General features: G+C 35.1%; 4 protein-coding genes and 1 non-coding gene across 7 annotated transcripts; 2 read left to right on the top strand and 3 right to left on the bottom strand.

Annotated features, from left to right (window-relative positions):
* Positions 1-21,440: 21,440 nt before the first annotated feature.
* On the bottom strand, positions 21,441-68,200 carry LOC120634523 (RING-box protein 2). Its single transcript, XM_039905203.1, has 2 exons — positions 68,047-68,200; positions 21,441-22,317 (listed from the first exon to the last, which is right to left on the bottom strand). Exons 1-2 carry the CDS (start codon positions 68,198-68,200, stop codon positions 22,136-22,138), a joined length of 336 nt encoding a protein of 111 aa, XP_039761137.1. The 3' UTR covers positions 21,441-22,135.
* LOC120634506 (facilitated trehalose transporter Tret1-like) lies at positions 46,727-54,794 on the top strand. Of its 2 annotated transcripts, none has more exons than XM_039905169.1 (4): positions 46,727-47,226; positions 51,208-51,684; positions 52,467-52,580; positions 52,891-54,794. In XM_039905169.1, exons 1-4 carry the CDS (start codon positions 47,152-47,154, stop codon positions 54,148-54,150), a joined length of 1,926 nt encoding a protein of 641 aa, XP_039761103.1. In that variant the 5' UTR covers positions 46,727-47,151; the 3' UTR covers positions 54,151-54,794. The 2 variants fall into 2 exon arrangements, with proteins under 2 accessions (XP_039761103.1, XP_039761113.1); XM_039905179.1 differs by lacking the exon at positions 46,727-47,226 and adding an exon at positions 51,013-51,137.
* Positions 57,400-66,521, top strand: LOC120634513 (facilitated trehalose transporter Tret1-like). The gene is made up of 3 exons (XM_039905191.1): positions 57,400-57,583; positions 64,204-64,323; positions 65,024-66,521. The coding sequence occupies exons 1-3, from the start codon at positions 57,497-57,499 to the stop codon at positions 66,287-66,289; spliced, it is 1,473 nt and encodes a 490-aa protein (XP_039761125.1). The 5' UTR covers positions 57,400-57,496; the 3' UTR covers positions 66,290-66,521.
* A 4,214-nt stretch (positions 68,201-72,414) lies between the features above and the next one.
* Positions 72,415-83,416, bottom strand: LOC120633165. 2 transcript variants are annotated; one of them, XM_039903299.1, is made up of 13 exons: positions 83,204-83,416; positions 81,438-81,690; positions 80,742-80,919; positions 79,772-79,932; positions 79,002-79,303; positions 78,213-78,481; positions 77,823-78,021; positions 76,887-77,156; positions 76,588-76,779; positions 75,864-76,019; positions 74,597-74,822; positions 73,805-74,007; positions 72,415-73,516 (listed from the first exon to the last, which is right to left on the bottom strand). In XM_039903299.1, exons 2-13 carry the CDS (start codon positions 81,677-81,679, stop codon positions 73,383-73,385), a joined length of 2,532 nt encoding a protein of 843 aa, XP_039759233.1. In that variant the 5' UTR covers positions 81,680-81,690; positions 83,204-83,416; the 3' UTR covers positions 72,415-73,382. The 2 variants fall into 2 exon arrangements, with proteins under 2 accessions (XP_039759233.1, XP_039759240.1); XM_039903306.1 differs by lacking the exon at positions 83,204-83,416 and adding an exon at positions 83,138-83,184.
* A 1,544-nt stretch (positions 83,417-84,960) lies between these two features.
* On the bottom strand, positions 84,961-85,042 carry Trnas-gcu. The gene has a single exon. It is a non-coding gene; the product is annotated as a tRNA-Ser (tRNA).
* Positions 85,043-116,471: the final 31,429 nt, after the last annotated feature.

The following is a 116,471-nucleotide window of genomic DNA, read 5'->3' as shown; positions in this document are numbered from 1 at the left end:
TACCTACTAGGTATCTTATAACATACGTCAAAGCAAAAATAAAGTCGGTATGCTGCACTTAGCTAATATTAGTTAAGCTGAAGTATGTGAAATTCGATAGTCTTTGTGGATGCATCGTGATGCAATTTAACTTACTCGGTTATTATGCATTGCAAAACTTTTGTTTTACAAATTTATTTGAGCTCTAAGGCTTGGTTATAACTATGGTAGTTTTTATAGATATACAGGATTTATTTATTATTAAGCAAGTGAATTAAAATTGCATATTGGAGAAGGGTGAAAAGTGTATCTATATAAACACTTTAATATAAAAATACAACTAAGTACTTATTGTGTTTAGCGCACACAGACATACGGAACTTGGAAACTATTTTTTTTTTTTTTAATAAACTTAATTATTTATTATAATTATTCATATAAAAACAGTTTCTTATACCCACGACAACTTGTTGCTACGGGAATCATGTTCGACTTCGATATAGATATTTATATAGTATGTATAGCTCTAAAAGAAGATAAAGAGGTGTTTTTTTAGGGTTCCTTCGACAAGAAGGAATCCTTATAGTTTCACCATGCCCATCCAGTCCAACCTCAACATAGGTAATAATTACACACAATGCGATCGCCGACAAAAAGGTACTAAAAGACTACTTCACGTATAAAATAATTACACGTGAAGTAGCGACGTTTACTTTCTCATCTGACTAATGGTAGGAGAGATTAAATATTTCTTTTAAAGATATTCCAGTACTTTATATAACGAAGTTAAAACGAAAATTATCACATTTCTGTTGGCTTCACAAGTTAACGCGACGAGACGTTTAATACATTTTATTAGGTATATTGGGACGGAACCTCGGTATCCTGCGCTGCACTGTTTTTTACTGTATAATTTTTGCGGTTTGAATGGGACACACCCACACTTCTTTGTGGGTGGCGAATCGGATGTCTCCAAGGTCAGCCGCTCACGTGTAGACCATAATAATTATTTGCGCATATTTCTTCAATTGCTACAATCAATCCAAGATCATTGTTCGATTGTTTCATAAACAACTGAAAGAGGTTATTTTTTAAATAGGCCACATCAATGTTGCTACCTTAAAATCAATGGTAAAGTTCGTAGATCTTGAAGAAAAACCAAATCTCAATCTAACTACCATCATTACAACTTACACGTATTTCTGTAATTTTGTTTCTGTTAGTTAGTAGTTTAATTTCTAATGGTATTGGCTGTGGTATTTGGATGGGAGAGGAGGTGCCTGTGGCACATGAATTTCCCAAAGCTTGACACACTCGCTTCTGCCACAGCATAATTGATAGCCTGTGGAATGTCTCGCCATTACTCAGACCAAACTTATTTTACAGGTACACTTGTAGATATCAATTATGAGGAACTTCATTGGAAGGGTCCTGAAAGATATCATGGGGATGCTCATGGAGGCTGTGTCAATTAAGAGAGGATTAAATCGCTTATCACTTTGAACCGAAAGTATAATTCCACCATGATTAAAACATTTCCAAGGAATAACGTTAAGCAGGCAGTAAATCAAAACTACTACCTATTCTGCTTTCAAGTTTTATTTTATAAGACACACTAGGTGGGATATAAGTGCGAGAAGGAGGATTTGTAGGTATCTACATATTTAGGACCGGTAAACAGTTGGGATGATAAATAATGTATGACTTCGAACTGCATGCCGCTTGATGTACCTACTCAAAAATTACACATTTTGTAGTATTTGCTTGGAGTCGACATCACTACAGCTGCCCGATTCACTAACTATTCTAATAAGTTGCCAATACATCGTCTACATATGAGACTCATAATTTGATAGTACCAGTTGTCCACTAATCCTATATTTTGTATGGGAACAGCAGGTGGCCAACGCTTAGCAACTGTTGAAAAAATTAGTGAATTGTGCAGCTGAACACTTCATTTTTATTTTTATATAAGTAAGGTATCCCTTACTAATATATCATATTCCGGATATGTACCTAAGTACTTGTAAAATAATAAGAAATAAAATTTTAAAATACTTCGTAAAGCTATGTTATTAAAATCGCTTTGCCTGTGCCTTGCCTTGTAAAAAATAAACTAAGTACATATTATTAATACCGAAGGTGAACCTGTTATTTTGTATACTCTTTAGCTTAAAGATAAAGGTGCCTTGTTACCTAGTTGGAAATAGCCTATTTTGTGTCAATGTTATTTGACCAGTCGCAGTCGGTAAACAGTTAGGAAACCTGGTTTACTGCACGTGCCTAATATTATATTCTCTAGTAATAGCCACTTTGTCGAGCAACCTTCTTTTTCCATTCCTTAGATTTTGTTTGATTGGGAATAGCCATCTGAAGGCGTTCTGAATAATTAGTAGTTAAGGTGAAACAACTGATATGTATCAATAAATTTCGATTCATTAGATTTTGCACACCGTCCTAATATTTTGGCAATTACTAACCGTGCAATTCCTAATAACACTTTTATTGTAATGTAGTCACGAGGCATTGTGGCAACGTGATACAAGGATGACGTGTGGGGGCTTGGTGGCAAACACCAATCACCGGACGCCATGGCAGCGTGCGTCACAAGCGGAAAATTGTGTAATTCTACAACAATAAACGTGCCAAATAACAGAATTAACATGACAATTGTAAATGCCCGAGTCGACGTTTTGCACGGGATTTCTGTGTGGTTTTAAGATAAGTAGGGCGTAGGTACGGGAAAAATACTGCGTACCTACGCACTTTTTCGACAAAAACTAACGTGAATTATGTAAAATAACTGAAGGCCTGTTGCCTTGCACTGAAGTCATTTAATTCTAAGTGCTCCTATAACCAGCTAGGCCACATTTTTAAAATAGTCTTTATTATCTGCATTAGGTATTGTTGTTTATTCAAGGTTAAACATGCGATTGTGGTATATTTCGACTTCTGCCGTCTACCATCGATAAATAATCGAATCTACATCGAAAATTTTTATAAACTAGATCTATAGTAAACTACACACAGCTTGCGCTCACAGAGTGACTGACGAAGTTCGCATTGCTATGATTGCTAACAAAAAATAAAACAATTACAAGCAGATTAAGGTACCTACCAAGCGAATTGTTTTAATTAAAAATTTGGTTTGGTGGTGATTATTCAGCGTCTCAACAATTAGCTAAATTAAGATTGAGTCCAACCCACAAACATTTCTGATGCAATGTTTACCACTGATGACTATGAAGGTTGATTGCGCGTGTGTGGTGTGTGTCGGGTATCGTGTTCGGCGTACGGCCCGTGGCCAGCCATCGTTATCGCACGGCCACACCTCCACGTTCCTCGCCACATCAGACATAGCGAAACACTTTCTAAACATTGACGTCATTGACCTCGACACATCTGCAGACCACATTTTGCCATACCTGCCAACGGCTGCGTATAAACAAAAAACTTATACCTACGTTATGGAATATGAAATAAATCGCGGTCAGCGTTGCATATATAATACAATGCATTTCTTTTTTTAAACACAACAACTATATACCTGAGTTCATAGACAGTCATCGAGTATCAGTGGCCTAGAAACTCAAGGTAAAATAAAATTAAAGACTACTTAAATTGGTGTTAATTTAGGTGGATTCCTATGTAGGTACTAAAATTATTTACTATTTATTTAATTATTTATACTCTTTATTTGTACTCTATAAATAAAGTAGAATCTTCCAGTAGTAGGATACAAAAGGCGGCCTTATTGCTAAGTAATTATCTCTGGCAACCTTAGAATTAGGAAAAACTAAAAAGAAAAAAAAGGTACACTATTTTAACATAACAATTATCTTTTTAATAAATATTTAATTTTAACTCCACTTGGGTTGGTATGTAGTCGAGTGTGTTAGTGATGTATTTATTTTAACCGATTTTAAAGGGGGAGCTGTTCCTTTAAAAGCGATTGATCAAAGGCAGGCCGATTCTCTTCTGCTGCGATTTCGATCTGCGAAGAATCCGTCTGTTCATGTTAGAAGTAAGTAGGTACTATACCTACTGTTTGTACCAGTAGCGTTACTCAAGCACATCATCTAAAGGCAGGTATTCAGTAATAGAGGTCTAAGGTTTTTTAATAAAAACTTTAAGCTTTATTTTTACTAGTGGTCCCGCAGTGGTCATTATCGACCATGGTTAATTTAAATAATAAGTTTAAACATTCTCCTTTTTTGTCGTAACACTCTTGCCAGAGTGGTCGTGGTCATCACGGTGGGCTATTGTTTGTGGCAGTTGTAACTCGCCTCACGACCATTCGTCACTCATGCAAGGGACCTCCCACTAAAGATTTGATCTGACCGGGTCATCGCATGGGTGACCTAAAATTTTCTAAGTTAGGTATGTGCGTTTAAGCAATGAAAACATCACTTGCTTCAACGAAGAAAAACATCGTGAGGAAAACTGCATAATGTTCTCAAAGGTGTATGGAGTCCACCAATCCGCACTGGGTCAGCGTGGTGGACTACGGCCTTAACCCCTTCTCATTGTGGGAGAAGACTCGTGCTCTTAAGTGGGCTGGTAATGGGTTGATATGATGATGATAATGATACTTCTTTAATCACAGATTTTTCCAAGGCAAATTAACAGGATTAGGTACCCTGACACTGATACTGTTTATTTGCCTATTTTTTCAATAAAATTATAATCAAAAAAATATTAAAAAAGAGTTTTATGATATACATTACGTGGTTGTGTGTATAATGTTTTTTTTTATTGATTTAATGTGTTTAAGGGCACTATTTAAAAAATATATTAATATTCTGCACTCCTTCTCTAAATAAACTCTACTTGTGGGAATTTCTCCGTCCGCGCATTTTCTTAATAGCCCCTATTGTAGGGTACAAAGTTTTTGCTTCACGTAAGTTGTAAGTATTAATATATAGATTTCCTTGATAGATTTTTTAAAGGTTAACAGGTTTTTTATAGTTTGCGTAGTAACAGGCAGCTGTGTCCACAAAGTAGGTGTTACAAGTGTAGTATTGTGACAAATAAAAACTTGAAAATTAAAGTTTTGTTTAATCACCTACCAAGTTTTTTTTAATAAAAAAGTTATAGATACAGACTTAGGCTTAGGGCGGCAGATAAGTAGTTCTTTATTATGTTTTTTTTTTTTTGCCTCGGCAACCACACCCTTCAGATCGGAACAACAATGCTGCCTGGAGGCAGAAATGAGCATGGCGTTGTACTGAGAATTGTCACAAAAAGCTCTTAGTCCTAGATACCTACTACTAAAACAGTATGCTCTCTTTCTTGCATCCGATAGGAGATGACACCAAAGGCGATGAATCTTTTTATGATTTTTTTGGCGATATACCTCGATATCTTTGTCAATTCCTAGCCCCACTTTCAGTTACTATATACCAACTTATAATACTTTTACTATGCCGTCTGGTGCTATAACAGTGCACTGCCTATTAAACAAACACCTTTCCATTTTAGAGTATAACTGACAGTCCTCTCTGCAGAGCATGCATGGAGACGGATGAAACATCGATACACGTAATGCTCCAATGCAATGGAGTAGCAGAACAACGCGCAGCACAACTTGGCTCCTCAGCAAAAATCCAAGCACTCGGCGACCTGGGCGGCCTGCTAAGCTTCCGGAATGAGCTCCGCTGGCTGGAGTGATCCAGAGGTGAGCCGCATCAGTGGCCACACGTACAACGGTTTCAGACCAACCAGGTGCGGAAACGGCCTAGGAACTGAAGAAGAATAGGAAGATGCCGTGTGGTGAATGCAGATTAAAATAGTTATCATCCCCCTCCTAATTCTGCAGGGCTAGAACGGGCAGGAGACAAAAACTATATCCCCCGATTTTATCACCTGACAAGGGATATAATAAACGAGTCCACATGCTAAAGCACAGTATATGGAATAGGAGAAGCTTACCTCCGTTTATTATTACACATATATTATTTGGACATTATTTCCACTTGTGCGTCAGTTCTCTGAGAATTAATAGAGCTATGGGAGAAGATAAATTTTTATCCTTCCCCGGGGATATAATTGTCTCCTGAGTCCTGCCCATGCTGCGGGTTTCATACGAGGCGGTTAATACAACGCAGAATGGGTAGCAGAGTCCTCTGGACTACTACCACCATCTACTGCTTTACCAACCCGTCTGCCCAGCGATTATGGGCAAACTTTTTCTCTGGGAGAGGCCTTTAGTCCAGCAGTGGACGGTTACAGGCTGTTGAAGATGAAGAATACTTTTACTTGAAGTTGATATTTTAAAATATTTATCTGCATGTAAACGTACATAAACATATTATTTCTCAATCAAGTATTCCGTGGATGATGCCGCCTAGAAACCGATGAGGGGTATTTATGGGTATATTATAACTGCTCAGGTTAACTCGCTAACATATTACTATAATGTCACATACATGAGATTGCATTCAAGGGCTTACTTGTAGCAGAATAAACAACTTAAATAAATCATTAATTAAATAAAAAATAAACGCTGCTAGCTAATTTAAAAAAAAAACAGAGATTTATTAATTATACATGCAATACTGGTTTTGTATCTATCGGTATTTCGATACCTAATATCTGATATATGATTTCTCATTAACTTGTTCTCCACACGTTTACACATTACCTAAAGTGCCCACATCGATTCTATCATGTAGGTATTTTTGTGTTATCAAAATGGGTGTGGCATTTCGTTGAATATGGAAATCAGTACGTGTTACTTTCCTCGAAGTATTGAACTAAGATTTAACAAGTTTAAATAATAAAAGATAAAGACACAATACTATAATAAAAATGAATTCCACTTGTTAATTTAAAAATAATCTACACGACGAAAACCGAAATTCTTTAGTGTTCTGTAGATAGAGCAGATATAAAAAGTAAAAAAGACAAAGAAAAAAACTTAAGAGATATAAGATTTTGAAAGTGTTCTGTATATAAATCTCTCATTCGAAATATCATCTTCAATCATTATAGAATCCATAGCTATATAGATAGGTAAAAGTCTAGAACTAGTCGTTTTTGTGCGTAATTGATTTCAAACTAATTACACACAAATATTCAAATACTTACCATACCAATTGCCAATTTGATGAGATTTTTCATTAATAATCACGGTGAAATCTTTTACAGAAAATGAGCTGCAATAATCACTTCTTCGATAGAACTTAATTTTAAAGTCAGCTGAATTTTTCGGACGACTGTTTAGTCTGTAAATCAGTCTGGCCAGTTGAAACCTATAAGACAATTATTCTGCGTGTCTAATAGAGATGATAAATAAAAAGTCAGTCCTCAGCTAGATTGATCTAATTGTCTTCGATTCCAAGTGGAATTTTCCGACTGTTTTTAAAGTGGAACGAATTAGAGTGACCGTAGCTTTGCAGACCAAATACGAGTTTTACATTACATTCTGTGACTTAGATGGCACAATGGCAAATTTTCATGTAGGTACTCAGCTTTTGCTTTGCACGACGGCATTTTATCTACAGTCAAAGCGTGTCAGACTGAACTAAAACGAGTAGCGTATACAATCTGCAGCCTCCTTCATTACCATACAGTAAGTGTTTAGATGAAGATTTAATTACTCAAAAGATTTACAAGCTTGTCATCAACGAGTCACTTTCATGTTTCAATCAGTCTAATTTCCAAGTAAAATAACACTGATTTCTAAAACGAAGGATATCATACATTCTTAGAGATGATTCCTATTGTTACATAATCAAAGCATCAGCAAATACATGCAATGTGTGGAGTGTGTGGTGTTATTCTCTACGCAACTCGTACAGCTGATCTGCCATCCACTGCAGAGGTAGAAACAGCAACGTATGCCAATAATGATTCAGCTTGGCTTACAATGTAGAACTTAATGTAAGAAATATAATTTAAATAAGTTACCAGAGTATTTGAATTGTAAAATTGGAATGTTCAGTTTACACTTTTTTTTTTGTAAATGTTTTTTAACCATCATGACCACAGTAAATATATTATATCAACTATGAAATGACACTGCGTTTTAAATCTGTTTAACGATTCTACTTAACTTTTTTCACGGAATTCTAATGTGCGAAAGGCTTTATGCTTTATATTATATTATGAAAAAAGCTATTGTTTATATCAAATGTTAAATAGGTGCTACAAAAATATGATGGTTACGAGGTCATGTATCTAAGTTCTACTCTTTATATTGTATTAGCGATTAAACCGCAAAACGTAATTTACATTGATTACTTTTTGCTATTGCAAGATTTTATTTATCAGTGCAGTAAATTTATTTGACGTGCTTGTTGGCTATTACACGGAAAGTTATGCTTATGTTATTAATTTAAATTAGGTAGGTACTTCTACAAAATTATATCTCCTTATTTTAGCACAAAAAATATGTGTTCCACTTTTCTATCAAAAATTCTTATCACTTACGAATGAAATAAACAGACTATAAATTAGTCTTACTTAACTATTAAACCGTTTTTAGAATTTTATTTTATTTTTCTTTAGTGGAAAATTAAATGTAGGCATGTACCTATTTCATTAAGTACGTTAGGTCTACAATGAATAGGGATTTTAAGTTACCTTCATTTCTTAGAACCTTGATAAATAAATATAATAATGGTGGTCAAACTGATCTTGAATCGGTTTTTTATGTATACGATATTGAATAAACCTTTCATTTAATTAATTATACAAAGAGGCAGCGTTGATACTACTTGACCACCAGAAGACAGAAGACCCGACGCGTTGTACTCCCGTTGTTCACTTATGTGTGGACCTACATCGTGACTTAAGTATAGAGACTCCATAAACTCGCTGAGTCGCTACTAAGATAAAAATACATATTATGCAGAAGCAAATTAATAAATAATTGAGTATCATTTTTTTTTAAACGTTCATTAATTTAAATCTGCTTTGATTAAAAGACTTTACTTAATAATGTATTAGCTAGGTAATAAATGTATCCAGATGATAAGCCAAGTATTCCGTAATGGGTAAAACGATAGATAGGTACTTGTTAAGTTGATACTCATGTACAAAGGATTTAATGTTTTAAAGATAACTGTTAATGTGTACCTACCTCCATAAACTGATAATTAGACGTAATTGTTGTAGGTAGGTTAGGATACAGCGTTGTTTTGTATCATATGTATTATCGTTTTATTAATATTTTTTATGATAGTCACGACGTCGATAGATGACGATAGAACTTGTAGAGCCTACAAAAGCAAAAATATCTTTATTCAAGTAGGTCCATAGGTGGCACTTTTGATGCGTACATAAGAATTACACGGTAGTGAGATGATGGCGATAACAACATTCGTAAACTTAATACTAACGCTACGAGGGTTCCAAACGCGTCCTGGTCTAAGAAGAAGCCCACAACAAACTCAGCCGGGTGTTTCTTTTTTTGTTACCACCATCTCACAATGTCATTTAGAATTATTAGAAGAGCAACCTGGTTAGAGCAATAATTCACACCCAAGCTTTTTTTATCGATTACGTAGTCCAGGAATAGGAAATAAAAAATTTACTATACTAGGAATTTTCTATAAGCTTACGTTTAATACAAACTATGAACTTTTTAAGAGACATCTCCAATTTTGTCAAACTTAGTATTTCTTTTAGAGCTTTTAATCATTGTCTGCCCATTAGTGGCCCACAACACACAGGTCACAGGTCTTCTCTTAGAATTAAAACGGCTAAGGCCGTAGTCCACCACACTGACCTAGTGTGGATTAGAAAACTTCACACGCCCTTGGGATAAGGTGCAAAATCTGGTGGTGATATCATTATTATTTGGCACGCACGTTAGCTCTACTGAAAGGATTCTGGCAGATTTTTGAACCCCTTATCCATTCTATCCAGCATCTTGCCAAACGTGGTAAGGCTCTTTTTAGTAAACGACATCGACCTAAGAATAGGTTTGACTAACTATACTTAAGACTGATCTTGAGATGATCTTAGTTTCATGTTGGTGGTACAGAAGACCTACCACGTTGCTCCAATGTGGGTTAGCGGTGTTTAACCATTATTATCCAATGCAAGTGGTAATTGCTGGCAACGACCATTTCCAAGATACAAGGTTGAGTAGACAACACCAGTTCCATAACTCGGGCTGGTTCTAAAAATTAATTTACTGTCCAAGAATTCTTGGGTATCGAACACAGAAACTGGTGATCCATAGTCGAACAAGCTAGCCACTGGGCAGACGACGCCATTTCAACATTTAAATAAGGTAGTTATATGATACATTCCTGTGTTGAGTATGATTTATGGATACCAATAACTAGCTCATGAGCAGAACCTATATAACAAATATAGCTATATGTATATAGGTATCTGTTTATATCACAGAATCACCAAAACCACGAAAGTTCGACTCATATTGTACCTTCACCTGGACCTGGCAGTTAACTTGGCCAAAGAAATAGATTGGCCATTTAGTTTGGCAATGCTGCCAGCATCTTAGCTACCATGCCTTGCAGCGGTGGTTTCGAAGATATTTTATTTAGTTTTATTTTGGTTTATAAATATACTATTTCTATTACCTGGCTAAGTTTGTTGTGGGCTCTTCTTAGACCAGGGCGCATTTGGAACCCTCCTAGCTTTAGTTTTAAATTAACGAATACAGTTATATATAATGCAGAATCACTAGCATTAGTGTAAAATGTTAAATATATGAACGCTTCATAAGTGCCTGTGTAAGGTCTACATGAATAAAAAAAAATTGAATTTGAATTTATTAATCCTCCATTTTAAATCGGTTTAAAACGTATGTTTATTTATTTGCAGGAAAATGCTGTGTTCTTGTAAACATTAGGAATCGTTATGTTTTCCACAGCGAATATTCGAGTGCTGGAATCACATTGTTAGCATTCATCGCATGAGAATTCCAAGTAGTAGCTTATGGTTTTATAAACATTTACTTGTTATGCGGTAGGTGGAAAATTTCTAGAGACAATACTTATCAAGACTCTGCAACCTTACTTATTCTTATATATGTTGTTAGATATTAGCTGTGCGTTTTTTTTACTAATAAATTAAAATAATACTTTAATCGCCGTCGGTAAGCTAAAGGTTTAGAATCTTGGAATATTTTTTGACGGCCTTAAATTATAATATTATGAATCTTAAATTAAAAATCTAATTAAGTAGGTAGGCAACTAGTAAGAAATGAATTATTAAATGAAGTGAAGGTTGAGGGTATTTTAGCAACCTTGATGCATTTATTAATAGAACTAACATTGTGCAAAAGAAAAAAAGGGTAACGAATACCCAATATAGGTAACTCAGTCTTTTATTTTACCGAATCATAAATTACAAAAGAAAGTAGTAGATACCTCATACTTATGATAATCCAAAAACAATATATTGCAATATACGAATACCTACTAGTTATACATTATGTGGGTAATTTAGGTGTTTCTGTTTTACATCGATCACTAATAAATATCAGACATTATTTAAAAAGAAAACTCAAAATTTCGCAAACTTTTCGCAAAATTCGTCATCATACAAGACTGTGTACCTATTTATCTTGCATTCTCGCAATAATTGTATCCATTCAAGGCTGACCGAAGTCTAAAGCATTGAAAGTCCACGGCGGAGGCTTCTGATTGGTTGGCGCAGGAGGCCTGGCCGGGTGTGGCGAAACAAGTCGACGTTCTCGTCCGTATCGCTCAAATATACCGCTCGTGCGTCAATGTGGGTAGGTAGGTATAATGAGGATACAAAAAATGAAATACCAGGAAAAAACATGTTTCAAATGCCAAACGCTCAAGCTGTCACGTTTCTTAAAACTAAATAGGTTTCAATACAGGATCGTTCGTTGAAACTTTTGAATAGTAATAAACAATATCCGTGTCATATACCTACGCGGATATGATTTTTAATTTAAAAAATAACTACAGAGGAATAGAATTAAAAAAAAATGGAGAACATTTCTAAAAATAAATTCATAATTCTTTTATTTCAAATAGGTTCAGCAAATTTTATTATTTATAGCGGGTATAATTGACTCTACATAATATAATTTTAACCACTTTTGATAAAAATATATGTAATAAAAAAGAAACAGGAACGATTCCCAACAGCGCAAACTTATACACAACTTCTATCATCGGTTATATCTACTTGACTCTGCATATTATTATTTTACACTTTTGAAACCTGAAGTCGATTTGTAGTGACTACATTATCGATTTTGTAGATTTAACTGAGGGAAAGCAGGCAAGATACTTTGCACTTTTTGCTAACAATTTTCAATTTTTGTATTTTTTTATGAGACAACATTCTGCCGATTTTGGCTCAGTGGTAACCGGGACCTTGCACTTACGGGTAAAAGTAGATTCAGTAGGGAGTCAATAATTTTGGAATTTCTGAATGGGTACCGAAACAACAAAATTTAAATGAGACCACTTCAATGCAACACTGAACCTTTATAGACAATAAAGCGAGAAAAAATATAAAAAACTAGCTGTTTCCCGCGACCTCGTCTGCGTTTGTTTTGTTTTTTGATTTCATGCATTCAATTTAGTTGTAAATCAAAAAAAAATTAAAGTATTCAGTATCGCTAAGCCTTAAATGAGGGGTTTGCTGTCGTCCGCTGAGGAGTTCTGTCCTCTATCTGCAACCTCAATTCATATCATCAAACATCTATTCAGATCTACACAAAGTTTGGGCAAAATTAAACACATATTATAACCTCTATAGTACAAAAATAATTATTGAAATCGGTTACAATTTGTCAGAGTAATGGTGTAAAATCGTCAAACAATTTCATCCCCTCTCCCAAAGGAACCGAGCTTAATGTCGGGATAAAAAGTATCCTATATTACTTCTAAAACTTCCAAGAATACGTGTACAAAGTTTCATGAGGATCGGTTAAGTAGTTTTTGCGTGAAAGCGTAACAAACAAACTTACATTGACATTTATAATATTAGTAGGGATTATACGAATCAAGAAGAATTGACAGCCCGCTAATATAAATTATATGTAAATTCCTAATTTATATTGCTTTTTGTTTGTCGTTTTTGACGTTACATGTACATTTTTTAACAGAAAATAATGTAATTTAGCTCTACCTATAACGTTAAAGTGTATATCATCAGTTTTATACTTTATCATTAATAGGTCTGGCGCCAGACTAGTTTGTCACCGATTGGCCTAGATCCTTTTAGATTCATGCTTATTTAGAAGATCTAGTTTTGATCTAGGTCACCTACTGCACTGTAATACTTGTATGTAAATGTAGAACTTTAAAAGCAAATAAGTATATACATCTATATCGAATTACTTGTGAACCTTTTTTTAGGTAGATGGACCAACAATTCCCTGTAAGTTGGAAAACAGTCAAGCTGAGCTGAATGAGTGCTGCTAAATAAGATTAAACGAAAAAATTACTTAGACTTAGTATTTATAATCTATGTAATTCCGACGATTTATTAAAAATTGCTTATAAATTTCTAAAGTAACCTCTAACGAAAAATTCAAGTACGTTTTGTCTCTTAAAAAGTTCAAAGTTTGTATTAAACGTAAGCTTATAGAAAAGTCCTATTATAGTATAAAGGACTACGTAATCGATAAAAAAGCTTGGGTGTAAATTAGTGCTCAAACCAGGTTGCTCTTCTAATAATTTAAAATGACATTGTGAGATGGTGATAACAAAAAAAAAACACCCGACTAAGTTTGTTGTGGGCTTCTTCTTAGACCAGGACGCGTTTAGAAACCTTTAAGTTTACGTTTACGAATGTGGTTTTCGCCGTCATCTCACTACCGTGTAATTCTTATGTACGCATCAAAAGTATCACCTACTTGAATAAAGATATTTTTGACTTTGACTTAGTTATGTAAACCTTTATTATTATTATAGGTACCATATAAAATAAAAAAATATTTATGTAAAAATAAGTGACAATTTAGGATGTTTTAAAATCTTTCAACCTACTGATATTTCCTCTTAATGTAGGTAATAATAAAATATAACATTTATTTTATGATTAACTCGACTACTCCTAGAATGTATAAAAAATTGCAAAACAACGTTGTATGCTTATATCGAATCTGGTTATGTCACGATCTTATATAGGTATCTACTTACTTTTTAGATAAACCATATTTACACAGTTCGCGTGATTTCAATTAGCCCTGTTAGCCCCTCACACTTCGTGACTGTGTAGAATAGCTACGTGTGAATAATAATTTACTTGCGAAATATTTGTCTTTGATCATTCTTACACAAGACATGTGGTTTTAGTACAACAATTTGTAATAGTTCCTTTTTTAACGCTCGCAAAACATTAGTTTTTACACGAATGAGTAGTAGTAGAGCTTTTTGTGACAGAGCTGGTTAGGTTGAGCTTGAAGTAAATAAAATTCTATGTAGATATGGCATATCTTGCTGATATTCGTCGATTCTCCATCAGTAGGTAGTGCTAGCACATACATTACGTATCTGAATTTTGACAAAAGTTCAAGTGGCTCCCTATTCGCCGTCGCTGGGATCTTCATGTATTCTTGCTTCAATACTGTGTGTTATTTAATCCCACAACTACAACACTTGAAGTTGTTTGTAAATCTACCATGAAATGAAATAATAAACTATTTAGGCTTGTCAAAAAAGGGTATTTAATCGAGTATTAGTGTCATTAAAATTGTGACACTAATACTCGATTCAGACTCCAGAGAATAATGATTATAAAAGTATCGATTCTGTTGTATTAAAATATCTTAACTACATTGGCAGGTATAAAAGTACCTAATACTGTCCTTTTCATACTGTACCTATCTCCTGAAAAAGGATAGTGGGTACGTACTGTGTTTAGGCATGCCAGTTAAGTTTAGTTGAGAATTTTCTGTACAACAGAATAGGCACAAAGCGATACCAGTGCATATCTACCTACGTATTTCAGTTTGCATATAAAGCTAGGTAGGTGGTTATTTGAAACCCTTGACATTAACCATGAAAAATATTAATGACTTAAAATCACATTAACAGGTGCATTTGTGGTTAGCAACGTGTGTGTGAACTATTATGTCCAAATGCTGTTATGTCACTGCGTATTTTTCCAACAAATTTTTAAAGCTTTTTCAAATTAAAGTTTTGCATGATTATTTTTTACCCCATCGGCTTAGTGCCCCCTTTCTACATATTCATCTGTTTCGTCATCATTATTAATTCGTTATTATAACGTAACAGATCATCATTCATTATTGTTTAGATTCTCGTGAAATCCAATTTCGAATGATGATAGAACTTTAATCGCGCCATTTTGAAAGCAGAGCTACCAACTTAAATTACCAACAACAACGTCGGTAACTGGCTCGTAACGCGATATCTCACCATTTTCGTCAATGTGTCAGTCTCTAGAAACAGCACAAGACATTCCGATGTCAATTACAAATATAAGGAAAGCAAGTATACCTACCTACTTACCTAATTGTTTTCCTCGTCATTCTAAACGATAAAATAGTGTTCGAAAAATAGGAATGCAACTATAGACTTTTACTAATAAAATTATATCATATCATTAAGAGCTTTCATCGCGCTTTACTTAAATCGCGTTTTATTAGTATACTTACTAATAAAAGTTGTATGGCTGGTGATTATTTATAATTGTTTATCTCAATCTGTCATCAGTAATTTAATATTCGAACGAAGAAGACGAAACATTACGCATACAACTGACTGACTTTACAACGACGAAATAAGTATCTACCTAAATTATTACAAAATTAGTAGTTAAATATTATACATTTATTAGTAGTCCAACCGCGGCCAAGTGCAGATTGGTAGACTTCACACGCCCTTAAGAACATTATGTAGTCTCAGGCATGCCGGTTTGCTGTCACTGGGTTTCTTCATCGTTGGAACAAGTAATATTGAATTGCTTTAAAGTTTAAATTTTGTGTTGTTGTTGTTTAAAGTTTAAACGCACTCCGAAAAGAAATTAGAGATACATGCCGTGGGTCGAACTCGGCCGTTCTGAAAGGGAAATAGGTAAGCTTTAAGGGAAAAAGCTTACCTTTGGCTAACCTACTAGGGTTTTACAGCTTACCATATCATACGGTAACATTATTTGCAAACCATATATACCTGCAAGTATATAACTTCTGTGTATAAATAACATGAATTTATTTCTAAGCAACTGATGTGGGCTGTAACTAGATATGAGTTAAGTCACACTCGGTTTACGCCAGCTGCGTTCACGAGGGCAAATATTGAAATTGTTACGACATTTAAGATATTCACAAAATCTTATATAATTGAAAATAAATACCGCGTCAAGAGATGAGAAAACATTAATATGAATACTCTACCATAAAAAAAATTATCTAACATTATTATTTGATTTAATTCTGAATGAGAAACAATCTACTCGTATTTATGTCTGTTTGTCAGGTATTTCAAATTAAAGATAAATATTAGGACACACGCTTAAAGTTAACTCAGCTTGTAATATGAGTTGTACTACTTAGTAATATGTTGAGGTTGAGGTTTACCAATATCTAAGTAGTAGGAAATAGAACCAAAAAAAAATAAACATTTTCTCTTATCACAGAAACCGTCTGTGATTTCAAATGCCAAATATTTTAGTTTAGGATTTATCACATTTATTCTTATGGACTAAATATGATCAATTGTTAAGAAGTACTTAACTAAAGAAAGGGCAGCCAGTGGTCTCTGTGCCATCTACTGCGATCCTTGAGGCCAGTAGTGGACTGTTATTGATGACTCTAATGGAAATCTAATTCCATAGTAGGTCGGTACCTAATTAGAATTGCTTAATGAGTGGCTCTGTATACCTAATGTCCCTAGTAAGGAGAGGGGTAAATAGCTAGGAAGATATAACCGATGACCGAATTGGGGTCCTCATGACCTCGAGTTGGAGCTGCTTAACATGCCGCGTCACAAGTCCTTAGAGTTTGCGAATCCCTACAACCCAACCCATCATCGCTGGTGGTAGCCCAGTGGAAAGGACTTCGACTCTACTTTCGGGGGGCCAAGTTCGAATCCCAGCACGCACTTTTAAGTTAAGTGCTCTTAAGGCAATTAAAATATCACTTGCTTTAACGGTGAAATAACACATCGTGAGGAAACCTGCTGCCTGAGAGTTCTCCATAATTTTCTCAAAGGCGTCCACCATTCCGCACTGGGCCAGCGTGGTGGAGTGCCTATACCCGTGCCCTGTAGTCGGCCGGTAATGTTCATACAAAAGAACGTGTATGTTCTGGTGTTTCTTTCCGACCTTAGTAATTTTATTACTACGTGGAGTTTTGATCCCAAGTGCCCTTGGCATGAAACCATTTGTGTGCAAGCTGAACTCGGACTTAACCTGTTTTCTTAATTAATTGGTAGCCAAATTATCTAGGAAGGCTATCAGCTGTTTTACAACCCTTCCCTTGGACTTAAGCAAACAAAGTAATAGATACCTACCAACAAATGCGGAGGCGGGCGGTGGGTCGGGGTAGGTAAATTATACAGAATAGCGGATACGGAAAGTACGTATTAAAAAAAACAGAAGCTGTACCCAGACGAAGTCGTGGAGAACTGCTAGTTATCTATAAGCATGGTGCAAACATGGCTTTGACAATATTTATATTATGCCAGTAGTAACATATCAAAATTAATGCATTATGCATTGTTGTTAATTGTGTATGCATAAGCTGCCTCTGTTAATGCGTCTCAAGAAAATGACAGGTTATTTGCAGTCAGTTTAATTGCGACGCACAGATGTACCGGCGCGGTGGAAGAACTATAAACGATAAGACAAGCATCGTTCTACCCATGGCCATCCCATCCATGTTAGTTAGATATAGATGTATGAAAAGCAATAGATAATTTGTCTTTTTTTTTGACAAGTAAATATTAAACCTAAGGACCGCATTTAATTAAAATCAAAATTAACGAAAAAAAACAATTTTTTATAGTTTTCATTATTGTTCTAATAATTTGACAACCGTATCATTATACGGCGAATTACATTTTTTTTGCACATCGCCCTCATATTGAGGGCGATGTGCAAAAAAAATGTAATTCGCCGTTTTGCGCTGGCGGCCATATTTTTGAAATTTCAAAGATTTGAAATTTATCATAGTTTTTAGTAGTCAACTAGTCTAGCCCTTTCATTTGATACCCATATTGTGGGAGTTTTGAAAAAATGTATTGAAATAGGTATATGTATTCCGCCATTGTGTAGCGGCGATTAACCAATTTTCACTAAACATAGAATACTTCTGACTAATTCACCTTCCAAAAATAAAAAAAACAAAATCAAAATCGGTTTAGCCGTTCGGGAAAAACGATGCCACAGACAAAAAAGACACCCACACACGTAAAACGTTTTTAACGTCACGTTTTTGTGCGTCGGGGGTTTAAAATGAATAGGAAGAAAAATTACAGTACATTGATTCATACCAGCAGTGTTGCCAGGTATTAGGGCATTACCGAATAAATTGACGTTTGAATGAACGACGGCGAGCAGCCCGGTAATTTAGGAGGCACGTGTTAATAACCCGCTGTGCACGATAACATGGTGGTATCGCTTTCAGTGTAATCGGCAAAATCAAAAATGTCCCTTAGTTACTCGTAGGACTAAAACCTTACCTTTTTTTCATTCAAAGAATTATTTGTAAGAATTATTAAACCTCATATATATGGCTACACCAAAGCAAAAGAAGTGTTTTCGAGGTTTTGAAAAGGTCGAACGAGATTGCTGTTCTTCAAGGCTTATCAATCATAAATACCTACCCGAAAGAGGTGACGGTTAACCTGTAGGTAATTTTTTAGTATTATATCGATCAGTCGAACATTAGGGGCCCGATTAATGCTTCCACATTCCAAAGCTTGCCTAACTGTAAACTTATTCTTCAAACTAATTCTTCAACTTACGAACTTTTCCAAGTGTTTAGTTAATTTTTAGTTTGCTCTTGTCTTGCTAGTTTGCAGTCGTTAGCTGCAATTTTGAGTAACAATACGTTCAATTAATATTATAACGATGAAACTGCTATACTACTAAGTAATATGAATGTGTAATTCTCGTTAGATGTGGGTATATATGTACACAGATAAAACGCTACTCCAATAAGATTTGTCAGGCTTTAGTGATGAAGACCGATAAGAAGTAACTTGGCTCTTAGAGGTTACAAAAAAGTTAAAGGCCTTACACATACTTATAAAGTATTAGGTCATCCATCCATATTCTTTACGGGGAAAACGAGCCTGAAATTATGTGACTACGCTCATGATCTGCAGCACCAGATGACCGATGCGTCGCGGGCTTTATAGAGAATTTGTTTTTGGTCTAGGCTGTGAAACACGTAGGTACATATAGACTATCACTATCTTTATTATGCTTGTATTATAAATAATAAGACGCAATCGAGTTTTTAACGTGGTCACGAGCCACTGCACGACTTTCCATTGATACCATTGTTGGTTCAGTGAAAATAGTCAACAAGTTTGCCATGCAGTCAATTATATGAAAACAAACATCTGAGACAAGGAGAGGTATTTTGCAGATCATGATGTACGACTATTTGAACATCCGTGATTAATTATTATTAACCACTTAGGTGTAATGAGGGTAGACAAGAATAGTTTATAGTATCGGGCAAGCACTATCCACTTTACGCTTATGCGTCATAACAAATATTGGCTAACTTGAGGTACCAACCAGCTTAACAATTGCAGTAAATACTACCTACAATGTGAAGTGCATTTTGAGAAAAATGAGGGCGCTTAAAACATATTCCCGATAAGAACTTTCCATCCAAATTGCGTGCTATTGAAAAGTTATGCCATTTATTCAGTATCTATCTATTTCTTTTTTGTGACAGAGCTCGTCCGAGGAAGTAGTACTTCTCTATTGTTTATTTCTGCTGCTCAGTATTGCTTGTGATAGTCTGAAAAGCGTGGTTGTCGTTGGGACTACAGGCATATGAGGTTAAATACCTACGCCCCAGGTTTCCTTGCACGCCCTACGAAGAGTTGCTCTGTTTATAGGCGATGGTTTTCTGCCTACCATCAGGTGGGCCATCCGCTTGGTCCATCAAATATAACATTTAAAAAAAAGCAGATATCCATCCAGAAGTTTTTATATGAAGTCACTGACGTCATTAACGCATTCTTGCAGTGGCCAGACTATAATAACAATAAATGTTATACTCAAAACGTTAGGTTAAGTTCAGTTGTGTGCGATCTGTTTTGTAACCGTCTGTCTCGACGAGATTATGTTCTTATCTAGATCGCTCAGGTATGTAATAGTGCCGAACAAGTTTAGATCTATTCTTATTTGTAAGCGGTGTAGTATTTAATTGTTATGCCCGATTAGGTAACGATCAATTCAGTTTTACCAGTAAGATCTAGCTTCTCGAGTAACAGTACGGTAAAAATTGGTTCTTCAATTACAAATAGTGTTTCGTTATATAATTTTGCACTGTTTTAGCGACCAATGTAAACTTATACTTCTTTTTACACCGCGATCTTACTGAACAGCTTACCTTTGCCACCTGTTGATGTGTAAACAACTCTTTATACATTATGTACATTCTTGTCTTTGGTACATTTTTATATCTACGCTATAATTGTACTCTGTAGTCGTTGCTCTGTGTAGCTCCACAGCTTGCCTTGACCGCATATTTTTTCATCATAATCCATCACCACTCTTCACCCTGGTGCCGCACTTATCTGATATGGAACCTTATTTTACCTTAGGTTGAAATGGTTGATTGTTTTCTGTAAAGTAAACGTTGTTCCTCTTCTGCCTACTTTCAACTTTGCAGGTTTTTACAATTTTTAACTAAAATTTAGTTTACACGCTAAGCTTACTTTGCGCTTTATAATTTTTACCCTGAAGAGTGAACATATGTACTTACGAGTATCTAGAAAAAAAAGTCATTAGATAATTTCTAAAGAGCACTTTAGAATACGCTATTAGGTCCATGTCACACGTGTAATGTATAAACCCTCGCTAATTATAGTTGCGTGTGTGTATAACCTCATTTCCCATCTAGTCTGGTGAGCATTTATATCTACTTGATGGTTAAGTACCTATTTTATAGAAAGTTGCACCGAGCTATTAAGATAATAAATAATATGGCCTAGTATAGATACCTACCTATAACTATTTTTACGATCTAGATTGATTTCAAAATAAAATAGAAAAATAACCTAAAAATAATACGTATGCGGTATGGTTTAATAAAATGTAGAATGAGGTTCCTCAACAGCTAATTAATCTCCCTCTGCTGGGCACAGGTCTCGTGGGGGAGAAAGGCATGTAGAGCTAAGACCCACCATCCAGCAAAAATATACGTTAGCTGGCTATAAGGGAGGAGATCACTCTCTCATTCTTTGTTACCAAGTAATTGATGTTTATTTTTTTTGAGTGGATATGAGCTTTTATATTGTAGGCAACACTTTTATAGATTTAAAAAATAATAAACAAACATCTTCAAATAATAAAGCATTTATTTAAGAACACGACTTACATAAAATATTATTCACAGCGCAAAAGAATAAACCAACGTTTCTAAGAAGGTTATGTGATCCAAATATTGAATAAACATTTAGCTTAATTTGCAATGTAAAGCGCGACACAAAACTAATCTGCACTGTGTTATTTATAATTTCTTCGTTCTCTAAACTCGGCGATATCTAATATGTACTTGATAGATACGTGTATATGTAGATACGTGTTGTGTAAAAAGAATATAGAAATTATTAACAGATTACCTACAGATTTGTTTGGTGGTTACGGATAACATCAAATTGAGCTACATGTTATTTGTATACCTTGGACTTTGGGGATATCCATTCATTATGTGAGGTGATTTTGGCAATTAAATACGTTAATCTGTGCTTTGATTATATATTTTACTACTTTCTGAATAAAACAATATTATTGTGCAGGAGGATTAAGCAAAATATTTAGTATAGAGACATTTTTTAAATAATTTTCTTAGATTTTCTTGACATTTTACACTTTATCTGGCAGAAAATTCTGGCGATATTTGCTAATAGTTTGCCTCCTTTATTTAAGTTTGAGCGATATCCCCTCAAACACCTCACGTAATTATTGGACGCTCTTTTACGAAAATAACGCCAGCTTCTATCTTCGTATAGAGCAAGATGGTAACAAGCCACATCTACTTGCCCATTCGTTGTATCGACCACTCTTGCTGGCACAGCGGACAGCGGTTGTTCTGTTTCACCCATAGAGACATACAGCAGAAGTGGAAGCTGTGATTGCACTCGCCCCAAACCACCACGCAGTCTTGCTTGCCGTATGAGTCCTTCTTGCTTTCACCCTGGCACCTTAGACAGGCGTCTGCGAACAATATTTGAATGTATTAATTACAAGATTTGGGCAACAACGCAACAACGCAACCATACAACGCAATCGAACCAATGTTTGTAACCTTTGGGTACAACCATTGGTTTGATTGCGTTAATAAATTTATTGCATCAATGCAAACAAGCAAGGGTTGTCTTAAAGATATTTTTCCATCCCTCGGTAACTTTACTTATACACCACATAGAAGTTATAACTCTATATCTCACCGGGGAGGCATGGTGTATAAAGTTTAAAGATTCTAAATTGCACTGTGTATCGCCGATTACAGTAAACTAGCTGTTGCCCGCGTTCTTCGTCCGCATATATTACGTTTTGTTTACAAATCCCGTGATAACATTTTGTTTTCCTGGAATAAAAGTAGTCTTAGATGTCATTTTAACAAACTCTAGACCAAAAATCAAGTTAATTGGTTGTCTAGTTAGTGTGAAGGAAGGACAAAGAAACAAACCAACTCTCACAGTTATAATATTAGTAAGGGCTAAGCTTAATGTTCATTGTAGTTTACCATGTTATTATAAGTAACGCTCTCATTTGCGCTCACGGAGTCGTGACCAACGGAATACGCTAAGTCGAGGTCCAAACCTCACAGCCCCTTAGGTTGATGTTCTTCACATGGGGCTGAGCCTTGGCAACCTTTAAATACTGCTTGGTACGCTCGTTCCATTCCCTTGGTTATGCTCTTACAACCCTTTCAGTAGTTTTCAGCAATCGATCCATCCGAATAACAACATTAGGGACACAACCAGTAGGATACACTGATCTCAAATAACATTGCCAATTAGTAGACAGATATATGGTCATCCGTTTAGTATACTTCCGAAATCACTTGCTTAACTAATCCCAATGCTATGGCTGAAATATTTCAACCGTACCCAGTCTCCCCTACATGCTCTCTCTCATGCACGTAGATGGACAATGCCAATTTCTTTTCTCTATGAGATAAGGCATTCTCTGTGGTTAGTTTGAACATCTCACTCTCTACCCAACTACAGAAGGGGTATAATCATTCATCTTATTTTGATTCATCAGTTTCAGAGTAATCACATCCCTAAGATAGGTTTATTTTTAGATTAGTTATTATGAATAAATATGGGGTTATACCTGAAAGTACAACGTCTAACACTTGGACCAATATTATGTGGAAAAATAAATTGCCCAAAGACAAGGACGGGAAAAAATAAGACTGTACTGAACTGTTATATGAACAATTGCATGAAGCCCACTCCACGCGAGTTCGACTTGCACTTTTATTTTAAACCGGTTTTATTTTAAATAACGTTTGTTGATTTATTAATAGCTTGCAGTATACGATTGCGCTAATCAATAAACTATATGTTAGGTACCAATCACGAAAGTAGAGATAAAAATGTGGCCGATAAAAAAAACATTTCCGCTGGTAAAGTTTCCACTTCCACAGTAAAATTACGTGTTATCGTAAATTATGTGCCCAGTTATTATGTAACCAGCTAATGCCCACGTCTGATAGCTTGAAAGGTTTTGATGTTTGTACCCAATGAAGCAATAAATAAACACTTACTTTAACTATGAAGGAAAAACACCGTTAAGAAACCTGCACCCCTGAGAGTTCCCCATAGATTCTCAAAGGCGAGTGAAGTCTACCAATCCGCATTTGGCTTCGGCCTAAACCCTTCTCATTCTAAGAGGAGATCCATGCCTTGCCAGGCAAAGGATTGATAACGATTATGGGGCCATTTAATTACTTAGTACGAGGGTATGTATGCCGTGTTTCGAGTCTCTAGTAAGGCAAATTTTATCTTTATACTCATAACTAAAATTTAAGTGGCAGAGTAGTAATTGCCTCGGTTGTATAGTGGTAAGCATGTTCAACAGGTCATGTACGTTGGCCGTTTCGTGGGGTTCGTTTGCCGGATAGGACATTTTTATTGGTTTTGGCCAGCGCAGAGTTTGAGCGCGTTAAGCCATTGATGTCGCTTATTACTCAGCCAACCAGAATTGGAGCAGCGTTTTGTGTCTATGCTTTACTATCTTATTTCTTATGAGAGAGGAGGTCTGTACCTCGCAATGGCATGCAAGCTGATGATGATAATGAAATTGAAGTGCATGTGTGTATTTTAAAATATCAGCCCCAAATTAATCAAGATTATATGAACGTACAATTTTTAATCCCTCATCCTCCTCACCGATCCTCATATCTCAAAGGTGATAAGAGTTTGGAGTTGAAAATTTGTATAGGAAAGTTTTTCAGATTAAAAATTTTACCTACTTTTTTTGCGAACGTCGTATACTCGTAGCAACCCCTCTGGTTAATAGTTTTACAAAGACAGCGCTCTTCTTAAGTACCTACCATTTGTACGTTATATATTTAATTACTACTGTAATTGTGAAACGCACTAAGGTTGGTAAACACATTGAAGATGCAAGAATGCTTAAATAATGATAATAGAGTTGCTGATCATATATAATAACCATAAACACTAAGTGAAGTGTTACTTAACATTAGAGTAACGTTTTAAATTAATCAATAGAAACCAACAGAAGATAATTCATCGAGTTCTTTATACATTTTAAAATACTTGCCCATTTAATATTTTATTCATAACGGAGGGTTAGCCGCGTCGAGTCGTTTTAAGACGCAAAAAGATTTGTAAACAATTGCAGATGCAAGAATGCATAATGAGTAATTAAGGTAATAAAACAATTTATCACATGAGTAATTTCCATTGTAATTATACCTAATAATGTTAAGTAACGATTAGGTAACAATGCATAAACATCTTTAATCCATATATTATCTGATCAATTACTGTTAGCGTCGTGGACATGTAAATCGTCGATACACCCTTTTCCTGTGAGGGGACAGAGCAGGGGGACATGGGAATAATCCAATTTTTTTGGGAACTTCGTTTGCACACGTTCATCGCCACATCGGATTCGCTTTTCAGATATGTATTGAGGTAAGCTTGGGTTAAGCATACATCGTCTCGTCTTACATATGTATAAACGTTAATGAAATTTAATCAATGCTCGATACAATTGCTGGTTGATACGCATAAAACCGCGGGCACGTTTATTTTAATATTAAGGAAAAATTCAAAATAAAATTTCTAATTTCATTTATTTCAAGTAGACCTAATATAAGCACTTTTTAAACTTCTCTCTACCACCGGTTCGCAAGGCAGATTCTATTGAGAAGAAGCCGGCAAGAAACTCAGCAGTTACTCTTTTCCAATATCAACAACTTACATTTACCATTTTAAAATTCATTTTTCTATCTTGTCAGAGATGAAGCGGAGCCGGATGCTTCCAAGCAACCTTGTCATTACTGAAACTGTTAGCTTTATTGTTTTTTTCTTCGTAGGCCGTGTTCCTTGCGTGTTCCATGTACAGGAGATGGTTTACAACTTTTCATCTCTACAGATATCATAAATATGCAAAAGTGTGTTTGTTAGGTTGGTAAGTTACCCTTGAACTTTACCTGGTTGAAAGCCATGATGCCAATTAAGATGTTGATGGGCTAACCAGTTACGGCAATGAAAATTATGAAATTGTGAATTGCCACTACCCTGCCGGAGATGGAACCAGCGAATTCTGCATCGCTCAGCATTGCCAAGGAAATCGATAGTTCCTAGTGAAGAAGGGATTTAAAACTCGCGGGCGAAGACGCGGGCCGATCTAGTTTATTCATAGAAGTCCCGTTACCCAGACGAAACGATATCCGATAAGGGCGACAACCTTCAAGAATCACGGATATTCTATAATTATCGCCAGCATCCAATTATATACTTAGAAATAAATGTTCACTATATGGGCGACGAACAAAAATAGAATGGAGAAATTTTATAACTACCGACGCGACGGTAGAAAAATTCAATCTATAATTTTATTAGCTGTTGCCCGTGTTCTTCGTCCGCGTACATTATGGTTTTTCACAGTTCCCGTTGGAGCCTTATGTTCTCCTCGAATAAAAAGTATACATATGTTACTCTCCGTCTTTTCAACTAACTCTGTACCAAACATCTAGTTGATTGGTTGCTACGTTAAGGTGTGAAGGAATAACAACAACAAACAAACACTCGCATATTGATAATATTAGTAAAAATTTACATTAATCTTCATTGGCTTATAGCTTTTTATTATATGTAGCCCTATCGGGGGGTCCGAGATCGAATCCCGGCAAACACCACTAAGTTTACAATGTTATGTTCGTTATGCGTATACCACTTTACCGACGAGGCAGTCATTAAAAGTTCTCGGTTGATAATTGAATCTTTAAAAATAACTTAAAATTGGATAGAATTCATCATCATCATATCAACTCGTTACCGGCCCACTACAGGGCACGGGTCTCCTTCCACAATGAGAAGGGGTTAAGGCCGTAGTCTACCACGCTGGCCCAGTGCGTATTGGTGGTTTAGCAATTTAATATAACTTGCTTTAACGGCGAAAGGAAACATCGTCAGGAAACCTGCATGCCTGAGATTTTTCCATAATGTTCTCATAGGCGTGTGAAGTCCATCGATTCGAACATAGCCTACGAACATTACATGGACTACGGCCTACAGTCTTCTCATTGTAGACCCATGGTCTGTAGTCGACCGGTAATAGGTTTATATGGTGATGGCAGGCAGATCAGACTACAGTTGTCACCAGCCCTCCACATCTTGCGACTAAGGGAATATAACGAAGAACGATCAGCATCGTCCACGGTCTTACTACACTAACATCTACCACCTTCGCTTCACGAACCTGTTTACCCAGCGTGATAATTATGGACAAACCCTGCCGTTAATCCTGCAGTGGACTGTTACAGGCTATTGATGCATATTATCAAAAATCTATTAAAGGACTGCCGTTTAAACAATGATAGCTGCTTTTTTGGGAACAGATATAGTAAGACCTTGTTTTTTAAAATGTTTAAAACGTTACGGAATAAAACGGACCGATCTCAGGAATCTCGAAATTATTATCGCCGCCTAAGCTCATCCTTACATGAGGCGCCATTAGGGAAATAGTGTACATATTCATGCAATGACATAGGTTAACAAAAGTGAAACCGCAGTAAGCAGCAGCTCGTGTTTAAATTTAGGTATAGTTATTCTTTAATATAGTGCTGATGTTAATAATTAAATCAATAGCTATTTTTGTTTTAATGACGGAAAGACGTAGAATGCGTCCGGTGTTTCATGATAAGATGGAAACATAGGACATATTTAACTAGAGTTCCTACAAATTAGTGAACAGCCAAGAACTGTTCTGTATATTTTAAGAGTGTGCGGTATTGCACCTTCCGCATCACCTATGGGGCGTAAAAATGTGAAACACTATTGCACCTTCCTTATAATTTAGCTATGTTAAATATCGTACAATATAAAACTAGTATGTGGTATGTAATAATGTACCTACAGGTAAATTCCTACCTACTCCTGTAGTTGGGTAGAAAGCAAAATGACCTTTTACTTTGCATTCTACCGGACTACAGAAGGGTATCTCATGTGATTAACAGCCTATGACTCTATGTATGTATGGTATAGAAGCTGCAGTTTTGTCAAGCCCCGATTGTAATAGTGACGGTGTCGTTGGCGTCCTCTTAGCTACCGAAGTGTTCGTGGCTATGTGATGTCAAAATAAACTTAGTAACCTCTTTTGGATATGCTAGAAAAAGTTTTTTAAGATTCCAAAATAACAACAGATCTAACATGATAAATAGGCGTTGTCGGTGGTCGCATAATATTACATTAAGCTTAAACGACGGTGCTGGTTGGAAAGACACTGTATTACAAAAATACTATGGTGGCCACCGACTACGCCTTTGTTTGAAATATTAAATAAGATCTGTGTTATTTAATCAGGTTTTAAAACTGCTAATAGGTATCTTCTCGTTTTCATCTTTTATGTAGCCCAGTTTTAAATTTCTCCTTAGTCGGGTTTAACTAAACTTTGTTGGAACTATAATTTGTTTTTAGTCCTTTTACTTTTTTTTAATTTGAGAGGGAATTTCTTTATCTCGTTGCGCGAAGAAACACAATACAGAAGCCACTCGTATATAGTTATACACAATACAACAACGTTATTACAAATATGAGGTTGATACGAATTGAGACTTATTTAATTTGCAGGAATTTACCTTGTTTACTGGTTTTAAGCACACTGAACGTGGGTTTTTGAGTTGTTAATTTGTTTTGTAAATTTAAAATACGTAGATACTTGCGTTACATTAAAGCTGTTAAATTAAGAATTACGTAAACGAGATGTGGAAGAATATGCAATATACCTATTTATTTAATAACTACGCTTTTTATTTTTTATTTAGAACGTCTCGTTGAACTCTACTTCTGGGTCCTCTTTGAAAAATGCTCTGCTTGTTATGCTGGTTTCATACAATTTCTGTCGTTAGTTTTTGGTGCACTGGTTAACGCTGTGGTATTTTTGTAGACACTCACGGGTTCAATCCTCTCCAGGAGCAATTTAACCTAGCCTGGTCTGGCCTGGCTTCGACCTTAGCTAACATCCCACGGACTACTAATGAAACGCTCCTGTATAAAAGCCAATTTAATATAACCCCTAACAGGTTAACCCGCTACTATATTAGACTGCATAATCACTTACCACAAGAAGATTCCAGTCAACTAGTAGCGTTTAAAAAAATAAAGTTGAAATGTAGGAAAATTATGAGCAATCAAATTTAGGGGTAGTTACCCAATAAGGCTCTGTAACCAAAGGGCAAATCAAATCACGTATTGGGTCATGTTATCTATCATAGCTTTTGTTTTTTTCCTGATTAAACAAATACATCAACATAAAAAAGTGTACATTTAACTTCATTGAAAAGTACACGGACTTTCTTGAAAGAAGCACGATTGCTCTCTAAGGTTTACATGTATGTGTACAAATTCCACAGCTTTCTTCAGCTCAAACATGACGCGTTGCCAGAATACCGTTCGTGAAGCCGCATACGCGAGGTGATTGATCTAAATCGGTTATTTTTAGATATTGAATCAATCATACGTATCGCAGATGATGGATATTGCAGACTTACCGACATATATGTAACACTGGCTATATTTATGCATATAATTTTGCAGATCCGCGGACTTCAGAACGTAGTTAGTAGCACTTAGAGCTTTTCGTGACAGAGCTTGTCCGAAGAAGTACTACCGCCAAGCCAGTGGCGTGCATAGAGGGTATGCACAGGGTATCCAGATGATATAAAATCAAGAAAATCTCCAGAACGAGTTAAAATACTTAAGGGTAGGCTTTATAAAACTATTACAATGCCTAGCCTTAAGTATTTTATAACTCGTATGGGAGATTTTCTTCATTTTATATCATCTGCATACCCTGTGCATACCCGCTATGCACGCCACTGCGCCATGCTTACGCACACGAAGCTTAACGCCATACGCTCATCAGGTTGATGGACACAGGGCCACACTTTGTAGATGTGTTGCTTTGTTTAAAGGCGATGTTTTCCACTAACTTTAAATATAAACCTTCGGGATGTAAAAAAATTAACCCTTTACCGGGTTAGAATACCTGCGTACCTAATGCTAGGACCTTCAAATGCAATTAAAAAAATATATCTACTGTTCTGTAAAAAAATTTCAGTATCCGGTATAGTCACTCGAATGGCACTCACTCGTGCAACTAAACATGTATGTTTGGGTAAATTAAATATCGAAGGCGCCTCTACTTAATCTTTCACACATAAACCTGAACCTAAATGCATACACTTATTATTAAAGTGTGTGTTTTGAGACATTGTAAACAGTGCAAGAGTGTGCTGACTATGTAAGTGTGTGTGTATTCTGACATATTCAGGTTGATCAGTGGTGCTAAACCTTACTGAAAACAAGAAGGATATTTATTACATTCAAATTACTCATCAAAAACAATGACGTGCAAAGTAATTTAGCGTCTAAACGAAACCATAAGGTTTACTCTATAAAAATAGGCAGTACCATCATCTTCATTGTTTAAATTGTTTTGTGGGAGGTTTCGGCTGTGACTACTTACCCTACTGAAAAAGACGTGCCACCATTTTATTTAGAACGATGCCGTGTGGAAACCTTTTGGGGTTATGAGTAACAGCCTCACTTAACACCAGGTAATATTGTGGGATGCAAGGCTTTAAGTTTAAGTGGTTTGCCAGTTACCGAATCACTCTCTATATTCTAATAAATAATTATGGTTCCCGGCATTTAGCACGCGACCTAGCTATGTTTATTATTTAAATTTTATTTTGTGTATACCCTAACCCATCTTCTTGACTCCATGCACTTTGTTAGGTTGCCTGGTAGGGATGGCTTTGGTTGGTTGCCTGGTAAAATATTCATTATTATAATATATTTCCTTTTCTTTCTTTCTTTAAATTGTGTTTTTTTATTGCTCTGTCTTCGGTTTACAATAAAGTGTATTTGATTTGATTTGAGATCCGTAAAAGAAACAGCGTTACCGGTATAGCTTAATGAATCGCGAAGCCGAAGTGGCAATGAGCGGGGCATATAGCTCGGAGAACCGATGAATGGTGAGGTCCATAGTTGGTCAAATTGCAACCTCGCAGCGGTATTTGGATGAAGAAATATTTCACTTCGTTTTAATACATCAGTGCAGCGTATAACATATTATGCAATGGTGTTTCCACCGCCTTTTGGCAGGTAATAAAATGGTCCAGGAGCTTTAGGCTGTATATAATATGTATGTTAAGTCGATGGTGCCTAGTGAGAGCCCGCATTAAAGTAGATACATAGAAATGCCTGTCCTGCTTAGCGCTAGCGATATTTACCTGGAGCTTTTTGACGCCCTTTAGCGCCTTTCTTTGCAAGTTCATTGCCTTTGTTCATTCCCTATTTCCTATTAGAATGCACTGGCATGTCTTGAAAACCATGGTAACATACATATAAATTTCATCTTAAAAAAAAAATCCCTGAAGTAAATAATATTTAGTGTGGGTATGAGGTATTCACTCATGTACAAACTACCTACCACTATTATATAATACCCACTTATTGTCGAACAAATAGGAATATGTTACTAATAAATATGCCCAATAGGGGCTACCTAACAGAACTGGAACATTTATTCATACATAAGTTGTTACATTGCTGCAAAACACATTACCTTCCTGTAGTCAGACAAAAATAGCTTGCAAATTAGAATTCCATGAAATACTTTAGTTCTAACTGCAGGTCCGGCGTAGATGTTAATAATTCGTACCTACGTAATACGTCGTAAAAATGTTTAACACAACTGGTACACCAACGCATGGATCATTGGCGCGCTTTTCTTCCAGTACTTTTCCATTTAAACCTTGGCGCATCCATAATTCGAAGCTCATGAATGTATGTTCGCCATTCGCATTCACACACTGACCAGTGTTAACAACATCGCATTCGCAACGTGTTAGATACGCAATTTGGGAGATGACAATGAAATGCGCAAGTATTTGTTTTTTAAAGGTTGACGGCACCTTCTTTGTTACTTGTGTACCAATTTAAAGTTAACATATGGACGGTAAATCAATGTAAAATAATAATTACACGTATATCTACAACTGTATGGTAATTATTAAAAGAAAAACGTAATTTTTTAATTCTTGTTTAGAAAGTAATTAAAAAAAATACCGAAAGCATTAATTCATAATAAAAAAGTCTCATCATCATCAAGTGTATTGCAAAGTATTTATGAAAAAAAAACAAATATTAAAAAATTACATGCTGTACTATTAGAGCCGAAATATTTGATAACTCGCCTGCCGGCTGCCGGACTAGTGAAATTAGATGGCATTTCATATTACTGCCATACGTTTTAGAAATGTCCATGTTTATTCGAATATTGAATCATCGTTATAAAACTCATTACCGGCCCACTACTGGGCTCAGGACTTGTCTCAGAATGAGAAGGGAATAAACCGTAGTCCACAACTCTGGCAAAGTGCGTATTGGTAGACTTCACACGCCTTTAACATTATGGAGAACTCGCAAATATGCAGGCTCACGATGTTTTCTTTCACCGTTAAAACAAGTACAAAGCTCCAAGAGCAAAGTGTGTGCTAAGGATCGAACTCTGCCCATCAGACAAGGAGGTCCCTTCCAAATCACTAGTCTGCCACCGCTTATTTAAGGCCTTTATAAACATAGTATCATATTAAATCAGTGGGCCTACAAATAGTCCCATATAAAACCCATGTCAAAGTGTATTTCTTATCGGCCAAAACAGCTAAATCAATGGTACCATGTTAATCATCTATTGTTACAAACCACACATTTATATTAAATGACCACTCGAAAACTCAATAACAATTGTTTTATGGGAATGACATTGCCCTTATGTTATGAACGTTGCAAGAGTTTTAAAAAAGAAAATCTCGTCAAGGTTTTATCCTGATTATTTCAGAAAAACCAGTCCAAATAGGCAAGCCCGGTAGATTACTAGATTAAGATAAAAAATGGCGCTCTTGTTTTACAATTAACCATAGCGCTTATTCCTAATAATACATGTACATTTATGCTACCCTTACTGCGCAAGACTATACGGCACGTTTAGTTAATGTGTGCGTAACATAAATTCTTAATAAGCATTCTTGCTATTGGCGCCACGATGAGACCATATCGCATGATCAACGTTCATCGCGCTACATGATTGCACGCGAAAAGTTGTTTTCTTAATCAACTGCCATCATTTTACGTTTATTACTAGCTGTTAAAACGGCAATTAATCACGTGCTAATTTCTGTTCGGCTAATGTAAACATCACGCAGAAGTCTTTTGTGATTATATATATTTAAGGCAGATACGTTACTTTCTAGCCCCATGGTTTGCCTCTGATGAAATAAGCTCTTGAGTCTCAATTATCTTCATCATCATGCCATATTTCTTTGGGATCAGTACGTTTAAATCTTACCCTTAATAGTAAATTGTTTTATATGGGGGTAATGCAATGTCTTATGCAACGAACGCCGGGATAAATCCCGAACTTAAGGGATTTTAAAGAATCTTGAGTGTAGCGCAGAGTTTGGGGAAGACCGAAGCATTACTTCTGCGTTGAATACTCTAGTTTCACACCTCGCTATCACATTTAATTAATATATAATTTCAATACCAGCACAATAACGTGGTGGTATTTTGTGATTCGAGGGTATTTTCTAAAATCTTGTTACTATGGTTCGCGCCTCACGGGCTTTATCGAGTGAAAGAAATGCCATTATTCATCGAAGTGGAATAGCAACAAGTAAGAAGGTTGCCATTATTCTTAAAAGCGAGACAGCATTATTTGAATTATCAGAATTGATTGGATCGGATCATCAAATCGTATGCGGGATGTTTCGTAACTCAAATCATATTACAGCCCATAGGAGTAATGAATTTCAGTGCAACATTACAAACCTGCTAAGCCTTAGGAATTTAATGACGTACTTTACCTTTCTTACTAGGTCTTGTAATAAGGCATAGCAAGTGGTACGAAAAACATAAATAAGGACTTGCCCCCAAGTGATACGTTAGAACTATAAAACAAAACATTGAAATCGCAATCAAATACGGACACATTGACAAAGGGGTAAAACTTATAAGACGATGGATGTTTTTACGTAGTTTATAAAATGGGGCAATCGCAATCTATAAGCTGAGATAAAAAACAGTACTTTTAACGGCATCAAATAAGAAGCGATTTCACTACCATCTGTGATTTTAACAAAATAGAAATGAAAGGTAAACTTTGTATTAACTCACAGTATTCATTGTTGATTTTTCTACAACCTTAAATATTTACAATTTAATGTTTACTATACTTTGTAAGAGGTTGTAAATATACACATGCCCATTTGTCAAAACCACTGTAGAGGCCAAACGGAGATACAAACACTGGTGGAGTATATAAGTATAGATGTTTGATTCAATTAAAAATATTAGTCAGTAAGTAACCATGAAACTGTATGGAAAACTTTTCACACGTCATGTTTGACTAAAAATTAACGACTCAATTTACCTTCGCACGTGAGATCAGGTCATAGATTTTAAGACCAAGAGCGCAATTACAGATAGATCCAATACTGTCAAGTGATTCTAGGGAAAAAACGAGAATCATTGCTGTTCTTTATACTTTTTATTGTAGTCTACTACATTGCAATAACTCTGGCTAATATGTCAGTCAATTTATATGTAATACGTACCTAATCTTAATCAAGTAAAAAAACTGTATTATTCAACGTGCTGTCTAGTCTACAATTACAAGACAGCAACGTAGCTAAAAATAAAAAAGGGAATGCACCAAGAATAGCAACACCCATTTGTGTCAAACGAGTACATACACCGCGTTGAACGTTCGTATACTGGTAGCCCATTGGGATTAGTGTTTTAAAATTGCATTTTACCGACAGGAATTTTATGGCTCTCTACTAAGAAAAAAACATAGAGTTACCATGTGTGGAATATGAGATTTTATGTATATTTTTTTGAGTACATTTATGTTTTTAATCTGACAATGAACGAAATCATTTGCTAATTAGATACAATTTGCGTTTAAAAACTATCTATGGCATGGTAAAAATTCAAATTACTAAAGATATGGAGAATTTAATTTACAAGAGCTTGGACCCTGTGTGAGTGAGGATCGCTAACGAATCGTATACAACTACACATCAAGTTCCTATGTCCCCTTTTTTAGAACAAAAATTTAAAGTTCAAAATTTATCTATTTCAAGTAAGCCTAATTTAATTCATAAGCACTTTTGAAACGTCAAGTCAGTCTGTTTGTAGTGACACTTTCAACGGTTCAGATGGCAGATTCTACCGAGGAGAAGACTGATTCTGCCGGCGAATCAACAGAAGATCGAGATACCAAGTGTTAGCATCCTTATTTGGATGACATCCATTCCTCCCGCAAGAAACGTTCGTGTCCACTGTTTTTACATGAGCCGTTAAGGTCCAGTGGAGCGCCCTTCCGGCGTCCGTGTTTCCGTCCTTTTCTAAATTAAGTACATAGTTAAGAATGGGTACGCATTATTGAGGTAATCGTGCTCCAACCTGGATCTTAATGATAAGACCCACGTTGAAGCCTATATGGATACCTAGTATGATTGTAGGCAAACGGAAAATCTTCAATTTATAAAGAGTCCTCTCTGATCATCAGTAGCGTCATATAGCGTCATTGAGCTTTTGCTTTAATTAAACATCCAATAAATCCCAAGACATATATAAAAATGTTTTAAACTATAGAATCGATAAATGACTATCAGGATAACCATGTTAAGCTCGTCTTTCTCGATGAATCTGACTATGTTATTGGTGAAGTAGTTAGCGATGAACAATTTTGATATAATGTAGTTAAAACCATCTGGCCCACTGTAGGACGATTAAAAAATATCAGCTCTTTTGAAAGGTAAACTAACGAAAGACAAAAGAACTACGAGGGACTAATATTTCCCTCGTAACACCTTAGAACGTACGTCAACTGTACAATGCAGCACTCACGCGAAAGTCTAGGAATATACGTACAAAAGTATATGTGCGTATACTCCTAGACTTGTCTCAATAAGAACTGCGATTACAAAGCTATACAATAAAAGAAAACAAGCCTGGAGAAGGCGCGGTTTTTGTTATTATGGCCGCCAACCGAGCAACGCGCAGACAATTCCTTAGTGATTACAAAATAATGATCCTCTTCGGTTACAATGTTAACACTTCTTCCTCACCGCTGTTAAAACGTTACGTAAAGTAAAAATATTTATACTGTGCAGTTTGCCGTAACAGTTTATATTACTGCAAACTGCAGTGTAAATATTTTTTGCCGCTGGAACTACTCCTGTATGTTATTCAAAGCCCCGGCGTGACCTCATCGCCTAAAGTATGTTCCGGTATGGTAAGTTCGGTTTGGCTGTCCGTTTTGTTTTTGGGTCTAGTTCTAGGTAATAATTTTTCATTTTAAAAGGATTTAATTCAATATAACTTTTAGTATGTTCTTTATCTATAATGTTAATAAACGAAGTACTCGTAATTAATTTATTGATACTTTTTTGTTTTGTGTTTTCACTCTAGTTAAAATATCGATTGTACAGTCTTATGTTTTGTATAGACTCAAATTTCAACGATATGAGTCGTTTTTGTTTGAAATTTAAATATAATTAACTATAAGTACAATAACAATCAGTTCTTGAATTCGAAATACAGCAACGGCTCCCCTATTTAAGAGGTTTTAGTTAAAAGCTTTTATTTTTGTCAAATAAGCATTTTTTTTACTAACCCAACTGAGCAATGCCATTTTTATGTATCGGTTAGATCCGCATCAGTATTAAACCGGAGGTTTTGAATATAACACGTGTATAGGTAGGGGTACAAAATAATTTTTCGCCGTAACATTCTATGTAAATTTACAAGTTTTGCTGGATAGAGTCGTATGACCTTCGGATTGCATAATCGTGTACCTGTTGCAAGGACGGGCATTGCCACTTGTAACGCTACCAACTTACATTGGCAATGCTTTTAATCTAGTCTGTAAGTATATTGTGAATTATTTTATAAATCTCGGTTGTCCGCTCACCTTACTATTACTGAAGTTATTCAACTTCCCCACTTCATAAGCCCACACGCTTTTAAAATGAAAGTAAAAATAAATATGTTACTCAGCAGTCATTGCTATAGCTTTATATGCATGCGGTGTTTACCTATACGTAGCTGAATACTCTGTCATTACACTGTATAATCTAGTTTAAATAGTTTTTTTTTAATGTTGGTGAACCAAATATATGAAATAAAAATTGCGGCAACTCTAACAAAGTTATACTTATACAGCACGGCTAGCATGGGCAGGAGACAAATATCTCCTATAAAAATGTATTTTGAGGATAAAAATGATTTAGTCCAGAATAAAATAGTGTAAAGTGTCTTGTTTGGGTTCACTTAAGACATGGTTAAGACGTTGTTCTCACTTTCAGGCAGGCCGAGTTGACAATATCGTATTTTTTATCGAGTTGGATGATCCCCAACACGTAACTATTCAGATTTATATGCGTTGGAAGGCTTCAATAAAATAGCAAACATTAGGAAAGCTGCATGCCTGCGAGTTCTCGATAATCCGAACATGGCCGACGTGGTGGATTATGGCCTAATCCTTTCTTATTCTAAAGGAACACCCTTGCCCAGCAGGTAGCTTGGGATCGGTAATGGACTTATAGTTATTATATTTGAATGACGATTTCTTCGAAGTTCCTTGTGTCAATAGCTTAAAAAGAACATTCATTTTGACGTCTATAAAAAAATTGTTTGATTGTGGAAACACACTAGCTGGCAATACATAACAGAGGGAAATTTGAATTTTAACTTAAAAGCCACGTATTTTAAAGTTCAATCCATCAAAATATTTTTCTTTTCTGGCTTTCATTTTGTCAGTTGGATGTTATATATATATATATATATATATATATATATATATATATATGTAGATAATTACTGTATTTATCTTATAGCCAAGGCATGCGCCAGCCCTTGACAGTAGTACAATCACTGAAAGATATTTCTCGCAATTTTTACGATAATTAACTGTAATAAAATTACCTTGGCACACTTGGCTTCGTGAACATCTGCGTTGAGTCTAAACTTTGGTTTAGTTTCGCACGGGCTTAGATTGAATTGTAAAGTAAGGTTAGGTTAGGTTAGGTGGTTTAGTTAACTCTCTCATAGGAGACAGGCATATGTAGCTGAAGCCGTTCACGATGCAATTGTATGTAGAAGAGATGTTCAAAATTGATTGAACAACAGAGAGATTGGATTAGGTCCTTTACGTTGCGTTTTTGGATGTGTCGAAGACCAAATCATTCCTTATTTAAATGTTGAATGGCAGATTTTGAGAAGAGAGCGCTATTCCCTCTTTCACGGTTTATTTAACGTTTATTATCGCAATAATAATTATGGTACTTAGTGTAAACCGATGTAACAGCAACCGATCGGTGGTCAAAGCTCTCTGAGGCACAGTACTGGTACACAATCAATTTCGTAACACCCGAGTAGTGCTGATAACTTCCGGGTGGTAAGCCCAGTAAACAGTATTTTTTCCGTGGCCCATTAATCGAACCCATAACCTTTTAATTCAAAACATGAGAGATTCAAAAGAGATTAATAATTAGAGATTAAGAAACAGAGATTAATAATTCAGTGTCTGCACTTAATTAAATTACTTAATTATTAATTATCAGAATTACAGTGCTTGATCATTATTTTTCACATTGATTCGGATAGTACAGCATTAGCATAAGTGTCTAGAGAGAAAAAAATTCTCTAGATCTGATATTGATTTTCCTCGATGACTATTCCTTTTCAAGTTAGAGTGAAACCTTTCCAACAATAAATTAATTTTCAAAATTGGTCTACAATTAGCGGAGAAATCGATAAATGAACATTTTGAAAAACAGAGTCAAACAAAAACCTACTTCCTTTTGAAGTCGGTTAAAAATGAGAATGATTATTATATTATAAACGTAAAACACAATAGGGCCACTGTTATACCAACCATTTCATTCTAAACAATACCAGGAAGGAAAAATCTTTAAGTACTTATCAAATGTTTTACATACTATATAGACTTATTATATAGACTTGTAAATAATTCCACGCAGATTTGAAAATCTTTATGTTTTATCCTAAAATATTTATATTTATGGCATCACTTGATTTTTTGGTAGAAGCGCGGTTTTGGAAAATATTTTTTTTTGTGACTTGAAATGATACTGATACAGAGTTGATAAAAGGGGTATTTTAATTTTTTACAACAAACCTGTGGTTTTAATGTCATATAGGTACATAAAATTTTCTCAACACCCCATGATTAAACGATTATGATAATCGTGAATCAACAAAATGGGGAATCAACAAAATGGGGAATCAACGATCTTACTTATAATTCTTGTTTTTGTTTGGAATTCTTAAATTTAGTTAAGCTGGTTTTGCATATGAATACTTCCGATCATTACCGTACCTTTAGCTAGTGCATCAAAGAGCTAATAGATATAAACTCTACGATTATTACTCGTAGAGTTTATAATGTTGTGTCGTAACTTTTTCCCCTCTAACATCTACTGGAAACTTTTAGTGAAGGTACTTTATCTTTATAATTTGATAAGATAAGACACTCCTGTGCAAGCAAGACGTGTGAGACATAAGCATTTGCATATTATTAATGTGATAATAAATTATCTATCATCGTCTAGGAAATAAACCGAAAATGTGACAATAACGTTACTTTCGTTTCGAAATTTGTATGGAAAAGAACTTTGAATTGAAATGCAGGTGCTCAACAACTACTGCAATCATAGATAGTTATAAGTAATAGGCATATTATAGTAATAAGAAAAAAGAAATAGTGAGCTGTCTTCAATTTGATATTTCAATTTCAATGCTACGAAAGACTAAAGATCCATTAATAAGCAATGGCTTCTGAGCTATTTGTGTCTGTTAGTAGTTCTTTTTCCCTCTTTTACCGACGCTTTCGGAAGTCCTTTATAGATATGGCATATCTGTAAAGGACTACGCAGAAGTATGTATGTATTAAAAAAATCTGCTTCCTTATATATAAGAGTTCGCAAGACTCGAAAAGTGGACGATGGATTGTCTTGAAAGTTTTAAAACACGTTCGATTTTTATAAAAGTACAAGTTAATAAATAAGTAAGTAGGTATAAGTAAAATTTATCTCGTTCGTTCCCATGCTAACGGGAATTAACATAGCCATAGCGAAGCAAGATTTACTAGTACCAATCAAATTAAATAAGAGTCACAAAATTCAGTACTACCAATAAATTACATACTTAAAAACGAAATTCGGAAATTCCTCCAATTTATTTGCATTTTACATTACATTACTCATTCATTATATATAATAATCAAAAGCAATTGTAATGATAACCCTGTTAGAGCGCAGTAATTGGGGTAGTAGATAGGCGGACCATTTAATAGTAAACAAAAACACATTTCATTATTCAAAAAAATCGTTTCCTGCAATTTTTTTTTTAAGGGTATTTATGAACGCGTTATACGCGTTTTCTTTTAATTTAATATTTTCTGGGATTCTCTCATAAATTCTAACACACATTGGATTTGGACTAGAACTATGCAATTTTAAGTTTGATTTTTGTGGGAGTATGTTAAATTTACTATAACGCCGATTTTTTAATGCACAATTTCCATTACGACCACCAGCGACAAAGGCTGTTTATATCGTGTAATATACGACAATTTATATATACACGATATAAACACCTTAGAACATTTGCACCTGTATACGATGAATACACGAGATTTGATAAATGACATAATATGTGAACATATATCAAGCGGAGTGCAGCTTTCTTCAGCAACGTGGTGACGCGCATTCCATCGAACGTTCGAGAACGGGACACCGCTTGACACTGGTAATATTCCGCTGGCTTTTTGAACCGATGTGCGTGTGTGTGTTTGTGAATGTAAGTTTGTTGCCGTCCGCGTATTGAACTGCATACCGTGTGACGGCAGTCGTCGGTCACTCAATGGCATAATAAAGGGGAAACGTTCAACGAAAACATTCAATAAATCCGCTTTACATGTATGAATAGATGACGGGACGACAAGGGAAGGTTTTGGTTATGTTTTGTATAGTTCTGGTAACTATTGTATAATTTTAGCAAAAATATTGTTTTTGGGACACTGTAGGTACGTACCACCTGAAGAGTACGAGACCCTATTTATCTATTACTAAGCCTCCGCTGTCCGTCTATCCACCTGTCTGTCAACGGGCCCTAATTGATTTTTTTACAGAATGTGTACTTCACAGAATATAAACAATATAAATTTAAGCAATATGAATTTTGTTAGCTGTAAAGCAAATTTTTCTCTATTCATAGGTATAAGCGGGAGCGCTGATTAAGATAATCACGACTAAATAATATACTTATTCTTACTCCTTTTCATAGAACAAAGGTCGCAAAGCCTTATACGTCTGAGGTAAGTCACAAAAACGCACTTTATCTCAACCTATATTTAAAAATCAAAAGTTGATTTGAAGTTGAGAATAATGGTTAGGATTACCAAAAAAGATTTTTTTTATCAAACCTACCATATGTAGATGTATGTACATAAACCGATGGCATGTTCTTTGGGAACATCCTGCAGGAGAGTATGAAAATTTAAAATAAGTTCGAAATATAAATAATAAGATTATATATATAGATCTAGATATAATAAATAGATCTAGACACTCTACATAAAATGTACATTTGGGTCAAGAATGGACAACGTACCGTAAGTCACGCGTTCGTTTTATTTTGAGGCGATAGGATCATCTATGACGCATTGATACGAGACGCGACGAAAGCTCGCCGCACATGTCTGCGTACGAGGGCGTGGCAGTCCACCAACGCGGCTTTCGGCACGGGGGCACGTACTCATCCCAAAGTTACAGGGGCACGTGATATTATGCACGCAGCGCATAATATACGATTCGTTTAACCTTACACTTGTAAAAATATTGTTTTAAAGCTCAAAATCGTCCACTCATATATAGCCACTACTCTTGGCGAAGCGTTGGTGAAGTAAAAGTCAGCATTACGGAATTTTCTACTGCAAAACGAGGCACATTAGTTGTTAACTTTGATATAAATGTTTTATTAAAACGAATCGAGCGTTAAAATCTTTTACTACTGGTAGGTAAGAAAAGTACGTAAGGATAACCACAGTTTTAAAATAAGAAAAAATTTACAAGTCTTAGTGCGATTTGTCATAAAATCGCATAAAAGAAGTCAAATAAAAGGCAATAGATATTAAGAAGAATTCTTTTCATTTATTCGTTTTAAAAATTAACTTATCCAACACATACAAATACCTACAGTACGAAATCCTGCACCTATAGGAAAGGAGGCCTGTGCCGAACAGTAGAATATTGATGCCTCCATAATAGGATTTTGATAATTATCCATCAACCAACTATCTACTTATCGACACTGAGATTTGTGTTTATTCCACCACACGTTAGCCCTTGATTACAATCACCTGGTGATAAGTGATGATGCAGTCTAAGATGGTAACGGGCTTACCTTTTAGGGGTGTGGCAGTTTTATTAAATCAACACCCCTCATAACGTATGTCTAAATTATTATTTGAACATTATCTAGTGCCATAACTTTTTTGCTTTGCGTTGCCATAGCTATCCGCGGCCATTTGACCTTAAATGTAAATACAGCTGATGTTACGGTTGTCATTGGTTATGACAACTTCATACATATGAAAAAGTAGAGCCACAAAATTTTTCCTTTACATTTATTTTAAGTTTTCATTTCTTAAGGAAAAGCAATTCCATGTTACTAATAGTAGAGATTTTTTGACAACTTCTGTTGCGCAGCGGTGAACGCTTTGGTTTTGTATGTGATGGGAGGTCTATCCCTGACCGACAATTTTCTGAATTTTCACTGCTCTGGTCTGCTGGTGGGAAGTTTCAGCCGTGGCTAAACCTACTGACAAAGTCGTGCCGGCAAGCGATTCAGCGATCCGGTACGATTTTGGGTAGAAACGCACATACATACACTTATAAAAATACCTGAGTTGCACCATACTAATATTGTTTACATAAAGAAAGCGAGACTGGTTGCTTCAAACCAATTTTGTGCTTGGAAGCAACTAGCTCCCGCTTTCGTCGCTCAAAATATATAAAAATGAATGTATAATGTATTTATTATATTATAGGAAATTTATTGTTATTCTCGGTAGAATCTGCCTTCCAACAGATGTAGATTAAATACAAACATCCAGAATTTTTGAAAAGAGCTTAGGTATATAAGGCTAACTTAGCCTACCGTGAAATAATTGAATTTGGAATTTGAATATACAGTTCCATTTCTCTAAAAACAGTGTTTAAATATAATTTCTCAACCATCAACAAAAAAAGAGACTAAAACTATGCAATGTAGCTAAGTTCATTTGTTTTTTTCTATGCAGATAAATTGAAATGGCATTGGAATAAGCTATTTTGCAATTTCCGTATATTATACTTAACGATATTAGATTTGTATGTAGGAAGACAGCCGCATACGTTTTACGTTCAAGAATTGCTTTTAATTGCCTTACGTAGGCAATATTATATCTTCCTGGCAAGTTGACGTCTATTTAACTAAGATTACCTACCTAATTGCACTGCAGAAGATTTTGCGCCACTCATTTCTCGTATGTAGTGACAAACGTATCGTAAAGAGCATTTCGTTTAATCAAGATGATGTAGGGTTGTCATTTTAACTAAATGTAATTTAGGAATCGGAATATACTCCGAAATTTTACGAGTAATATTACTTTTTCTTTTTTGGTTCGGGAACATTTCGTTCAAATTAGTTAATTCGTTTTGAAATTATATTTTAATATCATAAATTCGAAAGTGTATCCGTTTTTTTTATTTGATTCTTACTTATGTTCGCCACCAAAACTTTTACAGCCTTAATTTCTTATGCTAGGCTTCGACCATAAATAGATCTTGGTAAAATTGTACATACCATAAGTTTGCACTCTAGATACTTTTCACTCTGGGAAAACAAACAGTTCGCGGTGGATTTTTTTTGAAACGAAACAAAAGCAGACGACGTCACGTGCAACAACTAGCATTAAATGTGATTAGAAGCTCGTTGAGTCGAACTAGAGTCAACATGTACTAAAATGCGAAATAACAATTCTTGAAAAAGAACTACATCAATAATACATTTGTTTATGCAAGTAGCTATTGTAAGTATTTGGGAGTCGATAATCATAGACGCCTGTTTTAGTTTTATCGGACCGGTCGACCTTGTGAAAATACGTATACCTTTATTATCAAATACTTTGTAAGTACTTTATCAGCTATATCATCGTAGATATAGCCAGCCCTAGATCAAGAGCCACTTGAGGAGCTCACGCAGATTGTTTGCGGGCTCGTCTAGCGTCATTGTGACGTACATGACCCGCCTACATTTTTACGCTACATTACTTTACAACCCGCTGGGATAACTACTGTCATAGGATTTCGCAATGAATTCATTCATCCTCAGCCTATTATTGTTTCGCAACTGGGTACAGACCTCTCTCGAACTAGACAAGAAATAAGAGAATTGACCCACCACGCTTCTCCAGGAAGTTTAATTAGTATTATAATAAAAGAAAACATATATTAGTGATAAGTGCCAAATTAAAAACTTCGGGTTGGCAGTAAAAATTGCTTTGGCAGAAATCTCAACACCTTTAAATTATTGGCCTCAACCTACTATGAATAATATTTACACACTCCAATTAAATGTCATGCAAATCTATTTGATAAAGATACGCAGCTCCTAAAATATATATTTTACAACCAATTTAGTTTCACTTTGAGATTTCAGTACAAAAGAAATGCCACCAATATCTCAATAATTCTTTTCAGTTCCTAGCTGTTTTTTTTTATTTGAAAGCTAGTTATTATTACTTTTAATGAACTGATGAAGATCTTCGGAAATAAAAGATGGAACTACTCCACGGACAAAAGTTAATATGTAAGCACTCTGTACGCTTTATACCATTAAGTAGTTATAAGTGCATAACACATAAAATTCAAATTCGAAGTCTAAATTATTTTTAAAGAGAAGAACTTAGGAAATATACCTTCTCAGTGAGTTAAATAGTTTTAATCCTTGTTAAACTCAAACATAAATTTCTTCTTACAATGTTAATACCTGAATTTTCCTAGAACTGGTGATTCAGCCTGAAAGAGGCGTGTACGTGTCGATTCCGAAACGAATAAAAATAATGATTCAGTACTGTAACGTAGATATAATAAACGTAATTAGTACGAGGTTGCTAATTTGCCGAACCATGTCAATAAATAGACGGCTGTTGAAATTGTTTGATCATACAATAAATTTTATATAACTTAGAACGTAACATTTATAAAAATTCAATTTTTCCCATGTAATTTTCAACGAAAAGGATGCCATCCAAAACTAAGCCAAATAATGCAATTTTCTATCTGAGTTCTAATCAAATTTTTGCTGACTTTTGATTAAAACCCAGCATTTATAAATTAATTATTAAACAGCAAAACCCCGTCTAGGTAAGGAAAGAAAAGATAAAGGTCATCCATTGTTTTGCAAATTGTGGCAACAGTGAAACAAACAAGAACTGTACCAACGACCTTATTAGTGGAGACACATGACTGGAGTCATGTATTCGCAACGATCAGTGCATATTGGTACTCAAATATAATTAGTTTATTTACCAAAAAGCGTAGTGCAATCTGTTGCCACATTTTCGCAATCATTACGACATTATGAATAAGGGAATGTTTCCTTTGTAAAGGTATACGCAATAAAGGTATTTTCAGGCTTATTGTATGATGATTTAAAATTACCCTTAAATATAATAACATCAAGCAGAAACCATTTTCAAGTCGAAGTTAGTTATGCTCGTTTTAGGGGTAACGGCACAACGACGGATGTACATCAGCTGTGTAACCACGAATTGAACCAACGCTCTTAAGAGTTGAGATCCCTGACTTTGGTTTTGTTACGCTCCTACACTGGATTTTAGAAGAAACAAATCATCCAAAATAATGTACAATTATTACTTCATTAAGAGTTTAAAACAAATAGGCGTCTTTTAGATTTATACTGCAAAATAATTCACATATAGCATTGTAGGTCCGGTGAGCAAAACATCCAATCTACATAAACAGTAAAAACAAAAAATTCAGTCAGAATTTTATTTTATGAAAGAAAAAACTTGCAACCAAAGGAACTTTCGAGTTCGTCGCTTGCAACAATTCTTCTGGCTAACAACTTAATTATTTATTCTGTAACTAATTAATGACTATAAACGCTTGGACTATTGTTCCTCTATGAAATATGTAGTAACACGGTTTATTTTGTAGAGTTTATTTTCCTTGTTCATAAATAATAATACAATGTTAATTTAATCTATACTACCGTACTGGAGCAGTGTTAATTGTAAATTAGTTATATTTTTGAAAAACGAATTGGGACCGAATATTTAGTTTCGGAGTCTAAATCAATTGTTATTGAAATTTCTCTTGCTATCTGTCGAACTTAATGTTTCATCTAATTCCGCTCAGTAGAAGGCAAAAGCTGAAATATAATTAGGTACCTACCTGCTTCTTTTAAACACGATACAATGACTACCTTTTTATTATCTTTTAGCAAAAGCTAATAATCTAGCTAACGCGCTCACACAGCCGTAATTCAGGTGTAGACTTGGTGGAGGTTTTGTGTGCGTGGACACACACACTGAAAAGTTTCGCACACATAGCAAAGCAGTAACGCGACGAGGGGGGAGACGGCGGGGTGCGCGAGAGGGGCAGGGGTGGCGGCAATCAGCGGCAAGCGCCGCAAACCTTCTATAAAATACTGCGCTGCCATCTGCAAGTTTCAATAGATAACTTGAGCTCTGAAGAAAACGGCACGCGCTGCCAACACTTCGGTTCGTTGAAACGTTTAAAAAATACTGAATGTCGTGAAACTTACTACGGAGCGTGAAGTAGTAAACTTTACTGCATGAAAACAGAACATTTAAATTGTTTTGAAATAAAATACACAAAATAAACTTATATCGTTCGTAAACTATGTCAAATCTGCCTGGAGAAGGCTCAAATTGCTGATTGCCTAGGTTATAGACAGACATAAATAAATACAAATAAACTGTTTGAAGTGATGTGTGACTTTTTGAAGTGAATTTCAAGAAAAAGGACTTGTGGGGTTCAAATAAAGAAACTGTTATAGTGCTATCTTTATGTTAAAGACATTATTTAATTAACTTTCCTGACACCTACGTTGGAGATTTTAATATAACCGAAGAAGTGAAGTGTTCAAGATGAGCTTCAACAAGAACAATCCCAACGCCATGGGGAAAATAATGGGATATCTCAAACAGCTCTCCACCGAAATGGTAAGTTACTGATTATTGAAATGCGAGCAAAGTTATTAGCACATTGATTTATATTAAGGAACAGTTAATATTTTAATAATAATTAGACACCATAATTATTAATGTTAAAGTTCGGAAGATCAGAAATGCGAAAAAAAAATTTTTGGAAGACTCTAGAAAGAAAATCGCGACGCGGCGGTCTATTCAAGGGGTTGCTTGGCAACCACTGTATACAATCCCTTCACCCCTATACAAACAAAAACTTTGTACAGGTGTATTACAGTCCAATACGTAATATAATTTTCAGCAAAATACCTACGCAAATTAAGCTGTACCGGTAGATGCAAAAAATAATCAAGTGATATTTATACTGATCTTACTTATTCACGAATATAAATTTTCCCCGGAAAGGCAACGCACATTCAAAACGTGTTTTTTTTCATTTAAGTATTATTATTTCCAGCTTATATGACCGCACACACTGCGTTTCTTGTTTCCAACAACTGCAAAGAGAAATGAACGGCCTTGCAAGGCCGCCCTTCCGACTCGTTATCTATCAATTCCGACAATAATAAGATGAAAGCATACCTAAATTACAACCAAAAACAAACGTGAATCGAATCACATATTTATTAATATTTGCAATGGTTATCGATAAATCACTGTAAGAAAAATTCAGTGATCGAGTTTACAGATCAAGAAATTATAACGCCCTACAATTAGGGTCTAGTTATTCGGATTGCCGGTTAATCAGTTTAAAAGCTTTTTTTATTTGTAGCAACTGTTTTTACACATATTGATTAATATATTTGAATAGTTAGGATAGTAAGTATAAGTATAAAGCTAAGGGCAGTAATTTCAATGTCGTTTCAGTCTAATGAAATACGATAGTGGCGCCATCGTACTGAAAACCATAAAACAACACTACTCGAAAAGCTATGTTCATGATCAACCGCGCTTTACAGCAACTTGTTGTGAACGTCATTCTACAGTATTCCGGTAGATGGCGTTTTATCTAATTGCCTGTTTTAGGTCCATAGCTCACTATCGCCATTAGTAGCAGATCATATACGAAGGCGTGACAAAACTGTCCCAAAATGCATACCCATCTATAAAATGGAAACACTTGACTTGCATAGTTAAGATTTAGATGGATATAAATAAATAACATCTACTGATAGGCATACTAAACCGTCTCATATAGTGAAGATTATCTTGGGAAAATGTACTTAAAATTCACAAATCGAAAAGCATGTTGATAAATCTGTTTGACCATATAAAGATGCTGTATGGAATTATTGAAAACATTTTAATAATGATAACTCCTAGTATACAGTTTTAGAAAGACAAAAAAGAAAAAAATGCACGGTTCACCTTAACTCAAAAAACTTACTATTATGAGCCTGAGGGCATTTTTGTGATAAAAAGGAATCGATTATTATATTTTAGTTTATCAATAGTCTTAACGTAACGTAAAATCTATGCATAATTGTCTGTAGCATAGACTGTTAAATACTTCCCTTTTGCAGTCGTATGTAAATAAATATGAGATGAAGGCAATATTCTTTCAGGATCAAAATAAAATAAGGTGAATTTGAATTAAACAAAAAAACTAATTACTTGGTACAATCTATCTACAATCCACATTCATTTATATAAAGTTGACAGTCCAAATTATGTAGGGTGTTTATTTAGTAATGATGATTTGTTGATAGCGATTCGGTCTTTTGTTAATTATATTTGCTTTAATATTAAAGAATAGTATATTAATTCTGGTCAAGCACGTGTTAAAAGAAGGGAGAGTGCCGTAGTCAGCTAACTTTTTTTCCACATTGTTTTTGCAGTTGACTTTGTGACTCGTTTAAATAGTTTATTCTTACTGCCAAGTTCACTCCGGAGTAACTAAGGTACTAAGTAACTAAAATTAACTAGGTCAGCCTCACTTGTTCGGATTTCGGATTCAGATATTTTCTATGATAATCATTATAATTGCATGCAAATAAATTGCAGCGGTGTTGTATTATTCAACTTTACTAAAATTAGTATCAATAATTATGACTGTCATTTCCATTTACTAAAAGTCACAACTTACTCTCTACTCATAAGTTGAGGAGATAGTTGAAACAGATGGGACACTCCTGAAGAAACTTGATGGGTTTCATATTTTACTAAGGAACGTTTAAAACCATTTACAAAATGGACTCAATTTCGTACATTTCAAAAATTATTTTGGGCTTTTACCAGTTCTTAAAAAGTCACGAGTTGTGTTGTGGTCACCATTTTTGTGAGCTCTACGTACTAAATTATTTAATGTATTTATGTAATTATTGTTTATTTGTTATTCGTAATTATAATATGTTATCCGAGAAGCTTTCATTTCGCTAGGTTTTTATTTTTGTTTAGTGTTTCAATCAATTATTATATAATCCAATCACGTTAGTCATAACGAACTTATTAATTTGTGAAGTATGAATATATTCGTTTGTTTATGCATATGGTTTATACAGGGCAAGGCTTTCTACCCATAACTCCGTATCGTGATTCGTGATAAATATTCGTCGTGTTGAACCTTAATATTTGAAGTATCTAGTATCAAACATTTGCAATTAATAAAAAATCAAAATTCATGTTATAGTTTATTTTGGCGAAATGTGGCCACCATGAAATTACTGAGTTTAACTCATTTGGCTCTATGCTTATGCTAATTGAAATCTTTGTATTTCGATTTCTTTCAAATCGAATTAAATTATAAAATATGGAGCATAAAATAAATTCCTTCATTAAAATTCTTAGATAATAAGCAACTACCTATGCATACGAGGAACGCATGACACGTGACAACTTTCTTGACCCCTATCTATATAAAAGTTAATTTACGTCGAGTAAACAAACTAATGCGTCAGAATAATTTCTTGGTAAATGGTGGTATGTATGTATAATGTATGTACATAAAGGTATAATATAATTTAACAAAAATCCAGTAACAGCTAACGGGAAAAGTCCCTAACTATAACAGTTAGCGCGAATTCGTCGGTTTCTTTTGTGGATGACTAAATCCAATTTCCGAATTCCCGAAGACTAAAGTGTCCACCAAAACCATGTTTGCAGTTGCGGCAAAGCCTAATGTGCGCGACGCTTAATGTACTCATAATAATTTTAACAAAGGAGATCGAACTGAAACATCACATACGGCGTTATTACGTCAAAATTTTAATGTCAACCAACTATCTTTAAAAATCTAGATGAAAAATTATAATACATTTTGGGATGTTTTTGAGGTAAGGTTTTTAAGAGTTTTAAATAGTTATTACGAATTTCAATAGCATAAAATCACAAAAATGAAAAATAATACGCAACTGTATCCAAACATTTTTCCGTTAATATAAACACGGTTGAAAAGGCTGTCTTGTTTGTCAAAGTTATGACAGTCAAAGAACGTGTTTATGCTATACAATATGATACATATTAGACAAACGTCATTATGTCCACGAAGAACACCTGATAACATCAACAATCGATTGAAACAGTATAGACGTCTTTATAAACTTGAAGAAGAGACGTCGTGAACAATAAAAATATTATGCGTGTGGAACTGTTGCAAGTTTGGAAGTAGATAATACCTACTGCTTTTGATCTCCAGTTATGTCTAAGACTAAAACCAAAGTGCCAATAAGGTCAGGGTGATATACTTATCGATCACGAACAAGCTATAAGTTTATGCACACTTAAAGTAATAAGCAATGTTTTCTTTATAATAATATGACCCCAAGTTATCGAAGGCCTTACGTACATAAGATAGTGAATACAATAAATGGACCTTGTTTGCGGATGTCTGCTCCAGTATTGAATGTTTAGTGAACTCAATTGTCAACTTATTTGTGCCCAGTTCATTAAAATTTTGTGCTAATAATTTTGCGTGTCTGTCTGTGTCTGTAAGTAAACGCATAAATGTGCGTCTGCATAACGAGAAGACAATGCTGAAATAAATCTTAATTATTTCAGGGTGGAAGCGAACAAAGTCGTCGTGTTCAACCCGACGAGGAACGGTTGTATCGTTCCACATCATCATCGCGCGGAACCAAATACGCCAGAGTTCCATCGCGGCCAACGCTTTCAGCGTCCACGACCTGCACATCCCTCGCAACATCCTGTGGTTCCCAAGGGACTCTTGCCCCTAACTACGCCACTATCCCTGAGATTGTCTCTACCGAAAGTAGCAGCGAGGACGAACAAGATTCCTTCGAGAAAACTCGTCGGCATTTTCAACAGTTACGCCAAATCAGTCTAGGGAACGAATTTAAATATAAAATGGAGATGGAGATAAAGAGCGCCAAGGAAGAGAATTTGCGCAACTCTGTGCCTTTCGTTAAACAGCTAAGCACGGAAAGCAATAAAGTCAAAACTGACACTAATTCCACTATCAATGGAGATGCTCAACCATACGGACCCACTACTCAGCGTCTCTATCTGTGGACACAGGTTAGTTCATATTTTTTTCTCGGATACATTTTATCAAAATCTATTTTAACAAGACAGTGGTTTCAAGGTTGATTCAAACTTAGGTATTTAACAAGCAGAAAAACAAACGGACACATCGCATTTATAATATTAGAATGGACTAGCGAGTGAACATACTATGAACTTCATTGAAACCGTAGGTACTAAGTAAACTACAGGGTTCTACTTTTTATACGTTTGCTTAAAGGTGCTTTACTTTCATCATAAAAAGGCTAAATACATACGGAGTACAAATACATAAAAGTCTGAATCGCCAACTCTACTTCAGAAATTTCTAGGTTCGGTTGGCATTAAAACGTGTAGCAATTTCCTAGAGTAACGCAAAATTGTAGAAGTTTCAAGAACAACTATGGCAAAGAAATATCAGGTTTATGCTTTATGTAAACTAAATAAGTGCGGTTGTGTGGCTTAGTTTCGATAACCCAAATTATTGCGCTGATTAAAAAAGGTCGCCCAACCATCAAAACCCTAATTAAACAAATCAGTAATTTGATAGATTACAGATTTTAAAGCACGAAAACGGTCGATCTCGGTCATTATTACTAACAACTGATAATAATCTTTACTTAATAGTTAGAGTTCGTTTGTCTAACGTATGTACAGTAAGACTAGTGACCTATATTGTATTAGTATGGCAAGTCTGAAGGCTACCGTCTGTACCAAGATTTGTTAGTAGATTAGTTGCCAGTGATAAATAAAATTTCTGATCTTGATGAACTAAATTTTTATTTAATTTGTTGCAGATTTTTGCAGCCTTTGCAGTATCAATGGGATCGCTAATTGTTGGATTTACGTCCGGTTACACTTCTCCTGCTCTGCTTAGCATGAATGAAACATTATCCATTACAAAAGATGAGGTATATATATCTTTGATTATTTAATAATAGATAGAAAAAAAAAAATGTAATGTTTGCGAATATTTGACGCTTCGCATAATTCACTCTGGAGTCAACAGCTCAGTATCGTGAAACTTTTTTTTTGTAATGATTATATCACTCTAGTATAATTTACAATAATGAACAGAAATCTATTTACTTTTATTTATGATTAATTTTATAACAGTTTTCAAGGAAAAAACTCATAATTAATCGTTAGTTATGTCAATTAAATATAATAATTTTTTAGCATATTGGGCAATGTACTAACTTGTGTTTTGTTTTATTACAGGGTAGCTGGATAGGAGGATTAATGCCTTTAGCTGCTTTGATAGGTGGCATTGCTGGTGGTCCTTTAATAGAATTCGCAGGAAGAAAGTTAACAATTATGTGCATATCAGTTCCATTTTTCATCGGATGGATGTTGATCGCGAATGCAGCTCAAGTCACTTTGGTGTTTGCGGGTAGAGCCCTCTGCGGTATTTGCGTTGGAATTGGAAGCCTCGCTTTCCCAGTGTATGTTGGAGAAACAATACAGCCCGAAGTACGTGGCGCATTAGGACTTTTACCAACAGCGTTCGGTAACACTGGCATTCTGCTTGCATTTTTCGCTGGGAAATATCTGAACTGGTCAAACTTAGCATTTCTTGGAGCAGCATTACCAGTTCCAGTCTTTTTGTTAATGATAATAGCCCCCGAAACACCAAGATGGTACGTTTCGAAAGGTCGCGCTGAAGACGCCCGAAAATCTCTGCAATGGTTACGAGGAAAGAATGTGGATACTGAAAAGGAAATGAGAGACCTTATGAGATCTCAAGCTGAATCGGATTTTACAAAAGGAAGTAATACATTCGGTCAACTATTTACGAAGAAATATCTTCCGGCAGTATTAATTTCACTGGGTCTTATGTTATTCCAACAGATGAGTGGTATTAACGCCGTAATTTTCTATTCATCAGATTTCTTCTTAATGGCTAATAGCTCGTACGACGTGAATATGTGCAGTATTATTATTGGCGTAGTTAACTTTGCTTCTACTTTCATAGCAACTGCCATTATTGACCGTTTAGGAAGAAAAATTTTGCTTTATATTTCCTCAGTTTCAATGATTACAACTTTAACTGTACTGGGATCTTACCTCTATCTTAAAGATATAAAAGTCGATGTGAGTAGCTACGGATGGTTGCCACTTGCTTGTCTAATGATATATGTACTGGGATTCTCCATAGGATTTGGTCCTATTCCATGGTTGATGTTGGGTGAAATCTTACCGTCCAGGATACGAGGGACAGCTGCATCATTGGCTACGGGCTTAAACTTTACCTGCACATTCATCATCACTACTTCATTCCATAAAATAGTTCAATGGATGAATATGTCTGGAGCAATGTGGTTATACGCTGTAATATGTATACTTGGACTATTTTTCGTTATATTTTTCGTACCTGAGACTAAGGGCAAGAGCTTAGAAGAAATCGAAAAGAAGTTGACGGGTGGTTCGCGGAGAGTTCGTTGCCAAAGCAGCAGTAAGCCAACGATCAATGGCTGTTAAATACTACATTGCAGCGTGTTAAACGCATTGTGTGATACATTCCAGGAAGCAGAGATTGCATGTCCTTCCTTTCTTGATGAAAGGTATAGGAAATTAGCCAGAAATCGTGTGGAGATTTGTATGGCACTCAGAATCTTCGCCGTGCGTGTTTGAAGACTGATTTGGATTGTATTTAAAGAATGAACATTTGTAAATATATAAGAAAGTCAATAGTATAATATTTAAGTGATAAATAGTTCCTCCCTATCGTTACTTGTAAATTAATTATTTTTAATTAGTGAACATTTGGATAACTCATTGGCCCAGTACTTTTTGTGAGGTACACGCATATCATCTTAAATTAATTAGTACCTAACAAATTTAGTTAAACAATTAATTGTTAATTTGTGTAGATAGTTAACAATAATATACAAAGCACGTGATCTGTGTAATTTACTACTAAATATCTCATGTATAAAATATTGATCATGACAAATATACCTATTTATAAAATGACCCTATTTTGTGATTTAGTCGATAGACAATGGTTAAGCTTAGTGGAAAAATCCTTAGCCTAAGAATTTACTAAAAAGTGACTCCGTATATTACGGACGTCATATTTATTCAATTTGTTATATTTTAATATAAAACATCAAATAAGAAAATTTTTTTATTCATCCTTCCCACTTTCCCGCACCTAAGTTATTGGCTCCTTTCCTATTATTCCAGTGCGTCCCATGATTCTGGCGGTGACATGCCACCGTTTGGTATTGTAATTAACTTTTGAAAAATCTACGAAAATGTAAATGCATTAAATTCTACGCTTAAAAAAAATAAATTTACTATCAGGATTAACGAGAAAACGCGGATTACTGGTATCAAATCCAGGGAGGCTTGCTTCCTGCGGTCGCTATCGTTCTTTACCAACATACAATCGAGTTTTTAACAGTACAAATTGACACTCAGATGTAAGCAATGATTAAATCGTAGAAATGCTATTATCGGAAAATATCTATTTCAATATTATCAAATAAAGAGCCCATTTTAAGATAATCCCGGGCGGTGTCATCAATAGCCCGTCTGTGCTTTTTAAAACAATTTAGTACATTTTTCGTAAATTTTGTAAGCTAATTCAATCCCGAAAGGTGTCATGACACCGCCGGATGTAAGTCACCGCATCACGTATGTAAGTCATTTTAATCTAGATTGAGATAGATGGCGTTGAACGTCAAATAATGTAGTCTACAATATAATTCCAATCCTTACTAATACTACTAGTATGTGTGAAAGTTTATCTGTTTGTTTGTTATTTTTTTCACTGTGGGATCCTAGATAAATGGGAACTTTTCAATTATTATTCGCACATATATTTTGTAGAAACTCGTGCATTTTCTCTCAAAAAAACACAATTTGGTAAACTGATGATGAAGATAGATATATGGCATCGAACCCTTGATAAAAAATCAAGGGTTCGATGCAATTAAAGTATACGATTGGTAAGCATTTTATGCACGTCACAATAAAGAAGCTGATAGTTTAGTACTGGGAAAACTCCTCGACAATTAAAGCGCATTCACTGGGAAAAGCAATACTTTGGGAAGGTCATGAGCAGTAGACCTTTAGCTATTATAACTTTGATAATTACCAACCAACCCACCCACCAAAAGAAGAAGAGGAACGGAGGTGCACGAAAACTGCATTCAAATCGCAATTTTGCTGGCGTGCAGTTCTAATACAGTCCATGTCATGTGTATGTAACTACATACACATTACATGGACTGTATTAGAACTTTGGATTTTGATAACTATTTTACCTTATAACTATAAGGTAAAATAGTTATCAAAATCCAAACTGCAAAATTATACCTATCCCGCGCATAGTATTTGTATCAAAGCATTTACGTAGGTAATTTAGACCTCATTTTCGAATAATTGTGAGAGTGTTTTTTTCGGATTGTGTGTAGCAAATTAAGCTTGTAGGCGTGCCTCGGAATTTGGCTCTGCCAGGAAGAGTTTGAGCCCTATGGCTCGAACAAGCGAAGGGATCGTCGGCCTGAGGGCGCCTCATGTGAGGCCGAACCTCGGGTTAAAAGGGTTACGGACGGTGATTAGTGCGCACGCCTTCGCCGTGATGTGAGCCCACGTCTGGATGTCATCAGAAGTCGGGAACCAGCGAAGACGTTGTGCAGAGGTATGTTGTGTGTTCTGATAGGGAGCAATGTCAATGTGGGGAGTAGTAAACCGGTCGTCAGGGTCGTGAAGAATATGTTAAGGCCTCTAGTTGAGAGTGGCGCTAAGGTGGGGTGAGTAAAAAGAAGCCGAAGAGGGTTCGAATGTCGGATAAATATTATGAGGATGCTTTCTGGGCACATGTAATATTCAAAGCACATGTAGGTATATAAACGAAGATAATTAAACAACCGAGAGAAACATGATTGTTTAAACTTGAACTCCTATTAAACTTTATAATTTAACTGCCTTTGGAAGAAAATTACATTATGTTAAATATTTTTATGGCTAAACAAGTACACGACTGATATATTTATTAAATTGGCTATGGCACTGTATGGTTACAACTTGCACTATCACTTCATAATTACATTTAAAAAACCATTTGGTACGATGATGTAAATTTGATAGCGAGAGATGATAAATAAATTGATTTAATCCATAATAACAATAAGCAACACGTCGCGTCGTCTTATTGTTTGCATATCAGATGTGCAGTTTCTTGTTTATGCTCACGTTAGAAGATTTGATTACATCCATAAATTTTGTTTGTAGGTAGTTCCTAGATTTACAAACAACATGTGTCACGATTTATGAAGCATCATAGGCTTTTTTAAGCATACTTAATTATAAGATTTGTCGTAAAACAAAAAAATTGCTAACGATCAATTTTTAGAATCCAAAACTTTCATTAAAATTGGTGGCGTACAAAATTGGTCGCGTACACTAACCCACCTCAGACAGCATGTTAAGCCGTCAGTCTCGATTCTTTTCACGACCATGCGATAATAATTGTCGGCCTGGTTTACTCTATTTTACTCTATTGTAGTGTACTCTAAAACCCTCTTTCTTATGAGATATGGCAGCAGTGGGACGACATTAAGCTGATGATGGTGATGAATATAAAGCATTCACTCTAAACAAAACACATTTTGTATAACACAACCTCGGAAACCAATCAGTTTTGTCAATCAATTTGTGTGCTCATATAAATCGCCAAGACTGTGTAGGGACACATTCATTTCATGAATGCTTCATGCACGTTCCACATTGATTTCACAGTTCTTGGTAGAGTTTAGTATTTGTCCAGTGAAATATTTTATGTTGTGCTGTAGGTACGTGGTACCAACAAACGAAAATGAAGATTTTAATGAGAGCTGATACGCATTATAGCATTGTTGTGAGTGGTAGTGACTACGAAAAGCCGAAATACACATTTTCACAGGTATGCACAGTTTTTTTTATGACAAAAGTAAAAAATAATTTGTATAGCTAAATAATTGCATTATCTTGCTTAGGAAAATAAAAAGCATTTGTACACTTTTTTGAATAAATAATATTTAATTTTCTTGATGGAGAAAATAATATATAGAATATTTCTTTATTAATATTTTATTTAATCATGCAGTTGTTGATTCGGTAGATAAAGTAAATTATAACTACGAAGAAATCAGACCTATTTTTGAATTTAATAAATATGTATTTAGAAAATTTTCTCAACATTGGTCGAGTGGCAACAAATCAAACACACGTTCATTTTTATTTGAAAAAAAAAATGGTAGTATGATTTTCAATTCAAATGCGGAAGTAAAATTTACGATTCCTTCATTCCTTTTTTTTATAAAACGGGTGAAACAGATCTAGCAGCCAGAATTATGTGCAGGCTGATTTAAATGAAACTAAATGAAGTTACATAAATTGACATGTTCTTATTAATTTACAAATTATTATTTTTAAATGTTCACAAAAAAAAAATCTTCATCACGCGGTTTGAATAGTCTCCGTCATTTGATATGGTTTCGCGTGGCGTGAAAGCTTTTAATCCATTCCATGCCTTATAACGTTATCAATTAATGAAAATTGTACGGTATTATAATTGATCATTCCAAGACGGTTTAAAGTTAAATGAGCAAAAAGGTACGCCACTTAATTTTAAATATGATCGGAAAACTTCTCTAGGATTATTACAAAATCACGAAATATTTAAGCATTGTCAATTATTTATTTGGGATAATCATAACAATAATCTAATTAACTTACTTTTTTGAGGAAACATTATATGCCTAAACATTAGTGTTACACATCGTTATTCAAGAATTTATGTTATACGATAGTTGTGCAGAACAATAACATATTTAGGTTTGTAATTCGGTATACCCAAATTATTTAAATTCCAAAATTATTTAATTAACACGTATTTAGATGAAACATTCAAACACTATTTTTATTAAAAACACAAGTTATTGTGTATTTTATTTATGAAGGTGTTGTCGTCCACTCGAAGTCCAGAGATACATGCTTAAAAGATATCTCGGACATACCTGAAGTATCCTATCGAAATAAAATTTTACAGAGAATGTAATAAAATGTGGATTAAATCTTAATATAATGTAGTTTTAGTACCATGAGATACAAAGTAGAGGATATGCACTAGAACACTAGTCTAATGTTTAAAGTAATAACTTCTAATGTACTTAGTTATCGAGATGCAAATTTTGTTAGGTAGTTATGAGCACTCCGATCGAAGAAAGTCTAAAACTTTCCATATGCATATAGGTATATGGTAGGGCTATCGAGTGTAGAGTATTTTTATACGCATTCATCACACATGGCGGCTAGTCTGATTGGGAAAAGCTATGTTTAAATGTTATTTTTTTTTCAAATATGTATGGCTCCTTTGCACATTATAAATGTAACAAATACGCTATGATAATATCGATTACGCGAAGTGATTTACTCGGCGCGCATGTAAGTGGAAACAATGATTGTAGATGATTGCTTAAATTGTTCGTATACTGTCCGCACACACCTCCCGACAATGCCGTCATAACCAACTAATTTATAATAATTAATTGTTCATCGTCAGGCTGAAAGTTCATTGTACACTTGCATAAGAATATGCTAAATTAACAATTATTAACATCAGTATTATCATCCTATTGCCGGCGCACAACAGGGCACGGGTCTCCGCTCAGAATGCGAAGAGTTTCAGCTTTAGCCCACCTTGCTGGCCAAGGCCAAAAATTGATAGGCTTTACACGACTTTGAGAATCAATAGAGAACTCTCAGACATGCCGGTTTTCTCGCAATTTTGTGCTGTGTTTAAACCAACTGATAATTTAATTGATTAAATTAAATACGCATATATGTGCCGGGGTCGAAATCAGTTCCCCCGAAAGGGAGGCCGAAGCCCTAATTAATAGACTCTCACCGATTGCAAATAAACTTACTTATTCAGTTTCGATTTTGGATCTACAATCTAAATAGCAAATGACTTCAATTGCTATTTGCGCATGATAACGGTTGCTGTTTCGTTATCGAACCCTAAAAATATAGGTTCCTTACTCTGACTATGGCCTTTTTAGCCCTATTAATATATTTCGTTCCGTGTTACTGAAGCATACACTTTGGCAACTATATTGCACTGGTACGCAATCCTTGTACCATCAAAGTACCATCTCCCGTCGCGTAGTAAAATTTTTCTGACTTTCTGTTGCTAACAGTCTCAATTCCAAACATACAAGGTTTCATAGCGACTCTTGCACTCAGGTCGGAAATTTTATATGGGGACTGGATAGCGATCTTATCCGTGTACAATTTTTCATACGTAGACATAAGTTCAGACTTGAATGCATTAAAAGGCTGTAGACCCTTGAAAAAAAAGTTTTAGAGGTATTTTATTCTAACTCTTACTTAAAAAAGATATAATCTATCAACTCCCGTTTTACTACTATAGGTAGATTTTAAAATCTTGCGTAGCGGAGACAAATATAGTAGAACTTATTTTCTAAATTTAAATCTCTCCAAAACCTAGGACTCTTACAGTATCGCAACCAAATTTCAACCTTTAAGGGTAGATTTCTGAAATAAAAAGTAGCCTAAGTTTCTTCCGGTGTAACCCAAACGGTTAACGGGCAGGTGAAATCTGCCCGTGTAAGTACCGTGAAAATCACTTCAGCCGTTTGGGAGAATAGCAATAATAATAAGACAGACGAACAAATCTATGAACTTCTAAAATGATCATAAAGTAAAATTTGCTATACTTAATCCACGAAAACCAGGTTAATCTATCTAAACAGTGCAATTTCTCTAATTCTTTATGCACCACATCAAACAGATTTTCCCAAATTCGCTTTCTACGCACGTTTCGCTTCGGCACTGGAGCATCCTCAGGAAATGTTGACTTGTGCACAATTGCTAATATTGAATTATTCTTCGAAATAATACTAACACAATGGCAGCTAGGCACTATGGCACAATTTTACAATTGTACTAAGATAGCTAATGAATATTTTTATGAATATAATACACATAGATACTTATAATATACCGATAAACACCCATTACAACTTAAGATGAGAAGTAGCTATTTTGAAATCACAAATTTACAAATAGGCAAAAAATGGGATAATTTAATGCGCACCTGGATTCGAACAGCGTTGTGGGTCGATGCACCCTAACACAATCTGACTTGCGACCAGGGCCCCAAGTCTGCTATTACAATTGTGTGTCAGTGATCGATCAGTGACTTCATAATTGTCAATTTTGGCATATTTGGTAGTCTGCTAACACAATGGTGTCATTATGGTGTCATTATGATTTTCCGATGGAAAACCACTGACACTTCAATGAACATTTGCTAGTCTGCTGCACAATGACAATTCAATGATCGCACGAATTGGTAGTCTGCTAATATTTTGACAGTTCTATTGATCATTGTGAGACCATTGAGACGCAATTCTGCAGTCATTGCCTTTTAGCAATATTATTGTTGATTACAATTAAATTGTGAAGTGTGAGATCATAATATTCAGATTAAGGTGGAATATTTTTAAGTTGGCTAAGACTATTGATGTTCTTCAATACCATTTGATTAAGCGTAGCAGGCGCCGTCGAGCCCGCAGCTTGCTAAGAAACAATGTAGACTACTTTAGGATATTCCCGATGCGGAATTTATAAAAAAAGGAGTTGCTTGGGAAGCAGACTGTAATGAGTCAAGTGTGGGAGCTCGCTCCACTTAGGCATTCCCAAACCACGGTAAGAAAACAACTTTAATTTTCGTTGCTTTTTAATTAAGTATAGTACCTATATCTCAGAATAAGTTATGATGGCATGGCTGTAATGCTGGTATTTCTGTTGCAGTTACTGGTAGCACTAGCATTTTATGCATCTGGCTCTAAAAAACGATTAACGATTGGGCAGAGAGCCCCCCACAATGTTTCTCAGATCACTGCCTCAAGAGCTGTGGGACAAATAACGGAGGTGCTTAACACCAAATTTAATAAAAAGTGTTAAATGTCCAGAGTGATAAGGATGCTGAAGTGGAGTGATGGATGAAGGAAGAAATTATATTTTACCAGTTATATGCGTACTTTACCAAGAAGAATGCTTTTTCAGCTTCTATGAAAAAAATTACTTCAGATATCATAGATGGGACACATGTGGCAATAATAAGGCCAAATGTTCATGAAAGGCACGATTTTAACACTAAGGTATTCCATTCCCTAACTGTTATAATAGTAACTTTAATATTGAACTCATATTTTAATATTATGTGATATATCTAGCCAATAATCTTCAATTTATTTAACAATCTGTGACGCAGATTTAAATATATTGTGCCTGCAACCCAGGCTCTGCTCTTAACTCCAATGTGTGGCAGAGTCACCCACTCAGCCAACACTTAACTCCATTAAATGATAATGGGGCATGAGGTTTTTTTTAGGTATTACTTATTTTAGGTTTTTTTAATTAATTCCAATATAGATTTTTAATTGTCAAGGTTAATATTGGTTGGATTTTCAGGTGAGTTTTTCCTCTGTGGAAAACTATGATGACCACAACTTAAATACTATAGAGGGGAGATACACCACACTACTCTATGCATGAAACTTGTGACTGTATGCAATACAGTAGAGCGCTGTAAAAGTATATTGGAAGAATGTTTCAGGTAAAGTAAATAAAATGCTTTAGATAGCATGTTAGGGTCTCCTAGATTGAAAACTGTAATAAATCATGTACATAGTTTGATGGTCAAGTGTTTTATTTCCAAATATCTTTTTCTGGTAATTGTTTAGAGCAAGTATGCATTATAATGCATACTTGCTCTAAACAATTGCACTGCTGGCAAGATTGCAGATGCATGTTGTGTTTGGCACAATATAAAAGCCACAACACAATTAAAGCAATTCTTCTGCAAGAGGCATTTAACTTTTGTGTGTTATTAAAATTATTTTTATAAATCTATGAGGAGACAAATAATACGAGTTAATAAAGATAAGACACTGAACAATGATTTTTATTTACAGTAATTTAGTTTACAAATGAATACATGTAAAAAATGAAGACTCTTCAGCTGGCTTCCAATAAAAGCAGGAGGATATAATTTCATTTTGAAATCCAAACCTTTATTGTTACCCTTTTTATATTCATTGCAAGAATTATTTATTTTATCTGATGAAGTTCCTTATAGATAGAGGACAGAATTCTTCAACAGATAACAGCAAATCACTTTGTTCGCAATTAGAGCCGAGTTGGAAAGCTCTATCTCATAAGGACTTGGTTCACAGAGACTTCAACTAGTAAACCAGGGTCTGCTTGAAGGTTGGGCACTGCAGCAGGCTCTTGTCAAAAGACTGTGGACAAAGGCATATATTATGAGTATATGTGTTCCAAGGGTTAAACATAGTGTTTTGTCCTATTAATCTATTGTTTTTAAATATTCTACAACAATTTTTTACTCTGTTACAGGGATGCTGGTCACAATTTGTGCAATACCTTAAATGGGTCCACAAGTTAATAAAAGATAAAAATTTTAAAAGAAAATAGAATGGAATGAAAACCTCCTAGCTTTAGTTTTAAGTTAAAAAATGTAGTTAGCACCACCATGATAAGTACAAGTTCATTAGCACCTGTGATAAGCGTACATGAATAAAGAATAAGAATTTTATTAAATTTTTGATTACTCCCCATATTTGTTTTTTTTAATTAAATTACCAGAGATACTGTTGGAAACACACCAATTTGATACCTACTTAGACTTCATATCATGCTTAAACAGTACAAGATTGCATTACTTACTTTCGCTCTTCAGTGGGAATTTATTTATAAAATTTGAGCGTAGGTACGCAACCCAATGTCGCTTCGCCTGGCAACGTCCGTTATTGGTACAGCTGCAGTGTCCAGGCTGATCTGTCTAACTCTCCAAAAGCAGCGACGAAGTTTGCTCGATGAGGAGCATTTTGTTTGTTTTGATTATAATTTATATATTTTCACTAGCACAAAATAACGTCAATGAAATTTAATGTCAATTCGACAGTTACAGATTAAAAATAATTATTTTTGACAAAATTTGGCACACAAAATATTTGTTTTTTGGGTTCCTTCGATTGTTTTACCAAATGTGATACAAAGTTCGTCTTTAGAACACAAATCAATAACATTTAAAAATATTTCTAATCAAAAATTCGCTTAATTGGACATTATTAATTAATGGTAGTTTTTTTAATTTTACTTCTCAAACACAGTTTGACCAAATGGCAACACTGATTCTCTTTCTACCACAATGCAATTATCATCCAATTACAATCCAATTGTAAGACCATTGTGAATTTAGTAGACTAGCGACTTTGGGCACAATGATAATTGGATTGCAATGGAATGGTGTCATAATGACAAATCTTGTAAAATAGCAGACTTGGGGCCCTGATGTCACAGGGGATGTGTAACTAGAAGTGGGATATTAATAGGCTATAAATAGTGGGATATAATGAGAAAATTATGTAGGCATTTAGTGTACTTTCAATCTGCAATAAAAGGAATACTTAAAATATGTTTATTTTACAGGTTTTAGCAGCAGTTGCCGTATCGATGGGATCAATGATTGTGGGTTATTCTTCTGCCTATACGTCGCCGGCACTAGCTACAATGCAAAATAGTACGAGGATATCCGTTTCTGAAGAAGAAGTATGCTTTCCTGTTCCCTGTATATAACGATAGCGACATAAGAAATAATGACTTTTCCTTCCTCAGTCGCAAAAGTTAATAAAATACATTCTTGCAATAACGCGACGCAAAAAACCGACCAAAATCGGCTAAAAAAGTTCGAACAAGAACAAAGTGTACGGAGTGCAGCCGTTGTACACTCTTGTTTTGCGGCTAGATAGCAGCTTAGCGCACGATTGGCACGGAAATAAAGTAAAGACTAATTAATAATGTATTTTCACTACGTTAATATTACGTTTAAGTTCATATCTGCATGGTAATAGTCTTACCATGCAGATATGAACTTAATGTGTACGCACTAAGTTCTCGAAAATTAGTTGGTATAATATTTAACTGTTGCCAAAATTATTTTTTAAATTGCGCCCTCGACGATAATAAAATTCGGCAGGGCCATTAATAATATTTAATCCACTGACGTAATAAATCCTTTAATCTATCGAAGAACATGGTCTGAGGCAAAATGTATAATATGGTAGATAATTGCTGCATTCGAATCGGTATAAGCGACGGGACACATAGCGAAAGTCGCACAAATTCACCCTTGATTGTAATAAATATAATTGAGAAACAATTGAATAAGATTCATTCTTAATGTATTTCAATAGTTCTTCAGAAAAATAGTAAATAGTAATTTAAACATAATTATAATTTTCATTTGCAGGCAAGCTGGGTCGGCGGTTTGATGCCGTTAGCGGCATTGGCGGGGGGAGTGCTAGGGGGCCCTTTAGTGGACTACATTGGAAGACGAAGAACAATTATCATAACAGCAGTTCCATTCTTCATTGGATGGATTTTAATAGCTACCGCCAAAATTGTTCCCTTAGTACTAGCAGGACGCGCAATATGTGGTTTATGTGTAGGCATTGGGTCCTTAGCCTTTCCTGTCTATCTTGGCGAAACGATCCAACCAGAAGTTCGTGGTACTTTAGGATTATTTCCAACCGCTATAGGAAATATTGGCATTCTGATTTGTTATGTTGCTGGAAAATACCTTGATTGGTCTCAACTAGCTTATCTTGGTGCAACGTTTTCTATACCATTCCTAATACTTATGTTTATGATCCCTGAAACGCCGCGTTGGTATATTTCCCGAGGACGAAATGAAGAAGCTCGTAAATCATTGCAATGGCTACGCGGTGCAAATACCAAAATTGATAATGAGATGCGCGAAATAGCCCTCTCAGATGCAGAAATTGAAAACGCATCCAGCATTAAGGAAATATTGAACATGAAATATATGAAATCTATTTTAATTTGCTTAGGTCTTATGGCTTTTCAACAAATGTCTGGTATAAATGCTGTAATCTTTTACACAGTCAAAATTTTTAAGATGTCTGGAAGTTCGGTTGATGAAAATCTATCAACAATAATTGTAGGTCTTGTGAATTTTATATCAACATTTTTTGCAACAGCTCTCATCGACAGGGCCGGCCGTAAAATGTTGCTTTACATTTCTTCTGTGACTATGACCATTACACTAGTAGTGCTAGGTTCATTTTTCTACGCACGCGATAATTTAAACGCAGATATATCGAAGTTGGGATGGCTTCCCCTTACAAGCATTATGATTTATTTGCTAGGATTTTCATTAGCATTTGGTCCAATACCATGGTTAATGATGGGTGAAATATTGCCTGCTAAAATCAGAGGAGCTGCTGCATCAATTTGTACTGCTTTTAATTGGTTATGCACATTCACAGTTACTAAAACTTTTCATAATATTTTGGTTGGTATAGGACCAGCGGGCACATTTTGGTTGTTTGGTTGTATTTGTTTCATAGGTTTATTTTTTGTTGTTATTTGTGTCCCCGAAACAAGAGGCAAAAGTCTTGAACAAATTGAAAATACAATGACTGGAAGAACAGCCCCAAGAAGTCGCCGAATGAGTTCAATTGCAAATATAAAGCCACTTCCGAGCGGTTGCTAGATTAATACATTTAATTATAATGAAAGATATTTATTTTTAGCTGTAGCCATGTAGTTAATTGAAAATTTTACGATCTTGGATAGCTAGCTTGTACTTGAACTAAATGAGGATATTATTATTTTTGGTTTCTGTTTGAATGTAACCAGTTTACTTAGGTCTCTTTACAATAAAACCTGAAATGTACCAAATCAAATGTGTATATATTTATCATTAACAAATTTATAAAGCTGTATTTTTTTAGTATAAATACGTAAAGTAATGTTTTTTATTTTATTTTCTAATCACTTTCTAATACATAATTATATAATCGCAAGACTAATCTAATTCTGATCTGAATGTATTTATTACGCATGTTGTAATGTAATTTAATGTTAAGTAGCATAATAGGGCAGGTCAAATTTGACCTTTTATAAAAATACTGTTTGCAACTTTTTTTAATGATGCATACACAACATACCTGCTTAACTATTTTGTCTTGGCCTATCTATATAAACTTATTGATACCAAGACGCAGGCAGAGGTATTGGCAATAAAATATTGGGTAAATACTTTTATTAATTTTATTAAAGTGACACGGTTAACGGTGCCATATTGTAAGTTGTAGTAAACTATTCCTTGTGTTTGTTTTATTTTATTTCTGAGTTATTCCAAATAGATAATTACAATAATTGTGGATTTTTGGTTAGTAAGAATTAGCCTAAGCATAATGAAATTTCAATTCACCATAATAACGTTCAGAATACTACTTAATACAAACTTATCTTCTTTCAAGGTTTATTAATAGTTTTGATGGGAACATGTTACTTATTGGAAAGTTTATATGGATAAAGTCAAAAATAAATCCAAAGTTGGTTCAGTTCAGATAAAAAAACTATATTCACTGTGCACTAAAAGAGGCCCATAGTAAGATTGACAACTATCTCAGATTGTAACAGCTCTTTCCATCAGGTAAGATTGCAGTCATGAGCTAACATGTGGTTGTTGTACAAAAACAAACACTTCTGCATGGTTAGCATTGGCAACAAAGTATGGATTTAAATGGAATTACAATTAAATGAAACTTAGGTGCTAAAGAATATTTCAGACAGAGATAAAGCATACACATTTATATGCTATATATATAAATGACAAACATATCACTACCATAAATTGATTGATTAGGAGCGGAAACTCCCTTTATACTGTAACAGAAACTATCTATAGTATACCCATAACAGATTTACATATTTTGTATGAGAAACTTTTATTTAAAGGTCATTGTTTGGCTTTATTAACTTGGAATTTTAGTTCCTAATAAATAGAAATTGGTAAAATATAGATGAACTGATATTTCCAGAGTTTGACAGCATATAAATGGCAACTTGGTAGTTTATGATTTCTGAAATCTGTCTGATAAGACTGGGTGGCTCTTAGGCTTTGGTTAGTTAACACTCTACCAAAAAAGACTAGCCGCCATGCGCTTTAGCGTTCTGGAACGATGAGATTAGGGGATGGTATGACGTATGCATGCCATACCCCTAACAGGTTAGCCCCTACAATGTTAGACTGTATAATTACTTACCATCCGGTGAGATTCAAGTCAAGAGGTAACTTGTAGTGGACTAAAAAAGTCATGCTTAGGATAAGCTTGTAGTGAAATAAAAAAATATAAGTTAATATTTATGTATCAATACGTAGACATATAGCACTGCACTCATATATAAACATTACTGCTAAACCGCTAGACCGAGACATCATATGCAAGAAAACAAACTTACCCATGACCTGAACGCGGCAAATAGCACAAGTATCGCATTCAACATCCCAGCTCCACATTGCCACGGCATTCCACTTTTTCAGCGTAAACATTTTGTCAGGCTTTTGTCCATCACTGTCACCTTTATCAAGAGACTCACAGTCTTCACCGGACATTATAAAATTCAAAATTTGAGGTTTTGAAAGTGAAATGTTTATTATTTTGATAAAATTTGGTACAAACAATCATAGACAAATCAATCAATTCGTTAAATTTGACATTTGTGACACTGACAGACATTTTTTGCTTCTTTTCTTCATTCGTTCCCGTAGGGAAAAGGCAAAGGTATATCCCGGTACAGCCTTAATGACAGCAACAGTAACAATTGGCAACAACAGTTTTGCATACATAGCTGCCTTCGGACTGGGTTCATTCTCAGCTCAGACTCTTAGTCATAGTAGGCAGATCTAGGTTAGGTTAGGTAAGAAATCATTTGAGTCATTTTAGTCATGGAAAAATAATAATTATTCGATTCGAACTTATTCTCAACGACAAAAACATTATTTCAGTACTAAAATGGTTTCATAATACATTAGCAGACTTATCAGCGATATTAAAAGAAATCTTAAAAAGAAAATTAAAAGATTTAAATAATTAGGGGCGAAACAATTGACAAAAAAAAAAAAGGAAAAACTGGGTCATCTTAGATACGGTTTTTAACCATTCCATGATCCATTTTTTATGGGACTGGGTTATAATATGGTAGGTAGTCATTGCGGAATATTCTATATAGGTATTTTGCATACTTAACTAATTTTATAAATGATACCAGGATAGAAACAACTTTTATAAAATATTTAATACAAAATTATCTATATATATAAAAGAAAGTCGTGTTAGTTACTTCACTTATAACTCAAGAACGGCTGAACCGATTTAGCTGAAAATTGGCAGGGAGGTAGTTTAGAGCCAGGAGAAGGACATAGGATACTTTTTATCCCGTTCGACATCATTCCCGTGTGACTTGACATGTAACGTCAGTCACTATAAAACGTCATCCATTTACGTGATGCAGTTAATACTGAAGGAAATGCAGCTAATATTGGTCGATTAACTATTCTGCCGGCGACATACATTGGTAGTCCACGTCATATGCATGAATATGCACAAGATGCAATGACATATGTTCGTCATTACGGTCGGCCCGATCTCTTTATTACTTTTACCTGTAATCCAAAATGGATAGAAATTACTCAATTGCTGCTTCCCGGACAAACATCAAGTGATAGACACGACATCACAGCACGTATATTCAGGCAAAAAATTCGGTCCCTGATGAACTTTATTGTTAAACAACGCGTCTTTGGAGATACTCGATGCTGGATGTATTCAATCGAATGGCAAAAGCGAGGCCTGCCGCACGCACACATTCTTATTTGGTTAGTGGAAAGAATTCAGCCTGACCAAATAGATGATATCATATGTGCTGAGATTCCTGATTATGAAGTCGATCCAGACCTACATGATGTTGTTACTACTAATATGATTCATGGACCGTGTGGTGCCATCAATCCCCAATCACCTTGCATGGTCGATGGAAAGTGCTCTAAACGATATCCACGGAAATTAACGGCGGAGACTGTCACTGGCAATGATGGTTATCCGCTGTATCGGCGTCGATCACCAGATGACAACGGTCGAACTGTCACAACGAAAGTGAAAAGAATGGATTTCGTTGTCGACAACAGTTGGATTGTTCCATATTCGCCACTTATTTCTAAATCGTTCAAGACACATTGCAACGTTGAATACTGCAATTCAGTTAAGTCCATAAAATATATTTGCAAATATGTCACGAAAGGCAGTGATATGGCGGTTTTTGGATTGCAATCCTCGAATACCAACGATGAAATTTCACGCTATCAAGTTGGTCGTTATGTGAACTGTAATGAAGCGATTTGGCGTATATTCGCATTTCCCATTCACGAACGTCATCCTACTGTTACGCATTTGGCGGTGCATCTGGAGAATGGTCAACGAGTATATTTCACGGCTTCGAATGCTACGCAACGTGCTGAAACACCTCCAGCAACTACATTGACCAGTTTTTTTGCAATCTGCCAAAGCGATCAGTTTGCACGAACTTTGCTTTACTCGGAGATGCCACGTTATTATACTTGGAATGCTTCATCGAAGAATTTTCAAAGACGGAAGCAAGGCGATGCGGTTCCTGGGTATCCAGATGTGCGTTCTACTGATGCTCTTGGTCGTATGTATACAGTTCATCCAAAGAATAATGAATGTTTCTATTTGCGGTTGTTGCTGGTAAATGTGCGTGGGCCAACGTCATTTGAGTCACTACGAACTGTTAATGGTGTAATATTCCCAACATATCGTGCTGCATGTGAAGAATTGAAGTTATTAGAAAACGATAGTCATTGGGATACGACAATCGCTGAAGCCATTATCTGTGCATCTCCAAGTCAGATACGCACATTATTCGCTATCATAATTTCGACATGTTTTCCATCAAACCCATGTAACCTGTGGCACAAATACAAGGATAATATGTCAGAAGATATTTTACATCAAATTCGTGTCAGTTCCAGAAATCACGATATTGAGATGAATGAGGAGATACATAATCGTGCTTTACTCTTGATCGAAGATATGTGTTACCTCATGTGCGGTAATTTATTAATCAGGTTAGGAATGCCAGCACCATATCGTGAAATGAATGACGCATTTAATCGAGAATTGGAACGGGAACGTGAATATGATCACCAGGAATTAGATTTAGTAGTTCAAACGAATGTACCCCTGTTGAATTACCAACAAAAGAAAGTTTATGATACTTTAATGAAGGCAATCGATGATGAAAATGGTGGTTTATATTTCCTAGATGCCCCTGGTGGAACTGGCAAGACATTCCTCATGTCATTAGTTTTAGCAACTGTTCGGGCGAGATCTAACATAGCGGTTGCAGTTGCTTCTTCTGGAATAGCAGCCACATTGTTAGAAGGATGCCGTACGGCTCATTCAGCATTCAAATTACCGTTAAATCTTCAAACTATTGAAGAACCAACGTGTAATATTGCAAAACACTCAGCAATGGCCAAAGTTTTAGCGGTATCGAAAATCATCATCTGGGACGAATGCACAATGGCGCATAAACGTGCATTAGAAGCACTTAACCGAACATTAAAAGATTTACGCAATGACTCGAGATGTTTTGGAGGAGCAATGATTTTACTTTCTGGTGATTTCCGCCAAATACTGCCAGTAATTCCAAGATCTACGGCTGCCGACGAAATAAACGCTTGCCTCAAATCGTCAAATCTATGGCGCCATGTGAAGAAACTGCAACTGACAACAAACATGAGAGTTGCATTGCTTAATGATACATCTGCTGAAGATTTCTCGGAGCAATTGCTGACTATCGGTAATGGTCAAGTACCTGTCGATGAATCGAGCGGATTAATATCATTTCCAAATAATTTCTGTAATTTTGTCTCATCAAAAGACGAACTTATCAACAATGTATTTCCAGAAATTATTTCTAACTACAAAAATTATGAATGGATGAGTGAGCGAGCAATTTTAGCGGCTAAGAATAAAGATGTAGATGACCTAAACAACATAATTCAAAATAAGATCATTGGAACAATGCATTCATTCAAATCTATTGACTGCGTCACAAATGAAGATGAAGCCACCAACTATCCAATTGAATTTTTAAACTCTTTGGACGTGCCTGGCTTACCACCGCACAATTTACGCCTAAAGGTTGGCTCCGTAGTAATCATGCTTCGAAACATAAACCAACCAAAACTGTGCAACGGTACGCGTTTGGTGGTTAGAAAATTGATGAACAATGTAATTTACGCTACGATAATGATAGGAAAATTCAAAGGTGAGCAAGTTCTCATTCCGAGGATACCGATGATCCCAACCGATATGCCGTTTGAATTTAAAAGACTTCAATTTCCGATACGTCTTGCATTTGCCATGACCATCAACAAATCACAAGGCCAATCCTTAAAAGTTTGTGGTTTAAATCTAGAACATTCATGTTTTTCCCATGGTCAATTATACGTGGCATGTTCACGGGTCGGAAGACCATCTGCGTTGTTTGTTTTTGCGCCTGATAATAAAACAAAAAATGTCGTGTATCACAAGGTACTTAAATGAAGAGCAACCTATGTACTAAAATACAGAAATAATTATGAATGATTGATGTAGAAATTTAATTTTTTTTGTATTTTTTCCAATAAAAAAAAAATCTGCTTATTTATTGACATTAAGGCGGAACAAAGTTCGCCGGGTCAGCTAGTTATTGTATAATTCACAACAGTTAAGATAAATACTTGTAGCACCGACAACTAATTAAATTTTTCTTTTCCTTAGCATTCATACAATTAATATTCCATCTTTTGTGTACGTCGCGTCCTGTCGATGCTGCCGTAGAGAATGCACATAGTTACCCTGCATGTTAAAGACTAGTTCACAGACGAATGACTTTGTATGTGATGTTTTAAAGAGGGATGTAAAATATTTAGGTTCTCAACCGTGTCATAACTATCTTATAAATTATTTTTAAAAGTACTTGGTGGTTTTAAATTAAAATTGATTAGGTACCATAATCACTGCTGTGCATTACATATCTTTCGAATTTTAAAGGATATAATTAATTAAAGAAATGAGGTGGTATTAAGGACTTCGGGTCGGTAATGTTGTTAGATGGACGTGTGAGCTGATTCTATTTTTTTTGGTATACAAATTTTTTATGTCGAGGTTTTTGAATAATTCATAATGATACTTATCTATGAAACTACTCAATGGTTTTTTTTTTAATGTGTCAATAAAATTAATACATAGGATTTATTTACTAACACACCTCTTACCTACTACCTACCCCATCCTATCATTTACAACAATACCATCAATCGTTTGTAAACAATAAAATATTAACCTAAACCTGTGTAAAACCGGTAACCTAAACGGATATAATTAACACGAAGCTAAAGACTTATGCCTCAGGTTGATTGTCGTGCAGGACCTGTTATGTGCATACCATATATTCTGTTTACAGGTGATGGTTGACCACTTACTATCAGATGGTATCTGCTTGGTCCGTTTTTATTACCTACTATAATTATTACTGTAACCGTCCGTCCGTAATTATTACTTTTATAGTAACCTTCGTAATCAGAAAAAATCTTGCTAGGTAGTTTAGCGATTTCCTGGAAAAATACCAACATATGGGGCTAGGCACTCATTGGCATTAAATGCTACTTAACTAAAAAATACGTTAACTAAGTATAAATACATTAATTCAGTAGGTGTAGTTTACAGATTTTAAAGAAAGTTATAGATAAATGCTAAAAGTAACAGGGTCAGGCTGATTGTCGTGCTACCACAGCCGCTGAAACATCCAAACTCTTCTATTTGCACTTGGTATCTGATATTGTATGGAAATCTGCAACCACGTTCTGCAAATAATTAAAAGCCATTCATGAGTATACAGGTAGCTACTTGCTAACACTTGTACCTACTTGAAGAAATAAACCTAGTTACTAGACAGTAATACTAGTAAATAGTGTAGTGCTACCAGTCAGTTTTGAATAATTGATGAATTGGCAGACGGCTTTTTTAATGTTTTGGGCCAAGATACTCAACTCGCCGAGATAAAGATAAGAGCGTAGAGCTTAAGTAGGAAATCTTGCAGTTATATGTATATAGGCATAATACCTTCTTACAAAATAATTATTTATATTAACCTGTGCAATCCGTAAAATATGTAGCAACGGAGCTGCTGGGTAAAACTGACTGCACAGAAATGTGGAAGAATTGACAAGAATTAATTGGACTGTGTTCATCGCAGGCACCGCGCAAGTTGATCTCTACTTCACGAGTACCAGAACTTGGCATTGTCTGGCAGGTTACATCGCTTGTATCTGAGCCCACGCTTGTATTTGTTTGTCTGAAAAATAATAATAATAATAATAATAATAATAATTAATAATAAATAATAAATATATTACGACAATACACACATCGCCATCTAGCCCCAAAGTAAGCGTAGCTTGTGTTATGGGTACTAAGATGACTGTTGAATATTTTTATAAATAAAATACATAAATACTTAGAATATACATATAAACACCCAGACACTGAAAAACATTCATCACACGAACATTTTCCAGTTGTGGGAATCGAACCCACGGCCTTGGACTCAGAAAGCAGGATCGCTGCAAACTGCGCCAATCGGCCGTCAAATAATGCTAACTTAAGATTAAAAACTTAAACATACCTACTTATACTATGTGCTACGCAGTAGTACCTAATTATATGTTAAAAGTTTTAATATAAACTGGGTACTTCTTCAACGAATCTCTATATAATTTGAATCTGACCAATTGAAGGTTTTTCTAACTTTTATTTATTTATAAATACTCATTATAAATAAATAAAACTTTATTGATAACTACATAAAGTTACGGACATTAATAACACAAGAAACATAAAGAAGTAGAAAACAAAAACGGATTTTTGGTTTGTAAGAAACTCACCTAGGTTGGCTCAATGTTCTTGACTGGCAAATCACCATAGTTCCTACACCGGCAGTAGATCGACTGATACGAACTCTTCTGTTGTCATTATTTAGGTGAAAATAATTAGGGCTTATAGAATAATAATTTATATAGCCAGGCTCGACGTAATCGACAAATTGGAGTCGCCCGGATGTTCCGTCAGGGTAATTTGATCCACATGCAGGATTTAAAATTCTCCGTCCAACTGTAAACATTGTAAATAATATATATGGGTCCTCGAGCTTTAGTCGTTCGTATATAACTTCTTTTTTACATGGTATAAAACTCCAAGTCAACAAAGTCTCCGCCGCTTTATGTATGCTTAGATCTTTTAAACTTCGCAACGTATTTTAATGCAGTTTTCTGTATTAGATAGAGTGATTCAAGATAAAGGTTTATTCGTAGTAAACTTGCATATTATAGCAGAAAATTAAAAAGAAATTCAAAGATATGTGGCATATTAACCTTACGAGGTAGTACCTATTAGGGAATTGTGACTCCAAACTGCCCTACATTAGTATCTAAATTGGGCCCGTGCAAAGCCGGGGCGGTTCGCTAGTATATAATGAAAATGTTTTTAATATTTAGATTTCTGTTACTCTTACAAACCACATTGACAGACTTTTAAAGGCGGCTAGTCTGATATAACACAGCTGAATTTCATCCCAGTGAATTTAAAATTTCCGCTAGAATTGCATGTACCTTAGTAACATATCAATCGATGTTAAAAAAAATTGTTTCGGAATTGAGCTTTTCACCATTTGCGAAATGTTACTACCTTTAAACAAAGTTTCGGAAATCTATTATGATTGTGTTTATAATGTACTAGCGTACCCAGCCCGCTACGCCGGGCTAGATTTTGCTTTATTTTATTTAAACAATAAACTCACATCATTGAATTTTTAATTTAAATCTCATAATACATTAAATCATTTATTTCCGTCCGTATTCATTCTCTTCTATTCTCTTTTCGAGCGGGTGAAGATCATTATCTACACCCAACAATAGAATATCATCATAGTAAATAAAAGCTGTATTTGACAGTTCAAAAATAGGAGTGCTCCGATCGTCACCAAACTTTACAGGATTACTCGCCAGGTCAATCCGGAGATTCATTGAAGGTTTCATTGAAATCGGTCAAGCCGTTTCGGAGCCTATACGGAACATACCCACACACTTTCTCTTTTATATGTATATAGATAGATGATATTATTTTTCCGCTTTTTCTAGATACCAAGCTACTTACCAAGCTCAATCCTTGAAAGTACAGAATTCATATTGCGTTCAACATTAGTGCCATCGGAACTTAATGATATTGTTAAAACGTCATTATGCATTTCGCGGACTAGTGGCCACAGAGCGTCGAGTTGATTCGATGAAGTAGCAAACAAAATTCTTAAATCTGCAACATATTAACTTTTATAACTTTCAATAATATAACTTATTTATGAATTAATGAATGAATATATATTTGTTCCTAGAGCTAAGTTGGTTGTGAAAGGTTAAAAATGTTAACTTTTTGATCAACGCTACATATTCGTCCAGTTTCAACCACTGACCGTGCAATTTGCGGTCACACAATGGATCAAGTTCAAACGTAACGTAGAAAGTCATATGAATTCAAAGTTTTTTATATACTTAATTTATATACTACGACAACGCACAGTAAGCGTAGCTTTTGTTATGGGTACTGAGATGACTGATAAATATTTTTATGAATAATATACATATATACATCCAGACACTGAAAAACATTCGTGCTCATCACACAAACATTTTCCAGTTGTGGAAATCGAACCCACGGCCTTGGACTCGGAAAGCAGGGTCGCTGCAAACTGCGCCAATCGGCCTTTCAAATTAAATATTTTATGTTTTATAATAATATAATAAATTTTAATTCACATAAATTTCCTGAAATAAACCTGAAAAATATGAATGAATATTAAGTTAAACAATTGGTAAATTTTTACCTGGTACAGTTTCGTTTAAGATTCTTGCTTGATCCACAATACCAGAATTAGTTTGAACGCCAGAGTTTATGAGAAACAGTAGTACCGTAGAGTTTCCGCCAATGTAATTTGCAGTTCTTTCAGTATCCAGTTCATTATGCATCATTAAGGTAATATTTTTAAAAGCAGTGTCTAGATTAACTCCACTCAACACTAAAATAATATATTATCATATTATTAAAATGAAATTGTATACAAAGAATTTTTATTGCCTTTTTTTAATATGATAAAACCGTAGGTAAAATCTCTAGTCCACTTACTTGATTGATGCGTTAACATTGTATATCCAGTATGAAAATCTGCTAACGAGAAAGTTTTATTGATTTGAATACTTCCATCAAAGGCATTAAGTAATGTCACACTTGATCCATATTTTCCAACTTCTATTTTGTCAAGAAGATACGAAATAGCTGGATAGATTGTTTGGTATTGCCATGATGCATCAACAACGAGGTAGAGATTCGTTTTAATTCGAAAGTCATGTGTGTTAACTTCCGTTTCAGCACAGTTAAGATCATTCAAGTTACTTCCTGAAATTTGAAACAAATTATTTCACTATGGCTACGTATTTATTTAGCATATACTTATACCTATAACGATAGCTTAAATGATGATAGGATCGTGTGGACTGTAGATAACGTCAGATATCTAGATTCCACAAAATACGATCCTGCAAAAGCTTTAAATCCAACTATATGGCATGCAAATCAGGTTTTATCTTTTACAGAACGGGACAACCCCAAACAAGATTTAATCAATCTCTATGCAGTAAATTGTTGTTAAATATAATATTAAATCTGAAACATTAAGTAACAAGCGACTTGATTTTTACAATCTTTCTTGTAATGTAAAGTTACAACAAGAAGAAATCATCAAACTTACTCAGATGTAAGCATATGAATCCGAATTTGTATTAAAGAGATATGTTATTTATTCCAAAAATATATAACAATTAAATTTTTGATATAATTAATAATAAATGCCCCCGTTCGTTTAAAGTCCTTCTCATCTCAGCAACTCCACTTAGAGCAAAGAAAAGTGTACAATATATTGTATGTCGTGGAGCATTAAATAAATTCATACACATACTGTGAAAATAATCGACTACAAGTGGATCTCATATTACTTTTTAGATACTTAGATACTTTTAGATTAGTTTTTATATTTTGTGGAATTAATGGTTTCCATTGACTTACTCGCATATGTTTGGAAATTAGATACAGCACTATTAACAGGCTGCTCTAATCCACCGATGATTGTACCACGTAGAGGCATGTTTGTATCCAATGCCGCAGTAAACGCTAAAGTTTCTGCTGCCAGGGTAGCGTATGGAATTACTTCTTGACTGAGAGTTTGACGATTGCAAGCTCTTCGTGCAGGATCCAATACACCATTCTAAATTTGTGAACAAAATAAGTTAAAATTATACACTATGATGACCTAAATAAAGTTATCATAATTAAAAATCAATTATGAAGAATATTTTAATATTAGTGCAAAATTTATGACTAACTTTTACTCTTAGTATGGTAAATAATAAAATAATTTAATAAAGTGGATTTACAACATCTATAAATAACTCTTACCCTTGCGGTATAGTACATATCAAGAACTTGGGATAACCTTATTGAACTGACACTCTGTAAAAGTGTAGTTATGGTACTGCCTAAAACAAATCCATCAATATCACCGCGAATTTCAGGATCTGTCATTTCAATATTATTGAGTCCGTTTGGTGTTTGAAGCATGAAGAATCTGTGCGCTTGTGTCGAATTCCAGCTACCAGCAGTGCCAACAGATATTGTTTGGCTACCTCTTTCTGTGTTTTGAATTAAAACTGCCTCAGCTAAGTCTCCTGTAATAATAGTTTGTATACACGTTCAGAATACATCATAAACTTTTGATGCTTAATACTTATTGAGAAATTGCTGACGGGATCTAGATAGGCGAAAATTATAATCAACAGAAGACGTCCAGCAAAAACACAAGGCGTGTTTGCGTAGTGACAACATATAAACATAATGATCATCATCACAAGCCAATGTGCTATGGCGTGGCAGAGGATTTCTCTTTCATAGGAGATAAGGTACCAGCACGGTGCGCTGATGCAGCCTCTGGCCCGCCCGCCTTAGCGCATTCTGGGCATTCAGCTCAGGACTTCGTGATTCATTGTTGGACTAGACCAGCCAGGACCAACCAGACCTTTGACACTTATACAAATAATAATAATCGTACTGCCGCTAAATATTCTCAGTCCCGCTAAATATTCCGTGTTAATAAAAGACTGCATGCGAGCTGAACTTGGCCTAAAGCAATGCTGTACAGAAATATAAAGATAAATATTTACCTAGTTCATTAGTACATGGACGTCTTACCTGATAACGTTGCCGGGTATAACGCAGTCACGAATGATTGAATGTTGGGCTGGTTAATAATGGAACCCTTTGCCAATTCTGTGATAGGTATTGTCTGAGGTTGCGCTCCAGCCGCTATACCTGCGATCACATTGCCCGCTGAAACTGCCCCCCATCGAGTACTTACCACACCATCCAATAACGGGCATTGACTTTGTACCAATACTTGACGCTCAGACAATTCATTATGGTTATAGTTTGAAAATTCAACTTCATCATTAGGATTGAATTGCCTCATTTGGCCATTTGTCTTCGCCGAATTTCTATAAAAAGAGATCAAAACCAGTTGCGTGCTTTAATTGTGCGAATGCAAAGCTAAGTGCGGTTTGAATTTAAGCAGATATAACTTGATTTAACGGCTATGGAAATCTGGTAACCTGCGTGCCGGAGATTGAGAATGCCTGCGTTCTAACTAATGTTGTCAAAAGGTATCAAAGGTGTTGTGTGTTGTAGTTTACCAATCTGCTCTTGGCCAGCGTGGTGGACTAAGGTTGCAACCGTTCTTATTCTGAGAGAGACTTTCTTAAGAGTTTTTTGAACTCAGGGTCAGGTTTAGTCGTGTGACGTGTCCATGTAGGATGGACTTTCTTTGTGAATTTATTTTTTACGGAGCTTAAATAATATACTTTAAACAGTCGAATATGTTTGTACTGTGCAATCCTGTCGGAGTTTTACTACACAGCAAGAAAATTAGTTAATTAACTGAAATTTTTTAAGGTTTGAATACTTACAATGCAGCTACATCCAACATTTCAAAATCATCTTTAAGTAAATGATCTCTCAAGCTGCGAGCAGTCCGAAGTGCTCGATACTGCGACAATTGGTTGCAATTGTTTTCATCACCACGAACGCGAGCATCCACTGTAGTGGACACCATGCGATGAAGTGCACACTGCAACATAAGAAATTCAACTTCTGTAATATTGAAACATAACAAATGCAATTTTTGTAGTTTGTAAATTTAATCAAAAGAGGATCTGGGTGGATAAATATTTCATATTTATCCCCTCCACGAGAAACGTTGTGAAAAGGACGGCATTATTTTAGACCCGCTAGTTTAGTTTATTTAACAGATTAATTGTGTGCAACATTAATAGCACTAGATGCTAAAAGTAACATAATATTATTGTTAGAGTATAAATCTCTATAACCATTTAAAACGTAAACAATACTCAGGTGTTTGAAATCTTTTTTAAATTGAATAAGGATTTTATTTTTGATTTGTGAATCAAGTTCTTCACTATGTTTGCGAATATTGGCGTTAAGTCTGAGCTTGTTTTGATAGAATTTAAAATAAACGACTGCAATATGTTTACCTACTGATAGTTTAAAAGTATACTGTCTAAGTACTAAACTTATAGCTGCTGTCCGCTGCGGAGTTCCTTCCCCTTTCCCCATAGATCTAAAGCGGATCCTTGATGAGAATCTCATTTAGATCTTCGTTTCATATATTAGAAACCACATTTTGCAAGTAATGCCAGTTGGACCACACGGCAATATTATGGTTAACATAAAATGTCTACTTCTTGTCTGTTAAATAATTCATATTTCTAACAAAATCAATTGTAAGGATGATGTAAATCAATAGAATAAACAGTATTAGACTTTCAACATTAGAATCTATAAGATTAATAATCTATGGCTTATAAACCGTAACTTCACAATCTCTGCATACTGCGATACCTAAACTATAACACATACCTTTAAAGTAGAATTAACAGTATCATTGGCCAAATTTCGCAAATTTACTGGGAGGATTCGGCTTAGCAGCAATTTGTTACGATAGAAGGAATGAAATGTCGGTGCAAAAGGCAGTACATTCGTTGATGCAGCGACGGTACTTTCTGGCTGATGATATTCTATACCGTCTTGTCTATATCTGTGAAAAATATTCATCGTTATCATCAGAAATGGTATTCCACTGGTGCCAATAGATCCCATCATGCGTAGAGCAATATAGAGCAGTATTAGACTCACTACGCTACATTAATGCGGGCTCAGACAACGAACTCCGACTCCTATGTAATAATTAATACCAAGTGTTTGTCATATTAAAATGGGTTAACGGCTTGATGTAATCTAAGTGGCACAGGTGAAATTTAAATATCAAAATCAGACTTCCAAAGGTGCACCATTGATCATGGATTTAGGTAGATCCAGCAAAAATAAAACGAATTGCTATTGCAGCAAGCCCGAAGCACTCTCGAAAAGGTGTTAATAAGCCAGCCATCAATAGTTAATTATCGAAGGTTTTTAGATAAGTTCAAGAAAAATACTATATAACGAGTGCAGAAATCTGGCTTTACCTCTAAATTAGAAATCAATGTTAAGATAAAATAAGAGAATATACGTAAACAGTACTTTTTGCAATATGCCAACTAATATAGATTAACTTACCTCTGTAGCAATAAAACACTTAGCTGTCGCAAATCAACAAGATCTGAGACGTTGGGATTGTCTTCAATTTTTTGAATAATGTCTATTAGAACAGACATTGTTGTCGGTGGTAGATTGTTTTTGTCAACCAGTGTTGGATCTGTGTAACATTCTCTTAGTTCCGGAGCTACATTCGTTTGAGCGGTCGATTGTGTATGCACGCAGCTAGGTGCAACTAAGATTATCACAGCCAACCAAAACATGGTGGCAATTTCTGTAAATAAATGAGTAATATCTAGTAGTTCTAAATTTGAATTTTTCGCTCATTGACGACAACTTAGGAGCAATAGCGATAGTCTTGAGTTAGTTTCATATGTTACTTTTATCATATTTTCAAATGAAAGCCAACAAGAATTTGCATATAAATTATTTCTATGGTCACATTTTGACCAACCTTACCTAACCTAAACCTTATTTAAAAGTTTCATCTTGGTAATTTTTGCAATATATATTTATAAAGTTGTACCTAAGTATACAGTTGGCGCGTTATGAAAACTAGATAAGACTGAACATATGAAAATTTATTCACAGGATATACTGACATATCTAGATACTTATCCGAACAATAGGGGTTTTCCGTATAATAGTAGGTAGGTACATATTAAGAAATCTAAAGAACATTATTTTATTTTAAATGGTACGACTGTTGATATTCTTAGGTTGAAAAATAGTTTCAAAGTTTCCCTATTTATTTGCATTTAGGTATTGATTTTCACCTTTTTCATATTTTTATTTATAATACCTCAACACCTTATGCTATTAATCAGTAGGAATTAACTTTTAATCGCAAACGAAACGTTAATGTTGCTTGCGTTAGATTGACTCAGCTGGTATTTTTTTTTAAGTATGCATTGTTCCACGGACAACGAATACGAATCATCAATCAATATATCTCGTCTGTTGTCTAACATAGTTCAAATTTATTGAAATTCTTAAAAATCTTTTGCAATTAAAAAAAAAAAGAAGTACGTATACCTTACTGGTGGTGCTTAAATATGTAAGGTTATCGCCTTCAACTTTTAGTATTAATATCTTATTACTGAGATAATATGTGGTCACTGATGGATGCATTAAGTCGCACCTTATTTTGCTAAGGAATCCTAAAAGTTATGGCGAAAATCCTGATTGAAGCAGCGACCACATGCATGTAGATATAAATTGATGACCAAAGTGTTATAGTATTTTGACTCATCAGTCAGCATTATCTGTTTAATACAATTTATCAGTGATAAAGTACCTTCTAGTAGAATTATAGCTATGAATAACGTTGTTTTTTAGAAGGTGGATTACTTATTTCGCCGTCTATTAAAAGCACAGTAAAATATGATTGTGTTAACAGATTATAATGTTATGTCCTAGTATGTTTTTACACATACTTATTTGCTCAACTAGGCCAATTTTGAACACTGACTTTGGGTTACTGCCTCGTACGGTGTACCTATATGCTTTTCCAAATTAAAAGTAGTTAGGATTCACTAAAAGTTGGTTAGGTACCTGTTTATAAAAAAAAAAAAAAAAGTAAATGGTATACGTATTTACGGGTGGATGGAAATATAGTTTTTAATCTAGGTATATCGCTATCTGGCCTATTAATTAATATTGAAAAGTTTTAATAAAATGTCTTTGCTGACTGGATATATTATAAGTTCTTCTTTTACTACCTTAATCAACTGATAAGCAAGTGATAAACATTATTAATTGGAGGAGAAGTAGATGGCGTAACCTACCTTAAAACGAAAGTAGGTTTAATCTAAATGTCCCTGGGAAATCCAAATTAGTACGCAGACTATAAAGAGCACTCAAAACAGCATATCTACAAATAACTTTGCACAACACATATTTTTCAATAACAAAAATATCACATCGTCTGTGTGATTTATTATAAATGAAAACTGCGAACAATAGAATTACACTTTGTTCTTCGGCCGCACCCAGTGCATACCTTGCGAAGACTTAAAAAATAAAGGGCAGTAATGCTCGATAAGATAATGAAAGCAGGTCTAGATAAATTCATAACGAATGGTGATAGCCGTACTCGGTTGTTATCTAGGTGAGTATATCTGTTTTTCACTGGCGATTACGACGATAACAGTGGTTGTGGTGAAACCTGCTACCTACCCCGCGCGTTAGATTTTCGTACATAAAGGAAAATCTATAGTCTGATAAAAATACAATTTTCTGTTTAGTTTGGGACGATACAATTAAATTTATTAAGCGTTCGTTCTGTTTGTTCCAATAATCACTACTTGGTTTCAGTAAAAGCCCTTTTAAAAATCTAATTAGAACAAAAACTAAAGCTGTTTCTGGAAAAAATACTTATAATAGATAATGCTCACTTAATTATCAAATATTGAAAAAAAAAAAAAGAAAAAAAAAAAATTTAAAACAGCTGTACTAGGAAAGTGATGCACAGGCGCCCCTGGTGGAATAAAATGTACATAATATCTATAGATATAGATATATCACCATCCATGTTAATTTTACATGGATATATATAAATATACAGTCTTGCAGTTTTCGTTTTTTATTAATTGCAATTAAACTATACTGAATTAATTAATCATTCGCATTCAGTGACCTACAATCGTCGATTAGAATTATTAAAAAAAAAATTTATCTCAAATAATGGATTTTTTCACAAGTTAGAGTGTTTTCGGGTTTCACACATGACGGACAGGAAAATTTTTTGACCTATTTTGGTGTTTTTTTCCAATTCTATTGCAGTAAATCAATTTTTTAAAAGTATGGAATTAATCTCCATTAAATTATCTCGACAATAGTATGCAAAATATCTTGATTCCGTGAAGTAACAAGGCAATATTTATAAAAATAGCCGCCGAAATGAGGCGAAAAAAATTTTTGATTTGACACTCTCTGATGCTGATCTGACATTCCTCAAAGGGTAACCAAACTCCAAAGTACCTACCTATTCATGTGACCTAATTGCACCTACCTATACCTATCCAACTACTGACTCTATGTTTCTAGATAAGTTCGGTAGGTATTGGGTTGGTCTCTATTTGCTATGCAAAGATAATCAACTAGGTACGTGGTAACCTACAAGAATAATTATTATTAATATTACAGAAAACAAGTTTTAATAAAGTTGATTCTGCTGACCGTGGAGTTCGTGATCAACATAACACCCACACAGTGAACAACAGCTCGTGATCTAAGTTTTTAATATAATTAGGTACGAGTTAAAGCATATGATTGTTTCAAGGCCCAGCCTGAGATGCAAATTTTGGAAATCATTCCAAAACAATAGGTATAATATTATATGACAGCAGATCTCAATGAAACTACCTTTATACTTAGGTAGATAGGTAACTAATGAATTGTTAAAATTCAAGGCTCAAAATTGTAAAGAAGACTTAAACTAGACTACATAGGAATTACTTTATCATATAAAATTGGTAAAACGATCTTGGATTAGGCCAATGGTGTATTAGTGAAATTAATAATATAATTTACCAAAAAATATCGACGAGGATGGGATTCGAACCCACGCGTGCAGAGCACATTGGATTAGCAGTCCAACGCCTTAACCACTCGGCCACCTCGTCATATATTTCATCGGGCAAATTTTAGTAACAGATTAAACGGATGCAAAAGTCCTTATTATTTTTTTAATTTTCAATTTTATTTTCTTTTATTTTCTTTATGTTATTTTGACTACCAGATATCTACTTACTTTTTTAACAAACTCACATAGGAATAGTTATCATGTACGAAATAAATATTAAGTAAAAGAACACAGAACCTTTTAATTTTTGTTCGGTAAAAACATGAAAAAGGTTAAAAAAAGTACCGTAGTAAAATTTAGTTCAAACAGTGACATCTATCGCCATATAGAGTAAGTAGCACACAACTAACTAGTGTAGTGGTAGTTTATGAGACGTTCACTAGATGTCTCTGCCTTAAGAAGCGTCAGAGTCAGCTATCGTAAACACAAACTAATAATAATTATAATGCATATTTCCCACGTTTTAAACTATACTAGATCATTTTTCATCAGTGTATCACCAGTCACCACTTTATTTTGTCCCACATATTATGGTTTTTACCACAGGTATTTATAGCTGTATTTGAATCTACGGACTATATTATTAGTAGGAATGTACTCGAGCATGCTCTCGCAGATTGTTCCTCGGGCTGTGTTGATCCTTAATAATTTATAAAATTGCCGCAAGTGGTCGCCTCAGTTTTACAGAGTACAAAAGCCTGCTAGTTTAATAATTATTACAAATACAAAAACATAATTTTCCTTAATAAGTAAGCGTGATGAAAAGATATTATCTTTTCATACCTACTTGTACATGCACTTACTGACTTGTACGTGGACCTTATTACAGCGATATTATATAATAAATATTAAATATACTACGACAATACACACATAGCCACCTAGCCCCAAAGTAAGCGTAGCTTGTGTTATGGGTACTAAGATGACTGATGAATATTTTTATGAATTATATATACATAAATACTTAGAAAATACATATAAACACCCAGACACTGAAAAACACTTAATGCTCATCACACAAACATTTTCCAGTAGTGGGAATCGAACCCACGACCTTGGACTCAGAAAGCAGGGACGCTGCGCACTGCGCCAGTCGGCCGTCAAATATGAATTATAATCTAAGATATTAGAAATCTTTTATCTTGATAAGTTAAGTTTGTACCACACTGCAAGTTGTATGTATGAAGATGGACCATTTTTAATTTAGTCGGGTAATACAGATTCTTTTTTATTACCAACAAAGAGTTTTCATGGGACTTAAAATAATACGTATTTTCTGGAATGAAAATATATTCTGGACCTTCTTAATTATGACAATTTAACGTGAATTTTTGATCAAATTAATCACATTTCATAATGAGCTATTTTTTAAATACGAAAACATTCCCTTTATATTTTGAGGCTGTAGGTCGGTTAACGTTGGGGCGAGAAAAAAAAACCAATGTGCCATTTTCCGTAATTAATATTTTGTTCGTATTTTCGCTTTGTTGTTGATTACTAGATAATGATAAAAAAAATCTAGTTTACTTTTGAAAGCAGAGCAATATGAGATTTCACTCCGACGGGAATAATAATGGAGGCACGAGTGAATAACCAAAATCTAGAGAAATGGCCTATGAAACTTTCACACATTCCAATGTGAAAAAACAGCAAAAAAGTTACAGCTATTTTCTGAGAACGTAAGTTTAGCCTGTTTTTTTCTCGCAAATGTGATAAAAAAAACAGTAAAGGTAAATATATTCTGCGATCAAAATAATTATTGTGTAATAAATAATTACCTAGGTACATAAGGTTGTTACTATACACACCGGAATTAGCGGAACAAAAAAAAAGGTTCATAATGAAAAAAATATGGTTTTATTTTAAAATCTACACTTCTTTTGTTATTTATAGTTTCATTTGTTTTACTTAAAATGAGATCACATTAAGAACAGATTTTGCGAGTAAAGGCTATTTGTGAAAAATGGTACATTATGGAACTTTTCATGTAAGCCGGAAAAGTGAAAATAATTATTAAAATAACAATAAATTAAATTAGAAAAATGGTGATTAATATCGCGTATTCCTCCAAGTGCTCTTATTAAGTTTCTACCCGTCTAGGAAAACTGAGAATGATGTTATCGATGGTCTCCTGGGATAGTCTCCGCCATTCCTCAACTACGGCGATTCGCAGTTCACCCACGTTGGCAGGAGCTGGAATTCTGAACTTAACTTTTATTTTCAGCAAATCCAAAACGTGCTCTATTGGGTTCATATCCGGTGATCTCACCGGCCACTCCATAACAGTGATATTTATATCATTAAGATAAGCTTGAGTTACCCGATCGGTATGCGGCCGAGCATTATCCTGCATGAAAACAATAATCGTCACCGATATATGGGGCAAACGGTACGACATTTTCTTCTAAAACTTCTCTGATATAGCGGTCTGCAGTCAGACTCCCTCTGTCAATCACTACCAAGTCTGTGCGAGCTCCCAAACAAATGCCCACCCAAACCATTATTGATCCACCACCGTATGCAACTGTAGTTTCAAAATTTTCCTGAAGTTATCGTACTCCTTATCGTCTCGCGTCTGTATATTCTTTGCTTGCCGTCAATTTGATTCAAGAGAATTCTGCACACATCACTACAACATTACCTTACTCCATTGGTCCTCGTTCCAAAGTCGATGTTCTTGAGCAAAAGTTCTACGATGATTTACCTCGAGCCTTGGAGCCTTGGCTGGCACAAATGAACCCAAACCAGCTTCTTCGAACCTTCTTCGTACCGTACGCTCACTTACGGTTACACCCCGCACTACTTCTAACTCATGTCGGGCTTGGACGGCCGTCAAACGGGGGTACTTACGTACACGAAGCCGAATGAAACGATCACCCCTACTCGACGTGCGTCTTTTTCTGCCTTTTCCTGCTCATCTCACATAAGTACTGGTCTCCCTGAACCGTTGGATACTGCGTTGAAACAGATCGACGAAGGTATCTGGATATCACTTTCTAGGTTTGACCATTTCTTCGCATTTTGAGTGCCCTGGCAATCTGCGTTGGGGCTAACTAAGTCAGGCATAATTCAGTCCTCAACTCCAGAAAGCTACGCGATTAAAAACAAATAACAAAAAACAGTATTTCAATGACATTTTAAATCAAACTCAGAAGGAAGAAATACTCGAAGTTCGCTCCAGATAGGGTGTATTTGAATACAATTGAAACAATTGCATAAAATGTGATGTTCAGTTGTTTTCCTAATTTGAAAATATTTCTTTTTAAATGAAATGACGTATAAACCAGCCAGCAACCTTATATGATACATCAGTAGCATATAAACATATAAATCATATTAAACCTTTTTTTTGTGTTTCGCTAAATATGCCGCCGGTGTGTTTACTTAATGTTTTATGAGAAAGTGTGGGTGTAATTAAATAGCCCGTTTTTTTATAATTGAGCCATTGATTTTGTACCTACTCATAGTACCCCTGTAGGTTCCAATTTCCATCGCGAGTGTCAAAAATATGAGGCATAAACGGACAGACAGACGGACAACGATGGGTTCCTTACTTGGCACAGAACCCTAAAAATTAAGAGTTCAGCTAGATCACAGCTAGGATTAAGTCTTTATAATATTATCTGTAATTTATATCTATATTTAAGAAATGTTGATTAACCACAGAAATCTTAGTATAAAATCTATATCTATACCTACTTACCTATAATAAAACTGGCACTGGAAGATTTCTGTACATTTAATATATTTTGAAAATTTTCACCGGGGGATGCTTTATAATCGATACTTGACCCAGTTAAACAGATTTTTATTTAATTTTTGTCTGTCTGTCTGTATATCTGTCTGTCCGGGCATCACGTGAAAATTATTGAACGGATTTAAATACAATTTAGTATAGTGGTAAATGATATTTACTACTTTACTTTACGGCTACTTTTTATCCCGATAAACAAAAAGTTTCCTCCGAGAAATGGGATGAAAGTTTTTATCACTTTTACTTAATAACTCCGTTAAATTTGTTTTTTTTTAGTTTTGTTAAGATATTAAAACAGATAATAACCGATTTGATGCAGACGAAGTTGCGCGGGTCAGCTAGTGTAACATATAGACCTGTACCTACTAACGTAATTACAACCCGCGTATTAATTATACTGCTGTCAGAAGCTGATTCCAGTCTAGACGAGGCTTGCAAATTGCGTTCCATTATTGCATTGATTTAAACAGGCCGTCTCAAACTTAATGGCGGGGACACATTTGCAACACAATAACTGTGTACCTACGGAAGGACGCAAAAAAATGACACTGTAATCAGTCTCAAAAAACAGGCGGAGGTTTTCAATATGTTCAGATTTGCTTTTTGTTATTCATTATTAGGGACCCACTTTATTAACAGGTTTAGAAGGTTTATAAGGATACGATCAATAAAAAAATATTGAGTATACTAACTCAATAAACAGAATTAAGAAACCTACACAGAAGTAGTAACCATAAACAATGTATTGACAACCCTAATTAATTAACATCACTATACCACAATAAAATCATCTTACTCACATCCTGGGGTAACTGGAAGAGATCTCTATAAGAGATCTCTTCCTTCCTTTGTACAATATTTTCTCATTCACATTTTATGGTACAGAAATAATAAATAAATAAATCATCTGACTCAAGTAATTTGAGCGCCTGCTTCTATACAATATCTCTTTCGGAGTATTAGCCATTGTTCACTGTAAAGTCAACATCTCCTGAAGATGCTCCCGTGTAGGAGCGAAACATATCTTGACAGTAGGAACAGTTGGAAGATCTGTTTGGCGTTATATTAAGATTAAATAAATTATAAATTGAACCTAACAGATTTTTGCTGGTTTTCGCAGGTTATAGCAAATTATGATTAGGTAGGTATAATTTCCATTGTAAAGTCTATTTTTTCTTACTTGTCTTATAATGTAAACAAGCGTTAAGTTACTTTTACAATAAAGTTTATTTCCAAATTGTTAAGAAAATAATAAAAACATAACAACATAATGAAAATCTAATTTTATTCCCTTTTTTATTTATTTAATCGCACTTGTTTTTTTTATATTTTTAAAACATACTTTACACTAAAAAGTAATAAAAAGATAATTTAAAGGTATGTATCATGGAATTCTTAAAATTTAGATTATTTCAGAATAATATGTAGGTAATACGTACTACGGTAAAAATATATACGTAACGTATGATATGTACTTTTTCGGAAATAAAACACAAGGTTTAATAGGATAGACATTTATAAACACAAAACTAATGGCAAATGGAACAAAGCGCACATGGTTAATTTAAATTGCGCGTTAATTAGATTTTAAGTGTTCTGAAGGACGGGGGATAAAGAACTGCTTAATTGCAATACACCTGATTATATTAATTAAACTGCTAACAGCGCTGGGATAGAGTCTAGACCTAGCCTTCTTACTGGTTTCGTTATGCAGATTTAGGTATGGAATTGATTGGAGGAACTACCATCTAGGTATACTTATAATAAAACTGTAACTGGAAGATTTCTGTACATTTAATATATTTTGTAATTTTTTACCGGGGGATGCTTTATGACGGATTCTGAGTCCAAAACAGATTTTTATTTAATTTTTGTCTGTCTGTCTATCTGTCTGTCTGTCTGTCCGGGCATCACGTGAAAACTACGGGACGGATTTAAATAAGATTCGGTATAGTTGTAGCTGATATTCCGGTTCTACATATAGGATACTTTATATCCCGATAAACAATAAGTTTCCTCCGGGAAATGGGATGAATTTTTTTATAAATTTTACTGGATAGCTCCGTTAAATTTGAACCGATTTTGATCATTCTTTTTCTATTTGAAAGTGAATACTATCAAGCATGTATTGTCTGCTTTTTAAGAAGATCTGATAAATATTTTCGGAGATAAAAGACATAACTCTTCGCAAATAACAGCAAGTCGCAAGGCATATGGGACAACGATCGAATGCATGCGTGTACCATCTTACTTATGTTATAAATGCGGATATTGTTCATCGGAATAAAAAGTAGCCTATTTGTTGACCCGGAATATCAGCTACCATTATACCAAATTTTATTTAAATCCGTTCAGTAGATTTTACGTGATGCCCGGGCAGACAGACAGACAGATAGACAGACAGACAGACAGACAGACAGACAGACAGACAAAAATTAAATAAAAATCTTTTTTGGACTCAGAATCCGTCATAAAGCATCCCCCGGTAAAAAATTACAAAATATATTAAATGTACAGAAATCTTCCAGTTACAGTTTTATTATAAGTATTTTTTTTTTGTTACTATAGACATGCTAGCGTTTAGGTAAAACACAAAGGTGTAAAGTACATCAATCCGCATTTGGCACAAGCGTGGTGGCTAAGACTTCTCCGACCATATTGTCAAACATTTTATACGTGCAGCTTGTGGTTGTCATATACGCAGAGGGCCTATAACGATCAACTTATACCTACAGTGTAATAATGGCTTCAGAGTATTGGTGGCACTGTCGCGCTTCTGCAGCGCATCAAAAATGTTTGCGAAGAATCACATTGATGACTTTTATGCAATCTGAATCAATGATGAGCAGGATGCGCGGAAGCTCCTACAGTATTTTGAATAATGGCTAAAAATAAAAATGGCTAAATCCCTTTATGAAGCACTGGGTACGCACTGGGTACTCATACACTAAGTGTGCAAGGCAAATTTTAATTATTAGCACATTAATGAGATAATTGTTACTAACAATAAGTGATATTTTTCTGTGATCACAAGCTATGTAATTTATCCGAAATAAACGTTATTACTATTATTATAACCGTTTTCATTCGGAGACCCGTGCCCACCTTCTTTGCTGAGTTTCTTGCCGGCTCTTCTCAGTGGAGAATCTGCCTTCCGAAACGGTGGTAGAGTCAGTGCAAACAGACTGACTTGGCGTTTCAAAATTGCTTGTAAATTAGGCCTACTTGAAATAAATGATTTTTTTCAATTTTGGTATACCTAACAGGATTTTTCTGCTTAAGAACGGATGATAATCCAACAGTTAATTGTAAAATTACCTACTTATAAAAATCGTATAAAACAGTCTTAGAATGTTCCACGCTCCATGGTCTAGCATCGCCTGTATTGTAGCCGCAACTACTTGCAGCTCGCTTCACGTCTTCTGTCTGCCTAGTGGGGTTGAAAGGTCTAATTTTTTTATGCAAATAGTGGCATTGGTAAATAAACACCTATTTACTGGTTTAAATTATTTTCAACACTTTTTATATTTTTAAATTTTCTTCGTGGTGGATAAGGTACGTCACCTCCACGCCGATGTGATAAATTATCGTGAACATCCATTAGTTTATGTAGACAATAATAATAAGCTTTCGCTTGGTTGTTTGATCAAGGTTCGGATAGAGAAGGCAGTAGTTAGAAAGTAGTAGTAAGTAGAAACGGCGCTTATTGAGAGGAGGTTCCTCAGTCTCGAGCTCTGACCGCCGGTTGCTTGGGCACTCAAAAGGATGTTTTTTTTTTTTAAATAATTTAACTTTGTTAAGAATTTAAAACAAAACCAAAATCAATAAATGGTAGAAGTTAAAAACGTTAATTTATATTTGTTACAGTAATTTTATAAAGTGGGTAAATAATTAAACTTTAAATAACAATATTTTGATTTATGCCAGATATTTTATTAAATTGATTAGCATTTGCTGATGATTCTTGTTTAATTATTAAATAGGATTCAAGCAAATTATATTTGAATCACAGCCAATTTGCCGGTGGGTAATAATATGGGTGGGATATAATCGGGTGCATTTTCCATACACTTCAGTCTTGTACGAGATTCTAGACGACGCAAAGATACCTCACGGTGTCTTAGTCGTTATGATATTATTTATGGATTTAGTTATAAGGATTTTAAATATGAAATAAATATAATTGCAATAATCAAGATCTACAACTGTATATATCTCAATATCTAGTTAAATTAATATAACTTTCTGATGTTGTTCATTTTATAGGTCTATGTTTGCTAAAATTAGTGGACTTTTTTTAAACAAATTAGTAAGTGGAGTACCTTTATGCTTAAACTTCCAAGATTGCTGTAGGTACTTGTTAACATGTATCTAAAAACACTTTGAAATTTAATAGAAGTTTCGCTATTTTATAGATTCTTATGTTTAATAATAAATTAAATAGTTCAAACAAACTAAAAAACACGCTTGGTATAAAAAACTAAACTAATTTCTACCTTTTAGTTTAGTTTATTTACAACAGCGATTTTTTTTAGTTTTTCTTGACCTATTATTTTTATTAGAGCAAAATTAATCCGTAACCCATTCACCATCAAAGAGATAAATAGAGATCAAAGAGAGAAGTTAAAGATAATGGTTGGAAATTAAAATGAACATCATACCTGCCTTAGAGTCTATACTTAGCTGAAAATTATATAAATTAACAAAAATCTTATTTTACAAATTAAAAATGTAACAGCTAACGCCCTCTACCATCTAGTAGCTTAATGTTTTCTGTAGAATTTGTTAGGTACGCGAACGCCATAGGTTTTTTACATTTGGGTCTAGATGGCGCTGTAGTAATTAGTAAAAAATTTTATTTTTTATAGTGAAAATTGGAATAATCTTCTCAGATTAGTGTATTGTCATCGGTCCTCGATATGTCTACAAAGTTTGAAAGAAATCTGACCGTTCAAAGTGGGACAAAATCGAGCTCAAAGGGGTCGGTTACATACATACAGGTGAAGCTAATATAGGTAAAGCATGTAAAAAAGAAGGAGGTTCTTAAATCGTTTGTTTGCTCTGAACTCCGTCATTTAGAAACCGACTTCAAAAATTTTTATTTGTATGAGACGGTATGCTTCTGTGGTCCCATTTTCATGAGATCAAGATCTGTTAAAGGAATCCTGGAGAAATTAAGGGAACTCTTCAAATATTATAGCGACACCTATAGCCGGAAACACACAACTATTGCACTGGTTGGTCTCGACTATGGTTTTTGTCAAAAAAAAAATATATGTGATCAAGTTCAGCCTAGTCTAGACAAATATTTTCATTTAGATCGTTTTGCAGCATTGATTTTTGCGAGCGGCATCGGTAGCGTGGCTTTAAACGTTCTACCTACTTACTGCATCCACCCAACGAGAACAAAGGATTTACAGCCGTTTCTACTGTAGACTGTAGTATAGCAGCTGCTGACTGGAATCCCTATCTACCCTACGTCATTTCAACAAGTATACAAATTTCAATCTAAACTTTAACTTTTGTACCCCATTAATTAAGATACCGAATAAAGATCAAACATCAACTTACTATCAGTCATATTGCTCAATAGCGACCCGACATGCAGTTTTTACAAAAACATAACTTTTTTATATTCAATATGGCTAACATATATAAATAATTTGCCTAGTTTTTTTTCCTCAGACGAAGATAATTATAAGTAAAACACTAGTTATATTATAAGTGCGAGAGGGTGTTTATATGTTTTTTTTGATGCGGGTAACATAGCCAAGAAAACAAACGGATCCCACTGGATTAGTAAAAAAAACCGTAATAAACGCGTAATAAATGCGAAAAATGTGAGCAAGGGCTAGTCGGTTGATAATTGGAAAAGTATTCGCGTTACAAAGTACAGTCGAATTGAGAACCTCCGCCTTTTTCGAAGTCGGTTAAAAATATAATTATTTGCTCCTCTCTTTTGATACGTCATAACTTAAGGTATTCTTTGTTCCCTTTTTGGAAATTCGGACGTAGGTGTTTTATTCACTCGCATAGATATTTTCAGAATTTTCCCTGGTCTGGTGGGCTTTGACAAGGCTGTTTACCACCCTAATAACCACAAAGACGGTACGCCACGATTCAGCGTTCCGATACGATGCAGCGTAGAAACCATACCGGGTCATATATAACTACCATACCTCTATCATCTTAGACTGCATCATCGCTTACCATCAGATGACATTGAGGTCAAGGGAATAAATATAAAACTACTTCGATAGCGTGATAGGACGCAGAACGTCGTTATAAAGCTAAAAAATCGCTAGACTACTTCAGTCTGCCCGAGCCCTCTAAAGGTGCAGACGATTGATTTCAACTTCAAGGCATGAAAATATCTGTGTTAAAGTGAAGTCGCAAGAATGCACAGACTTAACTTGCAAATGCCGGGATTGGCGAGCAAAACATCGCAAGGTCTTCAGACTCGGTAAATTTTACAGGATTAGGAAAGCTGTATCATATTTCAGACGATTTACGGTTTCTTCAAATGACGTTTGTCCGAATGTTATACTCAGTTGTTTGGGTTTTAACACAGAGTATCGCAGTTTATTACATTTCCTATTGGAAAACCTGCCCTGTGGTGGCGGCAGATCAGTATACAGTTTTCACCACCCCACTTGTTTCCTCGGGGGTTTTACGAGGCGATTAGAGAACATAATGGAGAACGGGCAGGAGTATCCTCTATGCAACTACTACCATAACCTGCGATAGCCAATCCGTCTGCCCAGCGTGCTAATTATGGGCAAACCCTTCCAATGAGAGAGGCCAGTCCAGCAGTAAAGTTTTCACACTTTTCACAACGAATGCAACGAAATAATTATCTTCACTATGGACGCATTAGCCGCTGTTGCTGTTGTTGACGAGTAGCAATAGTGCGGTGCGTTACGCTAAATCTATTTCTGTAGGGAATTTTATAGTTATAGAGATGCTCGTATGACGTCATTGTGTAATTGAAGGCTTACAATACGGCCACATTGCCCTTAAATTAAGATAAGAAACTCTGTAAGGTAACAAAGGTAACCTCCCTTTTAATAGTTGTAATTGTCGCACCAAGCAGATGTCACACTAGCAGAGCTAGTGGCAGGACACAAAAATTATATTCCTCGATTATTTCCCCTGACACGGGATATTAATAACGTCCTTCTGCTAAAGCACGGGCACATGGAATAGGAGAAGTTTACTCCCGTTTATTATTACACATATATTATTTGGATATTATTTTGACAAAAGAAAAATTCTTATCCTTTCCCCGGGGAGATCATTGTCTTTTGCCCAGGCTCGCCTATAAAAAGAGCCACAGTAAGCAGTGCATCAAGGAACATGTCCTGCAGCGTACCGCCCTGTGTCCATCAACCAAAGGCGTAGACACCTCATAGTAGATACAACGCCAATTTTATGATTCCAGGATACTGAGACCTCAATAAATTCGATGAGCTAAACCAACAATGACGACGTTAATACTTAAAAAAACAGTCAAAGTCGCGGTCTATAGCTTGAGAAACATTTGTCTGACAAGTGTTTCCCGTAGGTAGGTTCGGTAGGTCAAAAAAGTAATAGGTACCTACTTTATTTCAGTCAGTTCATTTAATGCGAACATATAATATTTAATAATTCCCGAGAAATCCTTCCCGGAAAGAATTACGTTAGGGGAACCACATTTCATAATATCCTTTGGAATATCGATGAGGAAGTCTGCCTAAGAGATTATCCTCTCACGAGATTGAGTCTTCAGACGTGAAACATAATCGCTTACAAGATCGATCATACATGTACAATGTATGCTTTAATTTTCTTCAAAATTGGTATTTATTCTATATAAGTATATAAAGAATCACTACCTAAAATACCTATGTATAAATTGAACTACGCAAAGTACAGCGTAAAAAAATCTCGCCTTACCGGTTTTTTATTTTACAAAACCTTTTGTTTATAAATTTGTAGCAAGCTAGACTGTAAGAGGTGTGCCAGTTTAAATACGGCATTTTACTGAAACGCTAAATGCTTCGCGGCCCGTCTTAATTCAGTTGGATGGAGCAAGCCATGGCTGAATACTGACACCAATCAGACCAAACAAAATTCGGAAATATTAATTTCCAAATTGCCTCAGCTGGGTATCGAACCCGGGGACCGCTGATTTATAAGACTGCGCCAGGGAGGTCGTGGTTTTAGTGACTGTAGCCTTAGTACAAGATTTGCTTGCTCGCAATCGAGGAGGGATTTTAAGACACTATCCGGGTACGACCGCAGTATTCAGCGTAACTTGAACGGGGGGAAATAGGGGGATGGGTGCGAGCGAAATCAATTTTACACTGACGGAGAAAGAGTTTGATACGAAATTACGTCTGTCACGTATTTTTGTAAGCTCATCAAATTCTGAATTGGCAGGCTTGTTTTTGGGAGCAAGATAGGTATGCTGAAGATATGACGTAAGTTTACGTATATTTTTAACCGACTTCAAAGAAACAATGGAGGTTTTTAATAAACTGGTTTTTTTGTACGTTTATTACGCGATTACTACGTGAATTATTATAAGCTGATTTTTATGTCATACCTCATCGGTGGCCCCATTTAAAGATATAAGACCACAGAGCTCACCACTGCGCCGGGGTATTCTAATAAACGAAAAACTCCATTCACAGTTCCTCTCCATTTGTCAGTCTATCTCATACATTTGCGCAACGAGGCGACTGTGAAACTGACGACGTAGGTTTTCCAGATGTATTTTATGTTCTCGCAACGTAAATTAATTGGAGTGCAGACCGAACTCAATTACCGCTCATGGACCGGCAGCTGTGGATTTATTTCCGCTTGAACTGCGCGAGATCTACCACTCTTTTGCCAATTACTCACTTTGTGACGGGTGTGCTTCCTTCTACTGTAGTTTCGTTGAACTCCTGACACGGAGTTAAGAAATCCCTTTGTAAAAGTATGTCTAACTTTAAGTGGTTGCGACTAACAGGCTCTTTTGTTCGCAAGTTCCTTGGCTTTACTATTTTATTATTATTATGGTGTCGATGTTTTGAACACTATTATTAACAAAAAACAGCCAAGTACGAGTAAAATTAATCCGAGGGTTCTGTTTTGTTTTTATTCATCTAGTAGTTAGAACTTGACTGAAATCTCACCTGGTGGTAATTGATGATGTACTCTAAGGTGGTACCGGGCTTATTTGTAAGGAGTATGGCCGTTATATTAAACCCTTACCCCTAATCGGTTTCTACGCATAATCGTACAGTAACGCCAAATCTGGCGGCTCGGCGGTGGTAAGTAGCCGCGCTTAAAACCTAAAGGAGGAATTAAAAAATTTAGAATTTCGTGTAGCTTAAAGGAGCTATTTGCGATTCAAGCAATTGAATATTAAATGCTTTGACTGTAAAATTATAATGATGATTGTAGTGTTAGTTTATCCCACTTGATCTCCTGGAAAGGACAGGAAGACGTAATTTTTTACGATATTATATTATCGAACTCTATTATGCATAAAAATCTTGTTCACAATGCATAAATCCAATGTCATCCAATCCAATGTATAAATCTTAGTTCTCTTAGATTTTCTACCGATTCAACCCTTAGATTTCCTCTTTTACCACATTTGCAAGGAATCCTAAAAATGAAAATGTTTTTTTTTATTTAGTCTTCAAAAAACAAACTATAAAACGCCGTCACGGTTTTACTAATAAAGTTTAAGAAAAAGTTAGCAGTTGAAGAAGTTATTTGTCGTAGAACCTTACCTATCCTGGCTTCACATAGTTTTCCTTAAACTTTTTTTCTTATTCACTTAATCGCACAAACAAAAACGTTTTACTATAGGCGGACTTAATGCTTAATCTCATCTCGATTCGTAGAATTCAGATCTCTTATACTTTAGTGTTTAGATTTTCCATTGTTTCATTACCTAATGATAAAAAAATATTCCTACCTATCAATTAATAAGACAGAGCTGAGAGAAACCATCGCTGAGCATTGATGCCAATGCACAGCATAAGGCTGAGTTTGCGGCCATTTGCCATATTTTTATTAATAAATAATCCCAACTAATATTATAAATGTCAATGTAAGTTTGTTTGTTACGCTTTCACGCAAAAACTACTTAACCGATCCTCATGAAACTTTGTACACATATTCTTGGAAGTGTTAGAAGTAATATAGGATACTTTTTATCCCGACATTAAGCTCGGTTTCTTTGGGAGAGGGGATGAGTGTTTGACGATTTTACACCATAACTCCGACAAATTATAACCGATTTAAATAATTATTTTGGTACTATAGAGGTTATAATATGTATTTAATTTTGCCCTAACTGTGGTTGGAGATAGAAGACAGAACTCTTCAGCGGGCAGCAGCAAACCCCTCATTTAAGGCTTAGCGATACTACATACTTTAATTTTTTTTAGATCTACAACTAAATTTAATGCCACATCAATAAACAAAATCAAACGCAGACGAAGCCGCGGGTAACAGCTAGGTTGGATATAATTTAGTTCAAGGTCTTGTATTAACAACAGAGTATGGCAATAAAGGATTATTATAATTACTTAGATAAATATAAGAACTGCAAATTAGAGCGGATATATGTTTAGTTTTTCTTCCATTTGTGTATAGAGAGGAGGATTTTCGGCATCGTCCTTCCTCGCGGTTCCAACGACTGCTGATTGGATTTAGTGTTATCACATCAGTGATAAAAGCTCCGTTGAACTGACTCTCGGGCGGAGACAATCGGCTTAACATGCTCTCGGAATCACGTGCGTGAACAATGCCAACTTCCTAACTCCGAGCTAACAGTTTTTTGACAGAAAACCATATCATATCTTACAATAAATAGCCCGAACCTAGAACCAAACATGGGACGTCGTGCTCCATAGACGGTATACACATAGAGGAGGTGTTTGGTTAAGATGTTAGACTGAGAAAATTAATGCCATAACAATAGGATTTTAAAAAACGATATTTTACCCTTGACTGCAATCTCACCTGGTGGAAAGATGGTAGTGTGACTAGGGTGGTAGCCACGGCCAAAGTCTCACACCAAACCAGACCAGAGTAAATTCAGAAATCATAAATTCCCAAAATGCCTCTGCCGGGAATCGAACTCGGGACCTCCAACTCACCGCCGCTCACCGCTGCGTTTCTGAGGTTACACTGATCATAGTTTTAAAGTTAGTGTGTTTAAGTTAAAGGCATATTTATTTCTATAAGAATTAATTCATGTAATAGTATTATAAATATTTAAACTTTATATAGAAAATATAAATTGCACGTTATTCTCGTAGCAGAAAATGCAATGTGTAGAAGGCTTGGCGTAGTACGGTCTGCTGGACAACTGCTTGCTCCTTATTATTATCTGTAAACTTCCTCCTTGATTTACTTGGAGTGTTATGCATTACATGTATCCGAATTAAATATGTATGTATAAAGTAGTGTTTATATCCTCTTCGTATACCAATATGTACTGTAACATATATGTTATTATTATTTTTATATTATAAATTTATACTTCAAAACGTCTCATCTGAATGCTCACCACATTAAAATGTAGGTATCATAGAATCTGTTGCTTTGGTCAAGTGGTTAGTATGTTCGACTATGAATTCCGAGTTTGATTCCCGACTTGGGCCGAATAATTGATAGGTATTGGGTTGTTCCGAAAGGAAATTCTCGGTACCAGCCTGGAGTTAGGAAATTAGTGTTGTTTGTCTCCGCGCCTTGAGACACATCGGCACATTAAACTGGCTATGCCGAGTTATATATTTTTTTTAAATATAAATCGCTAAAGCCTTGCATCTATGTAGATGCAGGGAACGGATGTCCGTTCCCTGCCAGAGAGGAGGCCTCTGCCCAAGCTATACAACCTTAATAGACACGGAATGATGATTATGATGATGAATGTCATACATACAAAATACATTCATTAAATAAAAAAACTGCGGACACAGTTTATATATTATAGTATGAGTATGAATGGAAAATAATAAATGCGTCAGTTGCGTGCTACACGCACTGAATGTAAGTACTTACCTACCGGCTTGTATATTTATTTAGTCGACTTTATAAATTATTCAAGCCTAAATACTTAACCACGCTGCGTATTGTAACGTTAATAATATGTAACATAAAAGCATTTATTTAAATAATGGCGAAACTTTATTGTGTACTTATTTATATCACGGAATGTGTTCATACATCATTAAATTTTCTGTAGTTTCGTTTTGTAGCACGAAGGTAGAGTTTTAAATATAACTTATTTTTTTTTATTTTTTGTCCTTTAAGGACCACCAGCTTTGTTTGTGGAAGTCAACAATATATTTGTAAGCCTCAAAATTAATTGAATACTTTTTTGCAGGATGCACCTTCTGATGTCTACGACCACGTAAGGCTGACAAAATTGTCAAACTTCCAAAGGGATCGACTCTTTCGATTGTTTCTAGCTACCTATTCCCTAATTTCTCCCCCTAAATAATTTTAAACTGCAGGAGTTAGGAAATAACTTTTAGTTTCAGGGCTTAGTAATCTTGCAGTTGCGGGTAATCACTTCCGAATCGATTAGCTTCAGCTTCGCTCTCATACAAAATGTCCCATGTTCCATGTCTTTACCCTAAAGGTACGCCTTCTATAACAGCGATTTGTTGATGAGTACCTATAATGCGCTATGTTTGAACTGTATTTTAACTATTTTCTGCACAGTTTCGTATAAGCAAATACTAATAATTATCATACCAAGCGATCAGTGAGGTGCATAGAGGGTATGCACAGGGTATGCACAGGGTATGCACAGGGTATGCAGATGATATAAAATGAAAAACGAGTTATAAAAACTTAAGGGCAGGCTTTTTATTACTCTTCCAATGCCTATCCTTAAGTTTATTCTAACTCGTACTCGTACCTGCATACCCTGTGCATACCCTTTATGCCTCTATCCACATTTGGGCATAGATCTTTTGCAGGGATTCCCGTATTTTATGTCGTCCGTCCGTCCCGTCCGTCCCAAATTTTATGTCGACTATGTAGTTGGAAGTCTACTAACACTGCTTTTGCCGGTCGCCATTCCAGCACCTCAGAACCCCAGCCATCATTTCTCCGAGCTATGTACAGTGAGCTTCGCGACATCCTAATTACTGAAAACCGTTGAGCTACACCGAGTAAAGCTGGGATCCATATAAAATATTTATTTTACTTTACTTGATTGGGTAACTAAAACTAATATTTGTAAACGAAACAAGCTTTGTGTAACTGTTCGAATTAAAATACAATCACGTGAGTTAATTTAATGTTCGTGGTGATGATAACCTCTCTTTGACATTATGACGCTGTGTACATACTGTACTAGTTAGCTTTATCTGTATTGCTTTTAACAAATTGCTTGTAATGCAAATAGTGCGAGTTGGCCATTCCACCGCATAATTTCCGTTATATGGGTAGACGAATTTCCTGCGTCCACATTGAACGGCTAGTATGAAATAATTGCAATTGAATATTAATTAAAATTTTAATTCAACTCTGTTGAACTTGTTAATTATCATATTAAAATGTGTATATCGCTATAACTCGCGTACGTTTTTATGTACGTCAATTACTAATAAATGGTAAATTATTAGAAAATACTATCGTGTAGACACTTCTTCGTACTCATGATGTCACATTTTTGAAGCATTGTAATGTATTCTATTCTGTTTTGAACGTGGTGCGGAGAAACATACCAGAAATTTACCTCTCCAAAAAATTGTTAATTATTTTAAAAAGCAGACTGCTTCGGTTTTTTTTTGCGCTGGGTAACTATATTAATGTACATTATACGACATAAATATGCACGCTTTTTGATCACGAGTTCCGGTACTAAGGCAGACTCTGCCAAGGGAAAAAAGAAGTACATACCTACCTATATTCGATTTCTCTGCTACTGCCATGTACCTACTAATAATGAAACGATCTAAAACCACTAATTAAAAAATAATATTTACCACACAGACTAAGTAATATATAGTATTTATGTATATATATTAATATATTTGTATGTTTATATGCACCACATAACTCTCTTCTTGATCTGTGTTTTACGCCATTGGTTGCCTGGAAGAGATAGAGATGTAAGGCCGTCTAAAATTGTATTTACAATTTTGCTATATTTCTACGTAGTGTACAATGAAACAATTGTACACACTAATTCTATTTTTAGGATTAAGTTTAGTAAAAACACTTAATTTCCCTAAATTAAAGAACAATTTATAAATTATAAAAAAGCAGAAACTAGTTAATAATTTGCACCAAACTCTTAATAGCTTTAATTACCTACCTACATAGCGCATGAGAACTAATAAGTATTTGCAAATACGTAGATTGTTTTGCATGGGTAAATAATAATTCACTACAAAAATAAATTGTAAGGGAAATGTAATTCATATAGCTCAAGAAAAGCGGGGCGGGCGGATGCAAAGCTGCTCTCCTATTTAGCTCTCCTGAGGATGCAATAGTGTTGAGTAAGACTTAAAGAGCCAAGATTTTTTACTGAAAGTATAAATTTACCACTAATGGTCATTGACTGTCATTTTATAACTACGTGTTTGACCAGTTAATGTACACAGTCTTAATATTGTAAATGCAAAAGTGTCATATTTATACATCATATTTAGTTATTTTGTGAAAACTAACAGTTCACGCTTTTTTTATCCGAAAAACGGGCTTCAGCTGTTTTTATATAGAATAAAGCTATTATTTAATTTTGTTATGTATTTAATGTCTTATTTTACTGCTGTATATTTTGTTGCAATACTATTGCACAATAGCTTAATTTACAATGTTAACTGACGTCTACTGTGGCGTAGTCTAGTACATAGTACATTATAATTTCTCCAAGTATATTTAAAAATCTTTTAAATATTTCATGCAGAAACTAGATTTTTCACTATTGTTCTGTCCTGCACTTTGCGCAAATCAAGGAGGTTTGAATTCAATTTTATTTGCGGCCATGCATTCGATTATCGAATAGGTCTGTGGTCATAGTGCTGTTTACTCGTGGCATGTGGTTATACACAAACGACTAGAACTTGGAATTTCAGATTTCCCATAGCATTTTATTTTTAGAACTCCTTGAGAGGAACAATCCCACTAAGTGAAACAGTTTATGCAGCGACCCTCGAGATCGTTCACGGATCAAGATGGCAAAATTTTTCCTACTTACTTTATTAGGTGTATTATGGCTAATTTACATAATATATTTACAAATAATAGCCCATGTGTTATTATTACAAAAGTATCAAATAAACAAGTTTATTTAGAGATTTTCAAAAAACTTTGCTTGAATTTTTATTCGTTGAATTTTTATTCACTTTACTATTCACAACTCATCTGTTTAAAAATATTGGAAATAAATAATCCTAATTGATTATGATATTTGCCACTAGCTGGCGTTAAGTTAAGAAGCGTGGAGTATATGACATATACTTACGACCAATCTTTATTATTTTTTAAATAGCGGAAACTACACAGACGTCTAACGTAAGCGTTACTTCCGTCAGAAAAAAATCTAAGTTACTCCCTAGGCGCGCCTAAAGAAGTTCTACTGCAAAACTCATTTACGACTTTAAACTCACCCTCATGTATTAATAACGCTTATTATACCAGTTTGACAGTTTCATAAATTACTATTAAAAATGTGTTCTACACAACACTAGGCTGCAGTGCGGCTACCCGCCAGTCTGATCCGCACAATAGCGTCCCCGCTCGCTATCATCCTTTGTTACACTACCTCACATATTACTTTCCTCAACTGCAAGGAAAATTTATTTATTGCGTTACTTTTTGCCCTCGAATAGACGTCGCGGCGTCTCCTGTTTCGATAAATAACGTTGCTCAGAAAATGTTAACAATGTTGTTCTATCTATCGATATAACTATATCATTAAAGTGATAACTAGAGTCAATGATTTAATACATAGCAGAGTAGATAGCGTTAATATAGGTATCCATAAATAAGTTTTAGTTCTATTTAGGAAAAGAAATTGACTTTGCAAAATGCAAAATTAATTTATGTCAGTCATGTACGAGTAGGCTTAGTTTATGAGCACTTTTTAAATGTCAAGTCAGTTTGTAGTGATTCTACCAACGGTTCGGAAGGCAGATTTTACCGAGAAATTATTAAATTTTAGAATTTTACTATCCTAAGAGAGCGACCTGCTTCCAAGCAGCTTTGTCGTTAAGAAATTCATCAATCGTATAGTAACCACGATTTATTAAATGTGTTTTAATATACCTCAAACTTGTCAAGTTTGGTTCTGCTGCTAAGTCGCATTTGAATTTGATTTGAATTGAATTTACAAAATAAATTTGGATACCTATAATAAATAATATAGTAAACTCAGCCATGTCGATTGTACTGGGATAAAAAGTATCTTTCACGACACCAAGCTTTTTCTGTTTCCGTTAAGAAAGGTGCAAACATAAGTATACATTTATTTTAATAAATTCTATGTATTTTATTATGCTTTTCTTATGTATTAGTTACATAATTACTGAATTATAAAAATATTGTTATAAAGAAATACATCTACAAAAACATTTCTACAATACCACACATATCTTTCAAAATATGCCCTACGCATGGTTTCGCTAAGATTTACATTACAACGCACCATAGCAAATCCTTACAATTGTGCGTTGCATTTTTCCGACAAGGTCAGTGAACTGAAAATACAATTCAAGTTCTCTGCGCGCCGAAGACATAAGCAATGTTTTCTATGCAGATTGGACCTTGTGATTGCAGATTTCAATTGGTTCCTTTTGTATGCATTTGTATTAGACTTAATAAGTTGTTGAGCATTGTGTGTATTCTTTTTGTAAACGCAACGATGTCGGAGATATTCGCTTGCTTGATATTAGATATGAAAACTTATGTCTGCGTGTGCAAATTTGAGACTAGTTCTACCCTTTTGACAAACGTGTAATGTGAATAAATCACAAATCACCATTCTTCGAAGTATGTTAAGTTGTTGAGCATTGTGTGTATTCTTTTTGTAAACGCAACGATGTCGGAGATATTCGCTTGCTTGATATTAGATATGAAAACTTATGTCTGCGTGTGCAAATTTGAGACTAGCTCTACCCTTTTGACAAACGTGTATTGTGAATAAATCACAAATCACCATTCTTCGAAGTATGTTAAGTGAAGTGTGAATTAGAAAACAGTTTCTCACTAGCATGATTTTTTAACCAGCAATCCATTCATTAAATATCAACAACTCGCTAACGCGCTTTGATGCCGTGCGGAAACCGTACGAGTGTAGTATTTATCCCAATAACTATATATACGATTCATTCCAAAGTAAGGAACCCTCTGAGCGCCGCCAGTCTGACTCCCACTCACTCGCCGATTTTTTTTTAATTGGAGCACCAATAAAGAAATATAAAGTGTAACTCGTCAGTCAGGTGGTCTGCGTGTAGTACAACGAAAACTTTCCATCTCTGTGACGTAATGTAAATTGGACTCAATCCGACTAACTGTGCCGAACTTATATATGTAGTACAATATATAAGTTCGGCCCACAGAATTAAGAATTAGAGAACATACAGAAAACGTGTAGGTAAGACTAATATTGAAGCATAAACGTGTTCTAAACGTTTACCATAAAATGAGGGGAATGGGAAAAGTTTGTGAGCTAACAATATTCCGTCGGTATGAAGTGAAACGTGCGCTGAGCTTTTTTACTGTTTTTGGACACAACGCACTGCATGCAATAATGGCTGAATGAGGGGTCTGTATGTTCTTAATTCTGTGTACTAGCGGTTGCACGTGGCTTTGCCCGAATTAGTTTGGTTATTTTATAAATCGTGGCTTTGTTTTAATCCACGTTATAATGTAATCGGATCGTTATAATGTAATCCGTTCCAAATTTCAGTCGGATTGATGCTTTGTTATCGGAACGAAACGTACGTAGACTCTACGCCGTAGAGGACGTATTTTGGTAATTTAAACGTTGCCAAGAACGTTGTCGAAAAATTACACGGGTGGTTTTAACAGTATCCTATGTCCGTCTCAAGATTACAAGCTGATATTTGCTAAATAAAGATCGGTGCAGTGGCTACGCCGAACACAGGCAACAAACAAACAAAAAACAGAGACCTACACTTTAGCATTTATAAAATCAGTAGGTATTGAGTGCAATAAAATCTCCTTTTTTAACCTTTGGATAAATTTAACTTGAGAATAATGGCCGTTTTCACTAAACGTAGGAAACGCTTAAATCGGATGACTAATGATGCCTAGAGAAAAAAATGATGACTAACGACGTTATCTTATGTTTCGGCACCGATTTGACAGATGAAAAAATATAAATTCAATTTTTTTTAATGTTCTTAAAAATCCACACGAAAAATGAAAATTATGATACCTACTACAAACACAAAATACAAAACATGTGGCAAGAATCATATACTAGTTAGGTTATAATATGAGTTGCCTAGTGATAATCGATGAATCTCTTTAGATAAGTTGTTACTCACTTAGGCATTGCCTTGTTTGTCGTTAATAAATACGGGCATACTTAAGTGTTTCTTCATTACAGGTGTAAGCTCTCACGACATCTCAGTATTCATTTCTAAATGTGAGCGTTCAGTGCTTCGGTTTCTGTTGAATATTAATTCGTTAATATTCTCCCACTCTATTGGCTATATCGAATAACGATATGTGATATGTGACACATATGTTTCAATATTTACAGGCGATATGAAATAAAAAATAGTAAGTATCAAGTGGGTCAAAGTATTTTAATGTAATTATGCTTCTAATTCGCAACACATATTCTCCAACATATCATCATTGAAAGAATATAGATTGTAGCAAATATATTTTTATCTTAAACACCATACAAAGCTGGTTTTCGCCAATGAAGCTTAATGTTCAATCTATAAACCTTTTTAAATTAGAAGTAACATCGGCTATTTTCAATTTCAATCAATTTTTAAGTTCATATATACTTAATAAGATTTCAGCTTTAAAAATTGGTATTTGTGAAGCGAACCCAGAGAAAAAAATCCGCCCAGTATAATTCGTGCGTGACTATTATATTAGGTTTTAGTAGATCTTAAAGAGTCCACGGAGCTATATTATTTTGGAAACCAACAGTTGTAGATACTATATAGTTAACTTAACAAATTGGTTGACTTAAAACTAATAACAGGTTTCCACAGATAAGTCTTATATAAACAACGGTACCTGATAGAACCCAGCAAAAACGCAGCAAATTATAACTAAGTGTTAAGTTCACCTAGCGTGCAACAGTTTATCTACTAAGTTGCGACCTACCTATACCTATCTATTGTATAAAAAAGCCACAATAACCCAAAAAATAGAAAAAACTGTGAGTTTCAAAATACGAGTATCTACTTATCTAATATCTTTTATATTAATCCTCATTGCAAAAAGATATTAAATCAACAAATTATTTGCAGAAAACTTTGTAGTTTGTTATGTAGTAGCATAATTTAGAAATAATAAAAAACACCTAGTTAACGCGGGGAACAAAGCAGTCCACTATACTAAGTCAACATTATTAACAGTCATGATCATATCGCTTTGTTAACATTCTATTGACGCTTCATTTATGATCGCTATCTATTTTGCGCTGAACCGTAACTACGATATGAACTTGCCCATTGTTTCAGAACACTATTTCAAATTAACCCCCGTAGTAGCTTAAAGCTGAACTGGTAGGTATTTTTGTGAAAGCGCATTGGATTCACCTATAGCCCTGTTATTTTGATTAATGCAATATCGCAGCTTAGACTATTAATTGGATTAAAATATAAATCTTTATTTACTGTTTGTGATGTACGTACTTTTTCAACATTCATTACTACTATGTATTTGTATGTAGGTACATAATAAGTTTTGCGATTTTAATGAAAGCAGTATTTTGATCGAAATAGTATTCGTTTGTAAGCAATCTCTAATGCGTTAAAAAGTCTTTCATATTATGTTTCCCTTCAGCCCTACATAGTAGTAGTCATCATCATCACCATATTAACCCATTACCGGCCCACTACAGGGCAAAGGTCTTTTGATGAGAAGAGTAAAGGCCGTAGTCCACAACGCTGGCCCCGCGTGGATTGGTGGACTCCACACGCCTTACAAACATTATGGAGAAATCTCAGGCATGCATGTATCCTCACGATGTTTTCCTTCCCGTTGAAGCAAGTGATATTTTAATGACTTCAAACACACATAACTTAGAAAAGTTATAGGTGCAGGGATTCGAATTCGGCCTCTCGAAAGCAAAGCCGTACTCCTAACTACTGGGCTATCACCGCTGCTAGCATACTAGTAGTATTAAAGAGTAATCGCACAATATGAAATGTCATGAGTAGATTTGAATCTACCTTGGATCAAATAAGTACAGGAATTGGTACCTAAGGAGACTGGACATATTGTGCAGACGGGGTGAGATATGCGTCTAAGAAAACCATTATATAGATGACACAATACGGCGCAACCAAGGAGAGCTTTCCTTATCAACAAAGCTGAGCGGGAAAAATATAGCCCAACTACTTTAATCTTTGTTCTTTAATCTACTTTAATATTTACTTACATTTAATCTTTGATCTGATTATATGATTTTCTTCGGGCTTAAGACAGTCGTTCAACAGTTTTTTTTTTTTTAATTAAATAGGTATAAATTGTCTAATAAAACATCAATCGGCTTCGCAAGAATATTGATGTTCTAACCTATTGTATTAACTAGTACGATTTTGGAAGGAATGCGAAAATCTTTCTAGGTATGTTTTTCAATAATCCGCTCTTTTGCAAATTGCAATAGTTGCAATAGGAGTCGCAAAGCCTCGGCTTATCATAATTATGCTGCGAAATACACTTGTAAGTTATTTGATACTAAGGAATTTAATTTATTTCTATTAAAACTGTTATTTGTTTCTGTTGGAGGCATTGTAGTTCTTTGTGCATAGCGCTACATTTTTTTCACTATTCACAATACTTGCAAGCCCTTTAAAACTGTGGTAATTATTTCTTAAGTTTAAACCACGTCTTGTACACACCGAAGCATTTACACTTGCAGTATATAAATGTGAACTTTAAGTGCTTACATATAAGAAATATTTTGCAACGCGAATGCACCGGAAACCTTTCGTAAAATGTTGCGGAGCGTAAGAATTATATGCAAGTACCGCCACTACATTTTCACATTAAGAGAGATTAATCGCTTTGGCGAGATTTACCCTCGGGGTAAAAATATGCATTACGGTTAAGATTACATTTTTCAGAGTATTGCAATCATTGAGATGTTATTGTCTCTAGAGGTATAAACCTAACACATTTATAACAAATAACTAACCACAAAATTAGTAATAGTGTTCGACACAGAATATTATTTTTGACACTAGCATTGAGATACAACGCAATAGTAAACAGCGCTGTTTGATGCTCTGAAGCACCTGCTGCAATATTTATTTGTGCCTTCAATCAGCATCTTTGTGTTTCGGTTAGAAGGACCACTTACCATCAGGTGGGCCATTTAGTTGGCCATGAAATGTTACAAAAAATCATGTCACGCATGACATTATGAGGCTGGTATGAAGGCTGATTATATTGACTTAGATGATTTCTGTGGACACCAGTTAAGTTGAACCACAGTTCAAAAAAATATATCATAACTAACAATAACAAGAGGTAATGTCATCTCACTTATAAAGGGCATATCTTTCGTTAGCAAAATAAAATAATATTAGTGCGAGATACAATATAATTTATAGATACTTTTATTTAGATCTACTGACACTACATAATCCAATCTAAAATGCGTGCCATGGTATAATGATGTCAAAAATTTTTCGTACTATTTCTATAAGATAACATGAGCTAATGGATAGATACAATTATCTGGTGGTGCACATGCTAGACCTACAGAGTGAGAATGACTAACGATAATGCTAGAAGCAATTTCCACTTCGAATTTTATTCCCAAATATGCGAGATTCTATTGAAAATAACTACAAGGAAAGTGCCACATAACTTATGCATATTCACTAGCCTGGAATAAATTCTATCAAATGTGACTATTCCGTTCGAGAATTCCTACAACAAATGCTCTCAGTTATAACGATTCTATACAGCTTTCCGCCAGACACAGAAAATTGCTTGTGTTCACTCTATAATGCACTTGCATTACAGTTTCACAACCGGGGTATTGTTACAAAAGATTGTTCATATCACATAAACATTTAATATCAAAACAGACAGCGATATTGTCGAGAAACTCGGGAACACAACTAAGCCTGTTAGTCGCAGCCACTTGACAGACTTATCTCAATTTAAAGCTCAAGTAACAGGGGAGGGAAGAAAGCGACGCATAAAGAGATTGGGTTAGTTAATGTAAATTGTTGTTATATAATGTACTGTTTGCGAAGCGGTGATAACACCTCTAACTTTTCTAAGTTATGTGCGTTTTAAGTAATTGAAATATAACCTGCTTCAACGGTGAAGGAAAAAATCGTGAGGAAACCTGCATGCCTGAGAGTTCTACATAATGTTCTCAAAGGTATGTGGAGTCCACCAATCTGCACGGGGCCAGCGTGGTGGACTACGACCTTAACCCCTTCTCATTGTGGGAGTTGACCCGTGCCCTGTAGTGGACCGGTAATGGGTTTATATGATGAGGATGCAACTATCAGCGTATTGATAGTCCTTAACAAATTACCTTAAAAAAAGAAAAAAAAGGCAGTTTGTTGCTAACGCTGTTGTAAACTGTTGGTTTACACTGAAAAATACCCTTATGTGATCACTGCATCAGTACGACCGAGACAGACAGACACACAATTAAGTATAATACCTATCTACTACATTTCTTGCTAATAAGAGTAAGATGTAAATGTAATCTTGTTGATCAGGCAAGCATCGTGGCGTGTCTAGACCAAACATTTGTTGAGTTCGCCGATATCCGGTGGGGGCGTTTTAATTTGCTGTAAGAAGTCTGAAACTACGATTCACTCGAATTGATATTAACAAACTACGCCAACAAAAGCCTGCGCTTTGCCAAGGCACACTGATGAGGGCATTCTCGGCATACTGACGATTATCATAGAATTTTTGATAGGGTTGAAGCTATCGCAAATTCTCACAAATCGGAATTTTGTATTTATTCTATTTTAGTCTAAATTAAAATAAAAATTCCAGAACCTTTTAAGATTTGAACCGGCATCTCCCCTACAATCGCCGCCTAAGTGTTTTGTCAACTTGCTTTGGTGCTCTCATACCGCCGATGCCGAAATTGTAATGTGGACCTTTGAGTAAGTACTCGTAGAACGTAACTGTTATATTTTCTACTAGATGACGCTACCGTCCCTTTATATAACGAATAAAAAGGCACGATTATTTCGGCATAACTGAATGTATTTCGTAGTTTTGGAATTAGAGAAAATATTAAATTATATACATATCATGGTCAAGGAAAGCATAATCAGAACACACTACACACAGAAACAGACGGTGCTACTGAAGTTGGAAAACTCCTAAATACGTACAACAAGCTACTAGACTTTAGCCTGTTAGATGCAACCACTTTGAGACTTATCTCGACTTAAAGTTCAAGTTGTTACTTGAACTATCCGTCTTTGTTGAGACGGGGGAAATTGAGGTAAAGTGAACTGGCGAAAGAATGGAGCATCTTCAGTAGGATATTTACCTAGGAACTACCAATTCCCTCGTCTATTCGGGAACTCTAATTGGGTTTCGTGTACTCTTGAAGACGGAAACGGAAATCTATCTTACAAGAACCAAAACGATTCAAAATAATTCAGTTCATACAGCAAATATACCGTATCAATTAAGCCGGGAACATTTGTAAAACTACACCCACCATTTCCCACGATGTCAACAGTGTAAAAACTGAAGGTTGAAGAACTGAGACTTCTCGCAGTGCGTGTTACCAGTCATGACTTATACCTCTAAATCTTGGTAGCTTCATGTGAATCTGATATGTGAAAATAAATAAATAGATATATATTTAAGGATTAGTGGACTCAAGAGGAGTAAACTACAGTGGCAATGGACGGGACACGTAGCTACATGTAGGTTAGATGGAAGATGGAGCTCCTAATCACAAGGTACTGAATGACGACCCAGAAAATGAAAGCACATTGCTGGTAAGTAGAGTTGACTTTATAAACGAAACAAGAGCGTAAAGTGTGATTGATACCTTTGCCCAACAGTGGAGCTACATTGAAAACGAGAAGTAATGTCACGTAGACGTGTTTTATAATATTCGTATATGAGCCCGCCATTAGCTGTTTATAGACAAACAAGGTTTAAATGTCAACTGAAAGTACGGCTACTAGGAACTAATCCTTCTTTCGTATCATACAGTATGCTTGATTAAACGGCGGATGCTTCAAACGTTTTTAGTTCTGATGATATGAATGTGCCTTATTACACAGATTAAACTTGCCTTTTATCTGTTGAAAATAGAGCTGTACTGGATTGCTCTACAGGTGAATTTTGACGGTAGTGTACGCTCAAAACTATTAGATGTTTTTAAAAAAACCTCCATTCTAAGATATTTTTCCAATAAACTATCAAATAACATGATCGAAATATCTCCCAATAATTTAAAGAGAAAAAGTCCATCCCATTGCCGGCATCCCATTCGGCCGTAGTTCACCACGCTGGCAAAGTGTTAATCGGTAGACTTCACACGTGGACATTAAGGTTAAAGTGTACTCTAAAGCATGCAGTTTCCTTTCATCATTAAATGAAGTGATATTTAATTGCTTAATGGCTAATGCGCATAGTTTCGAAAAGATAAGAATGCGCGCGGATACGGAGGAAGGAAAAACACTTACTGTTAAGAAAAACCCTGAAATCTATATCTATAATCTATAGTCAAAGGGTAAAGTTGCATGCAAACCTTTTTGCAATTAATTCAAGTTTATTGCGCTAGGTCAGGCAGCTAGGACTGCCGTACTGCACATAGTGACTTTTTTGACGAACGCCGGGACGTTGTTGTTTTTGTTCTTACATTGCAAAAGGGAATTACCATCTCGCTACGTTGAAGCTAACTGGCTGGTGGTTAGCATATTTGACTACGGATCAAGAGGTCTGGCTTTGATTCCAGGATGAAACTTTTTGAGTATCTATTGGGTTAAGGATGTGTGGTGACGGCAGATCAGAATACAGCTATCGCCATACATCTTCCCTCGGGAGTCGTACGAGTCGTAAGGGAATATAACGCAGAACGGCAACCAGCATCGTCTGTGCTACTACTGCCAGCCACTGCGATCACCACTCTGTCTTGCCCAGCGTGGTGATTATGGGCAAACCCTTCCGAGAGAGGCCTTTTGTACAGTTGTGATCTGTTATAGGCTATTAAAGATGATATATAAAGATGATTGGGTTAAGAAATTCTCAGTTTCAGCCCGGAGGTAGGAAGTTGTCGTTAGCCACCACCATGCCTCGCAGAGAAGCTTTAAGCGTAATACCTTGTTAACGTGGTGATAATTTCTAAATCTGCTCGTTGAAGCAGCCTTAAGTGTCTGAGTTCTTAATTCCTCTGTCCTATGGAGGCCTATATGCCTAGCAGTGGAAATCTTATTAATAGGCAATGCAGCTAAAATGCTAACCAATCTAGGCATATATTAAACTAGCTATCCTTGTTTTTTGGAGACCGCTCGTTTTATCAGTCGAAAAAGTGTCTTCTCTTTGTTTCCAGGATGCCTAACTATAATTTCGTGAATATCGGATTACTTGGTTATAACTACCACTTGGTATTGGAAAATTGATGAATAAAGGTTAGCTTTAAAATTTCGCGAATCCAGTTTTCTTGATAAAAGTACCTATCCCCGCCCGTCTTTAAGCCTATCTGAAATATTAACTTTCGTTAAGATCAGTTCGGTGCTAATACATTTTTAGGCTCATGCCAAAGTAATTTCAACCCGCACTATATCGCAATACCTATCTAAATATATATAGGTATACCTATACGACTAAATCTAAAACCGGTAAACAAGCAACTAAAAATCAACTCCAGAATTTAGCATTCGTTAGGTAACTACATCGAGTCCAAAATTCTAACTAACTTGCCTAACTATTAACTAACGTAGACGGTTGCTTCAACTCTGCGAGCCCGTAACTTTGTTAAACTCTAGTTCCCGAGCTTCTGGTACTACGTATTTATGACTGATTATTTTTAAAATAGAACGCAAATGCAATAAAGTCTGGTTTATTCACGATTAAGATCTTTAGGCTATGCATTATTATATTAAAGTTAATATGCTGCATCACGTTATGAACCTTAGGATACCAGAAACGAGTCGGCGATATAATAATAATTATTTATTTGGTAACTATGACCCAATTAGGTTTTCTACACTATTATAGAACAGAATAATTAAAGTACAGTAATAGCCAAAAACTAAATAAAAGAAAAAACATAATATATTATTATTAAATATACTAAATATTTACGAATTAGAAATTCTGCCTCCAGGTACTATCCACCGCTTCACATTTTTGCCATCAGAAGGTAACGAATAGCATCCTTGGTGAAAAGAACGTGGATAAGCAGTCACGGCATTCTGAAGGCATTAATAGATAGATACGGCCCTCCAATTTACAAGCTATATAACAAACTAGTACATGTAACTAGTTTCATATAGAGCTTGTAAATTTGAGGGACGTCTCTATCTATGAATTCCTTTAGAATGCCGTGATTGCTTATCCACGTTCTTTTCACCAGGGATGCTATTCGTTTCCTTCTGATGGCAAAAATGTGACGCGGTGGATAGTACAGTAAAAGTTTGACTAGGGCCAATTTACTTATCAGAATTTTTATAAGGTAACATTGCCCTCCAAAAAATAGGTAAAAAAATAAAACTCTTTTGTTTAATGCATTAAACCTACCAAAGTCGTTATATTTTCAAGGTATGGATAACTAAAGACACCGGAATAACCGTATTCGTCAGTCGTGGAGTGCTCTCTATCGTACTTGTTTTAAAAATAAAAGTCACGCAAAAAAACAGTCTTTCATTGGTGTATGGAAACATTTTTCCGTTTGAATTGAAGTATTAATAAAAACGTTAAAAGAGTAAAAGCTCGTCAGTCAGGTGGTCTGCGTCCAGAACGATGCCAGGCTTTCATTTGCCCGTAACGAAATGAAAAATTGAACTCAGATCTGCAGTACGGATTCAATTTTTTATGTAAACCTATACCTTCCTTTTTTGAAATACAGATTATTACAGATATTTGTTGATGTTTCAGTTGTATTTTAGACCGAATTTGCAATGACAGTGGGTACTTACTGTATAATTAATTTGGCGAGGCTCTTCAAAAATAAACTTAAAAAGGCCTTAATCTGATCAAGTAGGTATCCTGAAAGAAATCTGCATTTAAAGCGTATAAAAAGAAATCACAAATCGATACAAAATTAAATAAAAAAAGTCTAAAAATGTTTTAAATTTTTTAATGTTATCATCGACTAACTAGTAATGTTGACTGAGTTGTTGCATGCGACTTCGATGGTTCGGAAAATGTTATATGTACGCCTTTGTTATTTTGTGACCCTTGAACTGCCAATATCGGGGCTAGAGGGCGATGTGTTTATTGTCGTAGTATATTTATGTATATTTAAAAAAATGGAAAAAGAGCATGTCGATCTTTTCTGTTGTAAAAAATAACAACAAATCTATTCCAC

This window comes from Pararge aegeria, chromosome 2, assembly GCF_905163445.1.
Source record: "Pararge aegeria chromosome 2, ilParAegt1.1, whole genome shotgun sequence".
NCBI lineage: Eukaryota > Metazoa > Arthropoda > Insecta > Lepidoptera > Nymphalidae > Pararge > Pararge aegeria.
Note: the sequence above shows the minus strand (reverse complement) of the source record. Positions and strands in the feature narration are given on the sequence as shown.

Bases quoted from the DNA above. Each gene is read 5' to 3' on its own strand.
- LOC120634506 (XM_039905169.1), top strand. From the start codon at position 47,152: ATGAGCTTCAACAAGAACAATCCCAACGCCATGGGGAAAATAATGGGA. The intron at 51,685-52,466 runs GTTAGTTCATAT...AATTTGTTGCAG, and splicing joins GTCTCTATCTGTGGACACAG to ATTTTTGCAGCCTTTGCAGT. The intron at 52,581-52,890 runs GTATATATATCT...GTTTTATTACAG, and splicing joins TATCCATTACAAAAGATGAG to GGTAGCTGGATAGGAGGATT.
- LOC120634513 (XM_039905191.1), top strand. From the start codon at position 57,497: ATGAAGATTTTAATGAGAGCTGATACGCATTATAGCATTGTTGTGAGT. The intron at 57,584-64,203 runs GTATGCACAGTT...TTTATTTTACAG, and splicing joins CGAAATACACATTTTCACAG to GTTTTAGCAGCAGTTGCCGT. The intron at 64,324-65,023 runs GTATGCTTTCCT...TTTCATTTGCAG, and splicing joins TATCCGTTTCTGAAGAAGAA to GCAAGCTGGGTCGGCGGTTT.
- LOC120634523 (XM_039905203.1), bottom strand. From the start codon at position 68,200: ATGTCCGGTGAAGACTGTGAGTCTCTTGATAAAGGTGACAGTGATGGA. The intron at 22,318-68,046 runs GTAAGTTTGTTT...TATTGTTCGCAG, and splicing joins TTGCCGCGTTCAGGTCATGG to ACGCCTGTCTAAGGTGCCAG.
- LOC120633165 (XM_039903299.1), bottom strand. From the start codon at position 81,679: ATGTTTTGGTTGGCTGTGATAATCTTAGTTGCACCTAGCTGCGTGCAT. The intron at 79,933-80,741 runs GTATGTGTTATA...CTTATGTTGCAG, and splicing joins CTGTTAATTCTACTTTAAAG to TGTGCACTTCATCGCATGGT. The intron at 73,517-73,804 runs GTTAATATAAAT...AATTATTTGCAG, and splicing joins ATATTTTACGGATTGCACAG to AACGTGGTTGCAGATTTCCA.